We start from the raw sequence: 144,179 nt of genomic DNA on the forward strand, positions 1-144,179 counted from the left end.
TTGGCTATTATGCTGCATTCATAGGGAGAAGAGGAAAAACATTATGTCTCCTTGGCTTATCTCATGGAGTCAAAAATCACCACAGGCAGGTTAGTTAGAGCTGCACCCCTCCCTCTTACTCCATTAAAACATCTCATCTCTTCAACAGATTCAACAGATTCTATCTTGAATAGTCCAGTTTGTTCCAATGCCTGCACCCATTTCCACATGAAGCAACCAGACGAGTAATAGCATTCATCTATTACGACACAAACCCACAGGTTGTATTCCGACTGAGTTTCCAATAAAATTATTATTCAGATTGTTATAGACTATATCTGTGCAGGCCATTTGTTTAAATGACAAGTGCTTTGTTTTTATGGTTTGGTGTCATTTTGAACCCTAAAGAACTTTTGTGATGTGTGTCATACTGTTTCATACTGCGGATGTGTACTTTTTTCCCCCCAAGGTTTAGCCAATTTCACAGCGTTAAACTTCATTTCTCTGTACAAAATTATGTAATGGAGAAAGTGTTAATGAGAATTTTTTTCAGTGGTCTGACATGTAAACATGCGGACAAGCCCAAAAATGAAACAATGTGCAAACTGCACATGGGTGGTGTTAGTTTTAAGACAATTAAACCCTCATCTGGAATGATGGGAGCAGTCATACCTACAATGCTGCAGGTGCTGTAGAAGTCAGAGCACTCTCCAAAGTTTATTTTGATAGGATTAAATTGACTCTGAATGCAGACCCCAATCCGACAAGGCCACCAGGGAAAATGTGAAACAGAGGTTGTCACTGTTACAAATTCTCGTGGTTCCTGTTACTAATTGCAAGCTGAGCTTGTTTTCTTTCTGGTGAAGTCTTATGTGTTTTTAATTTGTTGTTGTGACTAGATAGGTGTAGTAAAATTATGAAACTAACCTAGCCATTTGGATACATTATTCCTGTCTTCATTAAAATGTATACATAACACAGATTTTAAAATGGTGCATTTTATGGTGTGCCAGTGAGCCAAAGAATCTTTTTAGTGGTGTACAAAATGTGTGTCACCACACACAACAGTGCTGATCAAGAGAAGAGTATCTAAGGAGACAAAAAGCAGGTGTGACAGGATGAGAATAAGGGCTACTGTTGGGTGGGAGTCTAAAAGAGGCCGTGGTCCTCCACCTCTTAAACATTGTTGAAGTTCCTGATGTGTAAGGATTTGGTGGAGTTTTTCCTGCACTTTATCTTTTAAGGAACCCAAATTATATGCTGTCACTTAGGCTTTGCTCAGCAGGCTCAAAGGCCTCTAAGTTTGAGCCCAGAATCGCCCTTAATGATTGCAATGTCCAGAAATATCAGAAGGCCTTGGTAAACCAACAGCAATATTTATTTCTGCTTCCAAGACATTAGATAGGATGGGTATTCATTAAGTCTGAAGCTAAGTGGAAATCATATTTAACTTAAAATAAATGACCTTAAGAGATAAGAGTCAGCGATTCAAACACAGCTGTTTCCTCTGAAACAAAACAATAAAATCCTTGAACTTAAGGAGTGTGATAGAATATTTAGGAAACTGCTCATGCGGACATTTCCCTCCACTTTTATTTAAGATCTAACAGGAACACAACTCATGTCCTTTGTTTGTGAAATCAAATCCTTGCCACTCCCAGTGAGAAAGCACCAACTTATCTGAGTCAATTTTACCTTGTCACTTTTCCTGGGGACTAGGCCTATATATTTTCCCCACAACCTGTTAAGATGTAAATAATTTTAAGACAAGTAGTAGTCATCATCATGTTAGTTTGCAGATTTCAGAATGTAGGGACTAGAGTAACTTGCTGCAAGCACCACAGCTTGGCTATAGGTAGCAGTGTTCCTTCCCTTTAAAAAGCTTAAAGCGCCCATATTATGCTCATTTTCAGGTTCATAACTGTATTTTAAGGTTTTACCAGAATAGGTTTACATGGTTTAATTTTCAAAAAACACCATATTGTTGTTGTACTGCACAGCTCTCTCTCACTGCTGCAGATCCTCTTTTCACCTGGTTTCTGTTTTAGCTACAGAGTGAGACCTCTTTTCATCTTCTTCTTCTGTACTATCTTTGATTGCACTCGCACATGCGCAGTAGCTCAGATGTAGAGCATGTCAGCTAGCTAACTCTAGAGCAGTGTTTCTCAACGGGGGCGGTACCGCCCCCCAGGGGGCGTTCAGAAGATGATGGGGGGCGTTAGAAGCAATATTTTGGAAAGGGGGGCGTTGAGGTGCCCTTGGGGGGCGTTTGTTTGAAAGCTAGTTTAAACCAAAGATTCACAATAACAATACATGTTTACACTTAAACTACTTGCAAAAAACAGTTTTCTGCAACATTAAAAACCTGCCAGTTCACGGCACTGCAACTGGACGAGACGGTGGATCATTGTTCGGCGCAGCTCCGTGCTGCCTTCAAGGAAACGGGAAGTCAGAGCATCGTCTTAAATGAGTCTCCGTATTTCAGCGTGAAGCTGCGTTCAGAAAAAATAGCAATCGCCCCGCGGGGGGTGCGGGCGCGTCCTGATGTATTCTTTAATCCCCCAATGTAGCACAAGTAGACTTTATATTTCACAGTAATCAGTTTTTCGTCAGATCTTTTATAGAACCCAACGTTTCCTACTGTACCTGAAGGCAGCTTAATTTCAAGGGAAAAGAGAAAAGAGACGAGCGAGATTTTTTTTTTTTTTTTTACGAGCGAGATATCGACTGTGCTTTGTTGTTTGGCAAACATTTAGCTGTCCCCCAAACCTCGGGCAATTCAGGGCTTGTGTTTGCTGTTTTAAAACTTTCTTGTTGAAGCGATAGAGGAAGAGATGTCGCTGTTTACTGTACGGGACTCCACCTCCTCAAAACGCAGCGCGATGTGGGGTTGCGCTTCTCCAAACGTTTTTTTCTGCTATTTACTCGCAAGACAGGCGATAGCAAACCTAGACTTTCAAACCTAGACTCTTCAAACCTAGACTCTTCAAACCTAGACTCTTCAAACCTAGACTCTTCAAACCTAGACTCTTCAAACCTAGACTCTTCAAACCTAGACTCTTCTAACCTAGACTCTTCAATCCTAGACTCTTCTAACCTAGACTCTTCAAACCTAGACTCTTCAATCCTAGACCCTTCTAACCTAGACTCTTCTAACCTAGACTCTTCAATCCTAGACTCTTCTAACTTATACTCTTCTAACTTATACTCTTCTAAGCATCAACAAAGGGCTCTCACTAACTTTCAAAGGTTGTAAACTTATTTCCATTCGGCAGTAGGTGTCGTTCTTCAAGTCGTTTGTCATCACCAAAATGAAAACCTTGTTTCTGTGTGTGTGTGTGTGTGTGTGTGTGTGTGTGTGTGTGTGTGTGTGTGTGTGTGTGTGTGTGTGTGTGTGTGTGTGTGTGTGTGTGTGTGTGTGTAATCCTGCTTTTACCCCATGATAAGTGCAAGCTTGTTTTCCGTTGGAACAATTTAAATGAAAAATAGATTTGAATGTTAAATTGCTAGCTGTTTCTGATTGGCTACTGTTAGTGTTTGTAATAATAATAATAATAATAATAATACATTTTATTTAAAGCGCCTTTCATGACACCCAAGGTCACTTCACAACCAAAAAAGGACATTCAAATTATAGTCATCTTATAAAGGTGCTGAGGTTCACACCATGCAGCAGGCCTTTTGATAATACCTAATTATAGTTTGAATGTTACATATCTAGTAGTTCTGATTGGCTGTAGTTATTTAATTTGAATGTCAAATGGTTGCATTTAAAAAAAAACAACTGTAAATATTTCTATTCACATGGCTTTTTTGATACCTGGGAAACTAATACATGTGTTGTTTGTCATTCAATGATTTGATTTATTGATTATTTTTAATAACAATAGTAACGACAATAATAGGCCTATATTAGGGCGTAATCATTAATATCCAGGGCAATTAGCCTACATAATATTTGATGGGGGGCGTTAGGGACCTGGATAATGGATAGGGGGGCGCTGGCACAAAAAAGGTTGAGAACCACTGCTCTAGAGACAGTAAAAGACAGGCTGTTTCTCCAACTTTGGTCAGTTACAAGGCAGGATTAGCTGGGAGACTTCTAAATGAGGGCGCACATGTAAGTAGTTCTTTTGTAGATTATGGTGAACTTGTGTGTGTTGTAGCAGTGCTTTGCTATTGAGAACGACGTAGCATGCTAGCGTTAGCGTTAGCGAGCTAGCGGTTGTGGTTAGCCAGCTCATTTCGGACTGTGACGTCACAGTCCAGACTGATCTCATGAATTGGCGTATGTATGACACGCCAATTTGTATTCCGTTTTTGCGTGTTACGAAGACGCATAATCGCATTTTTGCGTGTATATCAACGCAAATCGGCCGCCATTGGCCTATATTGCAAGTCCATTTCCGCCGTAGCGAGTGGTATAAAACAACAGGGGATTGAGTAAGGAGGTAGGTTGGGGTGGCAAATGGGTAAAACACAGGACTTTCACCTAGGAGAGCTGGGTTTGCGCCCCGTGAGTGGCGATTTTTCAGACGTTTTTTTTTTTTAAGTTTTGTTTTTAATAAGCCTTACCCAATGTTTCTTTCCTAAACCCAACCATTTGTTGTTGTTGTAAGCGTGTTTTAGTCGTTATTTTCCGTGTTTTTGTCACTGTTTTGTTACTAAAGCCTTTCCCTGTGTTCTTTTCCTAAACTCAACCATTTTTTTTTCTTAACAGGCGTGTGACGTTGTTCTCGCGATAGTACGTCGCATTCTCGCGATAACGCGCAACGTGGCGAGGCCACGTGATGGGTCTGTTTACATCAGCTGTATCCAGCGTGTATCATACACGTGGATAGCTGAAAATGGCGTAAAATAACACACCATTTGGCTTTCTGAAAGTGGCGTATATATTTACGCAAAGTCATGATGCCATGTTGCACAGTCCGAGGCCGATTTTGAACAGCTCACTAGGAGACTGAAAGCAGGACACATTCAGAAACCTGTATCTCACTCAAAACAGCATGGATGGATTTTTTTCAAAGTTTGTATGTGTGTGGAAGCACCAGAGACACAAAAGAACACCCCAAATCCCAGAAAAAGTGTTTTTTTCATAATATGGGCACTTTAAGCAGTTTTATATATATTTACGGTGTTTAAATTTGATAATTTGTAAATCTCACTGTTGCATTTGGTTGTGGGAAATTGTTGTTTTTCTGATCGTAGAATGGCTATGGCCATACAAACATATTTTTTAACATAGAATCTGACAACGATCTTAGGGAGTTATTAATGTTTTGTTATCTTACACTATTCTGGTTACTGACTGACAAAAGTTGACATACCCCCTCAAATGTATGATGAATATAAAGGGGGGAAGTAACATTAAATTCAACATTAAATTGTCTTCTAATTTTGCTGTTCTTATTAACTGACAGATAAATAATCAAGTTCAACAAAATGCCACTAAATACTCTCACTTTATGCACTAAGTTAACCAACCGAGTGACCAATGAATTTCCAAATTCACCCTCCTTGACGCCCACCATCGCTACCGCCACTGTATGTATGTGTGTGTCTGTGTGTTTGCGTGGGGGTTAAACAGCATAATTGGAGTTGAGCACAGTTCTCTGAAGCACATTAGCACAGAGCCCACAGTGTACCAGGTTCCACAGAACACAGCTGCGCAAAAACAGGTATATGGAAAACCAAGCTGATACAAAACAGAAACGTCTGAAATGAACAACAAGGAGGGGTGATGGGTGGGACGAGGGACTGCAACCATGATCGGGGACCACCCCAAAACGGACCCAAAGAATCCAATGGGAAAAAAAGTTGATCTTCAACCAGTATTCGGAATTTCAGTTGCCCTACACTGAGGGACTGTTACAGCATGCTAGAAGAACAACAAAAGATCCATCTCGACTCGACTCGACTCCATCTTGATAAGACATGAGAAATGGTGACAGACTGATCTTTTAGTGTTCTTTGTCTGAAGGACTTGCAGAGTGTCGGCATGTAAATCAGCTTGGTTTTACTTCCATTTGGTGTTAGCTGTTAAAAGGAAGATGGATATGCTTTGATAGTGATAATATTTTTCTGAAAGCAAACGGTGCACATTCATCTTTTAGGCTTCATCTTTTAGTCGTGTGGCATTTGTCAGCAATTAGGGCTACCTGGTTACAGATTAGTATCAATGACTCCACCAAAGAACTCCAAACTTTGTGTAATCGGTGTAGTCGGTTTCGAGTCAGCTTTTAGTCTAGCCTGGTTCCAGACAATTGTATTTATACTTCTATTTATACTATGCATCTATATGGCCGCATGACATATACTGTATATTGTCATCTGCCCATGTTTGTAAGGAGCCATAATGGCCACCACAACCTCCATTCTATTTGAAATGACATGGGTGGAAAAAGTCTATTTTATGTATTTATTAATTGTAACCATGTGGAAATCAAAACTTCTGAAGTTGAAAAATAAAACTCATCTCTGTCAAATCTGAAATCTGTCATTTCAGTGTGTGATGCCTAGGAAGTAATTGTTACAATCTACATTGGTACTTACTGATGAAAGTAAAAAAACAACCTGGCTAATGGGCAGCCTGTCACTCTGACATCTCTCCATTTGTGCATGTATAGGTCCTGGGCATGTGTGTGTATTTCGGGCCTGTGTGTAACGTGTGTAATAACTAACAACAGTGAACAAATTTAAATTTCCCCTTGTGGGATCAATAAAGTATGTGTTGTTCTTAGATGCAGAACAGGGCCATGAACGGATCAGCCCCAGCTTACATCCAGGACATGGTCAAACCATATACCCCAACCCGCCCACTTCGCTCTGCATCAGCCAAACTGCTTGCTGCCCCCCCACAGCAAGGGAGAACTAATCACTCAACCAAATCCAGACTGTTCACTGTCCTGGCTCCCAAATGGTGGAATGAGCTCCCCACCGACATCAGGATGGCTGAAAGCCTACACATCTTCCGCCGAAGGCTAAAAACACATCTCTTCCGACTACACCTCGGTTAAAAAAAAAAAAAAAAAAATCTTTAACCTGCACTTTTGTTTCTTTGTAGCTTAGCTTATTTAAAGCTAATGTACTTGCACTTACTACTTGTTGTCTAGAGTTTGGACCTTCTCAGTTGAATGCACTTAATTGTAAGTCGCTTTGGATAAAAGCGTCAGCTAAATGACATGTAATGTAATGTAATGTGGACACAATTTTAGACTGAATAATGAAATGAAATAAAATTGTAAATTTTATTATTAGACTACCATATTACCGACCAGAATATCATTGGAATAGGATGGGATATTTTAACGGCGTGGTCTTACCTGTAATACTGTCTTCCAAAATGTTACTTTCTCACTCTCTCGCCAGTTGATATGGCAAAATAGAGATTTAGCCAAGGCTATTAAAACATTTTGATTTGTTGTCCTTAACACCCAGGTGTCTGGTTGTGTCACCCAGAAAGTGATGCTATTTTGGGTCTTCAGCAGCAGTGTTTTTTCTTTTTGATAAACAGAAGAATACATCAAATAAAAGTCCTGCAGTCCACATAAATATGGCCAACTACAAAAGATACATTGGCATCAATATAAAATCCAGTGAAAAGACATCACAGCACAAGCTTGATTGACAAGTGAACTCTGGGAAGTACATGGCAGGAACACCACGACCACAGCAATGAACGGTTTACACCAAAGATGCTGCCAGAATGACAAAATAAGGATTTTGTGGATTACCACTTGAATTTTTAAACATATGAGCACAAACAGACACAAAAACCAAATGAAGTGCATTTCTTTCAGCATGTTATATCATCATTGCTGCCATAACCATATGCTCATGAAACCAGAGTGCAGCTACACGTTTTGTGATTACACACATATGGTAGCGATTAAACTCATGCCAGTCGGGCTAGCCTCTTGTGGCTAGACCTTGTGGTAGTCACACCAGTTTCACTGAAGTCATAGTGCCAAGAATGGTTAGTGTCACAGCAGATTATTTGAACCTGACGCAGCCATGTCTTCACAGATTGAGTGCTGAAGCTGTCTGGTAAACTGTATGGTTATGTGCTGGATGCCGGTGAAGTCGGATTAGTCTAATATCATTGTCTGAGTAACAGTTTCCAAAGATGTTAAAAGCAGTTTGATGAGTTTTTTCCTGCTATCCGTTTTCCTGCCTAAAAGTTGTGGTTCACCAAGGAGGGCAGGACCAGAGAGTTCGATTTCTTTGCGACAGGCACTGAGTCAATTGAAGTGATGCCGGCTGGCATATTCATCCAAGAGTGCGGTGGCGGAATACGTGCTGATTTGCAGAGGCACACTAACATTTCCTCTCCTACAATAGCCCCTTTCTTGAATAAGAAATGTATAGTATTTTTTTCTCGATCAGTTTTAGTAGCAAGGGATGACAAGCAAAGATTTTGATATTGAATAACTCCCCCAATGTAAAAAATCCATGTGAATACCAAATCAGAGTACATGTAAGATTGGGAACATCTGTAGTTTACCATAGCTGCTGCCTACAGCTTTTGTGAAGTAGAAGGAAAAGCTTAACCAACATTTAAAATTACACAGACGTTTGTAGACAAAACAAGTTAACGCTCAAAACTATTGGATTTGTGGATAATATGCGTACACCCATGGTTTTCAACCTGGGGATAGATTGCTGATGCAGTGGGTGATATAGTATGGTGATATCGTATATGTGTCACACACAGGTAATGGACTTTTGGATGACTGAGTTGGGTTTATAGTTTGCACCTTAATGGTTGCCTTATTTGAGCCATTGGAATTACAAACATCTATTAACCAACTGATTACAAATCGTTTTTACTTCTGTTGTTGTACATACCTTCTAATGTGTCTATTTTCTATCCACTGGAACTAATTATTTGTTGGGTTAGGGCTAGTATTTCTTGAGTTAGTAAGGTTAAAATTGATTTGTTCATTAATTTGAATTCCACTTTTCACTGACTTAAATGCCGTACTAATACTCTATGTTGTTCGGTAATAAGTGTCTACCATCTCTGTGCATTATAATGCATTTGATTAAAGCACCTGTTTATGATGGCTTAACCTGCATTCACATTGACTGCGTCAGCCAGCAGTCAGTGTAGCAAAAACGCTGGTCTGCCCATTCATATTGAATGGAGGAGGTGTGTTTTAGCTGTGGCGGTCGGCTGCAGCAGCCTGCGGCAAAAAGTTGAGGCTGATTCAATTTTTGGAGAAACGCAACCCGACATCACGCTGCAGTGGCAAATCATGTAACCGAACTGTAAACAGGAAACATCACTACCTCTGTCACTGCCACAAGATAGTTTTAATACACTATGATGGTAAAAAGAACGAAACACAAGCACTGAACTGCCCAGGAGTTTGTGTAAAGCACAGTCCCTCAGTCTCTTTTCTTTCTCTTTTTCTTGAATGAAGCTGCCTTCCAGTGCCGTCGGAAATGTCAAGATCTATAAACAATCTGTAATTGTGAAATATAAAGTCTACTTGTGCAACATTGGGGGGCTAAAAAACACAACAGGACGTCACACAAATGGGCCATTTCAGTGACACTCCTACCGCCGCACAACCCTGCAGCAAATCGCCGGATCCCCTTTTGCTGGTGTGAATGGGCCCTTGGACATTTTTCTTGCCTCCTTGCATAACATTGTTGCCGTTTCTCTTCACTCAAACCAGTGTGGAAAATTACCAAATTACCAGAATCTGGAGACAGTAGAGTGTATCCTACAAACAGGAAAAGGTGTCACCCTCATTAACAACTATATTTACAGTAACTCATTTTAAAACAACGGGAGCTTCCGAAGTGCTCAACTAATAGCCACATCAACATCTTAGGTAGACTGCACACTATTCACACACGTCACATATTCTCCTCTTAAAGAAAAAACATAATGGAAAGGGCACAGAATAATTACTGTAAAGGTAATTAAACCTAAAAACTGACTACAAAACAAACCACTGAGAGGGAGGTTGCTTGGTTATTACTTTGAGAGGTGGCATGTTTCCTGTATCCAAACCTATCTTTCAGCTCCCTGCCACTAACCTTCAAACAGTGTCAGCTGGTTTGTTTTGATGCTCTGTAGTTTTAATTGTGCTTGTTGACTCATGCTCCGACTCCTCAGCTGCAAAAAATGCCACCATGCCCACAGACTCCCTCTCCATAACTTGTTTGTTTAATTTTGTTTTTGTGGAAAGTGACGGTGATCGGATTTCCACTTGTGCATTCAAAGAACAAATGAGAAAACGTCTTCCAAAATTAGATAAGCACCATATGAACTCTTTCATTGATTTCTTATTTTCTTTTTCACTTACTCTTAACTCAAAATTAAAAAGTCGCAGGATAGGCTTTATAGTATACTTAGGTCTTTGCTTGACAATGTGATAATACATGAACTGACAGAACTCTACATGTTTGAGATGTACTTTAGAAACAGACGTTTTAGATATCTTCCTTTTCCAACTGTGTGACCTTTTATACTTGTTTTCTCTCATTCATTTTGGAGTGGCATGGCCTATTATGTTTCCTTTGATTTCTTAGTCTTTCTTTTGTCCTTTTTCACTTTGTATATGTATTAATCAATAAACTGATCGCACATTAACTGATCCTTTCAGTTATTGATAAATGGCCTGGAATTATGGTTGCTGATCTGCACGTCTTTCAACATTGTAACAAGTGAAATTTCTGCGCCATGCCGATGCATCATACAATGCATCTATTCATCTGTCAAAACAAAGACTAGCTGTGAAGCTAACTTCTTCACCCACTATGTACTGACATCAATCCAAACTCTGGCAGTGATAATTTCCTCTTTAACAATGCTCTTCAGATTAATGTTTGTGCAGAGCAGTCCAGAAACACATGATCTAAACTAATAGTCTTGCTTTTAATGACGCCAAGCCTTTTATTCAGTGCCAAATTGCACTAGTCAGACGCCTTTGGGGTGTTTCTTCCTACTCGAGGCACCACTATTGGGTTTCCAACCCTTAATTTAGTTCAAATCAACATCCCCACCCAGAACAAATGGTCTACCTCAGATGACTCTCAAAACAGATCACACAGGATGAGCCCAGGTCTCCAACCGTGCTTCCTATAACCTTTGAAAGCCCTCCGAGGAGCCTCTCCTCGTCAAGTGTTTCAGCGGATCAAAGGCGGATCAAAAGTTTTTATGTTTTTCTTTGCTGTTTCCTGTCCAGTTGGTTAATCAACTGACTTTGACTCAAAATGAGTGAAAATGGTGAATGAAATTCACGACAATAGTATTACTATAGTAGTAGAAGATTATGGGAAGGCGATAAGTAAGAACACAGCCATGACCCCTAAATTGTTATTTGTTATCAATAGTGGTAGTGGTAGTAATAGTAGTAGTAATACTAGACATAGTACTAGCTCTTATGTGTTTAATGAAACTTATTATCATTTCAATTTGTTAAATCAAACTGAAATTTCCATTGAAGGGAACAATAAGAATGGGTTTTAATTATACCAATGTTTCTCTGAAGAAAAACTGGAGCCTGAGACATTCTCACTTGTTGAGTTGAACCTCAAAACCACAGCAGGCGGAGACAAAGAACCACAGTCGGTGTGAATTGAATATGTGAATGACAGTGGCTTATTTTACCACTCATCTGTGATCTTAAAAGTAGTAGTAGTTGTAGGCCAACTAGCTAACCTAGTATAGATTGTATTTGTTTAATGGTAGCCTTAGGCTTCATGTTCGCAACCTCTCAATGCATTTCTCCATGGACGCCAGTCTGACATTATCTAACCAGAGAATTTTAGGTTCTTGGAGATCATTTAAAAACTTTTGTATGGTATAACTAAAACTTGTATCTGAAAAATGGTGATTGTGCAGAAATGCGCAGCCCGGCGGCGGGTCTGTCAGTCAGAAACAGAGATAGAGAAGAGGAGGACTGGGGAGGAGGAGGAATCTCCCTCAGGGAGGATACAGCAGGGCATGAGACAACATGGCAAAGGCAGCAGGAACACTCGAAGAGCATGGCCGACTGCCAAGAGTAGTTTGGCGGACCTTGGCTGACACAGCACTGCAGCAGCCATGCAAGCTCTCTTTGGTTAAGGCTTACAGGGCTTTGCGCTGTAACAAGCTCCCTCTGCCTTATGCATGTAAACAGTGCACACACATCAAGATTGGATGCAGTCAGACATGACAATACTCTTACAAAACCAATATGTGCACACTTGAGAGGTATATTAAGCTTGTAACACAGCATGCAAATACAAGGCATGCTGCAATATAAACAAAATCCATGCCAAAACAGACCATATTAGACAGACCACACAAAAACACACAGTGTACACCCAAACTTGTGATCATGTCAGGACTTTCATGTACTGCATTCAGTCCCCAAACTCTAAACCTTTCCCTCTCTAACATACCTAACCATAATCCGTACACTAAACCTAACACTAAAAAAGTAGTTTCACACATATTACTAAAACTGTGCATACATAGAGTATTAATATACCATGAACACACATGTACTAGTGCAGTAGTGATACCACACACACATTAGTGAAAAACACTTGCAGTATTCAAAAACGTCTTGCACTAAAAACACACACACACACACACACGCATTTACTTGTGTAGGAGTCATAGACGATTATATGCTGTTGTTTAAAGGCTGTACATGATTCTTTCATCAAGCCAACCATGAATCATGTCCACCAGCTCCTCCTAGGGGATCCCAAGGTGTCCGCAGGTACTGTAAAATGGTACAAAATACATAATCCTTACCCAGCATATCCTGACTCTGTATAGGATTCTCTTCCTAGTTGAACATTCCTGGGATACATTGAACAGGTACAGTAGGTATCTGGGATGCATCCTGATTTAGATGCTCAAACCACCTCATATGGCTGCTTTGACTGTGCTTCTAGTCAATTTTAAGTTTTACTGGTCCGAATGACTAAATTACAGTTATACAATGCAATTTTTGGGAAACAAAGAATGCCTGCACCTGCTTGGTCATGATATCTTTATTACTCATGATTTTAATTCAAACTTCCAAGTCTGTAATTACTGTAGTGGATGATCCACAGTGTGACAAATGGGTTGAGGAAGATCTGATCTGAGAGACTGCAATGGGGAGCACTAATGATTTTGGATGCACCGTTGTGTTGTAAAAGTGACTTTGTTTCTGTGTTTATAAGTATTATAATACTGTTTGTGTACATGTTTTTATTTATTTGTCTGCATGTATGTGTATTCATTCATGTGCAAGTGCTTCGTCACTGTATGCAAGCCAAGTTTGCAAGCCTTAGACAGCTTCTAATAAAGACTTGCATACTATATGCACACACAATACACTTTGTGCATATAGCCAGTGCAGCTATAGCTCTTCAGTGAGCATGACAAGATAAGATCAACAGATTGATTATAAAGGTTTTGTATGGAAAACTCTATTTGAAGCCTGACAGTTTCATGATGTGTGTGTTTGTAAATGGGATTAATTATTAATTGCTGTCTGATAGCAGCCTGTCAATGGGAAATATTAATGATGACAGTAATATTTCTTCTGCTGCAAGTGGTTATAAACAGGTACATTTACAAGGACTCCGGGGACTTATTGCAGCATTACTTCTGATGACTTCCTTAAAATGCATTTTATGTTAATCCAATCCAATCCATTTTATTTATATAGCACATTTAAAAAACAAAGGGTTACAAAGTGCTAAACAAGAGATAACACATAAAAACACATATAAACACATAGAACACATAAATCAACATAAGATCACACAGTTCTCATGCTGGGTTAAAAGCCAGGGAATACAAATGAGTTTTAAGACGAGATTTAAAAGATTCGAGGGTTGGGGCCAATTTGACCTGTGGAGTTAGCTCATTCCACAGTTTAGGGGCTGCTGCTGAAAAGCGCGGTCGCCCCTGGTTTTTAACCTGGTTTTCGGAGCGACCAGCCGAAGTTGATCAGCAGACCTAAGTGACCGTGAGGGGACGTAAACTTGTAAGAGGTATGAGATGTAGCAAGGTGCCAAACCATTCAGTGATTTAAAAACAAACATTAAAATCTTAAAATGTATTCTAAAATGGACCGGGAGCCAATGTAGCAAGGCCAAGACTGGTGTTATGTGTTCATGTTTGCGAGTTCCGGTTAAAAGACTAGCGATCGTGTTTTGTACTAACTGTAAGCGTGAAAGAGAGGTTTGGTTTACGCCAATGTAAAGTGCATTACAGTAGTCTAAACGAGTTGAAATAAAAGCATGAATCACATGCTCAAAGTGCTTAAGAGATAAGACAGGTTTAATTTTAGATAAAAGCCTCAAGTGATAGAAGTTGGTTTTAACAACATGATTTATCTGTTTATCAAGTTTAAAACCATTGTCTATTTTGACACCTAGATTTTTGAGTATGGGTTTCACATATTGTTGCAGGTAGCCCAGATCAGCGGGAAGTATATCATCGGCCCGACTGGGTCCAAACACAATGACCTCAGTTTTTCTTCATTTAAATTTAAAAAGTTAGAAGCCATCCAGGCCTTAATATCTTTTAAGCACTCTAGTAGAGGTATGAGGGAGTTGCTTTCACCTCTTTTGAGGAGAAGATATATTTGAGAGTCGTCCGCGTAGAAATGGTAGGAGATGCCATGCTTTCTAATTATGTTTCCTAGGGGGAGGAGATATAAAGAAAAGAGAAGTGGTCCAAGAATTGAGCCCTGTGGAACACCACAAAGAAGGGGGGGCAGTAGATGAACCAAAGTCCCAAAGCTTACTAAGCTTGTCTCTAAGTTACTACAACTTAAATTGAGGGGGAGCAGCAGTGACAATTAGATACAAAGTCAATATTCTTACATGTGCTTTATATTGCTCACATTAGGTTTGGTTGTGATATTTATGATAGAGGCATTTAAGCTATCCCTAGACTTGAGCTTATTCTAAACCAGAAAATGGGGAAAAGCAGTGTCAGATGAATTACTCAATAATGTTGCAAACATAGTGTCTTATATTCATAAAATATAATTAAACAAACCACTCTCTATGTTTTGCATGACCCAGGCTCAACTAAGCCATTGCGATGAACAAAGCAAGGATGAGTTCTCAAATTATCCAAATATTTATTTTAAAATGATTAAACACACTTGAGTAAATTTTAAGGAAAACATAATTTATCACTGAGGTGACAACTCTGACAAGAGTTTTAAATGAGCCATAAAAAAACACATCCAATGTCTTTAAATAAGTTTCCCTTGGTCTTTAGGAGATAATATTTTCATTACCTGTTTTTTCACATCATAATTGCAACATTTATAGCTGCAGGGCAGAAGCTGCTTCACTGAAGGAGAGTTCATGGATGCTGGATTGTTGTACGATGGCCAACCTGTCACTGAGCACTGCTCAGTTACACTTCCGTAACATTGACTGTAAAAAGAAAGATTTTACAAATGAACAAGGAAAGAGGACCTTGTCCTCCTTGATGGACATTGTCTACAGTCAGTGAGCAGGTGGGGGTTTAGTTTCCTACTAATAGGATAACTTTACATGATACACAGTCAGTGGTGGTCACAGACTAGGTTCATGCTAATGTGAACTCAGTAAAAGGCAACATGGCTGGTTTGACAGTGAGTAAGGTAAGGTAATATTAGCTCCGAGTGACAAAGGAGCAATGCTGTCACCAAACTGCTTCATGGTTAATTACATGCCAAAGGAACCTGACCGCTCTGGTGCTTGACACCACCATCCGGTGCTGCACTGTTTTAGGAAACAACGGTCCACTTCCAATGCTCACCGCCAGCTGCTAGTGCAGCGTGCAACTATCGCAATAATTTAGGAAAAAGCTCCTCCCAGATGTGAGGGCAGCTTCAGGTCAAGTGAAGAAGTCTTGCTTTTACAACCACCCACTTAACGTTTTCCTTCCGTTCCCCACATATATTACTTATTTGGAGAACCTAATAACGATTATTCAGCGTGGTAGGGTGGCCTAGTGGTTACAGTGACCCTCCCGTCATGTAAAGGACAAGGGTTCAATTGCAGAAACAGGCGTACATCCTGGCCAAAAGCCCTTCAGCAAGATGCTGAAACCACTCAGTCAATCTGGATATGACTGCGCGCCACATGTTAACATGCTCTGAAATAAGTGAAGTGTTTTTTTTTTTAATTCTCATATTAAATCTAGAACGTCAGGCCCCAAAAAAGCATTGTGACTCATTGAGCAGATAAACACGCAAAAAGAATTCATCACAACGCGTGCCGTCACTGAACATTAATACCACATCCCGTTGATGAGAAAGACACACTTGGTAGAATTAGAGTTCAGCTGTGAACTAGGTAAAGGAATAAGAAAAACAACATACTGTGGGCTTGTGTGTTTGGATGGAAGAAGATAATGTCTTTATAATATGTCACATAGCTCAATGTCACATTGGAACAAAAATAATGAAAGCAGACATGGTCTCTTGGCTTACACTTTATGTAAACGGTCATAACATATGCAGGAAAACGAAACTTCTCAGAGAGCACTGGGTAGGCCCATTATACACAATATTGGCATCACTTTTGTTGTCAATAGATGTCCACCCTAATTGCATTCAGTTATGACTACTCATTTTACTGTGAGCCACAATTTACATTGCATTTTTGCTATGAAGCAACGATGTAAGCACTAAGCCACATTTTGTAAATATTTTGTTTAGAAGCTGCCAGACTTACCAAGACCTATAATGATCATCCTTTATTAATGTGGAATGTGCCTCTCAAGTAAATTAATTAAACTAATATCTTACAATGCATGAAATCCTTTAGACCCTAAACAATTGCACTGAAGGTACCCATTTCCCTTGTGAATTTCTTATGGAGAAATATTTTTTTTTTTGTCTTTGAAGAATCTGGAAGAATGAATGTTTGATTACAGCATCATTGCTGGAACATTGTTGCTGCTGTAATGAAGGCATGTAAACTGGGCAATATGAGCATAGATACAAAAATGAACAGAGATGATATCTGCTTTTTTTCCAAGACAATTCTGCAAGTCAGAATATGTGAGGACCTAAAATATTGTAGATTGACTGGTGTTGAGCAACAAGGTAATCACTACGGTGCTTATCTTACAAATCAAAAGGTGTGTGGAATACATTTTTAGAAATGCAAGATTGATATCTACCTGTTATCACTGTGCCAACAAAATGCCACAACATAATTTCCAAGCCTAAGGGTCCTGCAGGGAAGGGGAAAAAACAAGAGTGCTTCCAATATTTCACAAGTAGGAGTCGAGAAACATTTAAAAATTGGTTGCTGGCACTTCTGATAACTATTATTTAAAACAAACAAAAATTCAGTGTTCACATTCCCACAGGAGAGGGTAAAGGAGGATGAAACGGACCAATCAGAAGCAGTAATTAGTTATTGTACGCTAGCTACTGTTTACATATTTAGCCTAAGTAGTTTAAAATGATCCCACATTGTGATTAAGATCATCTGTAAAGTGTCCGCAGTTATTATAGTTAAAAAGTTAATGCAGAGACTTTTGCTATTTTCGTTACAAATGCTTTTGACAGGATAACCGCTGTTGGATTCCTGTATCTCCCAAGCAAAAAAAAAACAGAGCAGGACATGCACCTTGAATCACTGTGATGTAGGAGTTATTGGATTTTATAAACAATTACAAAGCATGGGGCCTACTCATGGAAGAACAAGCATGATGTATGAGCTGGCCAATTATGAACATACAGTTGATTTGTGGAACATCACTCTCTCCCATTGATTTGTGCTTTTTTATCTGTTTGTTGTTTTAGTTACAAATCCTCCAGATTAGCTGGTAATGAAATAAAGCTGACAATCCCGCTCAGAAATGGGGACGAAAGGAAATGCGGATTGGAAATGTGAGGTGGGCCCACGCCCTTGAGTATAATGCCTCAGACATGGACTTTATGGCCATTACCAGTCCCTAATTTGATTCCGTCGTACGATCCGGAACAATCAGGACCAGGCTTGTCTTTAAGGATGACTGGTAAAACCCAGCCAATGGAAAAGTCAGTCTGCATAGCAACATGGAGACGATGCAAAAACAAGCTCGCTCAGACCCCTCTTAGGTCAGCTAAAACTTCAGAAGGAAACAGACCTGACAACGCACACACCTGTAGCGACAAGAATGGAAAAAGGCAGGAAGAAAATGCAGATAAAACCTCCAACTGCCCACTAAAACCCACTACATCACAATTACATTAATAGAAGTGTTCTACAGTAGAGAAGTCTATATGGCAGTGCAATATGTGAATCTCTTTGTAGCTAGTTAGAACATGATGGAAACTTGTTTCTCATCCTCACTACAGTGGCCAGTTTAACAACTTTTCCATGGGAACACTCCCCAGTATACCCCAGCTGCCGGAAGGGAGCCAAGAGATACAGGGTTTGAATGTGGGCTAAGGCGAGCCTCCATTAAACTGGTGATCCCAGCATGGTGGTAAACCTCGGTGTGCTTCACTCCTTCCTACTGTAAAAGCCTGGTTAAGGCGTCAGGCCTGGCTAGGCAGAGACAGCCATCTGCCCCTCTTTGGTCGAATATTGTACCTCTAACCTGATGCTGGAGCAAATGCATGGCTTTCAAACTAATGCTAAGGCTAAAACCCTAATGGATCTCCATGCAATGCTTGTGTCTCAACAGTACCTTCTAATGTTTGTTCAGCTTTCTGAATAAGAATAAAAATGGATGAACTTGCTGGTCGTTTATCGTGCTCACCTTCCACTTGCTGCCATTTCAGTGCTACTGGTTCATCTGGGTAACTGCTAGCCCCGTCTGTGATTCAGCAGTCGGAACATCAATCCCCAAGTGGTTCCCCTGCTGGGGCTCAGCCTACCAGCTGCTGTCAAGCAGTTGACAGTGGTGCTTCCCACAGTTAACCTGTTTAATTATACTCATCCCTTTACTATGGATTGTCCCACAGATGTGAGTGTGACCTTATGTAGTTATTAATATGTGACCACTCTGTTTGAAACTGTGTTTGACCTGTGAGTTATAATACAGAGGAAAAGGTCGCCCAGAGGTTATGGTGCAGTTCATTCACAGCCAGTCTATAGGATGTGACAAGAGTTTATGAGAGCGGTGCTTAATGCTACTTGACAGCAGCCTGAGTTTTCCTTTAATGTGGCAAGTCAGACGCCCTTGCATAGCACTTCGGTTACTGTCTTCTATCCCCTCTCATTTTAGACTCAGCTGTAGATGCGTACTGGGTGAAAAAAGATCTTTATTGAATTAGCTCCTGACTGTAAAGTTAACTGCCATCAAGGACTTTTTCTCAGGTCTTAGGCCAACAGGTTTCTCTTGATGCGTAATGATCCCAGACTTCTGCCTTGTCATTGTGCAGTGCCTGTGCGTGTCATACAAAGGTAAATGAGGCATTCATTCTGGTAAATTATACAATTAAACAAAATTAAACAATTTAGCATCTGCAAGTTTGAATCCATGCATATTTAATGAAATTTGAGGCATAGTATGTTTACAAGCCAAATCCAGACTCCAAAACTATTTGAATGTGTTGTATTCACCAACACAAACACTCACTCTACCAAAGAATACAAAACTTACAAAATATGCAAATCACACACATACTGTAAATAGAAAAAGTCTGTATTTTGCTCTGCACTAACTTGCTCATTATAGACCTGTGTGGCCTTTGCGCAGGTCTACCTAACTTGACGTCAGAAATCAGCCACTAAATAGGAGGCATATGGGAGTAAGGAGTGAAAGTTATTTTGAAAACCCCATCGCCAGACTGTCTTGGTTGTCTGATTTGGGTTGGACCTCACATCATCACCATGCCACTTGTCAAACGTCTGGTTTGAAATTGCTCTGGTGTGCAAGTGACTATCACAGCTCCAAGTGGCAGCTAGACTCCTAAATGCAGGTTTCAGTGAAAGTCAAAGTCATAATGGCACCTCATTTACAGTTAGCCAGAAAATTCTCGTAGTTTTCCAACAGTGAGTATCTGGCATGTGACAATGTAGGTTATGGTGACATGCATAAAAATCTTCATCAATGGATTACACTGACTGATTATAATAAGTGTCCTGAACATATTCTTAGAAATTGAGGACATAAGGGCAACATTTTATTCAGGGAAATTTCCCCGTTATGCTACATTTAACAAGAAATGCTTCATCTTTCTCATCTTTAGCAGAGACACAGCATTGCCTATAAATGTGCTTATCTACCCCAGGCAACTCAGAAAATACAGCTGCTTTTGGGGATAAAGCTAAGAAAAACATGGCTCATGAGCACCTTGAGGAAAAGGTGTTTTCCATTAAATTTTTGGACTGATTTATTTCTGTCCATCCATGGTATACTGTAAATCAACCCAAGTGCAGGTACAAAACGTGGTGTCTAGCTAAATATTACTGGAGTAGCAATGGCATCTAAATAAACATGCAGCTTCTTGGTTACTAGACAGTTGTTGGTTATCAAATTAAGGGCCATAACAAGTACACGTAAGGGGTTTCAAAGAAATCATGTTAAATATCATGAAACGATAAGTTGATTATTTGTATAGTTGATCAAAGATTCTTTCATCCAGCTGCTCAGGGGTAAGGGATTTCTAGCTTTCTCTTTGTCAAGACAGAAAACTGAAGGTTTTGGGGTTTGAGGCTGATGGTGGGATAAATAAGGGAATTTAAAGACACCACAGGGATCATTATGTTTGCTACTGACATGTCAAGTGTGTGTGACTTGTAATTAATGGGATAAAACATGAAGAATCACTGTTATTCAGTTTTACAAGTGGATAACATATGTAGATAAGTTTTAGGCTGTGTTCAGACAGATGCAAAACTGAAAAAATCTAAGCCCCCTCACTAATTTTCATAAGACCATTAGTCAAATACATGTATGATCACATTCTTGATAGATTTCTTCAGATAACAGGGTAACTCTTTGACTGTATTTGTAGATCAGTTCATGACAGCATCTTTAAATACCTGTTTTTTCATTATTCGATAAAAACCATGGTAAATTATCCTGACCAAGAGTCTATGCATATTTTAAGCGGCTCCTGGGTAAAAACACCAGCTTGATGCCCTAAAACCCGTTACCAAGCCTTTGTATTTCCTTTGTGGTCGTCCTGACACACATTCCTTGTTGTTTTTCAAGTGGAGTGAAGTAGTGACCTCACGTGAAGCGTCTGCAGCTCTGGATATGTTGTTCAGCTGATGTTGGGTTACATCACTGCCTGAATGCAGTTTGTCCTCAGACATTACAACAAGAGTGAATTAAAATATTTTGTCTCACAGAGGAAGACGTTATTTTTCAAGTAATTGTATCACACCTCTGTGTCTTGGCAGGGTCTATTTTTTTCTCATTTAATGACATTGTGTTGTGCAGAGATATGTATCAATGGATGCTTCAGAAGTGACTAAACTCACTTTTGTACCACATAATGTGAGGTGTGGCCTTCCTTTAAACAACTGTCTTTATTTGAGACCTCTGTCAGTACTCAACAATGGTTAAAATGAGCACCAATGAAATGATGCTGTGCACGAACTGTTTAATGGAATATTCTAACTTATGCTACATAGTAGTCTATGAGTATACTTGTATGTGCCCTGCTCTACACCACTTATTAAAGGATCAGTGGAATGGTTTGCAGTTGTGTACAGCAGCAACACGTCATTCTGTAGAGCGCAGATAATATGGCTGTTAATGCTTTCAAAACCATGAATGACATATTTTACATCCTTGTGACTCATTGTGAGTTTTAAAAGCAATTGCCCATAAATTACATATCGGGGAAATACTGTTCTCAAATAAAAAGAAATAATTAGGGAAACAGTGTGTTGGAGTGTTTTTGTGCAGTGGCATTTGTCTAGCAATAGGACTCTTCATTTACAGACAAATTATTTGAAACCGTGATTCGAGACTATATATCTGTGATTAAATGTCCTGTTTCCATGTGGTTTTGTCACAGCTTGTGCTACCCAAACCCCAAACATGCGTTTTTCCACATGGTTTGAAAAACACAAGTGACACACCAGTGTTGGAGTGGCTTAGAAAAAACATTTCTGCCACCAAGTATGTGTGGTGATGCTGTGAACACTGGAATAAATGCTCTTAAAACAGTCTGCATATTATTCACTTTTATGATTTTAATAATAATGGTAACATTGGCAGTGGCATCAATAATAATGGGGGCGATTTAAAGTTAGTTTTACATAATGAATAATTATTATGATTGTAGCTATTTTTTGAAATGATGCCGGAGGAGAAACATGCTGTCACACTGATATCATTGGCCCAGTGTTTGGTGATAATAGCAATTTGTTCATGTGCAGTTATACAGTCATTTCAACTGCTAAACACAAACCCAGTAAAATAAAACCCAGACAGCATCTTGTGGTCCAGAACACAAAATATCTGTGCAAGAATAGCTTTTGACCTAAGTGCGTCTTTCATACGTTCTTTCCTCGTGCCCCCAGATTGAAATGTTTTTCTGACTGAGGCAATATGCTATGAGAGCAAAAGATTACACACAGGAAACAGTCTGCGGAGTATTGTTGGCACAAGAGTTGAATATATGAACAGGAGGCTGAATGGTCAGCAGTGTCATGCCATTAAAAGTAGTGCATCATTTTCTATATTAAAGGTTTCACAGGGAACAGGCATTTTTTTGTTCACTTCACCTTTTTAGACATCTAAAAAGGTGGCATGCTTGGAATTTGCCTACAGCTTTAAAGTGCAATGCCATGGCTGTGATATAATGAGATGTAAAATCTCACAGACAATTTGAGTTATTTGTAGATGACTGAACATTTTCCGCTTTTTAGTCATCTCAGTGTCTGCTTAAAAAACATGAGTATATTTTGGTTATGGAATTACAATAAAGTAAAAACACGAGTGCATGCTTTGGAACAGGCAATAAAACTCTATTGTTCATATGAGTATATTCCACTTGTGGCTTCGTCATCCTTTGTATTTGGCTTCATGCATGACCAGCACTGAACAATATTTTGGAGGGATTCCATCTTTCTGTGGAAAATCTGCAGGCATCCTTGCTTGTTTGTTGGGGGTCACTGGCAATCCCCATATTACAAGAGAATCTTTTTAATTTTTACTTTTTATTTGAAATGAATTTATGGACTGGTTTGCTGCAGAGAGAGGACCTGGGCTTGCTTTCCATAAGTTGGACACAAGGTTGGGTTGTGATGCATGATGTATCATAACTAAAATCAAACACCATATACTAAAACTGAAAGAGAAAAGTGAAAGAAATGTGTTTGCAGCAAAATAGGGTATGTTATTTACACACGTTTATAAGATTTACAAATGTAAACAAGGTTACATGAAGTGAATAAAACAATGTACACTTGTGCTTGAATATATGTGCAGATTAAATTCATATTTTACATTTCTGTGCAGAAATTTAGAGATCTTCATTGGATCTATGGAGGTTATGTGTCACTGCTCTCTGATTCGCTACAGGAACAGCGATGTAACTGATGGATTCTGGTGTGGATTTCTTTCGCAACTTCCCGCTGAAATATAGTGCAAAAAAACATCTGTGGGTTTGAATGTACAGGATGATACAGACAAATGCACAAATGAAGATCTGTACCACTCAAAACAGAGAGATCCAGGTCAATTTATTTTCACTTCACGAAACCTCCTTTATATTTGTAACTCTTATAAAACGTAAAAATAACATATACAAATATTTTGCTCCAAAGTAAAGAAAATGTCTCTGAAAGATTTCAAAGTTCATTAAATATGCCACGTAAAAATAATGCAATAATGCAACAAAACATCAGATCAAGAGGCAAAACCAACCTCCTGACCTCCTTGACCCTGCTATGTGTGTACACAGGAGTCTTAACTATCCATTCCTTTGCCATTGAAGGCAAGCCTGTTGTTGGCACATTTGAAAGCCTTCAGAGCACTTGTGTAAAAAGCATTAAAATTCCCCATGCAATAAAACAGTTATTTATAGGACTGTAACAGCCTTGTAGTTTGTCTTACACAAACCCCAGAGGAGGAACCAAGACACTCAATCCTCCCATAGACACTCACTGCTAAGGCTTTTGCAACACATGGCCCCTTCGCTGGTTTGTATAGCTTCCTGATGCAAACCAGTCAAATTGCTTCAATTTTTTTCAGCCACATGAAAGCTAAAAGATTTATTGAAAATTAAGCGGATAAGAATTTACTCCAAAGGCAGAGCAAGAAAAGGGGGGACAAAAGGACAGCAAAGTAGGTGCTCTCAGTAACCCGTGTGATGTCATATGGAAAAGTGTGTAACATTGTTAAACAATACAAAAAAAGACTAACTTGTGACATAACACTTGAGGCATTGAGGAAGAATGTGTCAGTCACTTGTTAAAATTCGAAATAAAGGAATTAGCAATCCGAGAAAAATGTTCTACAAAAACCAGAGAAGTCGTCACGGACACAAGGTCAACAGAGTTCAACAGTTCCACAACAGTGTCGTTGTGAAAGTGAAGTTGACTGCAGATAAGTTAAGATATGAAGTGACTCGAGACCCAGCATCCTCTACTCAGTCTCACTGCAGGTAAAGTGTGAGCGGGTTTTTCCAGCTGCAGTTGCTGAAAGGGGCAAACCCTCAATTAGTTCATAGAATGAACTCAATGAGACTTCCTTTCGTCTTAAGTATGGGAAACAAAAGCATCTCTCCTGATGATAGCTGGCATTGCGGCACCCCATTGCCACAAAAAGCTGCAAAAGAGCAGGGAGACTGTCATTTTTGGAAAAACAAAAACTTGATGACAGGGCAAGCACCGGTCTGGAAATTGTAACATATCAGAATTTTTCATTGGCCTTTTGCATCCAACTTTCCCAGCTCGCCACAAACATACAGTATGAGCGTCAGTAAGTACATTAAATGTACAGGGATATAATGTGGTGACTGACAAACTGTCCATTTTCACAACATATTCTTGCACGAAAGAGCAAGGCTTCCATATGCAGGTTCTGTGCATTGCAAGAGACTGTTAGGTAACAAAAATGTCACAAGTTTGATTCCAATAATAGCTGTGTAATTGAGGAAGATACTAAATTTCCATCTACGCATCCTTGTTAAAGGGAAACTATGCGGTTTCTTTAGCTTAATTTACCTTAACTGAACAGCTTCGGAGTCATTGGAATGGTTATATGACTATTTTAGAGTTGAATGGTGGTCGTCTCGCTTCCCCCTGGCGCCTGTGAGCGGAACAATCATAGACAGTATATAATGGACCAACAGATCCCATTGCTCTGGACGGAGACCATAGACAGTATATAATGGACCAACAGACCCCGTTGCTCTGGACGGAGAACAGTGAAGGCTATTAGAAGCACTTTTCCGGTGATGGCCAGCTTTACTGCGCAGCCTCCAACTGAGAGAGACAGCGTAAATGTGACGTGAGCAACGTGTCTGAAAGTTGTAAGTCTTCTGGTAGCTGTGCCAAGAGAAATCTCAATCATTCCCAATCTTACAGAGAAGGAGAGTGTAGGTATATGTAAGGAGATAACATGGGCACAGGCTAACTATTGCTAACTAAAATGCTAGTTAACATTAGTAATTAATCCTAAACAGCTCACGTAAGTCAAAACTGCCTGCAAGCTTATCCTGTACTATACAGTAATTCCTCTACTATGTGACACAATCGTTAGCCTATTTTTATAAAAACGTCTGCTACCGTGCCATAACGTGAGGTACAAGGTAATGGAGACTTTTATACATTGTCGTGTTTCTTTAGAACTAAACAATGGACAAATAGAGTCTTTAAACGCTTCAGATGTAAAGTTATTCGCTGTCAAGTGGCGCCAAAATTATTGCTAGTCAGTGGAATGCTAACGGGAGGTGATGGCCAGGTAGCAAAAAAATGGCGCCATAGGAGGTTCGAGTTCTGAAGCGAAGCTTACCCCCTTGACGGAGACCAGTGAAGGATATTAGAAGCACTTTTCCGGTGAGCGTTACTGCACAGCCTCCAACTGAGAGAGACAACATAAATGTGACGTGAGCAACGTGTCTGAAAGTTGTAAGTCTTCTGGTAGCTGTGCGAAGAGAAATCTCAATCATTCCCAATCTTACAGAGATGGAGAGCGTAGGTATATGTAAGGAGATAACATAGGCACAGGCTAATTATTGCTAACAAAAATGCTAGTTAACATTAGTAATTAAACTTAAACAGCTAATGTAAGTCAAAACTGCCTGTATGCTTCTCCTGTACTGTCTCCTGACACAATCGTTAGCCTATTTTTACAAAAACGTCTCCTATGGAGCCATAACATGAGATACAAGGTAATGGAGCCTTTTATACATTGTCGTGTTTCTTTAGGAATAAACAATTGACAAATAAAGTCTTTAAATGCTTCAGATGTAAAGATGTCGCAGTCAATGGGATGCTAATGGGGGGTGAGTGCTTGTTAGCATCAAAATGGTGCCATAGAGCTACCCTTGCGAGACGTTTGCTTACCCCCTTGGGAAAAACCACCCTTGCAACATTCGGCCGGCAAGCCGCCAGCCTCAGCATCAGGAAGTATCGCGTGATATCAGGTCTCGCGATGTAACAAATTGCTTCACAGCACTGCACACATACGCCCATTCAGGAACTGGCTAACAAGGTAGTGATGGAGTTTTTCACACTATCGTCATGGCTGAGCTGGCAAAAAAAGAAGCAGAAAGCTAGGATTGTCGGAGGAACAGAGAAAGAGAATATAGAATAGAAATATCTATTCCGAAGCTGTAGGGGGAGCTCTATTAAGTAACCTGCGAGCAAAAAGCAATGGCCAAAACTGCATAGCGCCCCTTTAATTAAAACTAAAGAAAAACATCAGAAAAATTATGCGCCAAAATGTTTTGCTCACTGTACAGTAATGATGTGTCAGTGAAAGTATTGCCGTTGCGGTGTAAGGCTATATAACTCATGTCAGAGAGCTACATGTTGTTGGTGATTGAGGAAACAGTTGTCTTTAAATAGCGTTTTATGTTTGTTTTTTCATGAAGCAAAGTTGGTAGCACATGTTAAGTTTAGTTTAGTTGATTTAGTTGCCCATTAAGAAGTGATTACTATGCCCACTCTCATTTGACTTTCCTCCAGCCTCTTTCATTTGATTGCAGTCGGTTTTGGCAGAAAACAATAGCCATCAAAATCTTTATGGCATCTGCTGAATCACAATTAGGATCACTTTGATCAATAAGTACAATAGCCTCTAGTTAAAATCCCAGATCATTGGGAGGATCTGGCCAAGAAATAAATGAAAATGTTCATAACTGACTGCCATGGTGCCCTGGAGCAAGGCACATTACCCTGAAACTTCCCTGATGAAGCTGAGGAAGAGGACTGCTCACATGTGCCTCCGTGCTGTGTTAAGAGGGCAAAGCATAGGAAAAAAAGAGTATGCATGTTCAGTCAACATTCTCTGAATTAATAAATGCACCTCTAATCTGCTGTTTGACGTGAACCCTTTTGTGCTTACAGACCTACACGTTTATGCAGTTTTTGGAAATTAAATTTTCCTTACACAATCATTTATATTAAAACTCTGCAATATTTTCATATCAGTAAACGCTTGGTTTGCTACATACTGTTGCATATTGATATAGCACAATGGTGTTTCCCAGTTCACAAGAGGTTGTCAGTCTGTTGTTGTAGTGTCTGGTTGCTCTTTCCTGGGAAAATTCTGCCCAGCAATGTGTCTACTTATGCCTGAGCATACAGGAACGAATAGAAGAAGAACTGGGTAGTTAGTATGAGTAATGATAATCACCACGACAGCAGAAACAGAAGAAAAGAGTGCCAGGCACTAAAACTCAAACTTAATCAGAGAATTACAAGGCAGGATGCCACACTGTTTTATTCATACATTATCTCTTAGAAGTGAAGTGCAGAAACACTGACTGCTAAAACCAATGATGCTGTAAGACTTAAAGAATAAAGTGAGTACAGATAGATGCTTTTCCTCAAATAATAGAGACTGAATGGAGCCCTTCTGTATATCGGCTCTTACAATACAGCGGGCTAAAGGAAGGGATGCATTCTTAGTTTTGAGTTTGTTCCGTTTGAGCAATCCATTTTCCTGGTGACTGATGTTGGCCTGTTTGGAAATTGGTTTTGGACACTTTATTTTGTAATTCAGAAACTCATTTTGTGTTTTAACACCAAATGCTGTTTCAGACATCAGAGTATGGCTGTAGGCGATGATATTCTAAACATTTGAAGGTTTTTGCTTTAAAAGAAAATCACTAAGCTCACAGCCAGTTATTGTAACATACAGAATGTGACTATTGTCCAGATAAGTGAAGCCCTGGTGTGCAACCAAAGAGAGAGAGAGAGCAGTGTGAGCATAAACACAATGGCTTAAGCAAGTGATTGTCAGCTGTGACGAAACTTATCCAAACATCACCTTTGCTACACAATTCAGTACAAATCCAACATATCTTCTAGATGCACATTTTAAGGCTGGTCGATAGATAAATATGAAAAATCCACATAAAGTCAGGGACGTATTGATATTCTTTAGTCACATTGCCTAATCTGCTCTGCACAGTCTTAGTGGGATTTTCATGTAGGCCTACTCCTGATCTGCTGTGAATAATGAGCTATCTTTACAGCATGGTATCGATCCAGTAAACAAGTGACATCCAGGGTTATTCCCTTTTCGACACAGCAAATACTGCCACTCTGTGTTCCAAAACAGATGGTGCTGCTTGAGATTGCAGCTCTGCTCAACACACACAGACTGCTCCAGAATCATTCCACACTGCAAAAAATATTAGTTTTTACTGACTTTTTTTTTCACCTTAAATGCGCATATTTCTAAAGCTGTGTGAAACTAGTTCAGTTCAAGTCTTTTCCATGTTATGTCATTCTCTTGACACTGATTAAGTAATGTGCCAACTGTAATTTATTTTAACATGTGGCTTTTCTAGAACATCCCTGCATTCATTAATCAAGCTTTAAAAAATGAATGGAATTATTACATTCCATCTCAAATTAAAAGATAAGTCAATATGTAATGCATCTCATAAGATTGGACACTAAATGCTATTAAATGTAATAAGGCAATTAAGCATGAACATCAGATCAAAACTGGCTTTTTTTAAATGGTTTTAAATGGTTTCTTCACTATAACTTACTATACTATATTTTTTTTCTGAAAAGGTACATTATACTGTAAGCCTGAAATGAAGGCTTGTCCAAAGAACCCTTTCTGGTCTTAAGATGGGTCTTAAGCTTAAAACAATATATCTTATTTTTCAGAGAGATCATGTAGCGTTAAAGAAAGATTTCTTGAATTATTTTATTTAATTGTATTTAATTTTAATTGTGCGGCATTGAAGTAGTAATTCTTATTAAAATAGGGTTCAATTGTCTGTGTTTCTATACGCAGCTATAACATAATACCTAATTAGTAACCTAATATAATAAACCAAAGGAGTCTCAATCAGCCTCCTTTTTGAGTGTGGGCAGGTGGCTGTCTGTACAGAGGCTCGCACACATCTAAACGCTCATTATGGTGGGCTGTGCCTCAGAGTAGCCTCAGCATGTGTCTGTTTTGTGTGGTTCCACTGTGACTCACTGGTGCGATGTGACAGCTTTGAATGAAACCCACACTATATCTCCAAGATCCACACTTCTAGAAATCCACAATTCACATGAACTAATGATGTATGTGTATGTGATTCTGCGCACGTCATTCACATCGAGACACATTCATAATTCCTTTAAAAATGAGGCTCCCTTCTTAATGCGAATCATTTCTGTCGTATGAACCATCAGATCCATTTAACACTGAATGTTCCATGGTGACAGATGGCATCGCTCTACATAAAGTCAAATTTCCAGTGGGCTCTTTGCGCACAGATACTTAAATCTGAAACACGATCTGATTATTTGTGTCACACCACAAACATCGCAAAATCTAGCTTTTCTTTATATTAAATGAATGATGGGGCTGCAACGAGGCAAACATATCTAGGTATTTCGAATGCGATTTCACTTGTTTAAGATGTGTTTGTTTGGCAAATGACACTTCACACTTGACCATATAGGCTAATTCCCTGGAACTTCTCTGACAATAAGAGAAATTATTTATTTCCAGTGATTTTAATTATCACTTCTTCTGTAAAGAAAATATGTCATTCACACTTTCACAGTAGAATATGTGACTGAGCGGCTGGCATCTTAGAAGTCATTTCTCTGCCAAAGTCGCTCTTCAGCTCTTGACGCGCAGCCTTTGAAACCACCTTCGATTTCAGCCGCTGCATCTCAGCCAGAGGTCTAAAAGTAAAAAAAAATAAGATAAAAAAAAAGCTGGGCATTTTGATACCTCATAGCCTATCTCATTTCCTCCAAAGCACCGATGACCGGAGCTTTTATCATTTAATGCATCCCTGGCATGACGTGCTAAGAGGCAGGTAGAGAAAACAGAGAGTTGGCAAGGAAGGAGGACCATTACGCAGGTTATCATGACATCACCACGGGCTGGCTATAAAGCGGTGAGGACTAATACACAGAGTTAGAAGAGCACTTGAGGAGCTTTGGAGTAAAGGACGGACTGAAGACTCTTATGTTTAATAGCTGATTGGCTGCTGCTACCGTCCCTCTTTCTGAACTTCAGCGCAGAGGAATCCCTTAAAGAATACAAGACTTGTCAAAATGAACTTGTCGTACTTGGTAGCGTGTGGACTTATGGTCACCCTGCTTTCAGTAAGGATGGGGGCAAAACCTTTATCTCAGACGCAGCAGAAGGTAAGAAGAAGTCACTTATATTCTTATTACTGAGAACTAAAGCAGTTTATTTGCTTCGCACTGTTAACCGCTGGGAGCTTAATGCTGCTTCAAAAAGGAACAGCTGTTCTGTGGTCCAGGCGCTCATGACTGTTGTTTTACGCATCATATTTCATATCATTTTAGTCATGCTTAGCAATTCAGCGAGGGCATTTTTTCCACACCCTGAAACTAAAACATCGCAGTGATTGTGATTCTATCACTTTATCTCATAAATAGATAGCATGTTTAATATTAACCCCTTTAGACATTATAACTCCCATATTTTGCTCCCCAGCATTTGTCAGTTTTAGCATTTAAGCGCCAAATGAAGTCATTTTGACAAGCGCGCCAATGAAGAAAGAAACCAAAGCCTTTAGGCGGAAACCATTACAATTAAAAAAAAAAATCAATATAAGAAGCTATTTTACACGATTAAAATATTCTGTTTCAACTTGGAATTAAACAAAATGAAACTAAAATAAACTAAACGGGTTTGTGCGTAAAATCTCCATTACGCATAGAATTCGCCTTTAGAAAAACACCGAAACTTCAGAAAGGATCATTTGAAATAAAAGTTTTAGTTATTAGCTTAGATGGCTAGAATTTAGGATGGCTGCAAGTGGATGCCACAGCTTGCCTTCAGACCAGAGGAGCGGGCTACAGGCACCTGTCTTATGACCCTTCACTGAAGGCAGCGAGGTCTGAAGTGTCAGAGCTGAACTGTTAAAAAGTAAAAATGAAACTAAAGAACTCTTACAGGAAACAAACTACATTGATGGTGTCCTTTGATCTTTGAATTGGATAACTGCAGCAGTAGTTGTTGTAGTAGTAGTAGTAGTAGTAGTAGTAGTAGTAGTAGTAGACAGGACCTCTATCCATCTCACATAATCCTATAGCTGCGTGCGTAAAACTGGGAAAATAAATATTACAATTTCGCTCTTGGCCAATGCACGTGGTGTTTGAAAGAGTTTAAATACGCACCAAGTTGAGTCCCCCCACCAATTTAAAATCAATTATCCAAACGACTGCTCTGCTCAAAGAGGCAGCGAGTATGTATTTCAATTGTATCCAAAGCATATCTCTTTGCACAACGTGTTTGCAAAAGGGATATTTATTTTCTCAATCGGTGTTCCAGTCTCTTAGAAGTTTGCTGGGCGAGGAGCTGGCGGAGTTTCTGGAGTCGGAGGAGAGGGAGAGGCGGCTAGACGATGTGCGCTCTCGGATGCGGTTACTGCGAGATTTACGCATGGACACCAAGGCCAGAGGGATGTGGGCTCGTCTCCTTAACGACCAACCCGCACCGAGGAGACACAAATCGGGAAACAAGAAAGGGGGTTCCACGTCGCGGAGTGGCTGCTTTGGACACAAGATGGACAGGATAGGAACCATCAGCGGCATGGGTTGCTAGGGTTGGAGAAGCGCTGTGATGGTGAGTTTTCTTCAAAGTCACGGTCACACTTCACACTTAGATTGACTATGACTTGACATACTGACATAAAGAGAACCAGGAGGACAAAAAGGAAGAAAGAATGTGTAGAACAGGAAGACTAGTGGGGTAGAGAGAAAGAGACAAGGAGAAAAGAGCAAAGACAAGGGTCCTGTGTATAGAAGTATGGTGCAAACGGATAGAAGGACAGTAAAAAAATACAATTGATAATGTGAGGACAGAAAGAAGGTAAGCATTCTTTTTTTTTTTTTTTTTACATTTTCTCTTTTGTCAATGGTCAGGTAAGGACTCTATTAGGTGACAGATGGAAGGCTTCCTGTTTTATCCAAGGTCCTTAATGTGTATACTTGCAGAAAGGAGCAAGCAAGAAAGACAGAACAAACAAAGAAAAGATGTTCAAGTAATTTTCTTATCATCATCGTCTCAGGACAGTGTGTGCTTTGCATCCACAGTTATGCCAGTTAGAATAAACATCACATCAGAGTGGCAGCAATGTAGTGTAGAGTGATGACCATGCATGGTTGTATTCTGTCAGGTGATGAATTTACAGTCAGGGTCAAAGGTCATCTTGATGTAAGAAATCCCATCAAGCACAACACATTCCACTATAGCCTATGTCATTAACATCAGCAGCCTGACTGTCTCTTCATTGGGGGAAGAGTTGATACTTGAGATGATATTGAGAACATAATATCTTAAACTTGTGATATCATCAAACCTTGACCTATAGTCTAGCAGTGTTCCCTCTTCAGACAGGAACTCCCTTAACAAGACAGCAGGAAAGCCCACTTAATCTGATGTAAAGTGATGTATTGAAAACAATCCAGTGTTTGTCCACTCTTGTATTCACACACATCATCATGAATGATCCCATCTGCTTTATTTAAACATGTAACATATATCAAGTTTAAGAAAAAAAGAGGACAAAAGGGAGGGAGGTGGGAAGAAGGGATGCAGATAGGCTTACTCACACACATTATAAACACACGGCACCCTGCGGTGGCCAGGATCTTTCTGGGAAACCAGTTAGTGATTTTAACAAACGAACAAAGGGGATGTGGCGCTGAATAAAGTAATGAGGAAGCTAGGGGACGCACAATTAGACCTGAGGCTTGAGGCCTTTTTTTGTGGTTGTGACAAACTGTGAAATCCTGATGGGGGAGTGTGATTTAGTGACTAACTTGAGTGTGTGTGTGTGTGTGTGTGTGTGTGTGTGTGTGTGTGTGTGTGTGTGTGTGTGTGTGTGTGTGTGTGTGTGTGTGTGTGTGTGTGTGTGTGTGTGTGTGTGTGTGTGTGTGTGTGTTTTTCATCAGCTGACACCTGTCTTTTCTCTCCTGGGCTGCAATGTATTGTAAATGGGGCAGTCTGTTGGATAAGTGTTCATTGAGGTGAAACGGTTAAGTGAAGAGTCAGGGCAACACGCTAACTAAGAATAAAACTGAAAAGTACGTTTGGAGATTCAATGATGATGACAGGCTAGATGGCTATGCTACATACACAAATACACGGTCAATAAAAACTGCTAAATTACTGAATACATGGACTTGTGTGAATTGAGTTGTTTCAGGATGCTCTGTCTAACCTTACCTTTCTTTATTTCCTCTCTTTCTCTAGATCTCTGGACGATGGGTTGGATAACAAAGGTTCAGTTTGTTCTCACCTGAGGGAGAAAAAAAAGAAAAACTTTTTCGGTACGAAAAAGTCAACACGACCAGCATAAACAAAGACTAAGATGACAATGCTACAAAACTCTCATATAAATATATATAATAAATATATATATATATACATATACATATGTGTATACCATACAAATGGTCAACAGATGCATACTACAAGATGGCGGACAATGGTGTAAAAACTACAAACCGCAAAGCTGTATATTGTTGCTGCTGCTGCTGCTGCTGCTGCTGTACATTCATGTACTCCATCTTCCCGTGCATAAATGTATTTATGTTTAAAAAACTATTTATATGTTTATAAAAAGAGATATTTATAAATATGAGTTTTATTTATGTAACATTTTGAAAATGGATGCAAACTGCAGGTCATTTCTGTTTGTAACATTTTTCTTTTGTCTCAAATAGTTGTAAATGTTTTCAAAAATGATAAAAAGAACATTCCATGTGCACTTACATGTATCCTCTCAGGGTTTTATGTTTCAATGAAGTCGGTAAATTTGAGTGACTGAACATTTTCTGCATGGCTTGCAGGTGAGAGAGTGGTATCTTGGATATGTCAACGAGTGTAACACAACTTTCCACACCAATAGGGGACCTACACATCACAGATTTGGAGATGTACAATATTATTGGCATCATAGGACCTACCTTTATTCAGTGCCACTTTTACAGCTGGTGCGGAGCATCTGTCTAAGCTTTTTTTTATCAACATAAGGTACCGTACAGACAAAGTTATACGCCAAGTTGAAAATTGCTTACTGAGGTAAATACAGACAAACTGTAAATTGAAATATAACATTACCTTGTATAGTCACACTGTGGTTTAATTCCCAAATCACCAATCATGTTCATCCCTAATTGTAAAGAAGTCAGTGGGACAAAAGCCTTTAAAAGCAGACATGTTCATGATGTCCCTGTAATCCAGTGGTTCCCAACCTGGGGTCCGGGCACCCCTTAGGGGGGCGGCAAAGATCACAGGGGGTGCGCAAGTCTTTATCTGGTTTGAGGTTGAGATAAAAAAAAAATATTTGCACATGTTAAACAAATTATGATAATACACTCAGCTTTTCTTAGACATAAGTAGGGGGGGCACCAAGGAAAAAAGGTTGGGAACCACTGCTGTAATCCATTGTTTTAGCATCCAATGCAATATGAAGAATACATATGGGTGGATTTAGGGGGCAGAGGAACTGAAGAGATTCTTAAAGCAGTAAGTTTTCATGTTCTGTTGCAGTAACTCTTGGAACTTGGAAGAAATTCAAGCCTTTACTTCCACAGTTTTAAGTTTTATGATGATGGTAATAATAATGCCTATCTTTATTTATGGAGAGCAGATTTTCCAAAGTGAAAGGCATAAAAAGAAAACAGTAAAGTGTACAAATAAGGACATAAATATGTGAAATATTCAAAGAAAGAAAGATGGAAACATATAAAAGCAAGTCCATAAAAGTGTGTTCATGAGGAAAACGTGATAATGAATTGAGGTTTCTGAGACAGGTTGTTCCACGGTCTCGGGGTATTATCACCCAGAAGGCAGTTGAGAGCCAGACAAGCCGTAGAGGAAGATCTGTACGATTGTAGCGATTATTTTCGGGGAAAGAGTCAAACCTTGGTGTTGAATGTGTTTTAAAGAGTTGTTACCCTTCATGACAAGTGTAAGCTATTGTGGTCACATGTAGATCTAAAAAATTGAATTAGTACAACTAAAGTCAGGGTTACATGGCCTGTACACTATCTGTCTATGTTAAATTTAACTATTTAAGTCCAAATAGTTTTGAGAAACGCTTTTCAAAATGTAATATTTACAGAATGCAAAAAAGTGCTCAACCAAGTACTTTCACATAGATGACTTGCACTAATATACTCCCACACTAGAGGGAAGCATTGAGCCAAGGGAAACCGAGAAGAAACGGAAAGACACCCATTGATGAAAAATACACCACATCTATGAAAAATATTACATTTGTAAAGGTTTAGTGACTCAATTGAGAGACTTTGTGTCCACTGTGTTATATTTTTTTACATAGCAAACCCTTTTGAATGAATGTCAGTGGCTCAAAAAAAAGCACACATCCAAACACACAGTCAGGATATAATTGAAAAGAACAAAAATAATACTTATATGTACAGAGAACTGTGACATTAAAGGGTAAGTGCTACATTCACACTGAAAAAACAAAGGCAACACACACACACACACACACACCTCACATAGTTGGTGTCCAAATTGCAGGAACACTGCAGTCACAAAAACCTGAGAAAGGAAGCAGTGTGCAAAACATGATAACACCTGTTAAACATGGATAAAGGGACTACACTGAACAGGATATAGTGGCCCCACAGAACTTAATCAGCACCACTGTGCTGATTAATGATCAAACCCAATGCTCCACATTGTGAGCTTTGTTAAACATTTGTGACTGGACTTCCAACCATTAAAGTTGCATCAAAGGCCAGTGTGCAAAGATAAATAACCTTGTGTGAGAGCACAAATCCTGGAGTCTCATAGAAGCTATAAAGTCTGACAATTGCTCTGAATGGTTGCATATTTTATAAGATTAATTGATGACAATTCAAAAACCAAACATTAATAGGATGAAACGGAAAGCCTCATTCATTGACACCACAGTGGAACATCTCTGTTGAGGTGTTCATGACAAAACTTGCATTTGGGGCTGAATTATTGTATAAAATGTGCCTTATACAGATTTTGTTATTTTTTATGTCTGATAACTCATAGTAAGGTCATGGGTAGAGTGTGTGAAGATGTCCTCTATAACTCAAGGAACTATATTCTTCCTTGAAAAAATACACCAGTATCTACAAGTCCAGGAAAGAATATGAAAGTGCTCTAAAGACAATGGGTAGCTCTTGTTACTGACTTTGGGATGTTGGTGTATTACACGTTGATCCTGTTGATCAAATCAAAGAACTTCTGCAGTCAAAAACTCATTAACAGCAGACAAGAGTTTTAAGTATTTAACTCCATTAGCAATGATGCAAACACTGACAAAAAATATTGACATTTTAAGAAAAATTACCAAAGATTTACCAATGTATGCTTTTACCAACAATTAACAGTTGTTTACATCTTACTCTGGCTCTGTTTTGGGTGGTTGCACAGAAATAAATGTGCATTTCCCAGTGATAATGGAAATCCCTTCTTACCTAAAATCCCAAGATGCATCTATTTCTCTCCCTGTACTTTTCATTTGTTGGATTCAATCAATTTAATCCATCCCTGCAAAACAGCAGTGACTAACATTTGCAAGAGAATAGCGTTATTCATCCCGTAAATTCAGCATAGTTTATTTGAAAGACAGCAAGAACATATTAATAAAACATGTGAAGGTGACAGGACTCTTAAACCAGATGTCCTGTTCAATGGCCAGGTGGAATACAATCCAAACACTTAAAACAGGGACTGATTTTTATGTTGGATGATAGAATTGAAATGGTGAAACATACAACTGATGTTGACTACATGGTTCCAAATCAAACTTGCTGTACATCCCAAATTTCTTTATTTATACAATTCACAAATTCACAAATCACCTTTAACCTCAACCTGTCTTTTCAGTTAAAAAAGAAGAATTAGACTAATGAATAAAACTAATAAAACAAAACTAATAAGTTATATTCCCCCTCACTAATAAAATGATGGGTACCCTGTGAGACTCCAATAATACATGATATGAAAGAGAGATTAAGCCTGTTGGAATGGACATTTTTTCTCTACCCACTGCTCTGTGAGGGATGTAAAATGCAATGCTGCCTCTGTGTGGTGTTGAGGGTTAATTACTCAAATGTGCTGTTGGTGTCCCCTGGGATTCAACTGAGTGTTAGATGAAATGCTGTACACTTTGTACACACACATACATACACATAGGCTATACAGACTGCTGAAATGAAATTTGTCTAATTTGCTCAAACGTTCAAGGACAGCAAGGAAATGGATATGTGGTGAGATGTCAACTGCTGTTTCCCTGGTCAAGAGTGAACTTTCAATCTCAGCATTTAAGCCAACCAACTCTAGATGACAAGTCCTTAAAAATGGAAAATCTTCAATTTTATGACAACTGGACAAACTCCATCTGCTGAAGAAGATTGAGTGATACATTCAAGCTCCAGAACTGTGTCTAAATGGACCTTATAGGGTTTTGTCTATTACATTAACATTTGTCGTGCCTTGGGGGCTGTCCATTCTGTAGCCCACATTTGTTTTATTTTAGTTTCATTTTTATCAACGAAGGAAGAACATATTAAGATATTTTGCTGGACTAAAAGCGCTAATACCACCAGCATAAATACAGTATTATAGTAGTCTTATGTACAAAATGTACTTAAACTGCCAAAAGTAAAAGTACTCATTACGAACATTATTTCTATTTCTGATGCATTAAAAAGCAGATTTGATTGTTGTTGGTGTCCGAGCTGGGACTGTTTTACAGGTTTATACTGTTAAGTAGATTAGGCTAACATTTAACAATGCATCATATTTTATGATGTAAAATTCAGTGGTGGAAGCTTCAGATACTTTACTTGAGTAAAAGTACCAATGACACTGTGAAAATACTCTACTACAGGTAAAGGTCCTGCCTTAGTAAAACTGTAGGCCTAAGTATCAGCAAAATGTACTTAAAGTATCAAAAGTAAAAATCGTAATGTACAGGGTAGGCGTAACTGGCAGCTTCATGGAAAATCAATGTAGCCTATAGAGCAAATAGCCTAGTTAATTTCTTTTTAAAGTAGTAGGCTACCTCAGTTGTAAATTAGACTACTTGAGTTAATCAAGTTGCGTTCTACTGTATGTAGCCTACCCATGACTGTACCGCTGCTCTATGCAACTGGTGCAAGCGTTCGTCATGGTAGCTAGCCTACTAGATAGGTTTAGAAGGTATATTAGAGCAGTGACTGTAAAAATAAGTATAAATAAGCTTTGCTACTACACGTGGTTGATCGGTCATGGCAACTGGCCAAACCACGTGGTTCATTTAAACAGCTGCATGGGACATAAAGAGGCTCTGTAGCCTACCCTAGTAGATCGGTATCTACAGTGTGTCCACAACACGTAACCTATATAATAAATTACCGTAATGTCATACTGTCTTCAGAAACGAAACATTACGCTTGGACAATAGCACATTAACAAGTGTCTATCCATTTCATGTTTTTATTTCGTGTATTCATTTGTTTATTTTTATTTATTTATAGGTAGCCTACCGTTAATTAAAAAAAACTATGTAGGCGAGGCGCGGGCACGGCGCAAATATTCCACCTTGTGATTGGTGGAAACAGTCGTGTGGGCGGGTCGACGTGAACGCGCAGAGCAGGAGAGTAACGAGCGCGACTTCGTTTTCTCTGTCTTTCCTGTCCAATGTCCCACAGAGCAGGCTGATCCACGTGTATACGTTAGCTATTTCGTAAATTGTTTCCAAACGTCCAGTTACTCGTGTTTCATTGAAACACACAACAGCACCATGGTGAAACTAGCAAAGGTAAGTCCAAGTGGCATCCATTTTATTGTTTCAAGTGTGTGCGTTTGAGATAAAAAGCTGTGTTGTGCTACGCATGAGGCCTTTACGAAGTTGCTGCGTTTGTGTGAAAAACGGAACTGACACCGGGGGGATGTGTCTGCGCGTATCTCGCTGCTAATGCTTTATGTTCATTAATTAGCTACACAGTTTCTGAAAGGGTCTACGTGGCCGAAAATGCACGGTGATATTGAAAACGCATTAAACGTTTCTTCTTGTTCGTGATCGGCCATGTTTGTGCCTTCCTGTTGGTTTTCTGGCCTGCTAACGCTTAACCGACTACTCAAGATGGCATTCATGCGCGTTCTCGATTATAAGCATGGAGTTTAGCGATGCATAGAAGACGGATTAAATAATAGCCACACATATTTGCCAACTAATACCAACATTTACTAGAAAACTGTTTGAAGACATTACATTTACTATATGTAACGTTAACGTGTTGTAAATTGTTAGCATGGTGGTTAAAAGATGAAATGCAAAGCCGGAGTTTATTTCATAGTAGTTGACAAAATACATATGGTTCACCGAGTATTCTTCAACTGACGTTAACAGTTAAAGTTGGGTTAGGGTTTGTTGCCCTTATTCCCACAGCAGTCTTCTTTATCTGCTCAGCATGCGTTTAGAACCCCGTCTACAAACTGCAAAATGTAGCCAACGTGCTAGCAGACCGACCTCCTGAGCTCCACGTGGTTTGTGCGCCTGCTCGGAGACACACGAGGTGAACAACCAAAACCGAGAAACCAGATTACCGCCCAGACACTAAACGTGGCTCGTGTTTAACCCACGAAAATGATTGTATTTGGTACAGTAATTAAATCTTCATTTTTGGTGGCGGTGTGGGATAACTTTTTTTAAAGTACCCCAAGGTGTTTAAACTCCAATGTTACTAAGCATGCTGAAGCCGGAGACCCCGAGTTCCATACCCCTGACCTTTTTATTTTTAAATTCTGTAGCTAAACCTGTGCTTTGACTTACAGCAGTTTTTTTAAATGTTTTTTGTGTATTTAATCCTTGCAGGCAGCAGGCAAGCAAGCAACACAGAAGAAAAAAGCCCCTCCACCCCCCAAAGAAGTGGAGGAGGAATCTAGTGAAGAGGACAGCAGTGATGAGGAAGAGGTACTGTATATTTGAGTTTGTTGAAGTCTTAATCAAGTCAATATTTTAAAGTTTCTCATTACTTTGAGAGTCTTAGTCAATATTTTGAGTTACTAAGTCAATATTTTGAGATATTAAGTCAATATAAATTTGTACAGGATATTTCTGAACACCTAAATAAAAGGTAATAGTTTTAAAATGGCTTTAAGTGTGTATATATATATACTTAAAATATTTTTAAGTATATTTTTTAAGTATATATTTTTTTATATTCCAGACTCCTCCCCCTAAAGTGGTGAAGAAAGCCACACCAGCGAAAGCTACACCAGTCGTTAAAAATGGTGCTGCTGCCAAAAAAGCAGAAAGTGAGGATGATGAGGATGATTCTGGTAAGTAACAATATTCAGCACTCCAATATTAATTGGATTAATTGGATCTGATGTAACTGTCTGTACACAGTATTGGTCAACACACTGCATTTGATCTAATATTCCTTAGCTATTGTTCATTTGCCACACAGTAAATACTATAAAGGCATATTTGGACACATTCACACTCGCTACAAATGTGGACTTATCCTGTGTCGTCTTGGATTTTAGTTAACTATTGTGCTTTGTCAATCAACCTACAGAGGAGGAGTCTGAAGAGGAGACCCCCCCACCAAAAAAGACTCCTGCAAAGGCTAAACCTGCACCAGCCAAAGCAGCTCCTGCAAAGGCAGAGGAGTCTGATGATGATGATGAAGAAGACGACGGTAGGACTTACAGCATTACAGCATTACATTGCTAATTTCAGAAGGAAAATATATTTTGTTTTGTACGTTTTTTTTTTTGTGCTATGTTAAAGTAACCATTGGACATAGAATTAGATTAAATAATTCCAACTCTCATACTATTACATTTTAAGAAAATTGCCACACACCCTCCATTTCTTGGCATGCATGTGGTTATCCAGTACTCATGTGTGTAATGTACGGAGGAAAAGTAAATGCAGTGCTATGTCTTCGGTACCGGTGTGTTTGTCTGCCGGTTCTATCCTCAATCGCTGTTACATTCTTGGGTTTTGGCTGTGTTTTAAAAGGGGTTTTGCTCCTGCAGATTTTCTCAATACATTATCATGCACTTACCTTTTTGCTGAAATTCATGATTCTCATGTGTGTATTGCATCTAGATGAATCTGAAGAAGAGACCCCACCACCCAAGAAGGCTACTCCAGCTAAACCAGCTGCCAAGCCCCCAGTGAAGGCTAAACCTGCGAAGGAGTCTTCTGATGAGGATGAGGATGATGACTCAGAGGAAGAGGCCCCACCTCCCAAAAAGACTACTCCAGCTAAACCAGCTGCCAAACAAGCTGCAAAGGCTGCCAAAGAGGAGTCTGACGACGACGACGATGATGATGAAGATGGTTAGAACAAACTTGATTACTTTAATCTTTTATTTTTAGTGTATCTTTTATATTGATGATACTGTTGGAGTTACTGACTTGTGAGCTGCAGTCAGAGTATATGATGATCAACAAGGGACTTAATACTGATTTTGTGTGATGTCACCTTTTATATGGATCTGATGCAGGTTGTCAGTAGTTTTAATTTGGTCACAATGACTGCTAGAACTCTTAACAATTGTGGTTCTCCAGATTCTGAAGAGGAGATGGACACCACTCCTGCTCCAGCAAAGGCAAAGAAAGCCGGCATGGTCAAGGCCAAGGAAGAATCAGAGGAGGATGATGATGAAGACGATGACGACGATGATGATGAGGAAGAGGGTGAGTTTTGGTGACTAAGGCTGCAAAAACTAGGCAAAAGTTGCCATATTGATAAGGGCAAATGGAAACATACTCTTAATACAGCGTTTTCTTAAATGAAATCAACATAACAAAGATGATTTAAGCCTTTAGTACAATTTAACACCATCTGCCTGTTACATACTTTCTTCCTCCGTCTTGGCTGAATCAGTGTCATTGAATTTAAGATTTTGCAACACTCTTGTCTTTACAGAAGCCCCAGTGACTCCTGCAAAGAGGAAGGCAGAGGGCAAGAAGGACACACCTGCTGCCAAGAAAGCAAAGGCAGAAGGCGATGGTAGGAATAATCCACTAACCCGTCAATCAAATTTCAACTTATTTCATTATGATGATCAACAAGGGACTTAATACTGATGTGTGATGTCACCTTTATTATTCTGAATCTGCCTGGCTAAATTAATTTAAACAAATGACACACAAAACGTAACTAAATGAAAATGTCCTTTTTGATTCACCAGGGTTCTGTCTATTTATTGGAAACTTGAACTCCAACAAAGACTTTGAAGAAATCAAGGAAGGCCTGAGAAAATTCTTCTCCAAGAACAGCCTTGAGGTCGCTGATGTCAGATTGGGTGGATCCAAGTAAGTGATCAGTTGCAAAACTAATCTTAGCCCCAGTGTCGTACCTACTGTTTGTAATGCACAGAGGTGTGTTTGTGGAATACCTAAACTGTGGTAACAATCTAGTATTACTGCTGGGCGTCATCTGGAACGTTGGCTTAAGAGTTGTTTCATCTGTTAAATTTTGAATACCGGTACTCTAAATTGACCCTTGTGTTAGTAGTTAGTGGTTGGTAAACATTTTTAATTTTGCAGACTTCACAAGGTATCCCCCACCCCAAAACAATGAAATTGATATGTTGATGCAACCCAATACATTGCTTTTGACCTGGCTTCAAGCAAGTTCTGGGAATCTTTTCTGTCTTGAAGCTGGACTGTCTAATGGTTCTTGCATGACTTTCTTCAACAGGAAATTTGGTTATGTGGATTTTGCATCTGAGGAAGACATGCAGAAGGCACTGGAGCTTAATGGCAAGAAGGTTATGGGTCAGGAGTTGAAGTTGGACAGGGCCCGAAGCAAAGACAGCTCACAGGAGGGCAAGAAAGGTAAAAATAATAATAAAAGGCTGCTATCGGAGTGTATGTTAAGGAAAGTAAAAACTGGGATGTTCCAAGCAGACAACTTTGGCTGTTTAAAATTTCTGCCTTTTACATTCTAAGAAAATACTCCCACACCCTCCATTTCTTGGCATGCATGTGGTTATCCAGTACTCATGTGTGTAATGTACGGAGGAAAAGTAAATGCAGTGCTATGTCTTCGGTACCGGTGTGTTTAATGTCTGCCGGTTCTATCCTCAATCGCTGTTACATTCTTGTCTTTTGTGGCTTTTTAGTGAGTTTCTCAAAATGAATTACCATGCACTTACCTTCTTTCTGACTTAATGGTGTGTGTGTGTGTGTGTGTGTGTGTGTGTGTGTGTGTGTGTGTGTGTGTGTGTGTGTGTGTGTGTGTGTGTGTGTGTGTGTGTGTGTGTGTGTGTGTGTGTGTGTGTGTGTGTGTGTGTGTGTGTGTGTGTGTGTGTGTGTGTGTGTGTGTGTGTGTGTGTGTGTGTGTGTGTGTGTGTGTGTGTGTGTGTGTGTGTGTGTGTGTGTGTGTGTGTGTGTGTCTAGATGAGTCCAAACTTTGGCAGTCTAAAAATTTCTCAGATTTGGAAAAAAAGGTACTCCCAGTACTGACTTTGACATTTATCCCACAGAGCGAGATGCACGGACACTGTTTGTGAAAAACCTTCCCTTCTCTGCAACGGCTGATGACCTGAAGGAAGTCTTTGAAGATGCAGTTGACGTCCGGTTACCTCCAGGCCAGAACGGTTCAAACAGGGGGTAAGAACAAGCCAGCATTAAAGTAGTTAGCTTGTTTTCTTAGTCCAGGTGATGTTGCTAGAGAAAATGAAGAATACAAGAGAGCTCTGTGTAAGTCCTACAAGCTAACCTTGGATGGAAAATCCTGAACAGTGAGGGAACGGTCTTACCCTTAGGCTGTAGTTGATTGTCAGTTTCCGTTGAAATTTTATAAGCTTTTGCCATTTTGTACCATTCAAGTGTAGGGGTGTCACAATTCTCCAAATCTTCGATTACATTTTCGATTCTAAGGTCACTATTTGATTCTCGATTTTTACTTCTTTTTTTTTTTTAAGCACAGGTTGCTATGCCATTTTTAGACTATACTACTTTTAGGCTATACTACTATGCAGTATATTATCTGACCTTTGTTCGCAATGTACCACACTACATTGTCAAACATTTATTAACAACATCATGTAACAATAACTTAAATCTATAACCTGCGATTTAGTTTCTTTTGTAACTGCAGTCTTCTTCACAGAAAATGACATTCAAGTTCCCAATAAAACAGCCATGTCCATAGTCTTCTCTGAACAATGAAGTGTCTTAAAAAACTATTTCTGAACAGTTGAGCATTTACCACACAGATTAACTGCCATGTTAGTCGTGCTGCCAGTGGAAGAATATGGTACACGCACATTGCAGAGCTTGCAAACTGGCTTTTTTTTTTTTGTCGACAACGCGAACGTTGTCAACATAACTCGCTGGAAATCCAAAATACTTCCACACCGGCGACTTCAGTGAAAGAGGAAGGGGGTTCAAGTTCTGTCGATGGGTCTCCTGCATCTGCAGTTGCCATGTTAACTTTTGACTGGTTGTAGCTAAGTTAGAGGTTGACTGACTCGCAGCACTTCAACACTAGTGTTGACAAACTAACCGAAGAGTCGGGTAATTAACCAGAGTAGTGTCACTGAACCGGGAGAATGAGCAGACTCACTCCTGTTATTTTTTTTTCTTTTACCTCATTCGTGCTGGCTTCGCTCAAGCTGAGTGCGATCGGTGTATGCTCAGTTGTGTGTAGCTGGTCTTCTGCTAGTGTGTGTGGGGTAATCCAGCTTATTAGCGCCTCCACTGGAGTGGTGGTAGAATCAATCAGGAAATGGTTTACCTCGAGCAGGCTACATGTGTTTATATTTATTTTTTCCGTTTGGCTGTTTAGACGTGACATGGGGTGCGTGGCAGCATCAATTCAATTTTTATTTATTCGAAATTCAAGATTGACTCAATTTCGGTTGATTTCAATTTAAAATCGAAATCGTGACACCCTCATTCAAGTGTCTAGTTTTTGTGTCCTAGTACTCAAACCTGCTATTAATATACAGTTGACCAGAACTTGAGTTGGTTTTGGTCTACACTGTACTTGTTCGAGACAAGTAAACTCTGCTTCTCCTTTTGACAGCATTGCCTACATCGAGTTCAAAACTGAAGCTGAAGCGGAGAAGATGCTGGAGGAGGCTCAGGGAGCCGATGTCCAAGGGCGCTCCATCATGGTCGACTATGTTGGAGATAAGAGCCAGAAAGGGTCCATGGTGGCAGGTAATTCCTCAGAAAATCTTGTAAAGCTATGAAGCTAGCATTGGTATTTAAACTGTATGAGACTTTAGTAGTTACGTGGTAGTTTGTATACTGTGTGTGTGTGTGTGTGTGTGTGTGTGTGTGTGTATGATGCACACTCACACTAAAAATGCTCAACTGTTCAGAAATAGTTAAGACACTTCATTGTTCAGAGAAGACTATGGACATGGCTGTTTTATTGGGAACTTGAATGTCATCTTCTGTGAAGAAGACTGCAGTTACAAAAGAAACTAAATGGCAGCTTATAGATTAAAGTTATTGTTACATGATGTTAATAAATGTTTGACAATGTAGTGTGGTACATTGCGATTATAGCACAATGTTTTATAGTAGAGAATCAGAACCAGGGCATGACTGAAGTTCGGTTTATTTATTCTTTCAAAGGGGGTTGACTATGAAGCAGCTCCTGCAACATAGTTGGCCCTCTATGCTAATGATTACTGCATTGCTCCGTTTATTTGTGCGCCTATTGTAGTGGTAGTTATTTATTGAAACATGTTAATTATTTGCGTGGAATCAAGACTAATAACTTAATATATGGATTATTTTAACTATAATTCTAAAGCTCTATACCACGTTGTACATGTATTCACATGTCACTATGTATGTATCTTTGTGGCCGGTTATGATTCAAATATTACATCCAGGAGATCAAAGAAAATGTCTCTCCATCCTTATCTTTCTTACCGGTCTCGCTATCTATGTATGTTAAGGAAAGTTAAAAACTGGGATGTTCCAAGCAGTTAACTTTGGCAGGTTAAAATTTCTACCCTTTACACTCTAAGAAAATTGCCACTCACCCTCCATTTCTTGGCATGCATGTGGTTATCCAGTACTCATGTGTGTAATGTACGGAGGAAAAGTAAATGCAGTGCTATGTCTTCGGTACCGGTGTGTTTTAATGTCTGCCGGTTCTATCCTCAATCGCTGTTACATTCTTGTCTTTTGTGGCTTTTAGTGCGAGTTTCTCAAAATGAATTACCATGCACTTCTTGCTGAACTTAATTATTCTCTGGTGTGTGTTGGGTGTAGATGAGTCCAAACTTTGGCAAGCTAACTTTTTTTTTTTTTTTTTTGATAAAAATAAACTGGTTGTCTCACCGGTCTGATTTCTTTTCATCCCTGTAGCGTCAGGAGCAGCCAGTAAAACGCTGGTGGTGAATAATCTGGCCTTCACTGCCACAGAGGAAGCCCTGCAATCCACATTTGAGAAGGCAGTCTCCATTAGGATTCCACAGAGAGATGGCAGACCTAAAGGGTAAGTGTCTGTAATGATGCTGTGTTGATGGGTCCAAGGAGGATTCACCATCTTTCTATGGATTTGTCATTTTTCATCCTTAAAACTAGCATTACATCTTAAAATGCTACACCTTCTCATGAGCTCCTCTTAATCTTACCCATGATTATGCATGGATTCGCACGAGAAGCAGAGTCAATGTACAGTTAGAACAGGCTCATTCTACTCTCATATGGGTGTTGCCCATGTCTGCTGTGCAACAAGTATGCATTGAGGAATCTTAATTTGGGAGTGGGGGGGTGACATTGTAACAACTAGTTTGGTGAACGGGAGTTAAGACTTAGTTACCACTAAACCCCCCCCCCCCCACAGCATTTTGTATTCATTTTTTGGTGGATAAGTGTTTACTAATGTTGTACATTTTTCCTTAGTTTTGCTTTTGTAGAGTTTGAGAGTACAGAGGATGCCAAGGACGCTCTGGAAAACCTCAACAACACAGATATTGAAGGCCGGTCGATCCGACTGGAGTACAGCCAGAACAGTGGCAGGGACGGGGGCAGAGGAAACTCGGGTAGGTCTACAAACTTTATCAAGGCAGATCTAAAATGTGGTCTGTTTAGTTATTATCCCAGATTGATTTAAAGTGGTAGCATGAAAGGTGGTCACCATGGCCAGATGTGATGAAAATCTGACCCCCTGGAACTCTGCGACGATTACGATAAAAGAGACCAGTCCCGATCTGGTCTGTGCATGACGCTTGAGCTTGAAGGATTTGTCCAGATGATCAGTGTAGTGGATCAAATCTAAACCAGCTGTAAAATAAAAACTAGTTTCAATAATGGCTTCTCTTTGCCACCAGGTCCAACAAAAACCCTCTTCGTCAAGGGTCTCTCTGAGGACACAACAGATCAGACCCTCAAGGAGGCGTTTGAGGGTGCTGCAGCAGCCAGGATAGTCACGGACAGAGAAACGGGCTCATCAAAAGGGTAAGTTTGTAGAATTTTTAAATGTTCCCCGTGGCTGTTCACTCCTCTCTGTCCAGCAGTGGCAGTGTACGGATTTGCATGAGAAGTAGAGTAAGCTGGCCGTTAAACAGGCAGCTACCTTTAGTGGGAGTTGCCCATGTCTGATGTGAAATAACAATATGGGCGACCTGTGCAGTCAAACTTTCTTAGGAAGTATTAAATCAGTTTTCCAAATTGATCTGATTATTTAAACTAGAGCTGTCAGTTTAATGCATTAACGGCATTAATGCAAACTTATTTTAACGCCGTCAATTTTTTTTAGCGCGAGATTAACATTCTTTCGGATCTAGCTAGACCAGAAGCAAAATTACGAATCCCACTATGGCCACGCCAAGACCCGCCCTACGAAGCAGCTCGATTGGTTGCGGTTAGGCATTTCACCTCAAGTGGTTAAGGTTAGGATAGCAGATTGGTCAGGGGATAGGACCTGAACAAAAACACATATTCTCGTTTAACAAGTTTGTTTATTTGTGCATTGTCCCCGTTTCAAATAAATCAATTTCCATTCCAATAAAAAAAATTTGCACAAAGCAAGCCAATCCACTTTTCCATGTTGATAAGAGCATTAAAATGAGAGACTCTAATGGGACAAAAAGAAGTCAAGGGACATTTAAAATAGATAAAAATGTGCGATTAATCGTGAGTTAACTATGACATTAATCGCGATTTAAATATTTTAATCATTTGACAGCACTAATTTAAACCAATCGCTTTTGATTTAATGTGTAATTTTAGCCATGTTGGTAGGAATTCCTGTTCTAATGCCAAATCACTGAGTCTCCGTGTTACCATTTTTTTTTTTTAGAGAAGTATAACTGAGTCCTTTCCTTCTGCCTTCCCCCGCAGCTTTGGCTTTGTGGACTTTCACAACGAGGACGACTGCAAGGCAGCCAAGGAGGCCATGGAGGACGGCGAGATCGATGGCAGCAAGGTGACCCTGGACTACGCCAAGCCCAAGGGTGAAGGCGGCTTCCGTGGAGGTCGAGGTGGAGGGTTTGGCGGCCGCGGCGGTGGCAGAGGAGGTCGTGGCGGTTTTGGCGGCGGCGGATTTGGAGGTGGATTTGGCGGCCGAGGTGGTGGTGGCAGAGGAAGGGGAGGCCCCCGTGGAGGTGGACGCGGACGTGGTGGCGGCTTTGGAGGTAATCAAACACCGGCTAATGTCTGAGCAGCTAAAGTTTAGGTGAAACGTGGGGGAAAAGCAATATAAGAAATCTGAGGTTTCATAGTTTTCATAATCAGAAAATGTCAGTCAATATCTTGGTGAAAGTTAAGGAGCTGATGTTGGCCAACTTAATATCTTGAGTTTAACTTCAAAGATGCTGGCCAGTGAACTAATTTGCCTTTGTTTTTATTTTAGGTGGAAGAGGTGGCGGAGGATTTGGAGCCAAACCCCAGGGGAAGAAAATCAAGTTTGATGACTAAATCCTTAGTCTATTTTACTTTTTGAATGGACTCTGGTTTCATCACTTTTCAGAGCTTTTGGACATTCCAGAAAGCGTCATTGATATATATTTAACTGTTAATGGGCATTTTAGCCCTTTATTTAGGACCCCTCAAACCTTCCCCATCCTTGTGTGCCAGAATGGTACTTTTGACCTTCTCAGCTGAAGTGCTTTGTGAGTACTGAATGTCCCAAATGCGAACCTGTACCTCTCGCCCTCATTAGTTTACTTGCTTTTTCGAAGGAGTAAAATGGAACGGGTCTGGCAAACAAGTTTGCTGTAATAAAATACGCTTGTCTATGTCAGATACATTGTGTAAATTTAAACAGTTTGTATGATTTCATTTTACCTTTTTGTAAAAAAAATACACTTGTATCCATATGATTTTGTTTTTTTGTTTTTACTTTGTCATTTAGTTTGCTTTAGCTGCCACGTTTTACTGTAATGTGCAAAACATATTTTGATAGATGATGATTTGAGTCAGTGCTCCAAGAGTTGGATGTTAAGGAAATGGCAAAGGTGTTCTGTCATGTTTGTTTGGTGGGGCACAGTCGGTGTCACAGAGGATGACGTACCTCTTCTCTATGTAACATAAAATATTTGTAGTGCATTGACAAATGTTTTTTTTTCCCCATCGGAGAATCTTAAGATTTTCACGTGATTAAATAAAACCTTGTAGGTGGTGATTTTTAAATGTCTGTCCTAATTGCACCCGTGTGAATCTGAAGCATTGAATAAGTGTGTCAGCAGGTTTCCAGGGGCTCCGTTCTTGTCAGAACGGAAGCCGCTACAGCTAACTACATCTTATGCAATACAACATCCCTGCAATAAATTCTACCTGTGAAACTTGGGTTTTGTCAGGACTGGCAGTTGTTGGTTCAACTCTAGTAATTATGGAGAATAATGTTATGGTGCTGTTGTATTGCATTAAGTTAGGGGTTTATAAATGTCAACCCAGCTGACATAAATGGGAATGGAAAGATTATCTGAAACCTGTTGATGTATACATAAATAGATGGAAGGTCATATTTGTAAGGCTAAAAGACTTGGGTCTGCTGTTAAATCAGCTGAAAACAGCTGGCTGATGAGCCCATTTACTCCACAAGGTGGCAGTGTCTGTCAGATAGCATTTTGGTGTAATGACAGCTCAGACTAAAGTCAGTGTTCTTTAAATGAGGAAACTGCCTCCTGAGTAATAAAGTGATGCTGCATTAGGTATTGGACACTGTTAGTGGCACTTTGCCTAAACTGCCCTCAGAGTTGTTGCACTCTAAAACCATCAAGCATGCGAAGGGGCTCTATCACAAAGTGTTTGAGCACTTTATTCACTTACTGTAAATTCCGGTGGTTGAAACCCTTTAGGCGGATGACCTATACATTGTGGAGACTCCTATTAAATGGAAATTGAGAGGCTTCAGAAACTATCATTTGTATGCCATTGTTGATACATCCTGTGCTTTGGACATACTTTTGAGACTTGGCTGAGAGAGCTATAAAACTGCTGAAAATAATCAAGAGTTTGGTACAACCCTATCAGCATTTTAAAAATCAGAAAAAGCTTTATAGTTCATTTATGCTTAGACATACAAGGTATTTAACTGCAGTTAGTAGCTGTACTGTAGGTATACTTACACCCTGTCAAGAACAAATGTGCAGGGAGATAAGCATAGAACAAAAAGATACATAATGTCTATATACAGGTCTGTTACTGTAAAATCATAGTCTTAAATTCCTGATTTCGCGTGTGACTTTAACAGTGACCCTGAGCTGCTGGGCAGGTCTCTCGTCAGTGACACTACCAGACAGGGGACAGCAGTATGCTGTCATCCCTTGTCCCTGGTAGCTCAACAGGGATCTTTGTTCCTGAAGGTGCCTGGGCTGGAGGCCCTGATGATGATGGCACCACTGAATACCTCCATTTAGAGATTTGTTGCCCCCCGCCTTGAACAGTGACAGAGGTCACACTAGCTTTTCTCTGTGGCGTTATGTCAGCCATCTAGAATGACCTGTGTGTTTCTTTTCTATCTCTGAGATCACCTTTTGAGTGCTGTTTTTTTTTCATATTGCTATATTATTTCTCGTTTGTTTTCCTAGTCAACACAAGCAGCCTCAGTCGCAGTAGAGTTTACAATAGAATCGGCTTTCGTATCTAGCTGCAAGCCAGCCAGCCAGCATCAAGTTCTAATATTTCTAATAATAGTTATAGAAGGAAGCTCTATGAAAAGTATTTTATTTTTTTCAGCATGATGTAGAAAGTTATAGGGCAAAATGTTTAATGAGAGTGCTGTGATTTTTACCCTCTTTGACTAATGCCAAGCCATAAGCATCTTTTAATAAAGCTTTGACGCTGAGTCAATGGGGCTTTGTGAAGAGGAGAGAGGACAAAGACTGATACTTTATCTCATTTGTTTAGTGGCTGATCTAAATAGGACCCTCTTTAAATGGGAGAATACAGCTCAGAGTCCTCTTCACAATGGATCTTTGTCAAGTACATGGTGTCCTATAGCACAGATGCACTATGAAGTCGCATTGTCTTGGCCTCTTTTCCAGTGTGATATGGGGAGTCGGGCACTACACTTTCCTCATCTGCTGAGTGAGCATACAAATAATAATTTATCTTTTTCACATTTCCGGGATGTATGTAACAGAGAAGAAATGATTGTGTGCTTTGTTTTATCGTGGAATAACATGGAATCTGAAGTTTATGTTCCTAATATTTCATTATGCACCAATGGTAAGATCGGTTTTCCCCAAAGGCTGGTAAGATGTAGTTCCTTTGTTGTGCTGGATAGTTTTGGTTTGAGGAAGTCACATGTACACGTTATTTACATGTCTGAGTTATAGATATATTGTATGTTTGACGTGAACCACAGTGTCCTATGTTTACCGTGTACACAGTGTTACACACACATATTTTTTTGTATTGACATTTTATGGCCTCTCGCCACGCAGATAAGCTGCTGGTTGTCACGCAGTATTTTGCTGACTATACCTTCGGACAGACCCAGGCTAGCTGTTTCCAGTCTTTTTGCTAAGCTAAGCTAACCAGCTGCTGGCTCCAGCTACATATTTGTTTTAGAAATAGGTATCGTTCTAAAATTGTGTTTCCCAAAACTATTCTTATAAGAGTCATGGGTCATTTCCAGTCCTTTGCTAAGCTAAGCTGTAGCTTCATATTTACCATAAAGACAGAAGTAGACATACTTTATTAAGTATTAAATACCTACTTTATCAAGTATTAAATACATACTTTACTAAGTATTAATGACATACTTTATTAAAGTATTAAAGACTTTATTAAAGTATGCAGATTTAAGACTTTATTATACAGATTACACACACACACAGGCCTGAAAAACACATGCAAACAGGACCTATAAACACGCATTAAATGAGAAGATGTCAGAGCAAAGGGGCTGCCCATGGACAGGCACCCCAACCAGTTGGGGGTGCAGTGCCCAGGAGGTGAATTGGCAAGTCTGTTTGGGGAATTGAACTGGCAACCCTCCAGTTCCCTAGCCAAGTCCCCACGGACTGAGCTACTACCACCCAGACTGGTACTGACCCTCTCTTCTAACTCTTGGCAAGAAGGAGAATTAGTGTATTTCCTAAAATGTCAAACTATTTTTGTAACTGCAGCATAGAGGTATATGTTTGTTTCCCAGCGTTATACTGTACTTTGGACACAACCTTATTATTCATTTCTAATTAATGTTTTTACTTAGTCTCTTATTCCCCCATTTCTCATACACCATTCTCTCCTGATGGTAATAGTGATTATTTAGCTCCTCAATCCAGTTTTTTCCAAATGATTGCTTAGGGATAAGGTAAGTGTTTTTGCCTGCTCACATGCTTTTTTTGTCTTCTTTTTTTTTTTTTTTTTTTTTTTTTAAGAAAATGGTGTCATATCCTCCAGACAGCCATTTGTTGTCATGTTTTTCTCTACAGGACAACATTTGGCTTGATTGAATATTTGTCTATCATCAAACTATTGATAATATTGGATGTAAAGTCACATTTGGTGATCTGGAACACTATATTCCATTAAGTGATCAGCAGTAATGTAATCTACAGTATACATGATTTGTAATAACTGGCGCATCATGCTGTATGAGATGTTCTGTGATGCCTGAGCTGATAGAGAGGCTATGGAGAGGAATGTTCTTTTTAATTTAAGCCTAAGCAACAACATTCCCATCTTTAGCCATGCCGATGATGGCCTTTCCAGAGGCCTTTGAAGAAAATAGAAGGCTAGTGTGAAAGCCTGTAGCCCCTTCCAGCCGACCCCATTGGCCGTGCTGACATCAAAAGCTTCCTCCAATTAGTGTCAACAAATATGAAGCTCCTGGTCTGCTGAAGGCAGGCTGGAGAGCTGGGTGTGGGGTTCATACAGTCAACTATCACTAGAGTGGGACATTTAAAAAAGATGATAGTGCGTTTTTTTTTTTTTTTTTTTTTTTTTTTTTTTCCCCAAAAAAAAACTTTTTTTTTTTTTGGCTGGAAATCACCTGCTACTTGACAGTGGAGCAACAAGAGTGTCTCCTTTAATGTAACTTTCTGTTGCTGATACATATTTGGGATTTGGGGTTTTAGGTTCCTCTCTACTTGCAGGTTTTCTAGACACACACATACAGTACACACTTGAGCCCTGATCATTACAACTCAGTGCATAATGTGTGTATGCAGGAACTGCTTAAAGTACAGGAAGTTCAAGATATAGACATTTTAATTGACCTGTAAGTCCTAATTGATTTTAGGCCATGCATTTTCAATGAGTTGAGCTGCAGTGGCACTGTACTGTTAACTGACTTTGTATTAATATATTGATGGATCTCCTTTACAAAGAAACTTCTAACTTCCATGATGTGCAACCCAATTTCAAAATGAAAGTAAAAATTGGTTCCTTCTTAACAAGAACGCCCTTGCGTAGCTTGTGTTTCTTTTCAAGAATTTCCACCAATATGTTACTTGTCACACCCCATTCACACGCAGATGTCACCACCATCTGGACCCCCCAGCACCCCAAACAACAGAGGAAATTTGACCGATGGGCTTACAGCTGCTAATAAAACATCTTAAAGTACACAATTGTTTACTATTTTTTTTTCTTCCTTTTGTTATGTTTTGTTAAAGGGTCTCTGCAATGTTAGAAGTCAATAGAAAAGCAATGCTTGACAGTAAACTTTTAGGTACATTGGGGTCATAGTGAATAAACCACACTGATAAATGTACAATAATAGAGATAATTCAGCTCATTTTTTGATAGGTACGACTCTATATCACTTGTACATTATGTTTAACACAAAGAAAGAGATACATCTATTGTACTACACTTCTGTGTTGGCGACTGCACCCCTTATAAAAAACAATATGTAGAGAAGATCCAGTTTCTGCATGGCTTTCTTGTCTCGGTCCTGAAACCGATTATGAAGAACAACAGGAAGGTAGTTGTCATGTTTTTTTGAGTCTACTTAAAGCTCTAAACAATATCTTCACAGTCTCAGAGCTTCTTCTTGGTGAAAAGACATAAGACAACATGAACAGTGTGAAATGTCACACCGAGTCGGGAGCATGTGCAGTTGCTTTCTGAATATGAATACAAAATAGACTTGTAGGAGATTATTGGAGGAGGTTGTATCATAGTTGGATGTTCTGTAATGCATCTGTATCTGATATCTTATCACAGGCAGACAGAGAAAACAGAACATTGATAAAAAGACCACTTCCTATATTGTTTTCAATACTCATTATTACTTACGTAGCTGTTTGAGCATATGTTTGCTTTACTTTTTCAGTCGCGTAATTGACACCCACATGTCAACACTGGGCACTATTGTTGGCCGACCTGATCTGGATTTCCACATACAGTAGATTTTCGATGCTGATAAGGCCAAACACCAACAACAGCTAATCTACTGTAGAACACATTTTCAAAGACAACTGTTACTGTCAAGATATTTATTTACAAATGACATTATATGTACATTTTGATTTTTACATATATTTACATCACCTAGACATAGTCATCACCCGCTAGACCCACAACATTCAGCTTTATAATCATTGAACATCCCATTAATAATTAATGACACTTTAAATTAAATACAAGAACCCCATACATTTGCCCCCATTTCATTGGGGATTAAATTAACATGTCATATACTCGTACCAGCAATAGTTTTAGTTCACAGTATCAATGTAAACCCTCTACCAAATCCATGTCAAGTATATCAGCACATTCAAATCCACAGACAGCAAACCAGTTTCCAGTAGTATAACGAGAAGTAGACGTCCAGACAGGCAGTCACATTCCAAAAAAATGAGTGCAAGGACCTCTAAGGTACTAAAATTCATTAACCTCTTACTTTAGGTACTGCATATGAAGACAATGGTATCATGGTTACACATACAGTAGAAAAGTTGACCAATGAGTTTTTTGACCGAATCACTGAGGTAGAGAGAGTTGTTTTGTTCTCTTACTTGATTTGAAGCGAGGGCAATGTGTAAAACTTAGTACAAACCCAAAATTCTAGCATAACTACAGGCTGCACAGCATGTGCAATGGCGTTTTCGAACCCAATCCTCCAGGGCACCAACTTATGCCAACATTCCTTTGTACAACTGTATTTTTCAAGATCAAACTAAACCAAACATAATTTCCCTCTGACCTATGCGAAAGCACCATGTGCTACAAATACATATTCATGGTTTTCCTTTACCATTTGTCTTCACAATAAATGTTACTTTACATTTTTAAAGTGTATTCACATAAATGGGATCGCTATCATTGGTGGTTTAGTGACAGATCCCTACCAAAAGGTTCCTGGCCAATGAAAACCCTCCACTGTATTGAACCAAAAGGAAGGAGAAAAATCAGGCCTTGGCCACTGAGGAGGGGAGGAGGTGGGTGTGTGTCTGGCTGTTGTAAGGTGAAGACCCATCGGTAGAGCGAGTAACTCTCCTCCTCAGCGTGCCCGGCGATGCAGCAGCTCAACTTTGGTTGTTGTCTCTGAAATGTGTGTGCTGACAGTGTGAGTCCTTCAAAAATGCCAATATAAATACACAAATCTAAAACCTTTTAAAACTCTGTATAATTGACTTGACTTTTGAGGAAACCCCTCCAAAAATTGCACTACTGCACAGAAACAGCAAATTCAAATATTGTCCATGGTCCCTCTCGACACAGAAGGCGAGTTTACCGGGACTCTCATGCATCATGGTAGAATCCACCAAGGGACAGCTTGTGGATGCTGTCCTAACCTGGTGTTCCCATCAAGCTATAGGATTGTCACTTTCTGCGAGCAGACCAGGTCACTGTTGACCAGATTCCACATGTGCATGAGGTCCGACGGGAGCAGCTTGTGCACCACAATCATGCTCTTAAAAAAACAAGGTTCTCTGTTCAACTTACTGCTCTTATTTTTCACCAAGCCGAACGTCTTAAAGGCGTTGTGTTTTATAGGTGTGACCCGAAGCACCTCCAGACACATGCCCAAGAAGACATCATCGATGGGGTAGAGCTCCAGGGTGTCTGCCACCCAATGAAGCCGCCTCGCTAGGTTCCCGTCCATCAGAAAACCCCCTCCGCCTGCATATGGAGGGTAGTGGGTCTTATCATACAGAGCCATGGGGATGTAGTATTTGTTTTCCTTTTTACGAATGGGCCTAGCCTTGAAAATCACGTCCCCCACAAACAGGTTCTTTGCATTGCTGCTGCTCTCTAGAAACTCAAATATGTTCTCCACGCTGACAAAGACGTCATCGTCCCCCTTGAAGACGTAGCTTACACTGGGGCAGTAAGTGTGGAACCACTTGAGGAAGTGGGTCTCTTTAAGCGTGAGGTTGAAGAAGCTATCCAGGAAGTCCCACTGGAGGATATCCCTGTAGATGTAGTCCTCGTACTCCACTAGCTTCTGGTGGTTCGCCCTCTCTGCCACATTAGAAGGTTTACCAATAAGGAAGAGGGTCTTTATCCTCTTGCCGTCAACCACCTGCTCTTTGCCCCAGGTTTTTCGGATGACCTCTCTTCGGTCATGCTGGGTGGCTACAGATTTTATTACCATGAGCAAATACACGTCCCCAGTGCACTTCTCGGGGTGGTTGAGGAGCATGGGAAAGTAACGGCAGTGTCGATAAAGCATGAACTGCTTGAAATTGTCCTCCAGGCCCCTGTACCAGTCCTGACTTGAGAGGTTGAGGTTGGCGCTACAGTTGGAGCTGGTTACATCCCAGGTTCTGGGGCTGCTGTCCTCAGCGATCCTGGGCTCCTGCGTGGTGGCCCGAGCTTTAGGCACCGGCTGGCGTTTGCTAGCCTGCCAGAAGCTTTTTATCCCCAGGTACAAGTCCGTTTTGTCTCCCAGAGCGGCGCCGGGCTCCACTCGCTCAGAGGCATCCATGCGAGCCTGCCTGTCGAGTTCGAAGGGAGCCCCCATATTGATGCTCCCTCTCTGGAAGACAGTCAGCGCCACACCAGCCAGGAAGAACATGACACTCACCCTCTTGTACACCCTCCAGCGATCTCTGTTGTTCATCCTGGCGAAAGACTAAGATCACAGATGCCAGTTAGAGCAAAATCATCCAACTCAAAAACCTTTTAATAGATGGAAAGCTGAGTATTAAATTGTATTAATGTCATGTTGGAAGCATTTTGATTGAGTTCAAATACATTTTGGTATATTGAGATGCCCTCCAAGTCCCTAAGAGTGTCATACAATGAGCTCTGTCAGAAAGTGAAACATGGGATCAACATTTGCACAGGAAGTTGTTTTGTCGTTTCTTAAAAACATTATTCTTTTTGCCCTTTGTCTGTTTTTAACCCCAAACTAATGTAACTGTGATAGGTCTAGGAGTAAGAATTAAACACCGAAAAAGAGTATTAGTTTTTCGATGGACATGCATCAACAAAAAAAATCAATAAATAGGTATTCAAATATAGGCAAAAATATTAAAAGAATATGCAGCTACAGCTAGCAAAGCAAAGAATAGACTAAGGGAAGGTTGACTGATCACTGTATGCTTTCCCTGTAATTGTGTTTTGCATAAATACATACAATTTGGTACATAAAAAGACAGTAACGTGTAAATATGTCCTTCCTACATGTTGTTGTGGCTTTACCATTGATTGCTCTTAATCAAATGACATTCATCAGATGTGGGATGTGTTCTCTCCTTAGTTGTTAACATAACACAGTGTCACTTCTTGAAGAGTGGAATGTAGGCTACTAAGAAAGTGATGTAACCTGGAACTTAAAAATTCTTACATCTCCAACATGTCATGCCAAGGCTCGTTCCACTCATTAGCCCGGAGACCCCCAAACACAAACATGGTAAATCCTGGCCAATTCTGGAACAACGCAAAGCCGACATGCCCTTAAAAACAAAAAATAGTAGGCCAATTTGAACGAGGCTACACTTATTGATAATGAAAATTCACTTGTGAGTTTTCTGGAGTCAAGTCTTCAAACAAAGGCAGATGGCTACTCTACATTAAATTCTTTATAATGAAAATTCACTTGTGAGTTTTCTGGAGTCAAGTCTTCAAACAAAGGCAGATGGCTACTCTACATTAAATTCTCTTTAAGGCAAAAGTCCAATATTTTTTACTTCCTCCTAAGATTAAAATACTACTGACATTAAATCCACAGCATCATCTTAAAAAATAAATATACAATAATATAGCCTAATTGTTCACTTATCTTGAAAAAGCATTTCCTCAAGTTAAAATCTGGATGAGTGACTTGAAGAGTTTTAAGATTTGGAGTTGATGCCTTAATATGCAGAGATTCAACCAAAAGAGGATAGAAACCGTCAGAACTGCATGATGTGTAGCCTAAACTTGTTCATCTACACCGATGAAGACGCCACTTACATTTTCTCTTATGCTTCCGACGATCTGTGACGGTTGCTTGAAGACAGTAAACCAATATAGAAAGCCCGATTATTTAGCCCAGGAGAGGGGCTTGAGTTTAACTCTCTTCGGCTGTTGGACAAAATGATAAAATAATCCTTTCCATCGAAACTTGGTCGCAACCGTCGCCAGCAGAGAGGTCGGATGATGTGCGCTGTGTGATCTGTGCTGCTGAGGACTGGCCTCCCTCCCTCACTGAGATCCGGTTTTAAAGACACGGATACAGTTACGTGGGGAGACCACATACACGCGCAGGACGTGGATGATGAATGAACAGGGGGGGATAGTCCGCCCGTCGTGTACACACAAGACTTTACTGCACATGCATCATACTCCATCATTGGTTAGCAATAACCCCAATGACAAAGTCCACATTGAATTTCTTTTTGTTACTCCTACATCAGTAGAAGTGTGGGATGGAATGACCGATCGAGTAGGCCTATGTTTGTTTTACTGTGACGTCCGCTGACTTTCCTTTGGTCTCCTTTCAGAAGACAGCGGTCTCTTTTGCTGTGTCCAGGTCTGCCTGGATCACCCGCACCTGGACTAACAATAGTCAGTGGAGCTGTAGACATATCAGTGCCTGTGTTCCCCTAGACATTAAGTAAAGGGTCGTATACACTGTAGGTCCTTACTGGATATCACGTAGGGACATACATTTCACCTTAACTCTCTTAGACTCAAGACAAGTCAGATTTTGGTCCTTCCCAGTGCCACCCCCTGTAATATCTGTAAAATGTTTGTTTTTCCTTCACATTTTTAATATCAATGTAACTGTTCGAATTTTTTTTTTCTTTCTGCAGCTTTAGTCTATTGTATAATAAAATAGTAAACAATTTGTGCTTTTGACATACAACAAAGAATTCTGACTCTAAAAAAAAATCAGGCTTAAAAACTTAATTATTTTTATTGTGTAATTGTGTAATTTTCATTTGTTCAAAGCAAATTCCTCCATTGGTAATTACAACTCCTAACTCCATAAAGCCCACTACAATACATTAGACTACACCACTGCATCTCAGTTATATTATTGTATATCCTGTATCATTGGACTGGTGTCATTAATGTAATGTAATGTGAAGCAGCTATGGTGGTGCAGCATATTGAGATGGAGGTAATTTTAACAACTTTATTTAGTGCTGGATACCTTTTTTCTACAACAACTTACCATAACTCATGAGGTTATCATATGCATTGTATGTCAAATCTTCTGTAACTAATAACTACAGCTATCAAATAACTGCAGTGAAGTTATAATATGGTGGAGTAGCAGAAAATGGAAATATTCAAGTAAAGTGCCAAAGTAGCTGTGCTTCACAACAGTAAATGTACTCAGATTTGGGTGTGTATCAGTTCTCTAAATATTTGCACAATGGAAAGTTAAGGAAGTGGACATTAGGATTTCTTAAACCTTTGGCCACCAGTAACAGCCAAAATAACTAACAGAGCCACAATGATTAACTAAACTATTAGTAATATCATTCAGCACATACTGAGCACCGCGCCGATATGCTACTGATGTCAGCAAGAGGTCCTGGTGTTAAGGAGCAAACAGGATTTTGTCAGCTCCCCGGTCTTTCAAAGCCATTGTGTAACAAAGTATTTCACCTATTTGACAGCCTATACAAAGAACATGTCACCTGATATGTCAGTAAGGAAGGTAGGCTGTTGATTAACTGCATTCCTGCAACGTGACTTACAATTACTGGAAATCAAAAGCTAGTCAAAGTTTAGGTTTCTAATTGATGGACATGAAACAAATGTTGATGTTTGATTTTTACTCTTGCGGTGAAGGACTGGTGATGGGTGAAATGCTGATTGCACGGCTGTCACCACCACAGCCTCACTTAACCCTTGCTGTGGCAAATGGTGTTCTTCCGCCTCATTGTGGTTTATGGTCTGGGGAAAGAACAACAGAATGTCTCTCTGTGCTTCAAAACAGGAATCATTCAATCCGAACACAGCTGCGATCCAAACTGTCCTTCCTCTCCTTCCCTCTTCATTTCCTGGATCCAACCAGCCATCCTTCTCAGGACCATGTGCATCCTGTTGCCTGCTGGCGCTGTTTTTTCCCCTGTTTTTTTTTTCTTTCTTTTCTTTTCTCTGTGGATTCAGGCTCTGCAAGTGCTGTAGAGGAGTGAAGTGGTGATGGACGCCCCTGTCCCTCATCTTTCCCTTGGCTAGAAAGGCAGCATTTGTCACTGATGTCTAACAAAGGCATCAGCCGATTAGGAAAACTGAGCCTTAAGAGCATAGTGGCTCATTGTAACATGTGGCTGGTGTCAGGATATGACCTTGTTACTGCAATTTTGTTGATTTTCATGTTTAAAGGAATCTGATTTGTATAGTCACAGGGTGTACAAATAACAAGGTCACTATGCTTTTACTATCTAATAATTGTTGACTCTATTACTCCAATTCTGAGCGAACTCCAGGCGAACTCTGCTGCTCCTCACCACAGGGCTTCAGGTGCTGCTAGCAAATCACTCCGCCCAAGTAGCAGAAGTAGCAGTGCTTTGCCTTCTGAGAATATAGTTCCCAGTATGTATACGGTTAGAAGACGGCTTTGTCTCATGTGACCTTGTTATTTGTACACCCTGTGACTATACAAATCAGGTTTTCAGCAAAAAGTGATGATAGTAATAATAATGATACAATAAAAGTCAAATTGTGCAATCTATAACCTAGGATGACTTCTGCTGACCAGTAGGCATTGCAAGATAACAAAAGTCCTTACCCCAACATGCACAAGTACTGTATCTAACATCTCTTGACCAAGATATGAAAGGGTTAATGATCAATGAAGTTTATAGAATTGTTTCCTTATCTAGTAAAGCCTGTTAGTCTTGGATAACTGAGCACCTGCATGCGGGGAAATGAGGTGAAAAAGGTGAAATTACACAATTTGACCCACCCATGTCCTTTCCTGCATCACTCCATCAGTGATCATTTTCTCCTCAACTGCTCCCCTTCACCTTTTGTTGTGGTTTGTGAAAAAAGGAAGTCAAGGCGGGCTGGAATGATTTGTGTTGGTCAGAAAAATACACTGTTAATAAGAAATGGAACACCTCGCCGCTAACTTTGGCTCAGAGGAAGTCTGCACTAATCCTTTGTTGGGTTTAACACACCTGAGGGACTTGGGAGAGAATTACCTTTTGGTCTGTCCGACTCTTGTCAAGTACTGGGATGAACGAGCCTCAGAAAGTTTGTGTGTCCCTCCTCCTTTGGACAAGTGAGGGCCCCTGGCTGCGAGCTCCTCAGTCACCATGAAAGAATTTACTGCTGGGGAAGAAAGAGTGCCTTGAGGGGATCTTTATCTTCCCCCTCCCTCTTTTCCACTCCGCTGTCAACTGAGGATGTTCCTTTCTGAAAAGACTGATAGAACAAAGGCGAAGTGATCAGGCTGTGTTATGAATGCCTCTGTCAGCTGTGGCTATATAGGTAAACACATCTCTAACCACCCAGAGGCTCCTATAGGCTTTAGTAAACACTCACTGAAATACCTGGTTAAGGCTTTGCTGGCACATCTTCCTGTTTAATTTCAAATACATTACTGATTTAGGTCTGAAGTGTCAGTCACAGGCACAATATTAATTGTCAAGCTCAATTCCATCAACGTTGGTGTCAGCCACAGATAAGCGTACCTGCCAACATGGTCCAAACTCCTTCATAAATAATCGGACCAATATGTTTGTCTAATGTAGACCAGTTGCCAGATCTTGTATGAAACGCATCTTATTCACACAATCCACACACCATATACGATGTTCAATGTTGTCACCTCAACCTGTCAACCTATAACCAACTTTGCGCAGTTGATCTCTGTACAAGCATCACGGAAAGTTCAGAGTCAGACCCGAAAGCGATATTTTTTTTCCCACAATGACCCCCAAGACCCGCCCTCAATAGCTATATTGGCTAGGCGTCCATGCTTACGCAAGGTAACGTAACCTGATTTGTTCAGGTCCTATCCCCTAACCAATCGGCTATCCTAACCTAACCACTCGAGGTCAAATGCCTAACCCCAACCAATCGACCACTATGGCTGGGGGATTCGTAATTTTGCGACCCAAAAGCAAACCGATAAAAATGGCAGGTGAAGGCGGTGTTCCTGCAAAGAAATCAAAATATAGCTGTACATTCCAACAGTGTTGGGCGCAACAATTTACATGCATCTTAACTAGTCAAATCATACCAAATGTTGGCACATGCAGATAAGTCACCCTCTGTGAGTGCAGATAAAAAGCCCAGAGGAAAGCAACTATTTCTATCTATCTGTTCGAAAGGACCGGTCAGTAGGAAACAGGACAGTAAGGAGACAGAGACACTGACATGCGGTCTCTTTTTGGTTGGCGTCACCTTTTATCAGTGGAGCACATGGCTGTCTACTGATAAACAAATCTGAACGGGGTGACAGCTGGGGCTCTTCAGCAGAGGATGCCCCTGTTGTTGGAGTCTCTACTCAACATAGCTGAAAATGCAGCGCAAGGTCATAAACAAGTCTCCAGGTTAACTATATTTACTAAATCTTTTTTTTTTTTTTTTTTACAAGTAAAGTCCAGGGTAACGGTATATTTATTACAAAATCTTGTGGTTGCAAATGTTAAAAGCTGCTACAATGTAATTCCATTTTATTTAAAGTGTCGAGAGAGAGAGAGAGAGAGAGAGAGAGAGAGAGAGAGAGAAAGAGAGACTAACCTGCAAGAAGGGCACCTATATTCTTTTAGTTATTCAATGCTAGAATACATTTGATGCATATTAAGAAGAACCTGGGAGCCTTTAGGGCTCATGGACTTCTGGTGCCCTAGGAGTTGTCCACTTTGACTTGTTGATAATACAGCCTTAAAGCCAATACAATGGCTCTACAACTTGTTTTGAAACAGCATTCGAAAACCGAAATGATTAATCAGATTACACTGGGGGTGAAGTGTTTCCCTGCACTCAGTGCTGTAAAGACCCAGAGAGTCATGCAAATTTGATTCTCTTTAGTGTGATAAAAAGCCATTTGTTTAATATTTTTCCACATCTGTAAGCCACATCCCTAATGTTTATCCACACTTTTGTTTTGATAGAAAGCAGCAGCTTCCTCTTTGTCGCAGTTGCAGCTGGACATCACCGACGTGGCTCGAGCTCGGGGTTACATGGCCACCTTGTTGCAAGTGCGTCAGTCTGTCATGTGCAGTCTGTTTCCTCGCATTGTGCTGCTGCTCACTGGCAGTGACCACAATATTAATCGTTGAATGGGTCATGCCTCGGGGGACCGCGTGTTAGACTTGCCCAGCTAAAACTAGCGATACCATTCCTGTAGCCTTTACTTATTAGGGGGAAGTTGACTGCCTGTTATTAAGCAATGTCCTGGCAAGGTGTTAACATCTTAACCACAGGAACTTAACTTGCAGTGACTCTGAAATCTGTGTGTTAGAAGACAGGCTTTTTTTAATTTTTTTACAGCAGACATTTGGACTTGTCATATGAAAAAGCACAGGTGTTACTAATAATATATATATTCTTTGGGGCACTTTTATTTTTGACAAGACAGCTAAAGACATGAAAGGGGGAATGACATGCAGCAAAGGGCCACAGGTCAGAGTCAAACCTGGGCCCGCTGCGTCGAGGAGTAAGCCTATAAACTTCTATGGACACCTGCTCACCAACTGAGCTATGTGGGCGCCCATTACTAATAACATTAACAGTGACTGTGTTCTCTTCAAGTGTCCCAGCGTGACAGTGACTCAGCATGAAATCGTAGCAGCTAAATTGAATTAATTTAATTATTTACACTTGTGCATATCCTACCGTGTGTCAAAATGTCTGCCATGAAAAAGGCTTCTTGGAGGGTCAGCAGCGTTCACGTCAGCAGTTCACGTTCACACAGGGGGGAGAGGTCTGACTCGCAATTAGCCACTGGGGGGGGGGGGAACAGCTGGAGAGTAGCCTAACAGTTTGAGTTGTACCTCGCCAACACCGATGAAAAAGGGGGAATTGTTTGATTTGTTGTTTTGGACTATGTAATAATTTGGGAACTTTGCCAAACGCCATTTTACACATACAACTTGCCTATTTTGAGAGAAGAGCCTGGCCGTTTTCCTGCTTTAAACAGGGTATTTAAACGAAGTCTGGGTTTGACAAGCAGCCAGGATCATTTGGAATAGATTTCGTCAATGCTAGTGTGATGAACAGTGCAGAGCTAGTCTAGCAGCTCTGAGAGAGTAGGGCACCAACACACTGTCACAGAGGGTGACTCTCTCTTTTAGCATTCCTGCTAATTTCCATGTTTTGATTACACAGCTTTCTCATTCTATTGCATGTTTCACTTTCATCAGTGAGTAGTAAAATATACCTTGAATGTGGAGAGGCAAAGTTGCTGCCAGAAATGTCACTTTAGAGCGTTATTCTTCAACTGTAAAATAGACATTATTCCACTCTGGTCTTAAACTACATTACACCTGCAACTGTGCTGAGAGTAAACCACAGTTTGATTTAATGCTTTACACAAATCCCACACAAAACCTGAAACAGTTTAAATGTATGTGGTCTACTTCTCCTGCCTTGTCACTTGTTAAGGATCTCTGTCATCCATAAACTCAGAGCACACAGTGCTGAAGTAAACAGACTGTAAGTATCCAGTAGACAACAAATCCTATAGTATATCTTGAATGCTAATGATAATCATTCATGGGGTCTGTAACGAAGACTTCCGCATGTCCCCAGGACATTTGTAAGGGTGCATCTGTCAGGTGAGTTGGCGCATGTGACACAGCTTTCAGTTCACAACACGATACGAGAGCAGAAATCTTCCTGCTGCGTGACATCTTGATGAGTTGAGCACAAAGAGTTTTTGTCTTTGCAGAGTGCAGCACAAAGACGAGCACACAACACTGTGTGGGCAAAATATGCCAACTACTGGCTGGCAGTAATTATGTAAGGGGAGTTGATTTATGATTCAAGACTGAGCTGCGAATTTAAGCAGCAGCCAATTGGGATGTAGCACAGACTTAAGAATCATTCAACAACAGTCATCATATTGAGAAATTCAATATGATATAGCAGTTAATGGGGGGGGGGCAAGGAATATATATTCCAAAGACTAGAAAACAGGTGACATGTCACACATTTATTTTAAACATCTTACAAAAATATCAAAATTCATTTCGAACAACATAGAATATAAATATACTGTACATCACCACACTTGGAAAACAATGCAAATGTACAATGCAAACGATGGTGAATTTAAGATGTTCACACAGATTCAAGTATTTTCTGTCAGATGTATGGATGGTAGCGTATGTTAATAGCAATAAGCACTTCTAAATCTTTTTAAAGAAACATGCACTGACAACTCATGTCAAGACCGGTGTCTTTCTTGTAAACATTTCCTGGAGCATAAGTTAAACAAAAGCAGCTACTCTTGATATCATGTTTTATATCTGAAGTAAATTACTTATTTATTTATGAGGAGGGATATTTTCCACCACAGTCAGAAATCAATATATACAGTACGTAGGTAAATTCAGAAGATTATAGATTTGTAGAATCAAGATGAGAACTTGAGCAAATGAGCTTTCACTCTTTGTTTAAATATCTGTACAATTATTACAAAGACAAAACATTAACATTTAACATTAAATTAATTACACTTTGTGATAATCACCAAAAGATTATCAAACATTTATCTCTCTGTCTAGTCATGGCTGGTTTTCCAAACCATTAGTGTACCATTAATCCCCTGTTAATATGTAGTTAAAACCAGGTAAAACAATGCTGTGCTTAAGTCCGAACACGTCAGCTCGTATTCGGACTTAAAAGAACACACCGACTTATTGGGACATTAGCTTATTCACCGTATCCCCCAGAGTTACATAAGTCCATACGTACCCTTCTCATCTCTGTGCGTGTCGTAACTCTGTCTGATGCACCCACCGCTAGCCTAGCTTACCACAGATCCTGGAGGTAACCGGCTCCATCTAGCCTACTGCTCCCAATAAATGACAAAATAACGCCAACATGTTCACTATACAAATCACAACATGTAAACAGGAAAATGTTGGCGTTTATTTTGCTAGATGGAGCCGGTTACCTCCAGGATCTGTGCTAAGCTAGGCTAGCGGTGGGGGCGTCAGACAGAGTTACGACACGCACAGAGATGAGAAGGGTACGTATGGACTTATCTAACTCTGGGGGTTACTGTGAATAAGACAAAGTCCCAATAAGTCGGCATGTAGCAGTATGCGCTTGTTTAGGATGTATCAAAAAGCTCTGTTTATGGGACTCTGTTTATCCTTAATTTTGTGAAGAAATGTAATGTGCTTATGTTCGAAAACCAGAAAGGTGATCAAATAAGTTCCCTTGAATTGCCCCAACTCGAAGCTACGGTATACTTCCGAGTTAGAACACCCGCATCTTGTTCCACAATTACTTTGTCATGGCTGGAGGATGTCACACATATTTAGGTGTGCCAACTATCACCTCAATGAGAAAGTCAGGGCCAACTTAAGGAGCTGGACGGCTGTGGGGTTGTGGTTATTGTCTGTATTATGTTACAGAAGAAGTCTGTGCTGAAGCCGAAGGGGATAGGGGGAGAACAAAAATGGAGGACCACAATCCTTCACATTGTTCGAGCCCCTTCTCCTGCTGCTGCTGAGCCTCGACCATCTCGGTTGCCCTGAACCTGATCACAACCTGGGCGGATGATGTTACAGGAAGCCCGATGCTCCCGGGGAGATAGTGCTACTCCATGGTGACAGCTCCCTCTTCACCTCCTCTTTGACTGGCTGCCTGATGGAGGAGAGAGAAGAGGAAGGGATGTGGGGTTTGAAAAAAAAAAAAGAGAAGGTAGAGGACAGCCATATTTGAACTTAAACATCAATAAAAAGAAAATGAAAGGAGACCCCCTCCTGACATGTTAAGATTTGTTGTCATCTTGATAAAACTTAAAAGCCAAGTACCTATTTTCGGAAAGGATTGGGGTTTTGTTATATTCTTTCCCACCTATTTGTGAGAAAGGAAAATCTGATTTCCTCATTACATTTATCATTCAGCGCCAGAGTGACAGTCTTAAGAGGTAACTGCTGCACTTCCGACACTTTCTCTAGCTGCACCGCGACATAACAAGGCTCTGTCATCGCGTGAAGTCTGCCTTGTTGAAATGACTTTGGTAGGATAATACAGGGTTTTTTTCCCCCATCCTCTCAACATGGCGAGCCAGGCGGCTCTTTGTTTGTGCTGGCTGAGTGGGTGGTCAGCTACAAAAATGCCTCCTCTATCTTTCCTTAGCCAAGTTGTCAGTCACAAGGAAGTGTTTACCAAATATGGATCTAAAGGGGATCCTGTCTCAGCGTGTGGTTGGTGTCTCTGCAGCCAGACTCCACCAAACAGGAAACATTAGGTAGCAGAAGCTGCATTCAAGTAAAAATAAATAAATAACATAGACACTCAAGAAAGGGAACATACTCTTTCTTAGGCATTTTAGTTGATGAGAAATTAAACTGGAAAAAAAACATTTCTTATATTCGTCACTGGGGATCATTAGCAAACAACGAAATTTCATAAATGTTTATTTACTTTATATTATTTCATGATTTTATCTCCATTTGATTTATGGTAATTTTGTTTGGGCAAATACATACACATCCATTCTTAACTTAATTTGCTGCAAATACTTAATTTTTTTCCCCTCAAACTCTAACAAGACCTCTGTTCCATTGTTCAGGAAACTGAACATTCTTTCAGTATATGACATAAATATTCATCAGATATGTGCATTTATATATAAATATACAGTATATTCTTGCCTTTTTCTTTACCATCATCGCTTAGCCACTTCTTTTAAATTGAATTCCCAAATTCATTCATAGATTACTAGAGAGGTTGATCATCTTCACCTTCCTTTTTACAAACCGAAACATAGCCAGTACTTTACCTCGTATTGTTCATCATGCATTTCTTTGTTATTATTGGATTGGACACGTCATGTGCGTCTGCTTATTGCCCTTAAAGCGGAGCTACGATTAGGTGACTTCCTTATGAGTCGATTAGGCCTTATTACAGGCTTTATGGTAAGGGAACCAGGCGTAAAAGCCAGAGTTACTTGCTCATCAAATGCAGTTAAGACGCATGAGGGCATGGAAAGATGATATCACCCAACTAAGAGCACCACAGCAACTGGGCAGGCCATCTTCCCTGCAGTGACTCAAGGTCTGTGAAGTTGACATCAATTGCATAAGTGGCTATGGTAGGGACGGGCTGAAAACACTAATGGACTACCTTTATTTCTTCTAACAGCCATATACTGCCAATAAAAATGTAATTTTGACACTAGAACTTGATTGCTATACAACTTCAGATGAATATAACCATCAAAAGCATACAATCATACTCTCCTGACTCATGGTTCTCTTTTTTGTAGGACTGTAAAGGAGGAAGTCAAAAAGACAAGTAGGGCTCTACATATTTAAAACATTATGTTCAAAGCTGGCTGAGAAGTCCAAAATCTAAGCTTATTTATTTATTTATTATTCTAAAAACTCATGTTAAACGTACTGTGAGTGAATGAATATACGTGTGAATGAATATGAGTCTTTGTCAACTGATAAGTGAGTGTCATCGCTGGCAAAACACTGGCAAAAGCATGCAAAAACTTTGAAACACATCAATGGCAGATTTTGTTACAGAATTCCAGTTGAAACTGCTGAAATCTCTATGTGTAAATCAAGATGTGGGCTCAAGGGAAACTTAAGCATGATTTGTCATTTTACAGTTAATCCCACTTTTGTCTCGTTGCACGTTATTGTAAGTCTTCTTTTGTTTTTAGAACAACAAGAGTCGACAGTTCTGGTAAAACCTGTATGTAAGGAGCAGGAAAATTACGATATTTGTTGGATGTACAATGGGTGAGACAGACAGTGAGTTCAATTGTGACTGTTAAAGAGTTGTACAGGCAGATAACAGTACCCCCTAACTGTGAACTACACCACAGGGCATTTTTCTATCATTCCATGTCCATATTTTGTTTCAGGTGATTGCTACGATTGGGTGATATGATTTTTCAACCATGAGAGATTTTACTATACCATTTCTACTGAGGTAGCTATGCCTTACCTATAGTTGTATTAGGTAACTGCGGGCAATGCTACAAATCAACGACCATGACTGCTTAATGGTAATATTGCATTTAGAGGCCTCTCTTGTATCTGTGAGATTAAGTACCTTGATTTGACGGTTGTTTAATGTCCAGGATTTGACAAAAAGTAACCAAATTATTTGTGGTTATTTTCTGTGGTTAGTTTGCCAGTGACATTTCCATATTTATTATATTACAATATTAGCATAAAATATTAAATTTTGTGTTCTGTTTTTGCAAGATGTTATCCATATTACCCACGCCTGGACAAATGTAATAAATTCTGACATAAACAGTTACATAGCTGGTTATCTTCCAAAGTGGCTGGTAGGGTAGATAGAGCAACCAGCCAAACTTTGCCAACAATGGCTGGTGAGTACATGCTTACTTCCACTTTGTCGTCCCACTCCTCCTGTTGAGCTGGCGGAGCCTGGTCGGTTACTCGGCTGCGGCTCCGAGTGGGAGAACTGGGGTGCCAAAGCTGGGCCTCGAGCTCGGTGAGCACTGGTGTCCTGGCTAACTGTTGCATCAGGTGTACGGGGAATCTTGGGCTGGCTTGTAAATGCAGGGACATAATCACCACTGATGACAGGGAAAAGAAGAGAAGAAAGAATAAATTATATTAAACAAAAATAAGTCTCACTAAATCACTAATCAGCACAAACACCATAATACAAAAATGGTGAAGCAAAAGCAGTCAATCAAACAACATTGGCTTATGAAAAATCTCAAAAATAAAACAAGACAAAATAAGACAAGTTAACAGCTAAACTGGGTATAGAACACCTACACAATTTACTATTTTAAGGCTACATTGACCAAGCCTGCCTTGTATATTGATTATTTTATAGTTACTTTTTATTACAGCTACTCTAATTTCTTACTTGCTTACGGTTAGAAAGATCATTCAGAGAGGTCATCCTTTTATCTGATGAGCTGCTCAGTAGTCGTGAGACACTACAGCCACAAACAGATCTCATTTTACAGAAGGTTTCATAGCACAGAAATCATGGCTTTCCTGGGTACAGAATCAACCTTGCACAAGCATCTTGCCCTCGACACTTGATAGCATCCATTTCACTTGTTTCAGTCGATAGCCTCCACTTCTGGCGGTGGCTTGCCAGACTTCTTTGTCGATACTTCCGACATACCCAATGGGGACAGCTATCAGAAGGGTCATCCATACCATGCAGACTGTTGAGGTGCCGAGTTTATTCATATACACTATATATGTAACTCTATATAATTTTTTTGTTGTTGCGATTTCAAGTGGCAGGTTTGTATACTATAAAACACATATACAATATCATAAGGTGTTCAAAATGTGAATCTCCATTAATGACATACAAAACATGCATCCTCCATGCATATTTTTTTACTTTCTGTTCTATTCATGCTCTAATGCAGGGATCTTCAACAGTTTTGGTTTTTTAAAAAAATTAAAAAGTCATGAATTAACATGAATCCAACATATTTTTAGCAAACAGAAATCCCCACTGCTAACTGGCCCATCGGTAAAGTAGTCACTAAGGCCATCCACATACACAGTGAATATGTGTATATATATATATATATATGCAAAAAAGGTATGTATAAAGGCTTTAGGCCACCCTACACCTTATTGTAGGCCCAGTTTAACATGTTCATTTTATACAATATGTAGTAGGGGGTCCCTGCTCGTCTCTCTTTCAGTTAAGGGGTCCTTGGCTAAAAACACTTTGAAGACCCCTGCTCTAATGTAATACTCAGATGTATTTACACTTCATAGTTGCATCCTTTTATGAAAATGACACAATATTTTGCAGCTACTTTACAAACCACAAAATGTGTTGTCATGTCTGTGTGAGCCTGAGAAACAGGATCACAATGCACGCATTACTCTTCTGCCTACACATTGTGAAGGCCCAAAACTCTGCTCATGTTCTCATCAGGCAGGTGCCAAATGACCTACATCCTGTGTAGCAATCCCATACCGTAATAGATGGATAGATTTCAGTCAGCTCATTCTTGTTTCAGCTCACAGTAGTCACATTGGCTCCAACATGCCTGATATCATCTGGCATAACTCAATGTTATAAAAAAGGTTCTATAAACTTGAATGTTCAGCCCTGTGGAACAGGGAACTGAAATTTGCATAAATAGCCACAAAGTCAACAACGAGAGGAGAAACAAGGTGTCAAGACTTCAGTATTTAACTTTGATGTCTGAATGGAAAAAGCCTGGCCGGCCCCCCAGGTGTTACCTTGAATGAGTTTGAAGCAGAGCTTTGCTAAAATAAAAACAAAGGGGGGGGGGGGGAATTCATTAACCTCAAAGCAAAAGCATAAATATACATCTTCTCTTTTGGTATTTGCCAAATTGCTGTGTTGCTAAGTTTCTATTCACCTAAGTATCAATGACTGTGTCCTAAAATGTCTTTAATATAAAAGTCTTGTTCCTGGGGTGAAATGAGGCTACTGAAGTTCGTATTGTAGAGGTGTTTTACGTTTTTTTTGGGGGGGGAGGGGGATGGGAGGAGGGATAACCGAAGCGGTTTCCTGGGACTCATTACTCTTGGCGGGATTCAGGAGTCAAGTTCCTCTGGGATTTGAAGGAGAGGAGAAGCAGGGGAGGTTTGATTGAATGGGTCTCTTTGTGGGAACTGCTCGTTTAAACGCATGTCACAGTCTCACAGACCAGCTTGGCGGTGCTGAGTCACCGATCGGTGTGGAGCAACAATTGCCAACTCTCTCCACAGACACACAAATGCACTGACACGCATTTCAGGGATTCACAGGAACCTCAGCTGACTTGCACTAATTATTTTAATTTGCGTAATTCCCCAACAACCTCACTCTGGCTCTGTTCCGTGGTAGTTGCTACCAAGCAACGTGTTCTTTCTATTCTTGTGCTTCTTTTGAAGTCAGACACATAAGTCTGTTATATACGTTTGTTTTTCTTAATAGAGCTCTAATTTTCACTTCCTTACACATGATACGTACATCCTCCTCTTTCTTATGTTGTACTTTATCTTTTATCCATCTCTTCTGTTATTTTCATAACCCACGGCTTACCCTGACTGAATTCAGTGGTTCTGACTGAGAAAAAGACACCCATAAAATAACAGAGAGATATGGCGTTGCATAGCAATAGCTCAGATTGATTTCACACAAGCCTCACCCTCTAACCAGCTATAGGCTTGCCCTCTCACTTCTGTTGAGGAGTGAACTGAACATTTGCAATTACAACAGGCCCCTTTCAGGAGGGGCGGTATCTATGGCCACTGTACCATAACCTGTCATCCACCAACTTTCTCTCCTCCTCAGAAGTGACGATGCCCCTCTTTGCCACAGTAGTACTGTGGCAGCAGATTCTCATTCCATTTGCAATGCCCTTTAAAGCATGCTGCGGCAAGAGCAACTTCCATAAATGTATTTTATATCTTGTGTTGTGTGCCATCAGGAGGTAGCCAGAGCTGTTCATTGAACTGAAATGCACTGCTTCTAATGCATATGATAATACATTTGATTTTCAAGTTGAAGATCTCTCAATGTTTCAGACATTTAATAGCAGCAACACACAGTACATGAAAACACCAGTGGTGAAAGAAGTATTCAGATCCTTTACTTGAGTAAAAGTACTAATACCACACTGTAAAAACATTCTGCTACAAGTAAAAGTCCTGCATTGAAAATGTTAATTAAAAGTGTGTAAATATCATCAATTCTGTGTGTAATCGTCTAATCATTTTAGCTTGTACTTGTAGACCTGTATATTGTCGAATAGTTTTAAGTTTTTATATATATATATATATATATATATTATACAACAAGTAGATCCAACCAGGCAATCTGATTGGTCAACTAGACATTTAGAATGTGCTTAAATCAGCATGACAACCATTTGATCAGCAGCACTTAAAAATATTACTCCGCCATTTCTATGGCAACATTACAGAGCTGAATTAAAAAACAGGTTTTGAAACATTTGTATTCATGTAAATCAGAAACAGCAGTGGAACACACAAAAAATCTCCAACTAATGTATATAAAGTGATTCATCGGATTAAACAACTTATTTTGTTATAAGGCTCTGAAGTTAAATTCCACTGGAAATGTTTGTAACTTGCGGCTGTGCCTGTGACTGGGCGCTATGTTATTAATAGCTGCTACATTTCTCGGATGTACAGGAGCTAAATCTGTTGGTGGAAAAAATATTTTTTTAGCAGCTATCTTAGTTACAACAAGATTGAGCTAGCAAAGCAGTTTTGTGTTTATATGTTTGGTATTTATTCAGTTTGGGAAATCCCACGATCTCTACAAAGCTAACGTTAGCTTAAGTTGACTGGCTGACTCAGGTTAAACAAGACAGGAAATCGTCCGTGTTGTTTGAAGTTAGCGGACGTATAGTATCTAAATCTATCCATGGAAGAAATATTTTTTTCAGCCGATATCTTAGCAAAGCAGTTTGGTGTATATATTTGCGCTAGGAAATCCCCCGATCTCTACAAAGCTAACGTTAGCTGGCAGACTAAAAAGGGAGGGACTAGAAATCGTCTCTGTTGCTTTTTAAAATTTTGAGAGCGAAATGCCCCACAACATAAAGTTTGATTATAACCTATATTTTGTTGGTAACCGTTGTTGTATAATCGCAATATGAGGGTTTGATTTAACGTCATATTATTGGCAATTCAGTGATGTTTACGGCCGTATCACTGTTGTGCCAATATTGACGTTAAATCAAACCCTTTGTGTAATATTGCTTACATACTTCCCTCTGAAATGTACCTCAAATTTGGAATACTTGAGTAAATGTACGCGCGCATGTGTGCGGTGTGTGTGTGTGTGTGTGTGTGTGTGTGTGTGTGTGTGTGTGTGTGTGTGTGTGTGTGTGTGCATGTGCGGTTTACCTGGCAGAGTGTCCATTGTGTTCCTCATGGGAACGTCCTTTTCTGGTTCGCCCTTCATATGGACCCTCCAACTCGGACTCCTGGGACAACCGGCCACACTCTGAGTCTGAGTGTTTGTGACAGAGAGGAAGGACATATTGGATCTTCATCCCACTACTTTTTGAATTATATCAACCTATCTGCCTTTCAAATTTAAACTCAAAACTTAAACAAAACAATGCAACAGTACTGTTACACATGATGGTCACCATGGAACACATGAGCACAACCTGATGCCACGCTGATGTTTTGTGGAAAGTCAAAATAGGTCATTTGGTTTAGCCATTTGGTGCCCGTTTTGCTGAGTCTTTATCCCTTATGCTTTCTGAGGAAGTCACAGGAGCTTCGTTGCCCAGTGGATGCTGGGCATCACATCAAATAAATCCACATAAACCAAATAAAGAGCAGCTGGTGGAAGGGAAATTAAATTGTCCCACAAATATGCAGCTGATTTTCGGTATGCACAAAGTGTATTAAGTATGAGTAATCTGACTGCATACATCTGATGAACAGACGCAGCATTCTGACATGGTCAAAGATGTAATATTGAATTTTTTTTTTAATTCTACTGCTATGTGCTATCAAATGTATTTTTTTATTGGTAAATGACATCCACCCACCGATACTGTGACGTAGGGAGTCAGCAGTGCTGGGGCGACTGCCAGAGCGTGTTGGAGGTCGGGAGTTGTATCGAGAAGGAGGCAGGCTTCCTTCGTCGCTCTTCTGTCTGCTCAGAGGGTATTCCCTGTCCCGGCTACGTTCATCCCCCTGACTGCCGGATCGGTAATCCCTATACATGACACAAACAATACAGCTCAGGTTTTGTAAGAACTTGCATCAAGATGTTCATAAAACCTTTATCTTAAGGTCTTTTTCTTACCTTCAAAAGGGCTACTTCTTTAAGGTTGTACAACACTCTAACTTTATATTCAAACGTGCTACATAAATAAAGATTAGCATTACCATTGGTTCCAGTTAGTAAGTTGTGAATCCTTCCTGTGTATCAATTACTCTCCCTCATAGCTGTCATATCCATTACTCTAAAATAACTCTCTTTCTTTAATCGCTGCTATCTGGCTTATAGTTTTTAATGACAATCATCTGCCTTTCAGTACATATTGTCTCCAGGTCCAATCTCATTCTGCTGACTCATTCCCTTACAGGCTTTGCGATGATTAGTGGCAAAATGTATTTGAACCCATTCTTGTTTTGACCTACTACAGTAGTTTTTTTTATAGATGTAGGAACTTCCTTATCATTATTGTGGCAGCACAATAATTGTCAAAATGACCTACAGGTTAGACTACGAGCTTTGTAAAATGATCCACTTTAAGATAGAGGCCAGACATCATATGAATAAATAGAGGCCAGACATCATTTTAATTTATCTAGTCTACTGTACAATGTACAACTAAAGTACCATTGAGCCTAAAATACCCTAACCCTACAGTATCATGCACACTTTCTGTTACCTGACACTCACAGACACCATAAATTAGCATGACTGCTTAAGAGTGAACTGCAATTTAAACTGTCTGTGTGTGTATTTAACTTACACCACGTTACGATGAGAACTTGGGGTGACCGGCCGTTGTAGGGGTTCATCAACACTTGGTTGCGGCAGAGGGTTCGACTTCCTTTTCACTTTTGCCATGTTGGTCATAATCTGCGCACACACACACACACACACACACACACACACACACACACACACACACACACACACACACACACACACACACACACACCAATAAATGGTATATATCTGTGTTAAATTGGGAACTTGCCATTCCTAAACAGCAGAGAAACAGATTGTAGCGATGATGTTATGCAACAAATAAAGCCCAGTCGGAACGTGTCCACAGTCCAAGCTCTCTACGTGTGTCCAACACGTGCTGTCTGCCAGAGCTTGTCCCATGTCCAGTGCCCCGCGTACATGACCAATCTAGAGATCATCGTGAAACTGGTGATATGGTGTTAGTATGCGATGAGTAATTACAGTAACTATCCAAAACAGAGTAACTGGTTTGTCACATGGATAGTGAGAGCCATTAGGTTGGATGACTGATTGATGTAGCCCATGTCTGTTTCACCTGTGGAGGGCTCAAGTTAAAAATTAAAGTCAATCAGAAGTTCTATGAGGGGTCAGAGGGTCAGTTACTAATTCAGTGTAAGCATTCCAAGCAATTCAAGTGCAGCATGATGATGACAACAATCATAAACCTCCAGATTAGGGGAGTTGCCATCTGTGCTTGTATTAAGTTTTTAGTCACTAATTATTGGAACAGCTTCCTTCAATGTGAAGACCGGCTTGTGTCCTTCCTCTAGCCATCTAACATTAAGTAGCACAATGATGTAAACTCTTGCAACAAGGTTTATTGTCTCTGTCGCGTGACACATGGACACATTAAAGGGAAACTATGCAGTTTTTGTTTTTTTTTACCTTAACTGAACATCTTCGGAGTCATTGGAATAGTTACATGACTTTTTTCGAGTTGGATAGTGGTCATCTCACTTCCCCCTAGCGCCTGTGAGCAGAAAAACCACACTTGCAACTTTTGGCCAAAACTGCATAGCGCCCCTTTAATAGTTCCCCCTATTCTAGGTAGTGTTTCAACAAGCTGCTGCATTCTGAACTAGCTGGAACTGTGTAGTACACACACACACACACGCACCAACACCTAACAATTGCTTATTGCAGCCTTCTTGTGAGCGGTTTGTGTGTTAAGCAAATAACAACATGTTTATTTCACTTGAGCATAGCGAGGAGTGTAGTGAGTGTCTGTGTCTTGCTCTTACCCCCAGGTACTCAGTGGTAAGCAGACTCTCCCCAGACAGTTCCCTGGGCTGTGGTTGGAGAACTTCCTCTATATCTAGGTCTGTTTCCATTAAATCTTCCTGTCACAAGACAATGACAGTATGCAGTGTCAGTAATTCAGATTTTTCTTAACAGTCAGTATGTAATGAAATCAACACAGCTGACATCATGATGTCAGCCTTGTGACTATGGTTAGTTTGGTGGTGCCTAATTTACTTTTTAGAATGAACTATTTCGCAATACCATTGATGTGAGTCTACAAACTAGGACAAACACTACTACAATGTTTGGCACCAAGTCAAACGGTGCCAATAAGAGACCAGTGTAGTCTACACTTGTTGGACTCCCTTACACAAGTGGGGAACATATATCAGTTCACCCTTATAGCAATGGTAAATGGATAGCAGCTAAAAAAAAACCCACCATATCTGAGATCAGAGGCAATGGAATAAAGGCACTCGCCCTGAAGGTATTTGCGACAACTAGGGGAACACACACACACACACACACACGGATGTGTGTGCATCACCTCATGGTTCTCATGTCCAAGCAGGTCGGTGAGAACCTTTAGCACATGCTTGGCGGTCTCGGCACACTTCCTTTTTCCTGTCCAAATACAGCCATTCCCCACACACACACACACACACACACACACACACACACACACACACACACACACACACACACACACACACACACACACACACACACACACACACACACACACACACACACACACACACACACACACACACACACACACACACACACACACACACGACTGCAGCCATTCCCACTTTCTCACATAATCTAATCTGCCAAGACCATGACCTCCCCCATACACACATGCACAAACACACAGGTGGGAGACACCCAATAGCTGTGTCATGCAGATAGGGCTGGGCACTGAACGTCGATACTTTTATGGCACTGAAAAAATACCCGGATCCTATGAGTATTGAAAAATTATTTATCTTTCGGCAATGCTGATAAAGTGGTTTCAAGTGTGGTTAAAGTTTTCCAAAACTTCACGCTGACAGCGTTTGCTGCGATATGATATTAATGCCGAGGTGAAAGCGGTGGCGGTGCTGTTGTTTTACACTTCCTGTGAGACAAGCAGGCACAACAGTGGTCTCTTGCCCTGATGACTGACTGACAGGCTGAGGTTGTAAGGAAAGGCAACTTTACTTCTACAGCACCTTTCTGCAACAAGGCAATTCAATTACATTCCTTTGCACTTAAGTTAGTTCTTCATTAGTTCAACGTTGACAACAGGGCAGTGACCAAGGTTTGTGACATTATGCAGTTTTCACTAAAAAGTCTTTGTTCTTTACATTCCTTTGCATTTTATTTAGTTCAATATTAGCCTGTACACAATGTCATTTGTTTATTTATTTATTATTTATAATATGTTCAGGTTTCTCTTTTTTTGTTAATTTTTAAAGTTTGGACTGATACCAATCCTGAGTATCTGACTGGCGCACTCCTATCCAAAAGCACAACCAGTGTTATTAATGTTACTCTGAGTGAGCAGTGTTAACAGAATATTTTAATTTTGATAACTGTTTTGATTGACAATTAAGGTGGAAAATAAAAGTTTTGTGTTTAATGTATTTTTGTTGATGTTGAAATGGATTTTAAAACATCCTAAGAATCATTAAGGAACCGGCATCGAAACTGAGGTATCGAAATTGGCACCGGATCGAAATATTTTGAACGATGCCCAGCCCTACATGCTGAGATTGCCATTTACAGGTTTTGGAAGTGTGTTAAATATGAGGTGTTCATTTCTGGGCGTGCTTCCTCTCACCCTCGTTTATCATCCATTCCTCATTTTTGTTCTTTTGATCTGATATAAAATATATTGATAATATATCCCTATGGTTGTGACTACATGGTGTAAAGCAATACCATATCAATGCCTAATGGGTTGAGGGGAGGACTTACATCATTGTCATCCTCTTCTTCTTCATCGTCTGACTCTGGCCCCTCTTCATCAGCTGGGTGAAACACAGCCAGATCATAAGGATTAAACAAGTTAGATGATTTTCCAACACATTATAAAACACTTTAAAAAACCACCATTCTTTACATTTACATGAAGTTGTTCAATTCTCTGCCATGTCTGACTAGTACAGGACTACTGTCACCTAACACCACTAACACCAACTGCCCAAAACCCTAAATTAGCACAATGTCACTTTCATCTGGTACAGTAATTTATCTTTAAATGTACATAAACAGTCAGTAAATTACATAGAGTAGAATACATCCAGTGTAACAGTAAATTTGACTTCACTAACCTGAGTTTAGCTGTTTTATGATGAACTCAATCTGTCTGTTGAGGTCTGGGTTCTCCTCTTTGCTGTAGCAACGGAGAATCTCCTCTACACTCTGCACAGATGTGAGGGAAACACAAGTCACACAAAACTTTACAGCTGATAGACAAATGCAAGGGCTATTTTTCTAGTTAGCTTCAGAATAAAAATCAGTGACTGAGTATTCAAAGGAAGTATACCCTGTAATAACAATTGGCTGGGGTTCAAAAGTGCTTACTTTAAGTTGATTATAACATATTTTATTTGTGTTAATAATAATGATCATTGATGTGTGAGAGATCTGCTTGAACATGATCTTTGTTGGACAGGATGGACACAGCCATATCCACAGATACAACCCAACAGTTCACCAGTATCTGGGTACAGTGACTGTGTCATATGACTGTGAACACCTGTTGTTTCCCATCCAAACACTGGTTGCGTGGTGACATAAAGAGACAAATGCAGAGCTAAAACACAAACTGGGTCTGTTTCCTCCAAGCAGGTGAAGACATTTCTGCTATCTCACCATCTCTTTGGCTTCCTGTCTCACAGAGGGAATACACAGGATACTGTACAGGGCTCCATTCACATATGGTCGAATCTGAGAGAGCAAACACACCACACACACACACACACACACACACACACACACACACACACACACACACACACACACACACACACACACACACACACACACACACACACACAGTTTGTATGAACATGCAGCAGCAAGGAAACATGGATACAAAGAGGAAAGAATGCTTATGCAGGGGATCCAAATACAGTATATTTTTTTATAGGCGTACAGTATGTCATAAATGCAAATTAGATACAAATCCTAGCAGTAGGGAGACAACAGACTGAGTTAATGGCCCTCCAAAGTTGCTGACTTTCTGTGCGCATTACATGCATTGTGCATTTAAAAGGTCCTATGACATGCTGCTGTATGCTTTTATATAGGCCTCAGTGGTCCCCTAATACTGTATCTGAAGTCTCTTTCCTGAAATTTAGCCTTGGTGCAGAATTACAGCCACTAGAGCCAGTCCCACAAGGAGCTTTCCTTAGTATGTGCCATTTCTGTGTCTGTAGCTTTAAATGCTATTGAGGAGGAGAGGGGGGCAAGGTGGATGGGGGGTTTTTGGCCTTGACCAACTGCCATGCAAGCCATGATCTCTCTCTTTCTTATGGGCGGGCCACATTCTCTGGGTGGGCAAAACAGAGAAAGGGGAGGTAACCTTTCCCCTTATTCAATTCAATTTATTTATGACGTCATAAGGAGCAAGATTCCAGATCGGCTCATCTGAGCTTTCATTTTCTCAAAGGCAGAGCAGGATACCCAAGGCTCACCTATCTATGTTACACCTATCGCCATTTCTAGCCACTGGGGGACCATAGGCAGGCTGGGGGAACTCATATTAATGTTAAAAAAACTCATAAAGTGAAATTTCCATGCCATGGGATCTTTAACATCAGTGTTCACGGATGTGTGTGCATCACCTCATGGTTCTCATGTCCAAGCAGGTCGGTGAGAACCTTTAGCACATGCTTGGCGGTCTCGGCACACTTCCTTTTTCCTGTCCAAATACAGCCATTCCCCACACACACACACACACAAACACACACACACACACACACACACACACACACACACACACACACACACACACAGACACACACAGACACACACACACAAAATCTATTTAACAACCCAAAAATAATCAATTCTAAAATGTCAGTTTTAAGATAGGAAGACCTTGCACTCAGATTAATAATTGATGATTCCCTCCAACCCAATCATTTCTTTTCTAAATTGCCATTGCCTTTTATCTTTTTGCGTGAAAGATAACAAAACCACTAATAAATCAAATGCAGTGCAATATTTTACTGTGGCAGTCTATAAAAAGCAGGCCCCGGGCAACTGAGACAAAAATGAACGAAGTACTGAGAAATAGGGAGAGTATCTTTGTTGATGGTGTATGTGCTTTAAAAGGAAGTGACATGAACAAAGATACACTCTAGATATGATGTAAGAGGAAATAAGAAAGAAGGAGAGTGCACTGATAAGCAGTGTGTATAGAAGAAGCTGTAAAAGCTAAAATGTTGTATTAAATGCAAACCCGAAAAATAATGGCCCTTACTCTGCCCATAATAAAATCACCCAACAGGAACAATGTTAGACAGAGAATGTATGTGGCTTTAAAAGAGATACAGTTGATTGACACTGACATAGTCATTATCTTATATAAGATAAGCCTTTCCTTTTTTGGTTTCACTTGGTATATAGTAGTATAGCAGGGCAAGCTAGATATACAGAGTGGTATACTGTATATTGAAAACATTTGGGGAATAAAGCATGGTATTATACATAGATTTTGAAAAATGCTTTTAAATGGTTCTGTCTGATATAATACAGTATATAGTATTTTTGATCTATTTAAATGTACAAGCAAAGTGTCCTGTGAGGAAAATATCCAGCCAAAACTCAAAAGGGCTGGGTATTCTACAATTATTCAGCTGTGTCTCTGTTCTGTATCTACCTGTGCCTCGCCTTTACCTTTTGTTCGCAGACAGAGGTTCATGAGCAGAGCAGCAGAGTACTCCAGGGTGTAGTCACTCAGGCAGTCGGAGTCCTGCAGCTCATCCACCAGCCAGCCAATCAGATTGTCTGCTATCATGGCTGTCTGCTGGCTCCTTCTACCAAGACATCATAAATTATGAATTAAAAGCAAATTGAACATAAATATTTGTGTTCCTCAACAGGAAAGGAATTCTGGTTGATGTCCAAGAAAAAAACAACTTTCCCAATTTTTGATAATTAGGTGATGAATTCTGGTTGTTTAATACACAAACTGGTATATAATCTGGTTAATAAACATGCCATTTAGTTTACAATTTACTTTAAAAAAAAACAAGGGTGTATAAAAACACTTTGCTTGTTTAAAAAAAGTACCTGAGGCTGAGTTTCTGCAGGGCCACTAGCACATTCTCTCCAGTCAGAGAGTCTTTTTCCTCAGTCCTGAGCACCTCTGTCAGAAGTTTCAGAAGAATTGGGATTTGGGAGAGGTAAACCCGACCTGTAAGCATTAACACAACATGAAATTAGAATCAAAAGGCAAAAAATAGGTTTCTTAAAAAGGCCTTACTGGCAATGTAATTCTCACTAAAAAATATTTCAGACGAACAAAGAGTCATTCTGACAAATAAATAACACTTAAACGTTTCCTTGTTCATAAGAATGAATGTTAACCCAACCACTTACTACATAATAGAAAGTAATTTGTGTCAGCCTAAATTATGTGTCTTTCCAGCATCATCTGTTTACAAAATGTCCTCCAAAGTTGCTGGCATGCTGCTGCAGAGGATCGTTAGTGGTTTCAAAGCTGAATGGAAAGTTATGGTAAAAGCCATTGAGGTCTTTCGTAAATCTTATATGTCTCCAAATGCATTCAGTCAGACAATGACTCATCTTTCAAAGAAATAATGATGCTTGAGCACTTACCCTCTGCAAGGGAAGCGAACGCATTAATGAGACGAGCCATGTATTGGCGAGTAATTTCGTTCTTCGATCTCATTAAATGAAGCACCGTTTTCTATGAAAACACAAAAAGTAGGGGAAGTTTAGAATTATATATTGTTTTCAGTAGTAAATGATCAAAACTGATGCAGAGCTGGAATTATACTGTATACGTAAAACAGGTCAGAAACCTATATTGTAGCTGTGCAGCAAAGTAGCCAATGCTTTTTATATATAGACAATGTCTTTCCACTGCATTGCTTTAGGATTTTATGAACATCCAGCATTACCCTCATTGGGCCATTGCAAGCAGTTTGTCACTTTATACAGAAATAAAAATGCATCGATGAAACTTTGAATGAAGCATGCTACATTTAGATTTTACTTCATGTAGTTCACATGGTTGGCATCAGATCACCTTATGCTGTGTGGAAACTTCCCAGTCTAATTTCAGAAAGTTTGATAGGATAGCTAAAGTTAATCTTGTCATGCAAAGTAGCCTACTCTGTGTCAGACATATCCCAGATGGTGATCTTGAAATTAGGCACAATTTACACACAATCATGACTTTTTTGTTTAGCACTCTGCAAAGCTGTGCAACCACAGGAGGCAGCGTGATGTTATTTTGTCAGTACGATTTTTTTGTGTGTGAATTCCTTAAAGTGAAGTTGGCATGGAGACAAAGATGAGTTAATCCATACAGCTTTATGGGCCGTTATGAAACTGGCTCAATCAACTCGAATGGGGCACGATATCGGTTTTGCTAGAACTGCTGTTGACCAGAGTCTTGAGAAAACTTCCTTCTGTTCCTTGAGTTAGGGCCAAATTACCATTTTGTGGCTATTGTCAAACACAGGATATTTATGTTATGTTTGTTATATGATTACTAGAAATTGACACTCTTCTTATTGTGGCTCTTACAATAAATGGCCTTTAGTAGGGGCGGCTTGGAGCTCTGTGGTAACAACATTAACAAAGAGCTCAGTTGTGAGGTGAGGATTACTTACTGTTCTGTAAAGGGATTGTATTTAGGATGACGCCCTACAACTAAAGACTAGGTGAAGGGAATGTGAAAAAAACAGAAAGCATTCAAAGGGTGACATTTTGAATATAATCAGTGTTTCCTGCTCTGGCCTTTTGTTAAATAAAAAGAGAATAATACTTAATCTGAATGTTGCGGCTGTAAGCAGTCCAACAAAGTGCTGCGGCGAGGGACTAAACACTGAGAGATGCATAAACACACTGGGATGCGCTCGAGATTGTACTGCAATGATTTATTCCTCCACATGTAATGTGTAAATTAACACCTAATGTAAAGTTACTTTGGGAGTCGAAATAAGTGCATTAGCGCGGCGGTCAACAGAGAGTGTTTGCTCCCAGGCTCCCCCCCTCTCTGTCAAAGCCCAAAAAAAACAGGTGAACAGGTGAAGCAAACAAATATATTATCACTTCTGTTCAAACCGCGATGAAAACGCCCACCCACTAGAATATACAGTAAGTGTACAATATAATAATCAAATAATATAAATGAGACCATAAACAACATACAATATGTGGCTCCTACACTGAGGCTGGGAAGAAGTTTCCAGTGAGATCAAAATTAAATTAAAATAATTTAAATTACATACATATTATATGCTATTATAATTATATACACTAATAGTATTACATATATAGATAATATTTTGGAAAATCAGGTGTCAAATTTAAATTAATTCTCAAGAGGATAATGAAGAGTTACTCTATGACTTAAGTATAGCATACATGTCCTATCAATGTGTCCTATCCATCCTGGGTTCATCATGATTGAAGAATGTGCCAATGGCAGAGACATTGACAGTACCCAAGATAATCTAAAATGGTGGAAAACCGATGTCATTGATTTTTGCGAATTAATTGAAAGAGCTTGTTGTTGCCATCTACAGGCATTGCAAAAGTTAAAAGGGAATTATCTATATTGTTTATAAAAACACATATCACTACTGCTGCTTTTTCAGTTATTTATTTGTTTTTATTTACTTATTGTTTTATTTGTACAATTATTTAATTTGTTTTCTATCTTTTGTTTTGTTGTATAAGTACAGTTATACTGTACATTATTTTTTATTGCTGTGGTCATTGTTATTTGAATGTTTTCTATATGTGAAAAACTTAATAAAGTATTGTTTAAAAAATAAATAAAAAACAACACATATCCCAGAAGCATATGATTGACAACGGAAATGCTATGTCCAGTTTGTCTGCAGTCTATACGTCTAAAGTCAATGGCACGAGCACACAGCAAAGGTTCCAAATCACCAGCTCAGGCCTGCCTGAAATTAGAACCTGGGGATTAATAAGGCAGTGAGGCCAATAGAAAAAAAGGTATTTTATATTTTTGGCTCTGATGGTTACAGGAAATATAGTTTGGGTAAAACAAATCACGGTCATTTCAGTTCAGTTCACATCCACAATGCTATTACATTAAAACCTGTAGTATCCCACCTGTTTTGTGCTGTAACGCTCCAGCAGATCGTTACTGATAAAGGCCTGAAGCACTGTGTCTCTTTGTTCACCAGGGAGTGAGCGGGTCAGTCGCTGAAGAAAAAAAATAAATATGTGAGAAACAGACCCACCAATGTAGCTTTAAAGTAGTAGAAATGCAACGTGAATATGAACGGTGCTCACAAACTGCTGTACTCATGAGCTGTTTTAAAGTAAAACTTCATTTTTTTTTATATTCTCTCCACACTGATCCAATGCAGTTGCTCAGTAGCACACAATAGGTGCACTGGGCTGTTATGGCTTCGTGTGAACAGCATATACTGTATGCTAAGAGAGCAAACTTTTGCTGGGTTAACTAAGAATAAAAAAGATGGCAAAACATGTGAAATGTGCTTTGTTTAACTTGCATCGCTTCGTTAGCCTGTCTTAAAAACATCATCCAACAACCCTTACAACATGCACTGTACAGTATAGAACACTAGCCTTTTCGTAAAATGCTTATAAACTGTAAATAGGAAAATTAATACTCACCCAGCGCAGCGCCTGAAGCAGCAGGGACCTGAGTCTGTCTGAGCCTTCAACCAGGTCTTTCTTTAGCTTCTCATAGTCCAGTGAGGGCAGCATTGGCACTTCCTTGGCTCTCCTGGAGATTAGTAAAAAGGACAAGCCGGCCATGATTTTTATCATGCCACTTATCAAACTGTACAGATTAGCAGCTTCAAATTTAAGACTTACTGCGGTGCAATGGATGCTCGTAGCATGGAGGAGGCCTAAAAGAGTGAGCAAAATTGGGAAAAGGAGACAAAGAGGAGCAGAGCATTTTTTAGAATTTCGTGTCTCATATTCTTATTTTAGAACATGGAAAACACAACTCATGCGACTGTTTTATCATCTATACTATGTGGTCCCCCTACTTACCGTCTAAAACAATCTAAGTTACTGTCAAAATAAGTCATTTTTTGGACATGCGCATACATCATGCTAGTGGTACATGCTGAATCCCTGCACATACAAGTATAGTACTTTTCGGCAACATCGCCCATGCAGTCAGTGACAAGTAGGCTAAGATATTTCAGCAATTGAAAAGTACCAGAGAGGGTGAGGTTAGTGTGAAACAGCCATTCCTTCATTTGTTACGCCTCAGTGTACTGTTATTGTTTTAGAGAAAAGGAAATCGAGACAACAAAACAGAGTAAATATATCACTGTGGCGAAAGTGTGGGTGTGTGAAAGAAAGCCGAAATAACTAATTATTAGTGTTTTTACTGGGGAAAGGGGATTTTCAGTCCTGATTCTGAGCCCTGAAATCCAATCTGAAGCCTGGGTGGTCAGGCCTATAGCAGGAGCAGTGTAAGGTCAGGGGAGTGATCCGTGTTGTCTAAGGTATCAGGTGGTCTGGCCACATTTTTACTTTGGTGTGCAACAGGTAATACGGAAGTGGGGGAGAACATTGATACCTGGATTCCCTCCCAAATTCCTTTCTGTATAAACATTTCTGTTGCCTTGAAGAATGCTGAAGGGCAAGGGGGACATGTTTCCCTGAGACATTTGACACTGAGGGGTCTGTACCCTAGGGGCCCTGATCAAGAGATGTACTGTATGTACAGTATATTACAGATAACAATTATTCTCCATTGCTGTCTATTAACAGGAAGCCACACACCTATACTGAATGTACAAATAGTGGGGTCAAACAAGATGCTGTAAAAGGAGCAAGGAAAAACTACAACTTGGATTTTAAGGCCATGTGTATTCTCAGATTTCAGCTAATAAATAATCTGACAATGCGCAGTTTACATAAGAGATGCTTTTACTTTACTGTCAACAAATGGTTAGGGGAGAAAACTGAAAACTGCAACTGACAGTGTTTACCTTTAAAAAAAGAAGACAGACAACCAATAAGGAGAGTTGAGAGGCGGAACGATGACTACGGTTTCTGAGAATGAGATGAGGTACGCCCTGAGAGAGACGCTTGTTTGGCTTAACAAGTGGCCTGACAAAACAAGGCCAAAAATCCCTTTAAACTAGGACAGTCTAGTAGGAAACAGAGGAAAATAACAGGGAATATAGACTGAGTACAAAGGCAGGCCAAGATGTGTGTGTGTGTGTGTGTGTGTGTGTGTGTGTGTGTGTGTATGTATATATATATATATATATATATATATATATATATATATATATATATATATATATATACACACACACACACAGTACAGGCCAAAGGTTTGGACACACCTTCTCATTCAATGCATTTCCTTTTTATTTTCATGACTATTTACACTGTAGGTTCTCACTGAAGGCATCAAAACTATGAATGAACACATATGGAAGTATGTACTTAACAAAAAAGTGCGAAATAACTGAAAACATGTCTTATATTTTAGATTCTTCAAAGTAGCCACCCTTTGATTTTTTTTATTAATAAGGGGAAAAATTCCACTAATTAACCCTGACACACCTGTGAAGTGAAAACCATTTCAGGTGACTACCTCATGAAGCTCAGTGAGAGAACACCAAGGGTTTGCAGCGCTATCAAAAAAAGCAAAGGGTGGCTACTTTGATGTTTTCAGTTATTTCACACTTTTTTGTTAAGTACATAGTTCCATATGTGTTCATTCATAGTTTTGATGCCTTCAGTGAGAATCTACAATGTAAATAGTCATGAAAATAAAGAAACACATTGAATGAGAAGGTGTGTCCAAACTTTTGGCCTGTACTGTATATATGTATATATATATATATATATATATATATATATATATATATATATATATATATATATATATATAGTAAAGGAAGGGGAGGCAGACACAAGGAGAAGGAGAGGAGGAGGAGCAAGAAGAGACATGGCGAGGCATAAGCAAGATGAGAAGCGGGGACCTGAGCGATGACAGGAAGTAAAGACAAAACCATATAAAACTTACATATCCATCATCATAGGGACTCATAGAGTAATATCCCTTTGTGAACAAAAGCATCACACACGCAAAAACACAAACACACAGAAAGAAGTTGTTCAGTTAAAAAGAGAAAGAAACAAGATTTCACAAACCAGAGTTCAACACTACAATGAAGGCCACTGACAGTAAGCGTGATTGTCGAGCTTTTAGTGTGGACAGTTTTGTTTTTTTGATTATCTGTGTCATAGAGTTACACTGTAACAGCTATCAAACAATGGTAACAATGATATGAAAGGTTTGACCAGCTATTTGCATATTCATTTGAATAGTTCTACTCTATCATCTCATTTGGCATGCAATCAACCATATGGTTGTTCTAACCATTATAATCAAAGTGGTTTATAAACTTTGCATTGTGTGAGACACTGTGACTGGTGTTTGCAACTGTTCATTTCCTGCATTCAGAGTTGTGCAATGCATATTTATGCATTACTTTTCAACAAGCCTTTCAAGGTGTGTGTGTGTGTGTGTGTGTGTATTGAGTCAACAACAGGATCCAGTCACCTATTTCCAGGGTTCAAACTACAGGATTACTACATGGCTTAATGTAGGCTGCACGATGTACAGGATGCAGAGGACATGGGGACATTTTACAGCAGATAAACCCTCCTTTTTAAAACATCCTTATCCTTTTCAAACACAAAATGTCAACTTGACTATCATCTGTCTGGTAAAGCCCTAAGAGCACTTTCCTCTGCTAGTATTTATGTAGGTGTAAGACTGTGTTGCCTATGAGCAGTCCCCTGTGTCACATTTTCCACGCTTGTACCTAAAACATCTTGCCTTGAGGCCTTGTGTTTTGTTGTGCTTCTACCAGTGAGGTGTGAAGGAGAAAAAAGGGCGAAGAGAGATGCTCTCACTCACAGTGCCAGGCCTGGTGAAGTCGGTACTCTGCACCATGCTCTGCCTCATCTGGCTGCTGAACAGGCGGACACACACACTCTGCAGGTACTCAGGGGAGATCTGCAAAAACACAGCAGGCCCCTTGAGCTTTGAGATACTGTGTGTGGGTAGAGGGAGGGCAGGGTTGCCATGTTTGTGTCCCTGTTAAACAGCCGTGTCATCTGGCAGTTATGTGCATGTGTGTGCATATTAAATAAGTAATACAAACTTTGCTTTGTGTATAAAAAAGGCCTTTTGTTATTTGAAGTGTTTGTATACAGTCAAGCTGACCTACCATTTTTCCACTGACGGTGGCCTCCAATGTGTCGACCAGCTCAGCAGTGATTCCAATCAGGTTGTGGTAGTCGGCCTGCATCTTGTTGAACTTCCGTACGTAGCTAGTGATGCGCCGGTCCGATTCAACCAGTTGGAGCTGTAACTGCTGCATGGCCTCTGTGCAGTCACACAAACACACAACAGGCGAAGGTTGCAGAATGGAAACACACACAGATAAAAAAAAACATTCATATCACGAGTGACATTCTCTGTGTAAATCATAAGGTTAACATGTGTTCTTTAATTAAATATTACATGTTTCATTTGAAAATGTACAGTACAGGCCAAAAGTTTGGACACCCCTTCTCATTCAATGTGTTTCTTTATTTTCATGACTATTTACATTGTAAATTCTCACTGAAGGCATCAAAACTATGAATGAACACATATGGAATTATGTACTTAACAAAAAAGTGTGAAATAACTGAAAACATGTCTTATATTTTAGATTCTTCAAAGTAGCCACCCTTTGCTTTTTTTGATAGCGCTGCAAACCCTTGGGGCCCTATTTTAACGATCTGAAACGCAAGTATGAAACGCAAAACGCAAGTAGCTTTGTGGGCGGATCTCGGGCGCTGTTGCTATTATACCGGCGGGATAAATGACTCTTGCGCCCGACGCAAATCTAAAATAGGTTGGTCTGAAGTAGCTAGGTGTGGTTTGGGCGTAACGTGCAATAAACCAATCAGAGCGTCATCTCACATTCCCTTTATGAGCAGGGCGCTTGTTCCATGGCGGATTGCTATTATGACGGGCGGATTTGCCTGGCGCACGCTAGCGGGAGCTGCCGATGCGAGATGCCGGCAAGTAATAAATGCCCGTCTTGGCTGGGTGGCGATGTTGCTCTGCGGCCACTTTCGGGCGCATCTCCTCAAGTCTGGAGAGGATTGCTGCAGCAATGGAGCGTGGGCCTCAAACGCAACCACCTGCTCCTGTTGGTCCCCTTCCTCATCCCCCAACTCCATCTCCGTCCACCCGCTCCATCAGGAGCGCGCGCGCGCATTACTCCCGGACCAGATTCCCCCGGTGTCCAATCCCACCGTAGTTCAACATCACGTCTCCTTAAGTCCTCTAATATTTCCTCATTTATGTCATCAACACATCCATGATTCATGGAAATGTGTAAAACACAACAAGCCACAAATAATGCTGCGACTTTTTGAGGACTGTAAGTGCCTCCTGATCTATCCAAACACATGAAGCGCATTTTCAGTAATATTTTCCTTTGTAATTATGTATGGTTTTCAAAAATGGGAACTGCTGTAGATGAGAGAAGTGTATGCGCGTTGTGCACACGCTACATTATGGCCAAGCATGCGCCCTAAAATAGCATCTGAATAACGCGCTACTGACTTTAGACTAGCGCCACTGACTTTAGACCAGGTTTTCCTGGTCAGTGGCGGAATTGTTTTCTGAAACTGCAGAATAGCACAAAGTAACGTTTGCGCCGGAACACGCCTCCTCTTTTCACTGAACCGCCCCCGGGAGCGCAAATACATTCCCTAATTTACCGACGTGCGTCTGTGGAGGGAAAAGTCCGCTGTGCGTCGGGTGCAAAATAGGAATGATACATGCGTCGGTGTACAAAGGCAATTGCGCTGAGTGCAAGATAGGGCCCTTGGTGTTCTCTCAATGAGCTTCATGAGGTAGTCACCTGAAATGGTTTTCACTTCACAGGTGTGCTTTGTCACGGTTAATTAGTGGAATTTTTCCCCTTATTAATAAAAAAAACAAAGGGTGGCTACTTTGAAGAATCTAAAATATAAGATATATTTTCAGTTATTTCGCACTTTTTTGTTAAGTACATACTTCCATATGTGTTCATTCATAGTTTTGATGCCTTCAGTGAGAACCTACAATGTAAATAGTCATGAAAATAAAAAGGAAATGCATTGAATGAGAAGGTGTGTCCAAACTTTTGGCCTGTACTGTATATACAAAAGAATGAATATATGTGTATAATCTTTTCACAATAAGTCTGCCAGTCAATACTTCAAATTTTAGTTCCATCTGTAAGGGAGCATTGAGTAAAAGTAGAAAAGTAAGAGTAGATTATGTGAGAGGGATATTTACCTTTATTACTCCTTCCTCCATCCTTCTGCATAATGCCTGTTAAAGAATACGCACTAGCACTCAACTGAACACAAGTCAAACAGTTCTACTGTATTTGTCTCCTTATCCAGAGATATAGTCATACAAAAGAGTATATAACAATGCAACGTATTGCTTACGTTTGACTGGACATAGGACAAACCCACAGTATATATATATATATATATATATATATATATATATATAGATATATAGTTATACATCCAGTCTGAAGCGGACAACTTTGTCATAAAAAATAATTTTTTTAAGGATTTATCTAATCTGTTGTATTGTACAAAGAGATATAATTGTCTATATGATATATAATCAACACTAGTTTGTTTTAAAGGGAGGGATAGATATTTTTCACTAAAGGATAATAGACCAACACCGTGAGCAAACAAAGCTGTCATTCAGTGCGTCTATATGCACGTAAACGTGTGGGCACTCAACCAACAGGACATTTTCATGTGTGCAAGCGCTGCCTGTTGAAGTGTTTGCATATTGAAAGATTATACGTGTTGGATAGTACAAACAAGTACCAATTTTCTTTGGTCAGCCCTAGAGATGATAGTTGCTATGTTAATCTGTATGCTTTGATCATCGGCCAATAGAGATAGGGTTTAGTTTTTATGTGGAAGGAGGAAAGTCGAGCCACTGGATTTCCAGTAAAAGAAAAACAATTCTTGTTATCCTTCACTTGCCCTTCTACTCTGAAGGGGTGTGGGTGAGTTAGTGTCAGGTTAGGTTCTGCCATACTCAAACACCATCTATCATTTACAGCCATCTATGAATGCAAATCAGATCTGTTTGCAGGAAATGAAACCAACAGGTCTGGACAATAGTCTAACTGTTAATAATCACATTGAAACACTCTATACTTGGCCTGTGTTAAATATCTAAGTTGTTCTCTCAGGGGTTAACATTTATATAATATATCTTTACTTGATGTTATGTTTTGACACTGTTAGATTTGCTACTCATATCACATCACTGAGAACAGCACAGACATTGTCACCCATCTGTACTCTGATGATTTTCTCAGCAATGGCATGCAAGTGAGCCACGATGACATTAGTTATAATAAGAGGTCACCTTCCCATTCTGTCTGTCTTTTATTTAAGGATACATATAAATTCAGCAGCCTTGGGGTGTTTGACGGCTTCAGCGTCACTGACATAAACTGCTCCAGCTTGTACTTCAACTGTGGTATCCAGGAGTCCTGAATATACAGATGGTAGAATGGGAGAAATATGGTCATGGTCATTATGAAGTAGGCACTGGGCAATATTGTTGCATATGTAATACCTAGTTAACAATAACCAACTAGGTATTGTTCCATAATAAGCTAAGCACCTGAAAAAGATCTTTGAAGGATGGGTGGACAGTAGGGTTGGGAACGAAAGGCAAGGCATAGTAAGGCAGAAACTCTGTGGTCTGGCTCAGTGCTGCTCCCCGAGTCTCCAGGTACTGCTTGAAGTGGGAAATCCTCTCCTCAAACTCAGCTCGGTCCTAGGGAAACATTCAAATTAAAAGATGTATTACAAGTCAATGACAACATGTCAGTAAAGCCAATACATCATTTAAAACATGTTGCATACACACATTATCTTCAATTAGATGCTGTCTCTTGGCCTGCTACCACCATTGAAAACTGAAGAAGCGGCTGATGATTTTTATAAAAGAACGTCACACGCATATAAATAAATAAATAAACTCAAACTGCAAAGACCAACACAGTGACAGGCCGTCTTGCTGGTGTGTCCCGGCCTTAACATCATTGGTAGCTCAGTGAGAACAAGCCTGTAGCACAGCTTAGTGGACATTTTGAAAAATAGCACGTAATGATATTCAGCTCAGCTGTAGAGTTGCACGATAAAGTTGAGTTTTGTTGTGAATATAATCTAAACAAAGTAATGTTCTTGTTAAAAGAACATTTAAATAAACAAAAAAAGGTAGGACAAAAATGCAATCTACATACATGTCTATCAGGGTGCCTCCTCAGTGGGTAGATGGTGAAGTGGATGTGAAGGTAAAACTCGAGGCTCTGCGCCTCAGAGTCTGTGTCTTTTATCTCAGAGGGAATATTCTCTGTCCACAGTTCAAAGAAAACTTTGTGGTCTCCATCATCAAAAGAGCTAAGAAGGTCTTTCTAGAAAAGTCAGAGTTAAAGAAGAGCGTGTTGGGGGAAAATACATCAACGATAACAATTTGCTACTTGTTAATGATCATTTTATGTACATATCACACAATGATAACTGACACACGATAAGACAACTTTTAATAAGACCTGACACTGTTTGGAGACAGAAAGTAGGCTATGTTTTAAAACATGTGAGCCAGCCTCGACTCTGGAACATCCTGCCCATGCATAGGTGCCACCTCCACAAATCATTAACAAACTTGTAGAAACAACAGGTTATAAGAACTTACCTGAATGCCACGAGTCTTTGCATCCCTGAGAGTACTTCCTTGAGGCTTTGACACAAGCTTTCCTTTTCTTTTGCATTCCTTGTCAAAACTGTGGACAGTTTCTTCAAATACCTCAAACGTAAGGTACTACAAAAGACACAGAACAAGCAAGTGCCATTAACTCCACCTTAACCAGTGCAGAAGTTGTGCTTTAAAGTCAACCCAACTACACAAGCTGCACAACCTTGACAGAACTATCTATAATACCATGCTGTATCAAGCAAGGTTTATTGGAGAAAAGTTGTGCATCTTGTTTAATTTGAATTAACTTATATTGCTGCTCATTCTGTTTTACATATTGTTCTGGGTGCATTCGTAATTTTTTTATTTGTTACCTCCTTGATCATCCCAAGAAGATCGGCTTTAGTTGCCAAGATGTCCTCCATCTTGGCTGCCTCCCTGGAACTCATGTGAGTGACCAAAACCTTTAAAACACCTACTGACAGCAAAGACTTCTGCTCTCGTTAAATAACGCTGGTACTTCCATCAAGCATTCTGTAGAGCCTGTAAGGATAGGACGGTACATGGCACTATTACTACTCATATGAGTGTACGTTAGCACCTTTTAGAACTCCATCCCAAAGCACTTTCGCTATGATGTAATTGTTGTTTTAGGGTTGCCAGGTAAAGCTGCAACATCGATTGTTAACCAAATAACACAGACATCTAGCTAGCTAACGTTTTTTTTACGTTTACTGGCATTTTACAGCTGTGAAACCACACAGTGAACACAGCAATCAGATTGTTCCTGCTTTTGAATTTTAACAATATCTTCAACAGTAAAATTCAGCGACAACATCGTTTGCAAAAATGTGGCAAGCTAGCATGCTAGCTGACAAGCTAATCAGTTAACGTTATCTGACGTTAAGAGAGCACATTCTCACCTTATTCGCACATCATTTAATTGGTGAATATAGGCTAATGTCGCTTTTAACGTATTCATTCGCAGTTGCTTATACAGTCCATTTTCGACAAGGCTTATCGGCTTCACTTAGCTAGCTACACTGATATTAGCATATTAGTCAAGTAGCCATTAGCTAGCAACCGTACACAGATAGGACGCTAGGACACCTAGCAACCAAACAGTTGGGGTTGAGGCTGGAAAGTAGATGAAAATGTCGTAAATAATGACAACAGTTTGTTTTACACGTTTCGTGAAAGCTAAAACTGATATGAAAGCATCCCGTTTGGTTCTAACGTTATTTATTCATTATTATTAGCAACAATATTAGTGTGATATGTATCTAAAAACAGTTAATGGTTAATGCGCGGTCTTCCAGGAAAATGTGCTTTATTTAAGCACAATTGTTTTTCTCTCAATTATTTATAAATATCTATAACGTTGACTTTTTTTTCTTCATAATATGGTTTATTTTTGTTAGCCATAGACAATAGCAAATCGCCCATCCATGTTAAAACCATAGATAGTAAAATGAAGGTTAAAACCTAGCAATGGTTAAAACTGTTACCGATATATTTTCAACCGGAAGTAGTTTGCGTGTCAGAGGATGGAGAGGATGAGCACATTGTTTCTCGGCGGCACAATCTGTTTTACACTCAGCAACGGTAATGAATGAAGTTTTACTCTAATAAGATATCTAGCGCACACTTTAAACACACGTTGCCACACAGAGAAACTGGGTGACTGCGACGTTATTCTGTGCACAATATAATAAGAGAACGTCTTCGTATTTGAGGTAAGCTTAACGAATTGTGTGTGCACGCAACATGCTAAAGCTAACAGCTAACGTTAGTCTGCTGAAGTTACAAGACCCTAAGTAATAAGTTATACATTTGGCTAGCGATATCTGATTAGATTATGATCAAAGGTCGTAAAAAATGTGCCTTGTGTTAGGAAAGCAGCTGTCAATGTGTAGAGTGGAAATACACTGAACGTTCACTATGTAACGTGTTAATGCCTATAATAGTTATGTTTTGAATTGTAGCATCTTCTAGTTTGATATAACTGCTAACTTGTACAGGATGACCTAGATAGGGCAGGTTCTTAAGAACATCACAATGCCCTAAATCATCATAATCATCACTATGGAAACACTGGTATAAGTGTCTTTTATAGAAATGCAGTATTGTTGTTTCTTTTGTTTTTATTTCTCTGTATATGTTTATCTTTCTCTTTTTTAATGTATGTTGTATGTCATGTCTGTGTCTTCTGAATGGACCTTGAGTCTGGCAAATAAAGTTGATGATGATAAATCCCTAAAAAATGCATTTAAAACTTGACTATGAGCTTCTTCAGTTTTTTCTTTCTGTCTCTGCTGATACATGTTTGTACATGTGCTGCGTACAGCATCCCTTGCTGTGTAGCATAAGCCTGTAAACAAAGCATTATCATTTGTTTGATGTAAATAAGATAATTTCTCACCTGGCATCAACATGACTTTCAAAAGTTTTGACTTTATAAAACCTGCAAACGTCTTGTTTGTAAAATCATACTTTCCACATTACGAGATAAAATATGAGCAGTTGTTATTGAAGTCTAAGGCTTCCTAGACATGTCAGTTGTTCGCATTTAAATAATTTTTCAACATAAACTGGCTTAATGATGTCTTTTGTCTTTTTCAAGTAGACCAGGACAGAGATGGCTGGAATTCTGTTTGAGGACATCTTTGATGTAAAGGACATTGATCCCGATGGCAAGAAGTTTGACAGAGGTGTGTGAAATCTAATTATAAAACAAGGTTGAAGAAGGTGGGTAGTCATAATACACTACAATGGTCTCTGGGTTAGTAACTAATTTACTGGTAATGTCTGCAGGTAATCAACCATCAGGCACGCTACTTAAAAAAAATATATGATCGAAACCAAAGTAAACTAAGAATAATTATTGGACTTACTTTTTTTACCAGATTCCCAAGAACACCAGTCTTAATTAATGGGGCTTGTCGCCTATCACTTATCAATTCAGCTGAAAGCTTTTTCACATGCAAAACGTATTGAACTTTATTTACGTTTGGGTTACTATCATTAGGGATGCACCGATCTGACTTTTTCAGTCCCGATACCGATGCCTGGGCTTTGTGTATCTGTCGATACCGATCCGATACCGTTGTTGAATTAATAATAAACTGTATACCTTCGACCTTATACCTTCCTTCCACCATGTGGAAGAGACTAAAGGCACCAGACTTTCCTAACTAAACATTACTTTCCTAACTTACACAAAATAACATAGATGTCATGAATTGAATTCTCATTTATTTGTTATTTAAAAAACAACAAATGTGCATTCAAATCGAAAATATAATGTAATCAAAGTTCTTAAAATAAATTGAAATAAATAAAATGTAGCAGTACAAACAATATAGTTTATTGGTCAAACATACGATAGTAATCATACAATAGTAATTGCTTTTTGGTAGTATTGCGCTTTGCAGCACTACCACCACCCCTCGAAACATTTACTTTGCAGACATTGCAAAAGCCAACAAACTAGTTGGCGTGGCAAGCGTGAAATATCTCCACACAGCCGACTCTTTGGCTCGCTCCATGTTGCTTAACGTTTAACTCAACTCTTCCAGCACAGTGCTGCGACAGAGAAAGGAGAAAAAAAAATATAGGCCCATGGATCTGTTAATTTTTCCGATCCCCCATCCAGCTATTTTGCCAATATCAGGGCCGATATCCAATCTTAATATCGGATCGGTGCACCCCTAACTATCATGTACCCAGTATGGTTTTCAATTAGTGTCCTTCAATTTAAAACAGCAAAATTAACTAATCCAAACTCTACTACTACTTATTTGTTTTCTACAGTATCTCGTCTACATTGTGAAAGTGAATCTTTTAAGATGGACCTTATCTTGGATGTGAACATTCAGATCTATCCTGTTGATCTTGGTAAGGACCTACCTTTTTGTCTTTGTGTATAATTATTTTAATTTAAAGATTGGAAGTCATTTAATGGTTGCTTTTTGTCTAACACAATCATATTCTAGAGTTTATATACAGTATGGTCAGAACAAATCGGTCATCAATCATTTTTGACAAGGTTGTCTGTCTTGTTTGGGAACACTACTTGCATCTTCACCATTTTACTTTTGTTTACCAAACTCTGGCTTACATATAAGTGAGCAGTCCAAAGCTAAACAGCCAAATATTCCCATATACCCTCTATATGTGAGTGTACCTTTACATAAAGGATCAAAGCACCATGCATTTAAAAAGTAAACGCTAACCCAGGGTGTAATATGAACTCACTTTGTTTGCCTGTGTCCATTTTATTTAGGCGACAAGTTCAGACTGGTTATTGCCAGCACGTTATATGAAGATGGAACGCCAGATGACGGAGAGTACAATCCTCAGGATGACCGGCCATCTAGGTAAAACATTTGTTCTTGATGCACCTAACATCACCAACAAATGCTACTTGTTGGGCTTTTATTTTTTTTGAAGGATCTAGAACAATTTGTGTGTACATTTTTAGTGTGACTGTACCCTGTGCCGTGCAGTTTTTTTTGTTTTTTTTGCTGCTTTAAATTTGTACTCCCATTTAACTTTGTTTACATTTCCAGGGCGGACCAGTTTGATTATGTGATGTATGGGAAGGTTTACAAGATAGAGGGCGATGAGACTTCAACAGAAGCAGCCACACGCCTGTGAGTGATGTTTTTTGGTTTAAATGAAGCTTTAAAGTACTTTTTTATTTTTTATTTATTTAATTGCTTAGCCTCAGCTTGTTACTAATTAATATAATTTAGACAAATAAACCGTTAGCGTAATAACAAGTAGCGTTTCAGTTGTTATTGATACATTATTAGTACAGTAATTGCCACTATGGCATATTGAAATTACCACAGAAACATGATTTAATCTAAAATTCAACATTTTTACATTTTAAGCATTTTGTCGGCATAATATAACCATCAGCTGTGTATTGCTTTTATGGAAAGACATATACAAACACAAACAGAACAATGTGTGGTTAATCTTCACTGTATGCCTGGCTGACTCCACACAAACGGTACACCGGGGGCTTGAAGATCAACAAGACATTGGGGATGCTCATCTCAGAAACCAAACTGGGGTGCAAAACACTTCAAGACTTGGAAACAAAGTCAGCAGTGAAAAAACAAATGACTCCGTCTCCATCAGAATTTGCCATCAAGACAGTGCAATCAGCCCTTGTCAATGCGAAAAACACTGGAAAATGTTACCGAGCTATAGACAAAAGGTGTGTAGACATGATTTCCACAGAGGCAATCTTTACTCCATTTAATCCCACTTAATTCTTTGGCCACAGGTTGGTAACTCCAGCGTTGCCAGTAAATCTTTCATGAAATGTGTAGTCCGGAGACAGGGCAGAGTGATATTAAGCTTTAAGGGCAAGAATAGAAAACAGCCAGGCAGCCAGTGACAAAATGGTCTGATAGAGAGAGATGCTGCGAGGGATGAGGCCAGTTTGAGAGTTTCCAAGTGTGCTTGTTGTGTGTGCTGTTTGTGTGTGTGTGTGTGTGTGTGTGTGTGTGTGTGTGTGTGTGTGTGTGTGTGTGTGTGTGTGTGTGTGTGTGTGTGTGTGTGTGTGTGTGTGTGTGTGTGTGTGTGTGTGTGTGTGTGTGTGTGTGTGTGTGTGTGTGTGTGTGTGGTGACCTCTATCATTGTATATGATTATTGTACTTTATGAAATTGTGTTAAATGATACATTGATGACGTGTGAAAAAATAAACGTAAAAAATAATAAATTTGAGCTCTAATCAAGTTGCGTGGGTGTGCTCCTTCTTTCAGCTCTGCCTACGTGTCTTACGGTGGCCTTCTCATGAGGCTGCAGGGAGATGCCAACAACCTTCACGGCTTTGAGGTGGACTCCAGGGTCTACCTCCTCATGAAGAAACTGGCCTTTTAAAACCCAACTCTGCCTGCCCACTTACCCTGGTTCTTCCACTGCCACAGTCAACTTTAAAGTCCTAACGAACTGCATACTGAAAACATTTGTACTCCCAAATCGGAGCACATGGCCATTATCCAAGAGCAGCTCACAGACATAACACATGGATGCTGAAGAAAAAATATTTAGTTTTTTTTTTTTTTTTTACTTTTGTATTACAAAATGTTTCCTCCAAGGAGATGGACTACATATTTAAGACTGTGACACTTAAGAACTGCTGCAACCTCCATCTGCTGGCAAACTGTAAATAAAGATTTCTTTTATTAAAAATCATTCTAAGATTGTCAGACACCTTTTAAAAAAGGTGTTGTTGTCTTCTAATCAACCATACAGCTCAGCAACTGCTTAGGTGCTCTTTCAAATGGGTTATATTAGGTTTTATTTTGTAACACTGTCTCAATATTTGGACTGCAGGTAAGATGTGTGCTATAGTGAAGAGGGTGGGAGAAGGTGCAAACTGGGCCAAGTACTGCAGCTCACAAGGCAAATGTCTTAAACACTGCTTTTTCTTTGCAAAAAGATCGAATTTATGGATATTATACATCATTAAATTCATATTAATTCTGAACAGGAGGTAATGCAGACATTTCTACAACCAATAACAAGTACTAACATATCGGGTAGATATGTAATCAACAAGGATTTTAGCCTGACTACCCACCTTTTGAAAAGTGACATTTAAAACAATGGAACAGTCGGCAACATCTCTTGGAGCAAAATACTTTGACTTTTTAGCAAATAATTTTGTCTACACATTTACAAATCTGATTACGCACACACTGATTCTTTTCCACATTTGGAGATTGACAAATTCTCACTATGCAGAGATTCTTTTACACATTTACAAATTTGATTACGCACAAACAGATTAAGATAGTTGCCCAACTCTCCACACACATTTGCAAATAGTTTGGCTACAATGACCCCAGCGTGTCATGAGCAATGGTTCTATATTTGCTTGGGTGGCAGCAAACTAAAATGTAGACTCTCAGGAGACAGAAGATTAAATTAAGGGTGAAGAGGCAGCTCTTGTGTCCAACACAGGCTTCTCAATGTCAGTGGTAATGGGTGTCACAAGATGAGGAGGGACACTGCCAATGACTCACACAGACTCCTGATATGTGCGTAGAAAGCCATATGAACGTAGTGATCCTGTAGCATAAGCTTGTAGCCTAAAATGCCTGCAATGCTGTAGCCTATAATGTGTAAGACAGACATAATGAGTACCACACTAAGTTATTATAGGAATATTTATGTTTGAAGTACTACTGGAAAATATTGGATTTAGTACAGTAGTAGGCTTATAAGTTTTTGAAAGCCAAAAGCCCAACTTATACTGCAGCTGCAGATTCTATTGTGGATTTCAGTAACTTAAAATGTAAGACATTTTCTGCCCAAATGATTCAAATGTTCACCATCATGGGACCCAGACTTATTAGTCGTTGAGTCTCTGACACATAACCGTAGATACTGTGTCAGGGTCATTTGCTCACATCTACATCACCACTAGGTGAATGGTCAGGGTAAATCCGCATGCAAAATGGGTTTTCCCACTATTGGCAGCTGGTTTAAAAACACCCTAATTTCAAATCAAATTCAGATTGTGATAATGTTGGTTTAGCACTGCAAAAGTGACCAAGCGCAAGTGTAACCAGCTTTAAAATTGAGGACATAGAATAACAGAGTCTGCCTATAGTTTAGTTGTTAGATGTATTATTCTGGAGCAGGCTTGTTCTCCGAAGGCATATTACTTGTGCTATTACAAGATTGGAATTTATGGCATAATTTTTTTTAACTTTAGATAACTTCATATTTTAAGTTTATTTTTACAGCTTGTGCACCTTATAATAACAAAACTGTCGGTCTATTTTTGATTTACAAATGATTATAAAATACCATTGTGTCTTTATATCTATTTCCTACAACTGGGTTTACTTTACAACGCATTTTTTAAAGCTTATCACAGTTTTTTCATTCTAGCCATTCAATGATTTCTAATCATTTTACAGTGCACCTTATGTTAAACTTGCTCTAAAGGATTTATCACAGTGCTTCATTATATTTGTATACTCATTTGTATATTCATTATATTTGTATATATAACTGGCCTCGCATCTGGATCCGAACGCATGAATGAATCTGACACATACACATCTGTTGGGGAGTGAGGATGAGATATTTCAACTCAGATATTTTGGGAGCGGATGCAGTGGATCATAGACAGTAGGCTATATAAGAAGCAGTGGATGCAGTGCGTCGGACTGTCCGCCGGAAGTGATGTAGGTTGGACTAACTCCCGGGGACGCTCTTGAGCATTGAGTAATGTTTGCGAGTTGGGGCTGGTGCTTAAAAAAGCAAGCTGCTCAGCGAGTTCACTGCTCTTCACGGACCTAAACTAACGTCGTGCACGCTCACTGTAGAGATATGTAGAACAATACGCACTCCTATTTAAAGTTGTTGTTTTTTTTCATTCTGGTTCTAGATGGGCGTGGTGATATGTCCTTGCATTCGGCTCTAATTGGAAGCACTGCACTCGGGATTATGTCATCTGTGGTGTTTTTTAGAGCGACTGGAATGAGCATGTATCTTGAAGAATAATGAAGGCGACCAGTCAGTCAGTTTCAAGTATAGGAAGCAGTTTATAATAGCCAAACGTGATGGATAATCGACTGAAGAGGAAGCTGACGTTCTTCACCATTGGGCTCATATTTCTTCTTAGCGGTGTGGAATATGGTAAGATCTGTGTTGTGTTATCGGTGATGCTCTCGCCTTTTGTGTTGCAACGCTTACTTGAATCTGTGACACAGAAATCCTCAGTAATACATTCACAGGTTTCTTATGGTCACCTAAATATTTTCATTGCCATGTCGAGTGAATTTTTCTATATATTGTCACATCTGCTTTTTGGTGAAACACTTGAACTGTGATTTGACAAGTTGATTAGTGTTTGCATTTGTTCTTATGAGGAGATGTTTTACACAACTATAAGCCTATCAGGGAAATAACACTTTGGCTAGGACTGTATTTAGGATTTTAGTTTTACAAAGGATATCAATTAAGCAATATATTAATTTTTCGGTTCCATTGTTGGGTTAGTTAGTGTTATAAGTTGTGTTTTGACTAAAATGTTTAATAAATTCCAGATTCTGCCTCAAAGAGACACCTTGTGAAATGTATGTGTAGTGTGTGTGTATATATAAACTTAAAACAAAAAGTAAGGAAATTTGTGTTTGGATTATTTCTCTCTGGTAACAATACTTTTTGGCAATAAATCTTATACTGTTGGAAAGCCTGTTTAGTTCCCTTTCAAACGGTGCCCCATTTGTAAGGAACATGCATTCGTGGGATGAGCAGCAGAGCTCAGTATGTGGGTTGCGCCCCATGAAAAATCTGCCAAATTGTATCTGACAATGCCAAACAGCTTTTCTTGGCTGTTGCTATTGACTCTTGTTTTGAGCTTCTGGTACCCCCAGGTGCTGACAATCAGCTGCCTGATTCTGCAACCAGCGGCCATCCCATGTCTCCACAGTCTGGGACCAAACTCTATCCTCCAAGATGACAATGCTCGTCCCCACGGAGCGGGGTTTATCAGAGACTACCTCCAGAATGTGGGAGTGGAGGGGATGGAATGGCCTGCCAGCAGTCCTGACATCAACCCCATTGAACACTTGTGGGATCAGCTTGGGCGTGCCGTTCATGCCAGAGTGACCAACACAACCACGTTGGCTGACTTGCAACAAATGCTGGTTGAAGAATGGGATACCATCCCACAGCAGTGTGTGACCAGCATGAGGAGGAGGTGCCAGGCTGTTGTGGCTGTGTATGGTTCTTCCACATGCTACTGAAGCTCCTGTTTGTTTAAATGAATACATTGTTAAATTGCCAATATGTCTTGTTTCTTCAAACTTCAATCATCCAATCCACCAAACACCAAACGAGTCAATGGCAGAATAAGCTGTTGGGCATTGGCAGAGAAGATTTGGCAAATTTTTCATGGGCACAACCCACATACTCAGCTCTGTTTCTCATCCCACAAATGCATGTTCCTTACAAATGGGGCACCATTTGAAAGGGAACTAAATAGGCTTTCCAACAGTATAAGATTTATTTCCAAAAAGCACTGTTACCACAGAGAAATAATCTACCAAACACAAATTTTCTTACTTTTTTCTTTAAGTTTATAAATATATAAACAGTATTTATTACAGGACTGATGTATTAGATTGCACTGCAGTTGACATGTTTTTTTTGAAGGTTTTAGAATAGGTAATTATTACCAGGGGTCCATTCCAGGTAGGAGGTTTAACAAACTAAACTAAAAAAAAGGCGAAAAAGTAAACTATAGTCTACTAATCCCATTCGGAGGCTGCAGCGCCATGATCATTAACAGAACTATAATGTATAATAATTTATTTCTTTTTAATGGCTCTCACTGGTTTGTGTCCAGGGAACCCTACAAAAAACGTTTCAAAAAACGTTTCAGAGCAAGTCACACTTTTATGACTGCTCTGCATACAGTGGCTTTAGGCTACTATTGCAGTGTGATCCGCTACACTGTTGTAAAGAAAACTGCCTTTTGCAAAAAATCGTAATGCAACACAAAGAATCTGCTGGGATGTTAAAGCCTGTCCACGATGGTTGATGTTAGTGATATGAGGACTGATAAGGTGATTTAAAAAACAAAAACAAAAAAAACAACAAAAACAAAACAAAAACAACTCTCAAATCGGTTATGTGGAAATGAAAATAGGCTACATCTATAGTCGGGACTCATATCATCTCCCGACGTAAACTCAATGTGAATTAATACAGCTTTTTCATCAATGGGATTGTCGACAAAAGGACATGAAATGTTTGAGAAAAAAACGTTTTATAGTATGCCTAAACCAATATTTTTTTTTTATTTTTTTTTTTATTCTATTCATGCAGATGAACTGCATTGAAATGTGCTTGATACAGACTGAATGAATGAGGAAATGAGTTTCTCCTCCCTCTCAGAGGGAAGAGACTGAGAGAAACTCAAGTTTTTTTTCTTTTCTTTTTTTTCTCAGTCTCCTCCCTCTCAGAGGGAGAAACTCAAGGTTTCTAGAAGAAAACCTGCTCCCGACCAGGTTAGGTTCACAGGCTCAGTTACCATAGTAACTGACTCTGAGGTTAAAGTAACCTCTCTTTCTGAAACGGAAAACCCAGAGTTTCCCCTCATGCAGGGTTAACAAACTCAGAGTTTTCACTAAACCTGCTTTCTGGAACGGGCCTCTGATAGTTTGAGTTTTATCTTATCCCAATATTGTCTTGTCCTGTTTACTGATCAAGTTCGCTCTGTGCTGAGACAAACTACTTTACATTAACAGATCCCTGTGTGCAGATTTTTTGATCTAGGCCTATAGGTCATCCAGAAAGAGTCTTTTGAGAAGCTTTCTTGAACTTACATGGGAATTGCACAGACACCCCCCCCAGTGCAGACAGATCATTACAATAGCAGAGGTATTGAAGGGATTAGGGCAGATTGAATCAGATTGTATTGTTAATTAGCCTGTCCAGGATTCCTTGAGTTCCGTTCACCTCTGTTGTTACTCGGACCTCTTAATTAGCCCAGCCCACAAGCCATTGGGCCTCATTCACCAATATCTTCCTAAGTTTTCTCTTAAATATGTTCTTAAGAAAGTTTCTAAGAGAAGTCTACGTCGGATTCATGACGTGTTCTTAAACAGTTCGCACCGGTGTTCTTCCCACGTCTTCGTAACTGAAAGCGTGTGCCAGTTGTTCCTAATTAGCATAAGATAACGCCCCGCAAATTCCCATTTAAGGACATGACACTTCCTGTGCACCCATGTCAATGTGTGCACCTCGTGGGAAGTGGTAGACTGCGTTAGAGATTGTCGGAGCCGTGGTGGAGGAAGTATACACTAGGTACTGAATCTCAGCCCTACTTAAATAAAAAGTACAAATAACCAGAGACATATTTCCTTTAGTAAAAGTAGAAGGTGTCTACTAACACAAACAAGGCCTGGCTTTTAAAATAATTTGCTATCCTAACCAGCATAACACGGAAATGTTTTGTTAGAATCGGAATGCGGTTGGTTTTATTCATGGATGTATTTTATTTTCTTTAACCATGCAAGTAAGCAAATAAAGTGTGTGAAGCAGCGGACATGGGGAGATGTGAAGAGGTCCAGCCAAGATATGAACGCGTCTAACGCAGCCTGGCGGAGGAGTAGGCCTAAACCACGCTGTGGAGAGAAATAGATGGCAACTTTGATTTAAAAAACGGGAATAATAAAAAAGAGAGCCGGCTTGGATCGGCGGTGCCCCATATATATCTACGGCAACAAAACTTCACTGGTGAGACAAACGTGTGATGGTCAGGAAGACGTTTTGGCAGGGGGGAAAACCGATCAGAAAATGTAACGGAACATTGTAGAAATGTAGTGGAGTAGAAAGTATAGATAATTGCGGCAAAATGTAACAAAGTAAAAGTCAAAAGTAGGCTATGCACTATTGAGTCTACTTAAGTAAAGTACAGATACGTGAAAAATTTACTTAAATACAGTTAGGACGAATTTGTACTTTGTTATAGTCTACCACTGCATTTTGGCCCTATAAATAGCGATCAATCACCAAATAACGCAAGATTTAATCATTTTAATTGCTGATGTAAATTGCAGTGTTAGTTTTTTTTTGCATACTATATTTTTTTCAACAAATGATCAGAAATGCATTATAATGCTATCATTGTAAACTGTAGAATTAAATAAAATGCAGTAAGCAATCATTTGGAGCAAATTGTCATCACTCAAATGTGCGTAAGAGTGCTTTTCAGTGTTCATAGATTTTGTTCTTAGCTAAGAACAAATCCAAGTTAAGAAAACATTTAGTGAATGCAAGAATCTTCGTAAGAAGGGTTTAAGAACAAATTTCTTCGTAAGAACGGTTGGTGAATGAGGCCCAATGTCCTTTTAAAGCTGTGACAAAGAAGCAATACTCAATCTAACATGCTTTTATCACTCCCACAAATGTATCTATCGGGGTGATCAAATCCCCTTTAGATGACAAGCCATTTTCCTTTCCTCTGGAATTTCCTGAGAGCATGCTTTTTGTGTCTTCTGATACAATAATTGAATTAGGATTGTATTGGGTCAGCAGCAGTACCCTTTGTCTATATAATAAGGCTGGAGGCATTATTGACAGGGAGAAAAAGCTACCGCTGCATGCTCTCTTGACATTACTAGCACTGACATGGAATAGATTTAAAGTTGCACCTGGATATAAACCACACAGACATCATCTAATGTCATGTTTCATCTCACAAACTCAGCCTCCGATATGTCACTATATGGCTTAGGAGAGTCACAGGGTTGCAATAACCATCGATGAGCTGCCACATGGAAGCCCAACAGAGCTACAGTATGGCCGATTGACTCCACATAGGGCTTATGACACAGATGACTCAGCACTCACTGAGTGTGTAGATTCAGCAGATTTGGAAGACAATGTTCACATCATATGTGTTGAAATTAGCTGTTTTCAAATCACACAGAACTGTAACATTACTTAAGATGAAAACTAATGTTGCTTCCTTCTGTCTCCCTAGCTGTAATATTGCCCACAATATGGATGTACTTGCAGACTTTGGATGCAGCACCTTACTTTCTGGGCTTGGCCCTGTCTGCATTCAGCTTGACTGGCCTCCTGTCGGGACCGCTGTTTGGCCACTGGTCCGACAGAACACGGACCACCAAGAAAATCATTTTGTTTGCCAACTTTTTTGAGTTAATTGGTGAGTGCACTCATGTTTTGTATTTTCACCGCTACTACCTTTTTAAAACGGCATTGTCATGTCAGAAACACAAACTGCATTTGTTAATCTATTTGGCTCACTTTATTGTTCTACTCCTTTTTGCTCCACAGGTAACTTGATGTACTTTATGGGCTATTCCAAATGGCTGTTACTGTCAAGCAGACTGGTGGCAGGTGAGTCTGCAGAAGGTTATACTGTGACTTATTAACAATTTGGCAGGTAGCAAGCCAGTAGAATATCATGTCAGTAGAGCTTTACAGGATCATTATAAAAAGGTATAACTTGGGGCTTATACATAGAATGTTGTATCATTGTTTGGGGCTTTTTACGGCTGTTGTTCAGTATCTTTTAAATGTGATGCATATTTAACTCATACATACAATATCAGAATGTGTGGTTGATCAGCTAAAAATATCCAATAGTTTGAAAACCCTGGGATACATTTTGCTCTGAATATGTAAGAGCACTCACCCAATAGCAGCAGCAAATCCCCTCTTATGTTGTGTATTTCAGGAATACGATAATAAATGATAGGACAAGAAAACAACAATGATGTACGAGCTCTGGGTTTCAACCTCACTGTTTTTAAGTGCTGTGATTTAGTCATGAAATATGTCTTTTCCTCAGGCATAGGCACAGGTGCTGGCTCATCTATCTTTGGCGTCCTGACCAGAAGCACTGCCCCCAAGGACCGCGCCACTGTGTTTGCTAGTGTCATGGCATGTCGACAAGCTGGCCTTCTGATTGGTCAGTGCAAATTCTAAAGGCTGCCTGCTGATCATTTGAGTTAAAATATTATACACAGTGATGGTTTTGGTTTGTTTTCACAGAAAATAAGAGATTGGAGTGGGTAGAGATTACTGGCCATCTAGCTTCCTGATACATTTCACACAGTGAATGCTGAAGGCTCACACGCAAATGCTAAATAATTGCACATGACGATACCAACAAAAAGCCTGTATGATTGCAGTTGCTTTTAAGATTAATTTGCTCCTTACCAAGATTATATAGAATGATTTGTCAAGGTCTTGCAGTGACAAAACCGGTTTGAACTTTGTGTTTAACACAGGTCCAGCATGTAACGTCTTCCTGAGGCTGTGTGATTTCCACCTGGGTCCTTTCGTGGTCAATAAATATACAGCGCCAGGGGTAAGGGTCCACAACAGTGACGGACTGGTAATCTGGCATTTGGGCAGATGCCAGAGGGGCCGCGGGCCCTCATGGGCCGTTTGGGCCGGCCGGCCAATCGGCGAGCCGCATAAGCCATGGCCCATATAATTTCTCTCGGCCCCCTTTCAAGCATCAATAATAAAGCTTGATGGCCAAACAATAACCAAACTTGTCCAAATCCTTCACATCTAGTAATGGAATCTGATCAGTATTTATACCACATATGAGTCTCTCAATATCACAGTCCTAGTTAAGCTCTACAGCAGTAGTGTCAAACTCAGTTTCACTACGGGCCACATTGGGGAAATAAGAATCACATCAAGGGCATTTAGAGTTTATTGACATGCTTTCATTTTGAAAAAGTCAAACATCTTTGACTGTATTATTGCATGTCTTATAAAGTCTTCTCCCTTACAGTTTGGTCGACATAAAGCCCTAAAAAAATCTTCCTTAGCCATCATAGAAAAAAGGAAAGTGTCAAAAGCATCGGCAAAAGTGAAAAAAACAAAGTGGGCCGAAATTTATTGTGAACCTAAACTGATGTGCGGGCCGGATCAAAATCTGTGAGGTCCGGATTTGGCCCGCGGGCCTTGAGTTTGACACATGTGCTCTACAGTGACAAACTTTTAAATTAGTCTGTATTGTTTTGTAGCTAAATTACTTATTCACATCAGATGTTAGAAAATGTAAACGTGCATGGTTTGAAATAAAACAAATCTACCTGCATTTCTTTTATTTAAATATTTGTTTGCAAAAGTAAAATGAAGCAATGCCTTCTGGGAATTTCAAGACCGAATCGAGTAGACTGCGTCTTTATATATACGGTCTATGGTCTGCGTCAGCGTGGTTGTTGGAAGTTGAAAATTGGAAGTTGGAAGCTATACTGTTGACAAAAAAATTAATCGAGGCATCAAGCAACACAAAGGGGGGAGGGGGACAGAGAAAAAGAGAGAGAAATATAAGAGAGCACTGTTGGCTGACGTTGAAAAATGCTTTAAACTGACTTGTTTTTAAAATCAAGTGCAGCTTCAGCTAGCATTAGTGCTAATATTGCTAATACCCGCTGGTGGGTGGAAATGCCAGGGCCGTTTTTTGTTCCCAGTCCGTCACTGGTCAACAATAAGTTGTTTGAACTTTGAAACAAAATTTTTTTGCCTCCTCGTAGAAAACGTAACACTTTTCTTCCATCTCCTGCAGTTGTTCATGTGCCTGCTGTGGACTCTCCTTCAACTGGCGGTGATCTTCATGTACTGGGACCTACCGCCTCTAGAGAACAGGGAGGACACGCAGAGTTCAACAGGCCAGAGCATGGAGGAGGAGGACCACGAGCACGAGAGAGTGCTGGTGGAAGAGGACAATGACGAGGAAAGGCCGCTGATGGGGTCCCAGGAGGTGGAGGGGTCCTACGGCTCGGTCTTGGAATCCAAACCACCCAGATTGGATGCCTCTGCTGCCTCAAATACCACGCTAAATTCTATCTCTGAATCTCCCTCGCCCGAGCTACCAGAGTCCCATGAGTCTTCCTGTTCCTATAAGGAGTTCAGCATATCCCGAGGTGAGTGGTTGACAGTGCGTGTGTCAATATTATTCTAGCGTCCATTTAAAAAGTCTGTACAATGCTGTAAAACAAGTTCTTCAAATGTAAGGTTTTAAAGTCAGATGTCTCTGACTCTTAGAGTTCCTGAGAGAAGAAGTGGTCGTGCTGCTGGCTGCTCAGTTCATCACCCTCTTCAATCAGACAGCGCTGGAGGTGCAGTAAAGACACGTATATCCTATTATTAAATAAAAACCCAAGTTCTTTGTACTTTTTTAGTTAGGGATCATTTTCCTGAAACTAGTGGAGTAATCTGCCTGTTTACAAGATATTGATTCTTGTTTCTAAATAATTTAGGAAGGAGTAAAACAATGCTGGGATAGGGATTATGACATACCACTGGCAGACATTTTTACTCATGTTTTCAGGATTTGTTAATTTGAGCATTTCTGCACTGTGCCAACGTCTCATTCCCTCCTCAGACCATGGTGACCCCGATGACCCAGAAGTACTTTGGCTACGGGGAGCTGGAGAACAGCGTGATGTACTGTCTCTGCGGTGTGGAGGTGATCGCTGCCTTTCTATTTGTGTACTGGCTGAGCCAGCGTGTTGCTGAGCGAGTGGTCCTGGCCATCGGTCTGACCATCTGCAACGTCTCTGCTGTCTGGTGCCTCATCTTCCTGGCTAACCCACTAGGTCAGACTGCACTGAAGAAACTTCTTACCTTTGTTGCTGTACACACAGATCTTCATCAACAGTAGCTTATACCCCCAAACATCTCCCACTAAGAGTCAGTTTATTCAATAAAACAGGTTTACATATTTATATGAATAACTTTGCTAAGTATAGAAACATCCTCGTGTTCGGTGAACACACTTGTTAATACAGCAGATCTAAAATCGATGACAATCATCCTCGCGGTCAAACATTTGAAATGCCCCATTGCAACTTGGCTGTATCATGTGTATTAACCTTTTGTGTTGTCTTTCCCTAGACAATTAACTTGTTGTCCTTTTGGGTCCAAATTGGAAATTAACTTTTTTTTTGGGTGCTTTTGGCGCTGTTTCTAACGTTTCGGTCACTTTTGTCACTAAAACTAATTTTAAAATGACATTACACCTCATTTGTGAGTTAAAAGTAGCAGAAATTACGAATTATTTTGACTAATAGTTAAGTTTAGAGGATGTTGATGAATAATCACAGATGTGTTTATAATGTCAAAGTAGTCAGGATACTGTTTTAAAAACCATTTTCATTTTTTAATGCTATGAAATTGAATAAAACACCCAAAATTCTATGTAGTAATCATTCATTTTACCTGCGAAGAATGTTGCATGGGTTCCATACAACGTACATGCATGCATCCAAGTTATTTTTGGGCAATTTGGTTGAAAGAAACCCGTATTTCTGATACCAAAAAAACTGTGTAAATTTAAAAATGTAAAATTTGATCCAAAGACAACACAAGGGTTAACAGTGTTTTGCTGTTTTCTGTTGCACTTTGTATTTTCTGTAGGTGGCTTCCCATGGCGGCTGACTGAGTTCATCATTGGGGTGTTTCTGCAGGTTTTGGGTTTGCCATTTGTAGCAGTCGCTCAGGTTTCCCTCTTCTCTAAAGTTACTGCTGTGGAAACACAAGGTGAGAAACTACACCATCTAGTGGAAAAGAGAAAGCATTGCATGTTGGGAGGTATTTGATTTTGTTGCGTTCCTGTACCCCCGCGTTGTTTGGTGTGTTGAGTCTTTGTGTCTCCCATGTACTGCAGGTTTCAGTCAGGGAGTGCGTCGCTCAGTGGGCGGTCTAGCTACCATCATGGGCCCTCTGTGGTCTGGTGGCCTTACAGAGAACATGTACATCATGTTAGGGGTGATGATGGCATTGCTGGCACTGCTAACGGTATGCAAAAGGAGACTGCAAGACAGAGAATGTGTCTCTGTCCAAATCATTATCAGTTTGTTATTGAGTGAGGGAGAGGAGAGATGGCTGTGTGTTTTTTTTTTTTTTTTTTTTAAGAATTTTCAGTTTATGAAACCATGTGAGGCCTCAAACCATTTCTCCACCAGTTTTTTCAGTTGTGGCATTATTATAGTGCACACATTTAACCAAATCTAATTTAGTGGAACCTTATTTAAAAAATAGGGCTGGGGACTGAATCTCAATCCCTTCGTAGTTTTCTATGTACCTATAGAAATAAATAGCATTTACTCTTTGATTTACCCTCATTGTTTATGTGCAGACAATAGCACTTGCAATGAATCTAATTTGAAACGAACAAACCACAGAAAAGGGTTTACAGGAGATGCGAGTGGACAGTTTATAGCCAGCAGCTCTTCTTGCGTTCAGGAACAAACAAGCATTACAAAGTGCTTGTAGTGCCTGTAATGAAGCGTGGGCAGTTTCATTACTCAGCACCTGTTTCCACTATCACTGAGAAAGAGAAGAAAAGAGAACCTAATTGTGCGTCTGTGTGAGATGGACAAAGAGAGTCCACCTTGCAATTTTTTTTCTTTTAAATTGGCTCCACCAGGAAGCTCCCTCCACAGCCCTGTGTTTCCGACTTTCATTGTTTTCAAGACATGCCGTTACTGTACATCACTGACAGCTCTGAAGCAGGGGTTCGGTGTTTCTCCAAATCAGTCTCTTTTCAGGATTCACTTTGCAACCCGAGTGAAGAAAAGTGCTTTGTGCAAACGTCTGTTTTTTGGTTAGGATAGGTCAGACTTTTTGATATTTATTCTGTTCTGTATTTATTTCGATAGATAGATAGATAGATAGATAGATAGATAGATAGAAAATTCAACATTTGTTTTGCCTCTCAGAGCTGCCTTGCCAAACAGTTTCTCTTCTTTTTGTCTTTCTTGTAGTAAAACTAATCTAACATTGTGTTATACAGATGATGCTGGCTTTCTCATACGAGCGGCTGGTTGCACCTGTTGCAGTGGACGAGTCGGACGAGTCGGTCAGCTCTGGCTAATCCACCAGATGGACTATGCAATGAAAGTGGATGTGGAAGGTAGCTTTTTACAAATATATAATTATATATTATACCTATAAATGATATTTATTCATCCAAAGGGATTCACAATATGACCTGTATTGTATTATTGCAAGACAATTTGTGTTCTTGCATGCATACTGTACCTAATATAAGCCAGTAACAATAAAAATGGTCTCTGGGATTTTGGATCCTGTTGTTCATAATAAGTTGATATATTCCATGTTGGTTTGCATGATGAAAATTATGAAAATATACTTTAAGTTCCAGACTGTAACATCCTCTCTCATCCTGTATTTCAGGGAGATTCCCTGTCCTGCATCTTACTGTCCCTCCACACTTTCAATTTCTGCATTGGGACCAGCATGCAGGGTGATAACACACACACTGACCGCACACACCTCACCTCCTCCTGAGGGTGTACTTAAATCTTGGACTTGTCAGCTTTGTGTGCAGAGGCTGATCAAAGCACTGTTATGGTGTACAGTATATGTTCATTTCCCATGGAAATATGGAATATGGAGTCCAAGCTTTGGATGAAAGCCGATTCTGTAATTTTGTGTTCTGCACAGAGTACCAACTACACTTTGGTGCATCACACATTCTGCCATTAATAAACATGCCAAGTGGTTGTGGATTTAGCTGACCTATGTCCTTGAGCTGTAGGAGAATAAATGAGCTGTTCAGCCTTGGTTCTTGACACCGCATCTTCTGGAAAAACAAGCATTCGAAATATAAACGAGGCGTTATTGTCCTCTAAAGTCAAATGCTCAAAGTTGTAACCAACACTTTACTCTGCTGATTCGTCACAAGGATTTTGACCGCGACAAAAAATCATGTCAATCCACTTCTTTACTCTGATTTATTCGGTCTACGTCTGATATAATGGTTTTCCCTCGAACACTGGACATTTGCAAAAACTTGTACGTTTTATTTTCCTTGCAAGTTGTATTTATTCATTTAAATGTGGAATTATGTGCTTTGTTAATTAATACATTCAGAGTGGCCTCTATACGATTGAGGCATTTTGTTCACTGGGGTGGTCACTGTCTAAAAGCTAACGCTAACACAAAGCAATTGAATTAATGTGGGTTTTAACTGTCTGTCAATCCGTGGTGATGAATGTATAAGGCATTTGAAACCTTACAGTAATAAAAATTCTCAGGCCAAGACTAAATACAATAGCTATCTGTCAAACCCTAATTGAAGGAAGTTATTAAAATGTCTCATCTTCCCTGGCACAAAGGCTGTTGAGGGTTAAATTAAGATTCCTGCTTTAAAAAAGTACATATTTCTAATTGTTTGATGCTGATGTAGTACATACATTCAACACTAGTGGGCACTCTTAGTCTTTCTACCGAAGTATATCCCCGTCGGTACTGCTGAGCCAAATGCTTGTAGTGTGATATCAGCCGATCAGATAACTCCATAAGGGGCACTATTACAAATACACATTTAAGGGAAAAAACGCTTTTGTAAAAAGTCTTGTAGTTGTTTTAGGTGGCAGGACAGAAAGCACACACCAATCAAAGCACAGTTTTTTTTATTTATTTATTTTTTCCCCAGAAGGCTTTACATTATGTGTTTTACCTCTTGATCATTTGTTCAGGTTTTCTATTCACAAACACCAAAAATATGTTATGTACCATGACACTATTTCTTATTTATTAGATCACTTGTGGGCTCCTAACATGTAGGCAACACAAATGTTATTGTATTACTTGTCTCTATACAGAAAAGATGAACTTTCACCATACTTGGTTGGCTTATGTTTCGTTATTGTCTCGACTAACTGTAAACAGGAAAATACATTTAAAAAAATATAATGTAATTCACAAAAAACTATGTAGGATTTTAATATATTAAAAGGCTATATTTATATGTAATATGTCTTGAATTGATTGCCCTTTTAGTAGGGTACAGGTTCTCAACTCAAAGGCCTGCAACTGAAACAAAAAACCTATTTTGAGCTAATTATCACATTTAACTGAATGTAAACTTTTAGTTGAAGTATTGTTTCCCCTTTTCCAATAGCCACATTAAAGAGTGTTATGTGTAAAGGATAAACATGCTGTGAATTTATCTTTTTATTATTATTTTTTTAATACAAAAAATATTATCACGTGCAATTATTGTATTGACATTTGAATAATTCATATAATTGTTATATAAAAAATGAAAACGTAATTTTAGATCTAAATTCAGGATGTAAACCATCTTTTAAAAGTGTTAGTTAAATAACTTAATAAAATTGCCTTTTTCAGAGTGGTTTTGTAGAGATATTTTTAAAGTTAATCTTAATTTTGTATGTTTATTTTCACTTTAGAATTTAGTACGTTGTATTATTTGTAGTATTGACAATGAACAAAAGAAATTTAACAAAAATTGAGTTACATTTATGTTAACCATATATTGTACGGTATAGGGTTAGTCCGGAGCTTATATACATCTGCAGTCACAATTTACCATCTTTTTATCATAAAATACTAGTGATCTAAAATATGGAAATATTAGTGGCAGTGGCTTTTATATTCAAATATAACAAACAAATGTACATGTTAAATTTCGTATGAAAAGAACCAAGGTCAGGATAGTTGGCTCATGACTTACAAAGTAATTTAAGACTGTTCTGACTCATACTTCATGTTGTATATGAAGATAATTTCTTAGTAATTAAATATGGATATTGTTTCAATTAAAATGTGTGTGTGTATGTATGTATATATATGTGTGTGTGTGTATGTATGTATGTGTATATATATATATATATATATATATATTTTTAAATCACAAATTCATGAACATTTAGTGTGAAAACTAATATTTGCCTTTTTATTCATTTATTTTTCCTCATGATTCGATAATACAGAATAAATTACGTTGTATTACTAGTTGCAGTAATATTACAAAATCGCATGCTCCATTATTTATAAACAATAAAAATGTATACAATTATTCGGTTAATGAAAAATAACAATTTATGTATGAATATTGTCACATATGTATACAAATATTGTTACTAATACATGGAATTTGACACTCTCATTGCAGATGATTTTAGAACACATGTATTTACGAAGTGACATGAGAGCCAGCTCATTTCTAAACTTCATGGTTGAAGAGAAAGTGGCCCCGGTCCCACTGGGGGTCGCTGTGACCTCGCCGACAGAACCAGAAACCCGGGTGGTTGGGCTCCTTCTCACTCGTGACAACGTACAGTCTATGGCGACGGCACGCTGTCTGCCTGCTGACGTGGTGGCGAGGGGGTGTGGCCTAACACGTGAACTCTAGTTGAACCCGTTTTGATGTTGGGCGGGGAAGACTCAGAAATGTTACGACACAGGGCTGGTAACAGAGATATTTTGGGGTTTCACTTCTTTTTCTTTTCGCACACACACACAAACACACACACACACACACACACACACACACACACACACACACACACACACACACACACACACAGCCCACAGCAGCAGTCTGACCGAACAGCGACCCTGCGTATCAGGGTCAGAACACATCGTGTGTCATAAATTTAAAATATAGTTTTCAACTTGGCATATATGGCCAAATACAACGACGTGAACTTTTGATGAACCGTGTTTTTCTTTTACTAGAGAGGGCATCGAGGGCAGGTGGAGTTCAGTGGGACTTTTTCGAGGGTGGGTGGAGGGGGTTCAATCTAGTTCCCCAGGCTTGATCACCGATTGACCCTCACAAACTGGGTTGGGGTAGTGTAGGGATCAGTTTGGATGATGCACTGCGACACTGGGGCTTGACACTTGCAGCTCGGCCTACCATACATATTTTACCCGAGGGAGTGTGGGCAAAACCACACTGCAGGATCAGCAACCACTTTTCCCACATATCTCCTTTTCTTGCCCTTTCACATGCACTTTACAAGATCCTCTCTCTGTTCCTGAGACAACTTAGTAGTTCAAGAATAACACCTTTAACTTGGTCATTATAAGACTTTCATGACGCTAGTTGAGATGAGTAATAAATGGATAGTAGTGCTCTCAAGCCTGAACTTTGAAGCTTTTGAGCTGTCAAGCGTATGAAATATTTAGTTTGTGCACTGGTGTCACGGATTCTTAAGGTTTTTGCGAAAATTGCTCGAGCCACAGTAAATCAAAATGGTGGCACTGACAGAAACCTGTGAAAGTCTGTGAGTGTCCCTGCATGTATAGCACTTGAATCTTGTGTTAATAATACATGTGTCACTCCGAAGAGGTGCGACATCGGGGAAACCTTGCTTATGGGGAAAGCAAGGCGGTTATCGGAAAAAAAGGAAGAACCAGAGTGCTTGAGTTGTGGTATAACGTGTAAAAGGCATGCGACAGAAAGTCTGCCATAACAAAGGGTAAAATACAAGACCGTATCATGCCAAAGTTAGACTTTAACCTAGTTTCTTAAGTTGAAAAGGTCATCTGGAGAGTCTAATTTGGTTTGGTTGCTGTAAGAAATTGAGCACCATTTCAGTCACCCAAGGCTGTGTGACATGCTGTGGATTCTTTCTCCATTGGTCCCATCAGGAAAAAGTTGTGTAATGCTTCTTCTGTCTGAATGAATAATTAAGTCTGCGTAGCCTTTACCTGGGGCAGCTTTGGCTATGTTTTGCAAACTAGCCAGCTGCTATTGCACTGACAGTTCTGTTTTGCCAAATGTGTCACGCTTCAGTCATCTTCAGCGCTGGAATCTTTCTCCTAACAACTTTCTTCCCCCTTTCTTTTGATCTTAAAGCAGCATACACTTACTCTGGATTTGAAATTCTGATGGTCTTTTTGACCCTTGACATCGTACTAGTTCTGTTTTAAGTCTTGTCTTGACCCGTGTGGACACTGAGAGTAGAGTGGCACATGAGGGATTAAAGATACTCATACTAAACTCTATGAAAAGCATTCTAATTTCTGCTTGTCACTGTAGCACTATTCTCCATTCTTTATCTCTCTAATGCATTTCAGTATATCCTCAATTCCTCACATTCAAAATTTCAGTTAGTTATGTTTTGAAGATAGGTCTGCTCTTGAGGCATATAAACAAGCTTATTTCGTGAATTAAACATTGGTGAATCGAGCCATAAAGTAGTCTTTTTCTGGCAGAGCACTGAGGCCCATAAATAAAGACTCCGAGAGAGGAGCTACCTAACAGTGAGAGCATGAGAAAAATACCATCGCCTTATATTATGTCTAGCGGCCTTTTGTTGTCATGGAAGTTTAAGAAGCTACCTTACAATATTTCTTGAAAATATCAAGAATTTTAATTTACTCTGTTCCTGCAGCCCTGCTTTCAGGAAATATCAGTATATCCAATTTCCCCATTTTTATCACATACTTCTCTTGTTCTTACCACCACTAGTCCACATCCGCACCCACCCAAGCTGCCACAACGAAGCCTTCCTCCACCCACGCCCTTCCCCTTTTGATCCTAGAACAGAGATTACTAGCCCATCTGTATCACCAGAGCCAGGCTACGCTAAGCCGATGGGAGCCCTGCTCAGCAAGGCACCGTCGCAATTGTTAACCCTGATTAACTCGATGTGGCGTTCAGTAGAGGGAACAGTGTGAAAATCAAGCCAGTGCCGTGACCTAGTGCCCTGCCGCTGAACCGAGGGTGAATTGGGCAAACTTGGGGAGGGCGGATGAGAACAGGAGCCAGGAAAAAAGAGAGAGAGGAGTAAAAACAAAATAAAAAAAAGAGACAGAATGATGGCAAAGAGATTAAGGCGGCTTTAAGCTTTTTACCAAAGATTGCGTGGGTGGAACAGATATATGCACATAAATATAATTCTCTTACGATATAGACTCCAGCGGTAAAACATAAATTGGTATGACTTTCAGAGGGCTTCTGTAGAGCTACTAGGTGCAACAGAGGACATAAAAGATTCAGTTATAACTACTATTGTGAGATTATCATTACACATAGAAGACAGTGTAGATGTTTGCTGCATAGTATGGACTGGAGCATAGTTTAAAGAAGGGGACGTGTGGAAATGTATACACGGTTCACTTGAATCCATAAATTAAGATTTCATTCATGTTTTGTCCCCAAGGCACAACATACTTATACTTATTCTGTAAAACAGTATTATGGTCATACCTCATTTATTCTGGCATATTTGCATATGGAGCGTTAAATAATTAAATACAATGACATTCCTTGTCAGATAACATTTGAACTTTGTTTATGAGCATGGACTCGATGTAACACTTCTTATTAAATCATCGCCATGGATAATGCTCCATTATATGCTTTTCAGTTGGATGGCCTTTGCATGACTCTTCACAAATGAACCTGAAATTATTACTGTTCCCAAAATTTAGTTTGTACCTAGAAATGTGTCACTGCCAATGGCTCAGTCCGAAAGGTCAAGTTAGACCATATGTCAACCAACAGTAATGCCCGCTATGATATTTTGCTGATGACATATTGCTGGACAAGTTGGCAAGAAACCGTCAGGCATGTTGCCCGGCAGGATTTCATCTTGTGTGTTTGACTTCCAGTTTAATGTAACAAAAAAAAATAAAAAATACTGATAATGGAATACAGCCTAGTGTGTTTTTTTGCATAATGATGTTTAACCTACTGGGTTCTGTTGCACTTGAATGAGGAAATGTTTTAGTGCTGATTTGTTCACATATGGTTGAGAGGCATTACAAATGTTTTTAATTCCTAAACCAAATAAGGAAAACATTTATGACATGTATGCAATTTTAATTTCAAGTCTCACTCTATTTAAAGGCAATGAATAAGTAAATGTTGATAATGGATAGAAATGGGCTGAACGTTAAGTACTCCGTGTCCAGAGTCATACGAAGTGAGACAACTGAACAACCCAGTGGCATTTTCTCCCTGATTAACTCCTCGGTGCAGCTGTGTTTGTCAAAAGTGTGAACGAACGTGACGTGTGAGAGAATGTGACCACCGACTGCAGCGTATCTTTGTCCACCTCTATCTGTTAACTGTTCGAAGAAGCTTGAGATTATAACTGACACTTGATTGAGACGTACAAATTATTTGTGTAAATTGTTGGGGGTGACGTGTGTACCAGTCTCCCCATAAAATTGCACCTATGAATGTACGTCCTCTATTACAGCATTCCTTTTCAGTCCATTCCTGTTTAAAAAGTAATATAGTGACAGTGGGTAGACATGAAAGGGGGAGAGAGATGGGGGATGAAACGCAGCAAAGGGATGCAGGTCGGATTCGAACCCTCAGCCTACATGGGGTGAACGCTCTTACTGGGTGAGCTAGAGGTCGCCCCAGATATCAAAGTTCTTTTTCCGTAAATTTACGACTTTAATCTTAGAAATTCCAATTTTTTTCTCGGAATATTACCCCTTTCTTCCAGTACCATATCATTATTATTTTTTCCTACAATGGCCTTAGAACGCTGTTGTAGCAGAAGCAATTTGCGTTTGCCAACATCAAGCTGACAAGAAACTCTGTGGCAGATAAAGTTTCTGATCTTTCTGTAGTGGTTTACTAGTCTGGCCCACTTAAAATCAAATTAGCGGTATGTGTCCCCTGACCTAAAAGCAGTTTGACACCCCTGATTTCTAGATAATCTAGAAAAGCAGAAAAATATGCTTCAAAATCACCTTATTTACATGTAGCTGTAGCCGTGTATGTGATGGGATAAGGACGTTCTTTTGTATAAGAAGCTTTAAGAAAATAAAGGCCTTTGTACAACAACAAATGGAGAGATAATAACATGATGAACCCTGTAACAACCCCAGCAGGCCCCTCCCTTTCTCAGCTCCTGGCCATCTCTCCTTTGACCTAATAATTAAGCTGCTTTCAGCATTATAAGTTTACAAGCAGCTTTGCCAAACTGCAGTGACAAATCTCTCAACTAAATCATTACTAAATCATTGCTTTGCAGAGGGCGCTGCGGTCTTACTTGCAATGCATGGATGCTTCCTATCTCCCTTGTTAAACTCTAACATCTTTTATCATCCTACTGAGAAAGTAATCCTACATTTGGAATCTGTGAGTAAGTACAAAAAAATACAATCAACAGCTAAGTGCAGAGCAGCTTTCACAAGCTGACCTCTTGATTTAGAGTCATAAATGTGAGACATTTTAATGAGAAGAAATTGCAGCTTTGACCAGATGTGTATGAGTGACGTTTGCACCGCATCAGGAGGCTGTCTACTAAAAGTCATTATAATTGGAGTAAAGCCAAAGTATAAAGTAACAAGAAAAGTATGGGGAAGATGGAAACATGAACTGGTGGTTAGGTAGTATGTACTGTAACAAAATGGTCAAATGTTTGACTTTTGCAACATCAAGTGCCTGAATAGCCATGTGAGCTTAAAGGACAATACCAGGGATTTAGCATGTTTTAAACCACTAACTTAAATATCCCTTTAAATACAACTAACCATTTAGCAAATTATGCTGAAGTGTTTTAGATGTTGCCTTCTAGGCAGCCTTTGGTTTACAGTGAATTCCACATGGCATAAAAATCCGAGAAAAATGACTCTTTAAACTTGCAAGTTGTATATTCCATCACAGTCACTGATTCCAATGAAAAAAGTTTCTTTAATGTTCCTTTATTGAAACTTTATACATTACTTGTAGTTAAGGAGTTAAAACACGCACAAACATATTTTGGGGTGTTGAGCTGTGTTCAGCTCGTTCGGTCAGTTGAGAACTTTGCTCGTCTGATATCTTTACAGAATAAAATAAAAAGCTTGAGGATGTCTCAGTCCTCTTGAAAACTGCAGTGTACTGTTGTTCATGAGATGTGAGAAATTAACATGAACTAACTACAAGAAACAACTACAGCCTGGCTATATCAATTGTTAGAATTCACTAATATGACGTGTTCTTAGATTTCTGAGGACGAAGGACAGGCTGACGTTCGGATTGAAAGATTAAAGCAAAAGGTTTAATAAAACAACATGGTGAAAACAGTCAAAACACAATTAAACATAAAACATGAAAACACTGTCAGCAGCAGACTGCAAACATGCTTCCCCTTGTCGGGACACAGATTGCAGCCCTGCGACATGACAAACAATACACTGTAAACAGCGGACTCCAACTGCTTCCCTTTCGGGGTCACAGATTGAAGTCCTGATACATTCTCCTGTTCCCACATTTATTCCTGTACCTGTGTGGTTCTTCAAATTAAATCTTTCCCTATTGGTCAGATGTCTCTCAAAAGAAAAGGTGAATGTTCCCAATCAGTGTCTTGAGGCTACCCCCGGTCACAGATCTTACCGAGACGTGTCAATTGTTTCCAAACTACAGCAATACTCGTTCTTTGTCTTAATCACGTCTGGGGATGGCTCCCCTAAAAGAGACAAAAGTTACCTTTCCTGTGGGGACAATGAGTCTCCTTCAGTATGCTAAATAACAGCAATGACCTAATCAATTCTTTAGACGCTACAGACGGTGTGAGCCAGACAAATGCTGATCAAGCTTAATCAGTATTGAAACATTCCTTCACTCAGTTACACAACAGTTTACATTTTTTAAGTTACATTTTTTACCTTAAAGTACATTGTTTTCAAAGCGTAACTTTTTACTTCAACACAATGCAGTAATTTACACCTTTTAGGCGTCAATTGATCCCCCTTTGATTGGGCTTATAATTCATTTGTTCTGAAGGTTCTGAACTAATATTTCTTTTTTTTTTTAAGAATATTTTTTGGGGCATTTTAGGCCTTTAATTCAACAGGACAGATGAAGACGTGAAAGAGAAGGGGAATGACATGCAGCAAAGGGCCGCAGGTCGGAATCGAATCCGCAGCCGCTGCATCGAGGAGTAACCCTCTACGTATGTGCGCCCGCTCTGCCAACTGAGCTAACCCAGCCACGGGGTTCTGAACTCTTTTTAAGGTGTAGCCCCAACTTGCTGAGCTTAAGTTGCAGGGCCAGAGATCAGATTCCTTCTGACCTGTAGGTGTGATCTCACCCTGAGCTCAACAAAAAACAGTCAAGAACCTCCAAATACGACCAGTCTTGTGAGAACTTTGTCAGTGCAGTTTTGGGATAGGGTGTTTCTCAGCCTGTTAGACGGGGTGGACATTAAGAGAAACGGACATGATGGGGAGAGAGGGGGGTGAGAATGTGTGAGCCAGCAAGGAGGCTGCAGGAGTCTGGCAGAAAGGAGGGTCCTGGGACATGCTAGCATTACAAAGCAGTGACCCACGATTAAGCGCGGTGGCCAGTAGCAGTTTGATTTGATCGGGCAGTGCTGTGTTGTTAAATCGCTCATTAAATCCAATTAGCGAGAGGGAGACAGAATGGAGGGTGTGTAGTAGGCAGTAGAGCTCTAGTGTTGCTGCTCCTGAGAAAGATTGCGTGCCAAGCCGAGCAGGTGACAAAACTCCACCACTGAACTCCTGACCTAGCCGTGGGACTCCTGCCCGCTCAACGCTTTCACCTGCGACCTCTCCTGCCTTAGTGCCGCTACAGTGAGGTGTGAGGGTGCTGGGCATCCTATGACACAGCTGACATGTCAAAGAGCAATCAGTCTGACCAGCCTTACATGCAAAATACACCGACAAACCAATTAATGTCTCATCAAATTAAAGAAAACTACAGCCTGAGTGTTGTTCTCATGTGGTGCCGAGACACTCCAGTCACACCAGAGCAGTGCCAAGACAAATGCCACACATTAACAGTACACAGCATAACCCCACCCTGCTGTGGCCTCTCAATAACCTCTCTCTAAACCTTCACACATATAAAAGTTAACCGTGGACAAATGCCCTAACCCCTCCTGGATTTAATAATCCATCCACGTTTTACCCCACTCTCCATTTCACTTTCTACCCAACCTAATCTTTTTCTCCAGTTTTCATGGTTTATAATGTTCTTGTCTCCAAAATGGAGTGCAATGGTTTGAGGCACAAACAAACAAGAACGGATTCTGAGACACTTTGACAACATAAGTCATTCTTCTCATGAAGTCTCATTTGGTTTAGTGATCTGTGAGCGTAATGCTTGTTTACTTCCCAGACTGTCACAACACTGCTGCTCTAATGCACATTGTTTTTCCAACTCTTGTTCCCCAGTTTGTACCCTTATCTGTGATTCATGCGTCACATCTCTGTGTTGCCTGTCCTCTCTAATGCAAATTCTCTGCCCTTTTGTCAAAGGTATTTTACCCTATTCCCAAAACCTCAGCTTGAAGAAAATACTCTTTTTCTGAGTGGACCTGCTTATAACTGAATTAACAATTGTTAAAGTATATATAATAATATAATATAACAAAAATAATTTGGTATATGCGTGACATAGTGTTACAGCTGTAAACTGGTAAATAAAAAGATGATGACATAAAAGTGACAACAGGAAAGTTTGTATTATGCAGTTGCCTCTTAATGTAATCTAATACAGCTGAAACAATCTGGTTATTGGTAATTGATAATGGACTGGACAATTTATTCAGGCAATTTCTGGATTGTTTGGCAAAATCTCCCTTTATGCCAGGGCCGGAGTCACGCTTTCAAAAATACTGAGGCCACATGAATGCAGCAGATATTTTTTGAAGAGGCCTAAAAAACTATGTAGCAATTAAATATCTAGACATATTTTCAATTTTAAGTAATTTAACTGTTTTAATATAATTGATTTATATACACTTTTGTATTCATGTTAAAGCGGCTGTATGTCCCACAGGTTCACAGGTACAATTGGTTAAGGAAGCGGCTATATGGCTGTTTTCATGTATTTCTTAATATCCTTTGCCATAAAAACTGTCACGTGTTTAAAACATATTGGTATCTGACTTTTTTAAAACACATAATGTAGAACTTTCAATTATAAAATGTAAACTATGCTCCAGGTCCCAAAATCAAGTGGGGAAAAATACATGAGTACATGGTGCTATGTCTTCAATGATAGCTACAGCCCTGGTGTACTTGTGTAGAATTGCCCAATAAAATACATTTCTAATACTTTATTTCAAAAATCACTTTAGTTATATAGAGTGTATAAATATGTATGTATTTGATTGACATGTAGTTATTGGACTCATTGTTGATACAAAATATACTGAATAGATATAGTTGAGCTTTAACTTTAAGTTATGTAACATTTCATAAGGAAAAAAATAGGTCACTAGCACTAAATTAATGTTTGCAGCATGACTGCCTTGGCTAGCTCTAAACTACAGTGCATCATTTCTCTCTTAACACTAGTCTGCCATGAGGCTATTTGTCAAATGTGTCACAACGACTCTGTTATACATTGGGGGATTGGAGACATTGTCCTGGATACATGATAGAGTTAGTTAAGACGGACAAATGATTTGTGGGATGAGAGGGATCTGCCTCTCTCCCCATAAAAGTACACCTAGGCCTTTAGCGTCATTTACCTGCATTATTGCATACATAGACTACTTAATGTTTTTAGTGTTTCAAAATGAACTACCAGTATGTCAACTCATTTTACTAAGTACTTTGCGAAGGGCTAGGCGTGGAGCTTTGCGGAACACCTCTGACTCTATTGTGCTGTACCGTGTGGTAACGTATTCTCTGGAGAGCCATTTTAATTAAGAGTGCATTTATGATATCCTTGAGAAAAATAATTTCTGTCTGAAACCATAAACATTTACCTCTGTCTTCTTGAGCACTTCTGTAAATATTTAATGTCAAATCTCGTGTGACTTAAAAATGGAGTGCAAACCAGGCTAAAGCACAAACTGAGGCTGGGGTTAACTCCAGTTAGGTGAAGCAACGTACTAACTGTCAAGAAGAGTCTGTGTTCAAAGCCAAAGCATGTCACATTGTAGCAAGAAAATAACAAACATGCAGTTATTACAATGAAAATATTACTCACTAAGCTTATCGTTATGTCTTCTGAATCCAATACAAGCGATCATAAGTCGACATGAATTAACATTCTCCTTTGTAAATATCATGTTCATTGGCTTTTATAATACATCCAATATTTGTTCTTTAAAATTGTTGCTTTATAACTTCATATTGTGTTAATTGTATTTATTAGCATGACATTTTTTAAACACAATATTAGTCTGACATAATACGTTACAAATGGAATCTTTGAATGCATGTTGAGTCCGTATAGTTTTCATTTAACACATTTGCCTTTACTTGCTATCCTAATGCACTGTGGTTATATCTATATTATCTGCATTCTGATCTTGGTGTTCCTTTTTAATGTCTTGTTTTACTCGTGTATTTTTATCACAGACTGTAAAACATTCAGTCTAGGTTTTGCCATGGGCTCTCATGTATCTTCTTGTCCTTACTATGTGTAGACATTTACTGGCTCCTTCTGGGTCTGTATGCAGATTATATGGGGCTTTTATATCTTTAAAAGCATTGCTTAAAATGACTTTTTATGGCCTCAGGAGCTGCTTTGGTTATCTGTCCCTTAGGTCAGACTGAATTACTGCTGACAGAAATGTTCTTCGGTTCTCTTTCCTCTTGTAGGAGCCGCACCAAAAGTATTTAAAACTGAAAGTTCTGATGATTCTGGATGGATTTAAACTGATAAAAGATGTAATGGCCACCTTGATTTTTTTATTTTTTTGTTACATTTTTTGTAAATTAAAGATGTATCTACTTTTGGCTGATGAGCCTGCTAATTTAATGGAAATATTGTTTCAGACTGATGCATTGATATAGAATAAGTTAATTTGTTCTGACCTCTGAAAATAATATAATTTCATGTCCTATCTTTTCCCTATTGTACATTTATGTATTCTACATTTTCTGCAGGTAAGTTTGAGTGTACTTAAAAAAAAATCTCTAAATAATACTGTAAATTTAAAACAAATAACATAACATATTTTCAACATTCATGAATGCAGTTAATGTTCACTACACTTTTGATATATACTTCACAATTGCAGATAAATTGTGATGCATTTGTTATTCAAGATTATACATATTTGACATATTTTAACATTAACTTAATGAATAAACTTTACATTTTTTAAATTCAACTTTAAATAAAAATAAATAAAATAGCCTTAATTAAATAAATAAATAGATTACAATTGTTATAGATTACAAATCATTATGTCGAAAATTTAATAAAACAATATAGCTACATGCTGGAAGTGTTCTGTACTGTATTACTTACTATTTTAATAAATGGGGTTAGGGTTAGTTATAATTAGTCATAATTAGTTATTTTGTTCAAAATGTATGTACTGTACATACCTAGTTTCCAATACTGTACAGTATCTTAATGTTGCTTTGGTGTCTTACCAACCCAGTCCTAATTCAATATCCCTGTAGTGGCAATGAATGTACAAGATGTAATTACCCACCGTTCTTTACATATATTATCATTTGTCCTAACGTGTCGCTCTATGTCATTATTGTAAAGGAATTTGTCACTCATATAGAGGCTGAAACATTTTACAAAGAATCTCTCATGCTCTGTCTGACACATTATGTAGCACCTGACCATTTAACTGTGAAGTTTTGAAAACTAAGTCCTGCAGCCAGAATGTCAAGTGTTCCCACCCTGAGTCTGATCACCCTGAACAGGCCAGTCTGTCTCTACTATGATCTCACTGGGTGGCTGAAAAGGGTTTGAGAGGCTCTTCAAACATTTCTGTTTCTCGGGCCCTTTCACGCCTACCTTGTTTGGTCTGGAGTTTCGGACATTTTAGTTTGATCTGAACCAAAAATCGTTTCTGCCGTTAAAGCATTTTTTTTGGATGGTTCAGACTTTCGGACCATTTACAGGAAGTTCTGGCAGGCCAACGAGCAGCAACATGTCACAGGATTAGCGTAGCTCCTTTAAGGAATAGCTCAGTGCGTCGCGAGTGTGTGGTCGAGAAAGAGAGAAACATGCATCGTTCTTTAGTGTGCTCACATCTCTGCAATGTGAAACCAAAACTAACAGATACAATCTATACAATATAACAAACGTGAACCTTGGTTTAGACTTTTAGGTGTGAAAGGCCCTAAATGGACTTAATAGAAGATATTTCACAAACGATACTATAAGAAATAGTATCGTTATAGGGTTTACATGGTGCTTTTTGCACACAATGTGCCTTGGAGTTAACATTTCACTTTATGGCAGCATTGCTGAGTGCCTTCAGTAAGTGTTAGTATAAAGACAGGGCGCTAAGACCTCAAGTGCCAGACAGCGAATGAACTTTTCACCCTGCATTTTCGCCGATGGCAGTAAGGCTTTCCTCTGTAAATGGCTAACAGCTAGCAGAACTAAGACAAAAGGCAGTTTGCTGAGGTCTGGGATGTAGGCAGCAGGGTCAAGGTGGAAGTGATAACTTACAGTGCATGCACAAGGAATGGAGACTGAGCTTGCCGTGCCCTTTATGGATGACTCTGTGCCCTTGTTAACGTTGAGATATGCATTTTCTGCACCCAATGAGGAAGTCCTCCAGGCCTTTGGAGTCACAATAAAAGTCAGTAAAGCCGCCATAACCTTCTCTTGGCCTCTGCCATTTTGTACTCTGTTCACTGGGCTCTTGAGCCTCAGAAAACAGACAGACATCACGACACTTGACAAAGACCCAGAGTTGACGTGATGGGGTTTCTCAGCATATTCCCCTCTTTTCCTGAATATGAATCAGGATGGCTGAGGGGGACAGTCATACCAAATCTCTTTGTCAATCCCTCAAGAAAAGTAGAGAGATTTTTTTCTAACAGGCTCTTAGTCCCAGAATAGATGACAACTTTGACACTGATGTATCATGTCTTAGTAGTTCGGACATTGAAGGCAGCCTGCCTGGGCTTGATGCAGCGCAGGCAGCGAGCCAACAGAGGTACACGAGGAACGCAGTGGGGGTGGGGGTGGGTGGTGTGGGGGGGTGGGGATTGGGCGGGGGGACCTATTTAAAAACAATCCTATCTGTGGATCCACTGTGGGCTAAACAAAGGATTGGGCCTCATTAAGATAAGAGTGTCCACGAAAGCAGACCAGTTGTTATGTGAAAATGCTGTCGGGGAGGCCGCCGAGAGGCAATGGCCCATTTTCTTTTCTCTCTCTAAATAGCTGTGTGCCTTTCCAGTGCATCATACGTCTTTGCTAGTACTGAGCATACTCATCAGCGTCTCCCCTCCATTCCCCTTCATCACGTCCACATTGCTGCCGGTCATGTGTATATGTCAGGAGTGGGAAAACAATGATAAACATTGACAAATAGGCCCGGCTGTTTTCCTGATGTGCCACAGAGCAGAAGTAATACAGAGAAGATGGCCAGAACAGAGTGCTCCAAAAAACACTTATCCCTGAGAAATTCAAAAAATAAAACCATACTTTTTTGTTTCCTGGGTCAGCTCACTAGTGACAACAACATTGGACAAAATGTTCCACATTACATTTTGGCTCAACATCCTTTAGTTTGCTTGTTATTTTACTGTTTTCAGAATACATTTTGTAATAATCTTCTCATTTGTCTCCAGAGGTTTCTCCTGTTACATATTGTAAAAGCACAAGATTGACATTTTTTCTAGAAGGACTATATTTATCAATATATAAAACCACCAAAATCATTATTATATATTAAGAAAAGGGTACCCATCCCATAAATCAAACTGGCACAATAAAGCTGAGTAAAAAGTTATGTTTTACATTTTTTTATTAGATGTTAGATGTTTGTGCGTTTTCCCAATTACAATTTTACTATACACTGTTATGCATAGGAAAGAGCAAAGGCATCATGCAAAGATATCAGAGTATGTTTAAAGCAAGGCAAGTTGATTTATATAACATTTCAGCTAGATCTCATGTATTTTTACAGCATTAAAATCAAACAAATTTTTCTTTTTTTTCCAAAATATTAATAAATATTGAATATCATCTCCTCCTTCAAAACACAGTTTCAATCTTATAGTTTAAATGAGTACCAGGCTAATGTATATTTAATAATACATAAAAAACTATAAACATCATAAAATCACCAAAAGGCACATCCCCTCTTCAGCAGAAAGATTTCTAATTTAGAAAATGACAAATCAGGCTGCTTTGAGCATACACATTCTTCTATTGGCTCTTATGAATTTTAAAATGTATATTGATTTAGAGCCATAGCACAGAATCTGATGTATGGGCAGGCCGATTAAAGCTACATAAAAGGTCTTTAAGACATGATTCAAATAATGCATGACTTCCTGTAGGAATAATGTGAAATTGTAAAAATGTAGAGGTACAGTGCATTCACTCTTTTTCTGGTAGGGTGTACAAGCTGACAGACACAAGCCTTTGAGGAGTTTAAAAGCAGTGATAACAAATTTGCTAGCAAATCTTTCAAAAATAGAATTACTTTTTCTGTTTGCTTTTCTTTTATAAAAGCCTGTTTAGATTCTCTGCCATGTGTTAATTGTATTGGTGTTTCTCTTTCTTCATTTTTATTTGTGTGTCCGTAATAACATTTCTAAAGCAACTTCAAAATGCTGTGCACCTAAAATAATCCAGTTAAATAATAGATTAAATATAGCGTATATTACGAGGGAAGTGACTGATAGGGAGAATTTCCTAACCTTGACTGGAAAATATCATGCAAAAAAAAACATTACCACGTAAACTGTAAATAGCAATTTTTTTGCTACAATTAAACTCTCCCTGATAGTGTATATAGAATACCTCTGCCCTTATGCCTCATGCATGTACAAAACAGATATACATACATAGATATATCCATACAAAAACAAGGATATGTCCATGATGAAAACCATTGATGACTAGAAATAAAACTAGACTATATCAAAATGTTACATTTTATAGGCATATCTCCTTGTAATGTAACTTCATAATTCCTTTAAATGAGTACTGCCCCCATTTTGAGAAAAAATATAATTACATGGAATGGCTAGGTATAGAAAAGAAATTACAGATATTCAAAATATATGTAATGGTTTCTTTACATATCTTTATCGGAGCTGAGTCTGGGAGCCTGAGAACGCTGTCCATTGCCATCACCAACAGATAGGATGCTTCAAACTAACAAACAAAAGCTCTAAACCCATGCAGCACACAAAGTCATGTGTCTAAGCTGTATTATTAGAGAATAAAAAGCTTAGCTGTAAACTCAAACACATGAACTCTGATTGACACAGGGTTCACGCAGAGGTTATTGGTTCAAATTAGCTGCAGATCTGCAGGGCCAACAGGGGGCTATTTGTTAAATGACATATATGCTCCACTAGGGGGCAGTATATTACCTTGTTTTGGGCGATGCTGTTAAGGGAAGAGTAATAAATGAATAGAGAAAGAGAGTGAGAGAGATACGACCCTGTGATGAACTGCAAATCTGCTGGGAGCTCAGCGGGGCATTGCTGACTGGTTAAATGCCAACCCTCCACCTGCGAGAGGAGAGAACAGTGACAATGATTCATCTGTATGCGTGTGAGCGACTGTGAATCTTTGTCCATGTGTTTGTATTTGCATTCTTCTGTAAGTGAACATTTGGCTAGTTTTGGGTGTGGTTAATCATGCTAACATGTGGCCAGCAGTGCAGCAAACACGAGGTCTTGTACATCCCACATTTCAGGTTTGTACACTGTGTCATATCCCTACTCATTCCTTCAGATGAAGCCCAGCGAACATTTTCCTCTCAGAATAAATTGAGACTATTTAAGTCTTTTGCTGCCAGATCACTTCTCTAAACAATCCCATGGCTACTTGGCCCCCCTTTTCTCTCTCCACTTTCTGGACTTTTTTTTTTACCCCCCTTTTTGGCTCTCTCTCGTTACTTTTCTCCATCTCTTCATTTCGTTTCCTAACAAAAGCCAGGACCGGGAGGCACATGATTAGGCTGCCACTAATTGGTATCAGATTCACAGGTTTGGATCAGCACCGCGCTGGCTGGAGCCAACGTATTGCTCACATCTGCATAGAGAGTGGGCCGCTGAGAACTCGAGTGTGTCGAGCCGTTTGGCCCACCATCAGTTTCTCCTCACAGAGTCGTAGACCTGCCATCATGCACGGTGCTCCAGGGCCAGACGAGCACACATGTATGACAGCTTTCATGTGCAAGCCGAACTCTGATCAGAGGACCCACATATTGACACCTTTCATGGTTTGTTAGCACCTTGACAGTGAAGAAGCAGGACAGCTGAGACGTCTGCAGTGTGACGGAAACAGGCGACCAGTTTGAAGAGAAGGCTGAGGTTAAGAGAGGCAGGGCAGACATGGCGATTAGGGAATGTGGTCTGCCTGCCATATTTTTTTCCTTCTTGGCCCCCGGACACAAACTCACATGCACAGACTCACATGAAAAATATAAACATACAGTATAATGCAGGCACACACTTGCACTTGTCACTGCTAATACACTCTGTCAGTGAGCAGTGTGTTTTCTGTGGGTTTTCGTTAAATGAACGAGGAATTTTATGATTGGCTACGCCACAGAATTTGTCTTGGCAAGGCACCCGGGTTTGTTTCGACTTTATCGCAGTGACAAGAGTTGGCAGACTGTGGGGGGTAGTGGGTGGGGTTTGGGTGGACTGTACAGAGACGATGGCGCAAACAAGGGAAAGAAAATATATATGAAAAAAACAGAACAGGAAAAGTGCACCTTCATGCTCACATAGCTATAGCACATCTAGCGCCTTTAAGATTCTTACACACACAACCATAATATATTTGATATAAAGGATATTTATCTGATAAATTCTATTAATCCATACTAATGAGAAATACTTGTCAGATGCTGACATTTGTGACGTAGCAAGAGATGATGCCACTTGAGTTCATGACCACCATAACAAGACGTTTCAGCTACAGTGGTCAAAAGCTAATCTTACCAAATGACAGATATTTTATTGAAGTTGTAATTTCATGATTCTGTTAGATCAGAGATATAATTTACCGTTGCATGCCTCTGTCTTGATAAACTGTAGGTCTATTGTGTCGCTGCCATGAAATAATAGTCTAAAACTATCATTATTAATAGCATAAAACTGTTATTTCAGGGTGAAAAGAGAGGCTAAATTGTGTCAAAGGTCATGAAAAGTACTACCACTGTTGCAACTGATACTGGTTGATAACAGTCATAAATAATATAATATTCATTCATGAGAGCGGACTGCATTTCTTATTCATTCTGCATATCTTTTGAGTTGATTGGATGAGTATAACCGACTACTTTCCAGTTACAAACCCACTATCTCTAACTCATCTCAGACTTCTCTTGTTACACCCCCTGCTGGCGTTCTCCTGGCGGCTTCCCACCAATCTGAAGACCTCACTGCGGTTTCCCACTGTACTGTCTATGTCACCCTCCTGCTGCTTCTCTACCAACTTCCTGACATGTTTTTTTTAATTTTTTTTATGCCAGCTTCCTTTTGATCCTCCACCACGTACTTATCCTTCCCCCCCTCATTGTCACGCAGTCGACCACCCTTGGGGACCAGAAGTTGGAGAATGTGGAGTTCCATGTAATGGGAGAATACTTTCAGGTGAGCTGTGGACAGTGAAGTGCTGAGATGGACTGATGTATTCTTATTAAGGGATTTAAAATCTGGTGAGCAAAAAAACATTTTGAACAACCAGATGAGAGAGCTTACAGCGATTGCATAGAAAAACAGTCTAGCAGAAGAAAAGCAACCTTATTTGTTTTCATATTTCATTTCCATCTTCATATGGCAAGCAAACATCCTAAAATAGCACTGGCGAGTACAGATATGAGGCATATGGTTACTTCCAACAGTGACTTGCCCCAGACTGGTATTGGCCAGCTATTTGCGGACAGCCTTTCATTCTGATCCTCCATTAGATAATGGTACAATACAAATCAGGAAATTTGATTGGAAGGGACAATTTCCCCGCTGCACCTTCGTGTGACATTACAAGGCAGGCAAGTAGGGAAAAAATGACTTTCAAAAGATATAATTTCCATTTGTTTTGATTGACGTACATCTCGCTTGCTCTTTAATTAAACCATAGTGAGGTCAGAAAGATTGTTATGCCACTTTTTTAAAAAGCTTTTTGTGGAAATCCAATCCTGTGACCGTTTTACTAAGTTGGAGTCACCTTATCCTCGCTCTGTGCCCGATGGCAGCCCTTTCACACTCTGAACCTCTTCCAAGCACAACAACCAGGGACTTTACACAGCACGAGGAAAAACTGATATAATGTGATCTCTCTTTTTTTTCTTGTCACTGCTTCGCAGACATCGTAAGGCTCTCCCTCTCCCCTGCTGGCACATCCAATCAAATTAAAACTGGATGGAGGGGAAGGGAATTGCCGCTATGGGGCCATGAGTCCCTAAATTCATTGAAGATAGAGACCAGGGACGAGAGTTTATAGCCACTCCTTCACCCCCTTTACTTCTCGTAATCCTGGCTAGAAACCGAATAGAGGAAGAAAGGGTAGTGTCTGTCGCCCAAAGATGTTACAATAACAAAAAGGAAACCAACCAGCTTGAAACACCAAAACTATAATCTAGGCCACGGTGGGAGGCATTTGGAACAAATGACAAGACTGGTGTGTGTATGCATCTGTGTGCATGGACAGCCCACCAGTTCCACTCATGGGTAACAGATGGTGCCTTATCATTGGCCGGGATCGGCCGCGCAGCACACATTCCTAGACATACCGGTAATGCCTTTTGTGATGTTCGGCTAATGCTAACTTCACATAGAATTACACACCAAATTACCGTCATAGCGTGCTCATTACTGTATGCATGATCAGTGTGGAACTCGTCAGACAGCACACTGGTGGGCATTTGTTGAGATAATTGTTGTCTAATGATTGAACAAGCTATTACACCTTCTGGTGTGCTTTCTTTTTATTTGTACATCCATGCCAGCACCACGTTACCACCGGCAAGACCCATTTATGCTCACGAACGAGTGCCCATCAAACAAAGACGCTTCTCACCTGGTCGCCTTAATAGCTGGCCTTTTAGTAGCCTCCCTCCCCCTTCACCCTTTTAATAATTCCCTTTTATTCCTAAACACATAATTAAACACTGTCACTCAGGCTAAATACCAGGAATAGTTGGATACGAGCCTAAATGGGATGGGGGGCGCAAGGGGGAGAGATGGTACATAGAGAACTCTGAGTGATGGATCTGTTTGAGTCCATAAATGCTGGTGTTATGAATAGAGAGAGAAAGGTAAAAGCTGGGAGGCTGAAGGAAGGTTGGAGGGAGGCCAAGTGCATTATGGTTGGGGTGAGGAGTTCACGCTAGAGTGCAGCAGGGGGGGCGGTGTTCACTTCGTGATGGCTGGTCAGCAAGGAAGATGATTGACACCTGGTATAACTGACTAGATGATTGACAAATGCAGTAGGCATGTGTGGGTGGAATGATGGGGATGGTGGTGGTGATGATATCCTGCACGTTTGTGTGAGTGCAAGAGTGTGGTCCTGAGCAGATGTCTATGTGGGCTTTCTGGGCTATGAACATATGTTTAAGTGCATGTATTTGTCTGTGTGCATTCGTGAATGTGTGCCTCCATGAGGTTCAGCTTCTATACACATCTGGAATTATATTAGCAAGAAATAACTTTCAGGTAATGTAACACATCCTCTGGCAGCCATGCCGGAGTTCTGCTTGACGTAATACGGATATTGAATGCTGGCTGTCCATCTCAACAGAATGGAGCAGGGTTTTCTGCGGCTTTATTGGAGAAATAGTGCAACATTTTAAGTTATTCACTTTCTTGCTGAGAGTTAGATGAGGAGATCAATACCACTCTTTTGTCTGTAAGCTAAATATGAAGCTGGAGCCGGAAAAACATATTCAAATTTTAGACAGTGCCTAACTGCGGTAACTAGACAGTTATGGATGGGTAGGAGATTTGCAATGGCACTGAAACGCCTCTATGGAGCAATACACTAGTAACACACAAGTTGCTGACAATATGACTAATGACACTACCAAAGTGGCCTTGTTTTGATATTTAATAGCCCTAGTATCCCCCAGTGAAAGACAAAGCACATGATAAGGCTTAACCAGGGCTATGACAAGCTTAGCCTTCTGTTTATTGCAAAGAGTGACAGGCTGATAGGGAAAACGAATTTCCAAAGCATTGTGAGAGTAGCCACAGTTAGCTGGTGTCACCAGAGCAGAGCTTGGTACAAAGACATACCCATAACTCAACCTCACAAAGACACACAAGGATCACCTGCCTGGAGACAGGGTGGATTATGAGGAATTAGGGAGCACTGTGTGACTTGGCACTGAAACTGGGGGTCCTGTTGTTGTCGGCGCAGGATCTGAAATTCTGCCAAAACACACCTTACAATACAAGCATGTACATGCTATAGATTACACTAATTGTCTTACTTACATCGTACCTATGTGACTCCTTAAAAAAACACACACACACACACACACACACACACACACACACACACACACACACACACACACACACACACACACACACACACACACACACACACACACACATCAGATCCCACCAGTGTAAGTGTGTCCCCTATCCAGCAGTAGCAACTGTAACAATGACAAGGCTTAGCGGTGCAACAGTAGCCCCCCTGTAGATTGACATACGAGACCGCTGTTAATACAGTGCAACCATTCACAGCCTCAGGGCTTGATAACTCACTTTTAGCCAACACTAACCTGCAGCTGTGCACTGTTATAATTAACAGTGAGGCCTTTACATGAAATTTCAATCTGTATTTGGACATTTCGCGACAGGCATTCCCAGCTAATGCAAACTGTGATGTGGCATAGTGGATGAAGGGAATATTTGATATGAAGAACCTGTTTGATTAAGGTGTATGCAAGTTACTGCAAAATACGATACTGGTCATTTAAAATAGCAGACAATAATTTGACAAAATAATCTTAACTAATCCTAACAGTGGCTTTTTCAAGAGCCTCCAAAAGCATGAGCAGAAGGAATTTGCTTAGTTGTCGTCAGCACAGTAAGTATAGAACTTCGGTCCCAAATTAACAAGTTGTCATTTATTGGGGGGAGATCTGAACCCCAGTTCAAATATGTTGTTTTGCACTAGACAAGTCTGTAAAAGCTCCAGAAAATAACAGTAAGTGGACCTTGATCTCAGAGTTTTGTTTTTAAAACCACAGTTTTCAAGCTCAAAAACTTTTACTTTTACAACTTTTATAATAAGCATACACCAACTTTTGTTAAATACATTATAACTCAAATTCTTTATAAAAATAATATATAAATCCAAGTCATTTAACACTTTTCTGGCATTTAACAAATGTTGTGTGTTGTTTTATTAGAGATATTAAATTAGAAACTTGAGGTAACCTCAAAATAAAATTAACCAGTTTGAAATGATAGAACACACACACACACACACACACACACACACACACACACACACACACAGTACTTACAGTACACCATATCATGCATATCTCTCACACCCCCTGCCAGTTGTCAGTCACTGCCTTTGAGCACAAGGCCTGAGGGACTAGATTAAATCCTTCTGGAGACAGGATGACGGGTACAGAGGCCTGCGCTAAACACACACTCTGCACACATGCATTCATGCATGCGCGCACACACACAACACACACACACACACACACACACACACACACACACACACACACACACACACACACACACACACACACACACACACACACACACACACACAAAATGAATGACGGCATGTCCTTTCCTACTTCTCTACGTGTTCTTTGCTGGGATCTTATGACTGTTTTGCAAGAAGATACTACTTTTTCTCCTAAAATATCCCAGCTCATAATATCTGACATTGTGTTTTTGTGAACAGAAATATATAACAGCTCCAAAGCCTGATTAATAACAAGCAACAAGAATCAAATGAAGTAGAATGTTTAAACTTTTAGTTGACTGTTGCTGAAACCAGGAAATTAAAAGCCCACCAGTAAATATTTTATTGTGGTTGCCTGCAAATAATGAGAGACAAAGTAATGTGTGCTCATAAACATTTCATTGCCGTGGCCTCCAGGGGTAATATAAGCAAATGGCTGATTTAGTCTTTATCTGTGTAATATAACAAATCAGAAATTAGTGGCTCAGTGTTGTGCATTGCCATGCTAGACAGACCCTTTTCATTCCCTAGTTGATGATATATTGACTATACCTAAAGCAATTTCTGTATATGTTTTTTTTTTTTCCCAACCTCTTAAATTGCATTATACCTAAATGTGGTAAAAACAATTTTAAATGTTGAAGGCCAATGTGGCAGCAGTATTGTTAGGTGATTTGGGTAGCTGAATACTTGAAATTGCCCAGTTGTTGTGATTTGTGCAGTGTTCCTCCACTGGGTGTTGACAAAGTGTTGGCAGGTGCAGATGAGTTAAGGGCCTATTTAAGAGGATACTTTGTTATTGTTCACCGCATCACAAAGCGGCAACCTCAAGTGAAAGCCGGAGTCTCCAGGCTTGAGACTGAAGTTTGCAGAGCATAAACAGATGGTGATGAGATGGGTACATGTTTTGGCACGATGCTTCCCAATTTTTGATGCGCTCTTTTGTTGTTCTTGAACGCCGACATCAACTGTCTTCCTGGCTCTGCTGCGAGTGGCCGTAGCAGCTGTAACAATACTGCAGTGACAGAATTATGAAGGCTTTATTACCTAATTCCTGCAGTGAAAAGGGGCGCGTTACTGTAGGCTATGTGAGTCAAACCTGACTAAAAATTAACTATTTGCTCACGTAATGGCACAAAATTGCAATGTGTGCATGTGATATATTGCTTGCTAGCCTTTGTTTCACTAAAAACAGCTGAAGGGGCATATTCATCCCCACATACTCTATGCATTATGGGTAAGACGATACACATTTCAATCTGCTCAAAACCGGATGGCGCTGCATGGTTGCTGTGGGAGCAAGAAAGTTTTTTATTGACAGATGACATAACGTTATGGCTGCCCCTGTCTCTTCTCTCAGATGAAAACTATGCTGTGGATTGATGGCAGCAACATCTGAAAAATCCTCCATTTTCTCACCCAACAAGCATTAACTGAACTGCTCCCAGAAGAGGGAACTTGCTATCAGAGTCACTTATGTGCCAATATATTTATGGCACTTATGGCAATATATTTCTCCTGGGAAAGAAATAGTTTGAACATTCAAACTTGCATTTTTCGTTAGTGTGGAGTGTATAACAGTCATCCAGTTGCTGTGGAGACCTCCAGCACTCCAGTTTCCTTGGGTTCGGAATCTGTATGTGTGACTCTGCGCCATTCACCTACAGTATTATTATGCTTTTGATGAACGGGCAATGTGGGTGCAGTGCAAACTCAAGGGCACAGCCCATCTATCTGCCATCTGTCAGCGACTTGTCATCTGGCTTTAGTAATTACACAAGCATAAATATGGCGAGGAGACAGTATTTTAAGGGGTGATGAAATCTATGAGATCAATGTGTGTGTATTTCTGTGCGTCTCTGGAAATGTGGAAAAGAAAACCGTAAAAAAAAAGACAGAAGCAGAAAGAGTGAGAGTTTGTGCTTTGACCATGTTTACATTTTTTACTCTAAATTCATCTTTGTATTTGAATAATATTTTTTATTTCAGGTTGCCTGACATCAAGGGCAATCTCTGCAAAACAAAAAGCCCCTTTGTGTTGGGTTTAAGTGCTGTGAAGCTGCATTGGCACTATAATTCTTCAGGTTTTTTCTTTTAGATTCCTCTTGCAAATTTTCTTTGGGATCCAACAACCCTTTTTTAGTGAAAAGCTTGTTTCTTTGAAGCCTAAATTCCTGCTGCTTCCCAATTTATCGACTGGCGGCATCTAGCCATCTTTGACTTCTTTCAAGAAGCATTTAACTGCCTTCACAAGGCAACCAACTAGTGAAACAGTCAATGAATAAAGATGGGGACGGGATGGTTTAATGCATGAACATCTTTGACCAGATAACCTATGGGAAACAATTTGCGGAAGCTATAAAAAAAAAAAAGCCTATAAACCAGTTGGGGGAGATCAAGGAAACAGACATTAGACTCTGAGGCTCAGCAGGGAGGGTAAAACACCTTAAATCTTCCATCCTGCATACTTCATTTTAGACTGCAGATACATTCTTTATCTTTATGTGTCGGCAGTAGTAAAAGATTAAAGTTGTCTGCATGCAGTGCGGGTCAACTCTAGGTGGTCTGGCTTCGAAGACCTCACAGACATTGAGGAACACACATGATCTTCTTCCTTGTCAAAACGAGCCCTCAAAGTAGGATCTTTGTTCATATTATTGATTGTTCCACAGCAATGTGGGTCTTTAATAAACTAATTGACAGAGAGTCAGTAAAAGTTGAACCGCAAAATGATTATATTCAAAACTCCAGTGAAGTGATTCCAGTGATCATTGCCAGAATTAAACCTTAGGATGATTGCACTTGACTTTATTGTTTTCTACTGCGATCTATCCGTCCAAGCATATCACCTTGATGCATGTGTATCTGTGTATCAGTTTTTCAAGGTGAACTATCCGCTACCAGCACCTGTCTTGATGAATCCATTTTGGATTAAGGGTAGATTCTTCATCCTTAGTTGGTGGTGAAGTAAAAAGAATAGAGCCAGTAAGCAATGGAGTTGTATGGATTTACTGACACAGCACAGATATTTGAGCAATGACTGACTGTGCTTTGCCATTGCCAGTGCCTGTGGGAAAATTGAAGACATGAGGCTCTATACTTTTATAGTTTGGCTGTCAGGTGAACATCACACCTTCCTAATCCTGAGGCGCTTTAAGGTGCAGACAGACGGGCCAATAAGGTGCGGGCTGGTGGAAACAGGCTGGTGTTTTTACTGCCAATACATTGATAACGTTAGGCATTTGATGTAGGTTAAATATGTAATGTGTATTGTTGAAAGCAGACAGTAACAGAGAAGCTTGAAGCTATATTTAACATAGAGCATCAACAGTGTTGGGAAGGTTACTTTGGAAATGTAATATACTATTTAAAATGTAATAGTATAGTAACTATTTTAATTATTTTATCAAAGTGATGTATCTTATTACATTTAATTACTTTTTGATTACTTTTCTAAATGTCTAATGAATGTTTTTAACTATTAACCATTTTCAAATGTTTAAACCTGGCAGTCTTAACCTACTCAACACTAACTACTGTCAAACGCCTTTTAAAATGCTTCATCACATGAATTAAGATTATAATAATTACATTTTTAAGAACAGCCACCACAAAGTCAGACTTCAGCACCTTTTTTTTTAATATGAGATCATTCTGATGTCACAGATTTAAAATCATAACAAAACAAAAACATATCACGGCACACACAGCCCCAAATATGAAATAATATAAAACAATTATTGAATAAGCAGTGGAAGTGTGGCTTGGCTGTTAGCATTTGTTTAATATGACTGTTTGCAGTTACTGTAAGCAAACTTAACTTGTATACCTGCAGATGTTTCCTGAGGTTGGACATAGACATTTTTGACGTCGATAGCATTTTGACCGCAGCGGGAAACATTCTTTGCATTGCACAGTTTGGTTTGAACCCTTCTCAGATTGTTGTATGAAATATTTTTTTTTATATTTCCGGCACTGGAATGCGTTTTTATCCGTAGCCATAGTGGCAACTCTCACATAGCTTGAGAGGCAATTCAACTGTCGGATGGGTGGCGCTGCTAATTCAAACAGGAGAACCAATCGAAAGCATCAGAATAGCATCAAACTTTACTAAACGGCTGTGGCTGGAAATGGCAAAAGAAGACACAGTGTGCACAGGAAAAATAATATTAATATTATTCAACATAAAGCCAAGCTTTTTTTCTGAAAATATTCAGATCTAACCCCTAATGTAATCATAAACACTTTCATTTTCAAGTAATTGTAATTTAATTACACATTTTTCCCAGTAACTATAACTGATTACAGTAAAAAAAAAAAAATTGTAATTCAATTACAAAATGCCAAGCATCAGCTTCTACTTTATACTGAGGTTTTCCAGGTGACAGCAATAGTGTTGAGCTTTATAATATTTATATGCTTTTCACTGGATTTAATTAAAACTTAATTGGAAAATCTGCAGCACTTTGGCTGTGCCCAATTAGGTTTGCCTCAATTGAAAACATTTCTTTTGTGCATTATAAACTTCAATATGACTAAACCTCAAATCTGCCTCTGTTCAAATGAAACCAAAGCAATTTTTTTGCCTTGCCTTTTTTTTCACAAATTCTCCCACTGGAGTCTTTTTGCAGTCCATTTTATTTACCACAGCCAATGCACAAACGTAGCTGCAGTTAACAAACACACACCAACTGTCAGTGCGTCTGACATCTTCAACCTGTACCTCAACGTTAACGAGGACCTCCAGTCCTTTCTGTTTTTCTTCTTTTAAAGCCCTGTCATTTCCCCTATTTTTTGTTTTGCTTTTCCCTTTAATATATAGTGACAGTGGACAGACTAGAAAGTGGGAGAGAGAAATGGGGGACGACACGCAGCAAAGGGCAGCAGGTCGGATTCGAACCCGCACCGCTGCAGGACTCGCTCTTATTGGGTGAGCTAGAGGCCGCCCCTACAGTAAACTTTTAAGCTATTGTGGGAACATTTAAAATATGACCTAGCCTACATATACTCTGTATCACCCATGAGACGTGACAACAAGGC

General features: G+C 39.6%; 6 protein-coding genes and 4 non-coding genes across 16 annotated transcripts; 8 read left to right on the top strand and 2 right to left on the bottom strand.

The window, feature by feature from the left end:
* The first annotated feature begins 30,476 nt into the window (after positions 1–30,476).
* On the top strand, positions 30,477–34,257 carry nppc (natriuretic peptide C). Its single transcript, XM_039811759.1, has 3 exons — positions 30,477–30,690; positions 31,847–32,140; positions 33,773–34,257. Exons 1-2 carry the CDS (start codon positions 30,598–30,600, stop codon positions 32,117–32,119), a joined length of 366 nt encoding a protein of 121 aa, XP_039667693.1. The 5' UTR covers positions 30,477–30,597; the 3' UTR covers positions 32,120–32,140; positions 33,773–34,257.
* A 4,925-nt stretch (positions 34,258–39,182) lies between these two features.
* Positions 39,183–50,153, top strand: ncl (nucleolin). The gene is made up of 16 exons (XM_039811629.1): positions 39,183–39,338; positions 40,395–40,493; positions 40,750–40,861; positions 41,104–41,226; positions 41,643–41,876; positions 42,108–42,236; positions 42,469–42,552; positions 42,734–42,857; positions 43,246–43,382; positions 44,033–44,159; positions 45,580–45,716; positions 46,884–47,013; positions 47,424–47,563; positions 47,852–47,978; positions 48,864–49,156; positions 49,375–50,153. The coding sequence occupies exons 1-16, from the start codon at positions 39,321–39,323 to the stop codon at positions 49,437–49,439; spliced, it is 2,079 nt and encodes a 692-aa protein (XP_039667563.1). The 5' UTR covers positions 39,183–39,320; the 3' UTR covers positions 49,440–50,153.
* Positions 41,394–41,527, top strand: LOC120566215. Its single transcript, XR_005640350.1, has one exon. It is a non-coding gene; the product is annotated as a small nucleolar RNA SNORA57 (small nucleolar RNA).
* LOC120566228 lies at positions 43,512–43,648 on the top strand. The gene has a single exon (XR_005640362.1). It is a non-coding gene; the product is annotated as a small nucleolar RNA SNORA57 (small nucleolar RNA).
* On the top strand, positions 46,556–46,693 carry LOC120566229. The gene has a single exon (XR_005640363.1). It is a non-coding gene; the product is annotated as a small nucleolar RNA SNORA57 (small nucleolar RNA).
* Positions 47,124–47,257, top strand: LOC120566214. The gene has a single exon (XR_005640349.1). It is a non-coding gene; the product is annotated as a small nucleolar RNA SNORA75 (small nucleolar RNA).
* A 5,249-nt stretch (positions 50,154–55,402) lies between the features above and the next one.
* b3gnt7 (UDP-GlcNAc:betaGal beta-1,3-N-acetylglucosaminyltransferase 7) lies at positions 55,403–59,606 on the bottom strand. The gene is made up of 2 exons (XM_039812474.1): positions 59,328–59,606; positions 55,403–58,002 (listed from the first exon to the last, which is right to left on the bottom strand). Exon 2 carries the CDS (start codon positions 57,988–57,990, stop codon positions 56,737–56,739), a length of 1,254 nt encoding a protein of 417 aa, XP_039668408.1. The 5' UTR covers positions 57,991–58,002; positions 59,328–59,606; the 3' UTR covers positions 55,403–56,736.
* Positions 59,607–67,525: 7,919 nt separating this feature from the next.
* On the bottom strand, positions 67,526–96,399 carry LOC120565809 (lisH domain-containing protein ARMC9). Of its 2 annotated transcripts, XM_039811843.1 has the most exons (26): positions 96,180–96,399; positions 95,631–95,799; positions 95,257–95,382; positions 94,805–94,975; positions 94,180–94,335; positions 93,953–94,045; positions 92,806–92,830; positions 90,692–90,849; positions 90,379–90,477; positions 89,479–89,514; positions 87,291–87,325; positions 87,087–87,198; positions 86,556–86,648; positions 84,057–84,147; positions 83,508–83,631; positions 83,112–83,251; positions 82,055–82,131; positions 81,081–81,155; positions 80,537–80,627; positions 80,181–80,233; positions 78,215–78,313; positions 76,972–77,081; positions 76,036–76,205; positions 75,377–75,482; positions 70,877–71,070; positions 67,526–68,144 (listed from the first exon to the last, which is right to left on the bottom strand). In XM_039811843.1, the coding sequence occupies exons 2-26, from the start codon at positions 95,703–95,705 to the stop codon at positions 68,122–68,124; spliced, it is 2,532 nt and encodes an 843-aa protein (XP_039667777.1). In that variant the 5' UTR covers positions 95,706–95,799; positions 96,180–96,399; the 3' UTR covers positions 67,526–68,121. The 2 variants fall into 2 exon arrangements, with proteins under 2 accessions (XP_039667777.1, XP_039667778.1); XM_039811844.1 differs by lacking the exon at positions 89,479–89,514 and having other exon boundaries at positions 96,180–96,398.
* On the top strand, positions 95,685–101,482 carry polr2h (RNA polymerase II, I and III subunit H). Of its 3 annotated transcripts, none has more exons than XM_039811848.1 (6): positions 95,685–95,705; positions 97,883–97,967; positions 99,070–99,153; positions 99,542–99,635; positions 99,828–99,911; positions 101,038–101,482. In XM_039811848.1, exons 2-6 carry the CDS (start codon positions 97,895–97,897, stop codon positions 101,153–101,155), a joined length of 453 nt encoding a protein of 150 aa, XP_039667782.1. In that variant the 5' UTR covers positions 95,685–95,705; positions 97,883–97,894; the 3' UTR covers positions 101,156–101,482. The 3 variants fall into 3 exon arrangements, with proteins under 3 accessions (XP_039667782.1, XP_039667781.1, XP_039667780.1); XM_039811847.1 differs by lacking the exon at positions 95,685–95,705 and adding an exon at positions 96,736–96,861; XM_039811846.1 differs by lacking the exon at positions 95,685–95,705 and adding an exon at positions 96,799–96,992.
* A 1,966-nt stretch (positions 101,483–103,448) lies between these two features.
* Positions 103,449–116,581, top strand: mfsd8l1 (major facilitator superfamily domain containing 8-like 1). 4 transcript variants are annotated; one of them, XM_039812055.1, is made up of 12 exons: positions 103,450–103,930; positions 108,789–108,974; positions 109,106–109,168; positions 109,623–109,742; positions 110,065–110,144; positions 111,363–111,720; positions 111,842–111,915; positions 112,182–112,395; positions 113,216–113,338; positions 113,466–113,596; positions 114,594–114,713; positions 115,060–115,171. In XM_039812055.1, the coding sequence occupies exons 1-11, from the start codon at positions 103,855–103,857 to the stop codon at positions 114,672–114,674; spliced, it is 1,506 nt and encodes a 501-aa protein (XP_039667989.1). In that variant the 5' UTR covers positions 103,450–103,854; the 3' UTR covers positions 114,675–114,713; positions 115,060–115,171. The 4 variants fall into 4 exon arrangements, with proteins under 4 accessions (XP_039667987.1, XP_039667989.1, XP_039667988.1 ...); XM_039812054.1 differs by having other exon boundaries at positions 114,998–115,139; XM_039812053.1 differs by lacking the exon at positions 113,466–113,596 and having other exon boundaries at positions 103,449–103,930; positions 115,060–116,581.
* The last annotated feature ends 27,598 nt before the right edge of the window (positions 116,582–144,179 follow it).

This window comes from Perca fluviatilis, chromosome 9 (assembly GCF_010015445.1).
Source record: "Perca fluviatilis chromosome 9, GENO_Pfluv_1.0, whole genome shotgun sequence".
NCBI lineage: Eukaryota > Metazoa > Chordata > Actinopteri > Perciformes > Percidae > Perca > Perca fluviatilis.

Coding starts and splice junctions, on each gene's coding strand:
- nppc (XM_039811759.1), top strand. CDS start 30,598: ATGAACTTGTCGTACTTGGTAGCGTGTGGACTTATGGTCACCCTGCTT. Junction 30,691..31,846: donor TATCTCAGACGCAGCAGAAG/GTAAGAAGAAGT, acceptor TCGGTGTTCCAG/TCTCTTAGAAGTTTGCTGGG.
- ncl (XM_039811629.1), top strand. Junction 44,160..45,579: donor CAGAACGGTTCAAACAGGGG/GTAAGAACAAGC, acceptor TCCTTTTGACAG/CATTGCCTACATCGAGTTCA. Junction 47,564..47,851: donor CGGGGGCAGAGGAAACTCGG/GTAGGTCTACAA, acceptor CTTTGCCACCAG/GTCCAACAAAAACCCTCTTC.
- b3gnt7 (XM_039812474.1), bottom strand. CDS start 57,990: ATGAACAACAGAGATCGCTGGAGGGTGTACAAGAGGGTGAGTGTCATG.
- LOC120565809 (XM_039811843.1), bottom strand. CDS start 95,705: ATGAGTTCCAGGGAGGCAGCCAAGATGGAGGACATCTTGGCAACTAAA. Junction 81,156..82,054: donor TTGGACATGAGAACCATGAG/GTGATGCACACA, acceptor TTGCTCTCTCAG/ATTCGACCATATGTGAATGG. Junction 77,082..78,214: donor TTACCACTGAGTACCTGGGG/GTAAGAGCAAGA, acceptor GTGTGTGCGCAG/ATTATGACCAACATGGCAAA.
- polr2h (XM_039811848.1), top strand. CDS start 97,895: ATGGCTGGAATTCTGTTTGAGGACATCTTTGATGTAAAGGACATTGAT. Junction 99,154..99,541: donor GATCTATCCTGTTGATCTTG/GTAAGGACCTAC, acceptor CATTTTATTTAG/GCGACAAGTTCAGACTGGTT. Junction 99,636..99,827: donor CAGGATGACCGGCCATCTAG/GTAAAACATTTG, acceptor TTACATTTCCAG/GGCGGACCAGTTTGATTATG.
- mfsd8l1 (XM_039812053.1), top strand. CDS start 103,855: ATGGATAATCGACTGAAGAGGAAGCTGACGTTCTTCACCATTGGGCTC. Junction 103,931..108,788: donor TCTTAGCGGTGTGGAATATG/GTAAGATCTGTG, acceptor CTGTCTCCCTAG/CTGTAATATTGCCCACAATA. Junction 109,743..110,064: donor ACAAGCTGGCCTTCTGATTG/GTCAGTGCAAAT, acceptor TGTTTAACACAG/GTCCAGCATGTAACGTCTTC.